This window comes from Streptopelia decaocto (genome assembly GCF_964273445.1).
Source record: "Streptopelia decaocto genome assembly, chromosome: 7".
NCBI lineage: Eukaryota > Metazoa > Chordata > Aves > Columbiformes > Columbidae > Streptopelia > Streptopelia decaocto.
Window position 1 is genome coordinate 44,718,603 of NC_138661.1, and position 144,179 is coordinate 44,862,781.

At 40.2% G+C, this 144,179-nt stretch overlaps 2 protein-coding genes across 5 annotated transcripts; both read right to left on the reverse strand.

Annotated features, from left to right (window-relative positions):
* Positions 1-8,316: 8,316 nt before the first annotated feature.
* Positions 8,317-69,036, reverse strand: TTC17 (tetratricopeptide repeat domain 17). Of its 3 annotated transcripts, none has more exons than XM_082057965.1 (25): positions 68,809-69,036; positions 54,857-54,946; positions 52,896-53,065; positions 51,217-51,328; positions 49,959-50,090; positions 49,182-49,291; positions 48,425-48,569; positions 47,937-48,076; positions 47,553-47,713; positions 47,125-47,237; positions 44,415-44,555; positions 43,864-43,979; positions 42,557-42,731; positions 41,895-41,972; positions 39,441-39,665; positions 37,149-37,335; positions 21,184-21,354; positions 19,883-20,133; positions 19,083-19,248; positions 16,524-16,644; positions 16,031-16,190; positions 15,459-15,542; positions 13,671-13,790; positions 11,674-11,817; positions 8,317-9,375 (listed from the first exon to the last, which is right to left on the reverse strand). In XM_082057965.1, the coding sequence occupies exons 1-25, from the start codon at positions 69,022-69,024 to the stop codon at positions 9,244-9,246; spliced, it is 3,660 nt and encodes a 1,219-aa protein (XP_081914091.1). In that variant the 5' UTR covers positions 69,025-69,036; the 3' UTR covers positions 8,317-9,243. The 3 variants fall into 3 exon arrangements, with proteins under 3 accessions (XP_081914091.1, XP_081914089.1, XP_081914090.1); XM_082057963.1 differs by having other exon boundaries at positions 47,937-48,025; positions 68,809-68,985; XM_082057964.1 differs by lacking the exon at positions 49,959-50,090 and having other exon boundaries at positions 68,809-68,985.
* A 1,249-nt stretch (positions 69,037-70,285) lies between these two features.
* On the reverse strand, positions 70,286-85,594 carry API5 (apoptosis inhibitor 5). Of its 2 annotated transcripts, none has more exons than XM_082059209.1 (14): positions 85,391-85,585; positions 81,673-81,834; positions 81,070-81,163; positions 79,970-80,035; positions 79,455-79,606; positions 78,110-78,316; positions 77,517-77,621; positions 76,857-76,946; positions 76,126-76,307; positions 75,820-75,913; positions 75,254-75,310; positions 74,015-74,091; positions 73,527-73,663; positions 70,286-72,437 (listed from the first exon to the last, which is right to left on the reverse strand). In XM_082059209.1, exons 1-14 carry the CDS (start codon positions 85,457-85,459, stop codon positions 72,358-72,360), a joined length of 1,572 nt encoding a protein of 523 aa, XP_081915335.1. In that variant the 5' UTR covers positions 85,460-85,585; the 3' UTR covers positions 70,286-72,357. The 2 variants fall into 2 exon arrangements, with proteins under 2 accessions (XP_081915335.1, XP_081915336.1); XM_082059210.1 differs by lacking the exon at positions 70,286-72,437 and adding an exon at positions 72,457-73,249 and having other exon boundaries at positions 73,523-73,663; positions 85,391-85,594.
* Positions 85,595-144,179: the final 58,585 nt, after the last annotated feature.

The window sequence follows — 144,179 nt, forward strand, 5'->3', positions numbered from 1 at the left end:
GCTGACCATTCATTAACTTAGGGATACAGGGAATAAGGCACTGACAGTGCTGGAGTGGTTCAGGGTCAGTAACGGCTCTTTTCCTGGCACAGGGGAAGGCAGAAACACAGAAAGGGTGAGGGAGGTGGGAAGGATTGCCCCACAACCGGCTGCTCGCACCACTACCTGCTCCTCAGTCCCTTTGGCTACTAGCTGGGTGACTAGAGCACGGCTGGAGGGGGCTGTGAAAGGCAGCAGACAGCGAGGCTGGCTCTCAGCCCCCAGGTGCTCTTCCCTCTTCTTCCTCCCACGCCTCCCACCTTCCTCCAGCTGCTGGTGCTGCTCTTTTCTCCCACACAGCAGCCCTAAGACGCTGGAGGAGACAGTAAGGAACAGGGGAAGCACTCAGAGGCTGACAGCTGCCACCGCCTGGTTTCTTTCCAGAGCCCTATCTTCCTTCGACCTTCCCTGTCTCCTCCATTGCTCAGAGCTAGCAGCAGCGCTCTCAGACGTGGCCTGGCTGCACACTGCAGACAAGTGGGACGCAGAGAAATGTGGGTGCCTGGGAGCTAAAGCTGGTGACCACAGCCCTGAGAAACCACTCTGCTGTAAGGAAGGATCCTAGGAGGATTAAAAAGAAGAGTAAATCACATTGCTAGTCCCCCCAAAACCAAGCTGTGCCAGCCAGGATCAATTTTGCTGGAGACCTTGGTAACAGTGTGCAAAGCAAGGGTATGACATGGTGATCAAGGGTTGCTGGTGGCACTTCGAAGTGAAAAAGTCACAGGGATGAATTCATTTCCATCTTATCTGCCGTGCTCTGGTTGTTCATTCTACTAAACATCAACTTTTTAACTGATATTATGAATTCATCCACACTTCTCATTCCCCTCACAAACTTCCTAGTGCCACGCTGACAATATTAGAAAGTCTTGTTCTTCTTTTTCACTAGCTTGAAGGGTCGTATGTTGAACAGACAAATCACAGTAATCTCATACAGTAGGAGATTCTATCCAGACTGAGAGAACTACAGCTGCCACCCAGCCACTTCCCCCACACCCCCAAAAAAAGGGGGGGCAGAAAAAAGTGCACTCAGGGCTAAGACAATAAACAAAATGATGGAAAGAAAGCCCTGTCCCTGGATTCATGCAATGGGCAGGCTCTACTCCTCCACCTGGCACCGAGGAACAGTAAAAGTACAGTCAGCACAGAAGTGGTTTGTCCTGGCTTCTTTTCTGAAGAGTTTCTAAGGAAAATCCCACCCAGGTGTTTTTTGATGTTTTTCCTTTCTTCATTTGCAAGTCCTCCAGTTGAAGAAAAAAGCTTTGCTTACACTAAAACATGCCCAATTGTTTGTTCCTCTGGTCAAAATGTCTTTGAAACATTTTAGGGGAAAGTGGTTCATAAGAAACACTCCATGTTTCAGAAACAGGATAAATATCCTGTTTATGAACAAGGACATGGGGCTCCTTGTCAGGATGCCAGCACCAGTGCTGCACCGATCTGATCTGCTCCTGAGGAAATGCTGTTCTTCCTGACTCAGCTGCAGAAGCTGGAGAGGACTTCAGTCAGGTTGTAACCACCCAATTGTTTAAGAGCTTTTAGTGATGCTCCTGCTAAGGATGACTATTGCATACAGGTACAAGGGGCGTGTTGCTATAGAAATTTAAAGGAAGGCCCATGTAAACCTACAGCGATAAGAACATTTGCAGAGTTTTTGCAACCTGACATGCTGACCAAGCTGCTCTAAAGAATTAAAATTGCCCTATGATGACAGTCAGGAATTAATTAATTAGGTCTGGGAAGATCATTCAATTTACCTCTCCCAGTTCACTGAAAAAGACCACAAGATACTACTGTAATCAACAGATAATACACAGATTACAAAGTTTTTAGTTCCAGTTTTTGTGATGGCAGTCTAATAGTTGATAGAATTGGCTCAGTGAATGAATTGGTGATTTATTTTATACACGGTGATCACAATTAAGCACAGGTTTGCTTCTCATAGAGGTGCATTCATATGCTGGTACGCAAAGACACTGGTGTGGTAGGGTGGGCAATGCCACCCAGTACAAAGTCTTTCAGAAAGCATTTGCTTGTGACCCCACTGAGGTTTTTTATGGCCAGATGCATGATCATCAAATGATCAGCAAGCGAGTGTCCTATTTCTGTAATCTGATAAGCTAGGGCATGTGTCATGTACTTTTTGTTATGTGAACGTGTGTGTCCCTCCACACTTAGAGAGAGACATGCCATCTGCTTGTGTAGAAAACTCTCAGATGGCTCCACATGACAAAACACAGATCCTGCTGCACCTGCAAGGCCCTGAGAAAGATCAAGAGTGCATGGGCCAGAAGATGAATCTGGTGTGTGGGTTGTAGACTGTCACCCTGGTGTCAACACCTCAGTTACCTTAATCACATCCTGATCTTTCTTTTCCAGCAGTATTTGCAATCCAGGTGGAGAAGTCAGAAAAAAAAGCAGATTGCAGATGCTGTACAGTCTCTTTATGAAAAAAAATCACTTTTGAGTAAGTGTTTTATCTTCCCAAACAAGTTAGTAGGCTAAAAGCCAAACTAAGTCTAGTCAGGCCTTGGTTTAGTCAAAAAAACGTGTCTTAGATAAGGGAGAACAACTGTTCAGAGTCTCTTCTAATACAAGAAGTAGGAAGCACCACATGAAACTAGCACATTCAAAACAAACTGATACTCCTTCACCAGAAACTAAATTGAACTCTGGAACTCCCTGCCATGGGTGACTATGGGTGCTAAAATGTCTAGAATTTAGTAAATGGACTGCCAAAGCCATGGGAGGAAACTCCGCAGTATTTCACAGCCGCGTTGCGAGGAGGGACGCTGGTGCAGCAGGGGTTGGTGGGGCTGGGCAGGGCGCTCTCAGGCACCGTGCCCCAGGCTGCGGGACCTCTAGTCCCATCAACTGGGGGATACTTCTGTGCTTCTGCTTGTACCCCAGCACCCACTCCTGCGCTGTCTGGGGAGGCTGAGCAGCTCTCATCCTCCAAAGACAATGAGGACACATGGCAGGCACACCCCAACATGCTACGTGTCAACGGCAGGTGCCCGCTGTTCTGCAGTGGTTTTGCAGCATCAGCTCGCAGCTTCTCAGATGCCCTTCTCCTCCTCCGATTTCTGCAGACCACCAGAAAAAACCATACACCCAAGCCACCTCTTTGTCTTTCTTACCTCGTTTGCTCCTGCAGCCAGAAACAACCTCATATGCTAGAAAAGCAGGACCCTCGGTTTCCTTTCTTTTGCTTCCTTCCTGGTGCTTTTGCTCCCTCCTCTGAGGTGTCACCACTAAAGTCTGTTTCTTTTCCCAGTTCCCAGAGAACATGGTTTACTACCTTAGCTCCTAGCATGGCAGTTGGATAAAACTGACTTCCTCTAACCATTTATTTTGTTTGCGTTGCATCTGCCCACACCTTAGTGTCTCTTAGTGATTTTTAAATGCTATTTGCTTCTTTACTCCTCAGCACGTGGATGACAAGATAGGGTGCAGCAAAAGGCACTCATAAGACAGTGGTAACTCATGCTATCATACTGTAATTTGTAACTCCTGCAGCTCTGGGAAATAATTTATTAAAAAAAAAAAAACAACAGGAGAATTAGACAATTACAGAGAGAAGACAAGATTGGATTTAGATCAAAAAGCAAAACAGTCAAAAATTCAGGTTGAAAGTTTTCCATTAAATTGTACTAGCACAATGACCACTGGATTTGGCAGAGTAGCGTCTTCTCCTCAGAGGAATGTGGATTGCTCAGATTTTTAAACAGTGGTGTTACTGTGGGAGGAGAGCAGCCGGAAGGTTTGACTGAACAGCCACCTGATCCTTCACCATGGAATGAGCTCCACAGACAAAGTCTGTAAGCACTGAAAGTCTGCTCTGGGCTGATGTTCGGGGCTGTACACCCTTCATAGCAGGCTGGCTCTTTTGTGCAACACCTGGCATGCCATGGGCACAAATAAATAGAAATAGCACAACTCCATTAGACTAGTAATAACCTGATTCTGAAGGACTGAATGTGGAAGGAGCAGCCTGAAATTAGATTAAAGAGAAAAAACACAACAAAACAAAACACCTGTCTTAAGCGAATTCATCTGAATTGAAAATAACCACAAAGCTAACTCATGCTCACTGGTATTTGAAACTGTTCCTTCTGCGGCACTGTCATTGCACCTCCTCTGGGACCGCTGAACTCAGTTACTGTTATTTTTGCTCTGGAACCCAGAAGCAGATCACTAGGTTTAAAAGGTTAAAAAAGATCAAATACTTGCAAAAGTTTGAAGGGCTGCTTTTTTCTAAGCAGTCAGCCATATCAAAACACTGTTCCTGACCAGTCCTGAGCTTTTCAGTACCTAAAAATAAGAAAAGCTTAAAGTACAAGACTTACACCTTCTTAACACTATACATACGGAATATAGATTGTGTCACTCGTGCAGATTCCCTAAAATGAATTATAAAAATAAATTGCCTTTAAGCTCACTGCCTGTCCTTTCCTGGTAGTCATTCTTAGGACAACCTTCTGTTGGCTTTCACAGGTGACCAGCCATCAGACTTCAGCAAGACCACAAACTGATATGAAAACTTCATAAGCTCAGTGTTCATAGACACATTTTCTTTGTTTGAATCAATACTGGCACACATTCAGCAAATTAAGAGAGAAAATAGTCAGCAAAAGCAACCCCACAGGTGACAAACCTTACTCTTTGAGGACATTTCTTTCAAGAGAGACTTGTTGACCCAAACATGGCCAGCTGGTCCTCTAAGAAATCAAGGCAACCTGCAGCACTCGAGAAGGACACCACTAAGTGATGCTTGAGACAGAAGGAGCACCCTGATCCTGCCACACAACATCCAGTAGCTCTGGAGTAGAGCTCACATTTTTCTGAATGTCAAGGGAAGTTCTTCTAAAGCACTTTCACTCTTTCAGTGTTGATACAGAGACTATTATGCTCTTTCTATTCCTCACTTCGTAGGTCTCCACACAGTTGTTTTTAATTGGTGTTGCTACTATTTGTATTCTTTGGCACTACAACCGTTTCTCATACAAAGACATAAACAGCAACCCCATATGTTCTAAAAAGACATCAGACAACGTGTGGGAGGAAGAGACGTACAGCGAGGAGGGAAAATGCCTTGCCTAAAGTCATACAGGAGGGCAACAATGAGAATAGGAAGGTTACTACTCATGAAGGAGATCTAAATGCAGGAGGTCCTAAATTGCCAGCCAGACAAGTTCATGGCAGCTACTGAAAATCACAGGAAGCAAAAATATTACATCGCAATACTGCAACAGAGTTACTACAGCATCTTTGGCTATATCATACAGTTGATAGGGAGAGGCTTTGGGGTTTTTGTTTGTTTCTAATCTTCTTCCTGTAAGAGGGAAGGAGGAAGGTTTAGAGTGCAGAAGGAAGGTTGTAAGCTCCATCAAAAGCTTTTCTGATTAATATTTTTAAGAAAACAACAATGCCCATCATAGGTGATGCAAGGTGTCCACAGGTGATGGAAATTAAGAAACCAGCCTACATTGTATTGTAAAATGTGTTGCTTGAATGTGATGCTATGATCACATTGGGTGCCAACACAGTATTTTTGGGTTTTCTCTTTTGTATGGCATCAGTGCAGCCCTGATCAGTACAACTATGCCATCAAAAATGAATCAAAACTCCCACTCCATAGATACAAGTATCTGATTCTCTTCCTGTAGCTTTTCGCCTCAAAAGCCCCTGGTTGTCAGGAGCATGGTGCTACATGCAAACAAATGGAGACTTCTGCCCGCTCCTTATACCTCTAGCCCCTATACTTCATTTCTGAGTATGCTCTGAAAACAGCTGACAAAACCCCCTTTTTTTGGAGAGGATTTTGCCATTTGCCTATGGTGGTGTCATCCTTAAATTAGACTACTTTGATGGTATGTTTAGCAGAGCCAGTCAATATGAAATGAATTACTAAGTCTCATTATTAGAAATCATATTGAAGTTCAGTTGGTCAAGAGTACCTCAAAAGTTAATGGAAAGGAACAGGCAGTTTAAACGGCAATTTGTCACGCTCTACAACAGGGAGGGTGGATCACCCTCTCAAGATAATAATCTTTTCCATCTACTGAAGACAGAGCCTAGTCAACTACCTTAGCTTATTTTAAAGTAGCTCAAATGGAAGGAAATGGATGTCATCCTTCAATACCTAGCTCATCCTGCAGAGTCACACCTTTCCTCTGTAAAAATCAAAAGCTTCCCTTCCAATGTACTGCCCAACTTATCTTCTGTTCCTAAGATCAGTATAATTACTTCTTCCACTAATATTTGAACACAACCAAACCACTCAAACCAACAATTCTTTGCATTTATACAGGAGGGCTGAAGGCACAGAGATAACAGAGTCTTCCATTCAGCTCTTCCAAGGGCAGGAGCCAGCATTCCCCACTAGATTAATCAATGGGTGAAATCTTTGAGACACACTATTGCAAGCGTTAGGTCATGTTCATGCTCTCAAGCCGAGCTTTTTGCTTCCCTCCTTCAGCTTCATGTATGGCTTATGGAGTATGCTTAGAGGAATCACCTACAATTTCTAAAAATACAGTTAAGAGGGAAGCACAGGCTATTTTAAAATTAGTTGTATGGCAGATACAGGATACAGCAGTCAAGTAGCAAACGAACAGCTGTACATACAAATTTTATGAGAGTAAGGCAGTACACATTCCCTTAAAGTACTTAACCAAGATTCAGAAAAAAAATACATTAAGTCAGACTACTGCAGTTTTCAAGAACCATTTACAAGTTGCAAGTTCTCTGGAAATGCAAATAGAGCAAGAAGAGCAATAGCCTGCTATCTCCTTGGTGGCAATACCGATTTATAGTATGGTCACGCAGACAAAAACTTAGTGTTCCTGCCTTTTGTATGATGTCTGCATACAGTGCACCTTGCTGCAATTCTTAAAAAAAAATAAAGAAGTACTGCAGTAAGCAAGATGTAAACTGACATGAGTATTAATGGCTTTTTTAAAGTGCCCATCAGTGCTGTCAATGAGCATAATCCTTGGTGATCCAGAAGAGGTCTATTTTAATTCCATATTTTGTCAAAGCCGAAGATGACCATCTGTGCTCCACATATTGCTGCTTCAGATGCTTAAGGACCAGCCTTACTCTCCACTTAAATCCCAGCATCTCCCACCATCAGAGACAGATGCAGTAGAAAAGACTTCAGCATGTGGCAATTACTTGATTTGACCATATGATACATTAGGAAAGCTAGTAAGGTGGATCCTCTGTACCAAGAGAAGTTTTTGCATATTACATTTTAAAACTAGCAAATGAAATGGAAGATTTACCAAATATATTTGACTCCCAAGTATTTATCAACAACTATAAAAGTAAGGCATATCAGTTAATGAAACTGAATAAAAGCAGCCTCTCTGTTCAATGCTTTTGTTCAAGGAAAAGCCTTTCCTCTTTTTAATAGCTCAAATGAAGCTTCTTTCCATTTACTTGCACGTGCCTTTCTGGGTTCCCCTCCTACACCTCTGTGTGAGAAATCTCTTTAATTCATTATCCCAGTCCATGATCCTAGTGGTAGTGTATCAGACCTTCTGGAAAGTGATCTTCCTCTTGGAGCTGATACAGATACAGCTACACCTGCCTCCAGTCAGCAATATCCAGCCTTCAAGTACCTTGGGAAGGGAATAAAATTTGACATGCCGTTGATTCCGTTGACAAAAATTTAACACATTCACCCCTTTTCAATAAAAATGTACCCAACAGTAGCACTTGCTCATGCCTCTGCCAGTCTTTCTAGATGAACAAAAATAACTTGCAATAAAACAGAGGTAAAATTTCCATTAGAACTGCTCATCATCAATTATACGTAAAAATATTCAGGGATCCTTTTATGAAGTAAAAAGTTACAGTACCAAAAAAATTACTTTGACGTCAGTTTCCACCACTGCCACACTTGCTCTTAATTTGCATCACTGAAAGAGGAAAAAGATGGAAGAAAAAAAAGAGTAAGTTCATAAACAGTGTTAGTTCTTTAAAAAGAATCACTAAGCAGTGTGTTTAACACTAAAAGCTGGAGGGTAGGTTACATGACAGACAGCTGATTTAGTTAACTTTCTCTTATTTCCTTCTGCCATGGAAAAGGAGTCAGGCACAGAGATGAAGCGAATTTTCCATGGATACACAGAAAATCGTTGTCTGATCAGGAGTGATAAAAGCTTTCCTGCCTCCCAGCTCTGTCTGCTCCTGAGGAAAGGCTGTAGCTCCCCAAACCAACGCTCTTGCAAATGGCGCATAACACACACACATTAGAAGTTGTGGTTTGTTCATAAACAATTTATTTCAAATATGTGCCCTTGTTGATTCAACAATGATGTCTGGAGAATCATGTCCTCCACCAACCAAAGAGAGAACTGATTTGGAAATTTTCCACCTGACTTATTTGCTGATGATACCTTGACACCGCCTCTCTCGTCCTCCTCAGCAGCTGAAAGTATGGCTCAGAGTGAGCACAAACTTGCACCTTATTCTGAAATGGCTAGAAATACAGTGAACAAAGAATTAGTAAATCAACCACCCAGGGAGGCAGAGGGCTGTGAATTTACAGACAGGTATAAAACATCTTATTGGGATATTTACCATTTCTTTTTCCACAAGTAAGATTAAAAACCACTTTGACTTTAGTGACCTGCGGTTCCCTTCTCCTTATCCCCCAACAGAAAGAAACAATTCCAAAAATGCTTGACGTTCCTAATATTTTTAATAAACATTTAAAATCCTGTCCTTCCGCTTCTAAAAAAGCAGGTAGGATGGTATGGAATGAACAAGACTGGACAAAGCATGAATTTTACATGGATGAATTTCTGATTATCTCTTAGTATTTGATATGAATGTGTGCTTGGCATTTCCATTGACTTAGATTATAAGGCAGGAAGCAAGTTATTTTGGATGCTGATGCCAATCTGAGGATTAGGGAAAAACTAACAGTGCCTGGGTCCTGGTACAGGTGGTCATGGACTCATGGAAGTTTCTTGGTTTAATATTTACACAGATTAAAATTATGGTCTGTGACATGTATTTTCCAAAGATGCTTCTATATCTGAGGAAAAAAAAAAAGAACCCTTGGTCCAAATCCCATCTCTTTTCAAAAGTCTGGTTAAAAATTTTGATTCATCAATTTATCTTAGCACACTTAAAAGCAGAACAGAGAATAATGAGATTTTTAAAAAAAGAGGAAGATGCTGATCTCTAAGGAGATCGCCGCTCTTTTTTCATAAGTAAATGACACTGAATGGTGCGGATTCGATTCTTTGCTGGGGCAAACTCCGGCTGAAGTTTTAGTGTTGACTCATACCATTTCATTGCTTTTTCAAACTCCTCCTGTAAAGAAAGAAAGAAGATTGCAAAGAGTCAGATTCTAAAATCACTAAACACACTTTCTATGTCATTCCTGTCCTAAGCAGTTGAGTAGTATGGTATGCACTAAAGCTGAGGGCTTTTTCCCCCCCTCTCTTCCCAAATAACTCTGATGCTTTCATGGGCTAATGACACAATTCTGCATAATCCATGGAAGGGAGTCAAATCACTGCTGAGCGCTACTGACCAATGTTCCTGTCTTTTCCTTTAAGTAGTAGATGTCAGCATTATTGCTGTAGAAGTAACTTTAAAAAGAGATTTCAGTCAGAATTTACCTAGATCAAAGCTTTAAAATGTTGGACAATGCAAAAACATCAACTTTGCTGAAAAGCTAATATTTTTAGAAACAACTTGAAACTATTTTTAAAAGATTACTCAAAGTAAAGAAAGCAAACCAAAAACAAACCAAACCCAAAACTTAAAGAGTATATAGTAGATAGACAATTTCAACTGACAAACTGGACTCCAGAATGGTAGTAAGAAGCACTCATGCTGAAATAACATCTACTTTTATACAGCTGAAATCCAATTACCTGTGCCACACCGCTTTTTTATTAACTAGGAATGTATGCCAACAACCAATAGTGTATTAGAAGAAAACAAGACGGGGAAAGACCCCAAACAGTCTAGGTTTTTCAGTCACTTCTACCACTCTTTTTGTTCTCTTAGGTTCCTTTTCTCAGTAACTATTTGCACAACAGAGAGAATATTAATTTCTAGCCACATTATAAACACCAACCAGATCAATGTGAGTTGTAAAGTCTCGGTTTAAAAAAAAGGTGTATTTTAAATACAGTTTCAACAGGAATTACATAGAAAATGCCATATTAGTTTGTTGGAGCATCGACAAAGAGCAATGAAAACAAGAATCAATTTTTTCCATCTTTAGATGTAATCTTTTACATTTTCTGTGATCTGATATTATTTTGATGCTCCTTTAGATTCCTACATTAACAGTTTCTATAGCATCCATCCAAAGTTCTCAGTCCTTAACATGGCCAACTGTTTCCCCTTTGTAAGGCAACTTACTGACAAGTTTTGCAAATAGCAGAATGTTGGCCTCTATAACGCTATACTATTAATTAGCACAATAGCTTCTACAACCTGCTGGTCAGAGTCAGCTCTCAAATACAGCAGGTTAAGGATGATGTAAATAAACTAACTTGTCTTTATGTTAATATAATTTGATCCAGAAGACACATTTTATCCTGTTACTACAGGCATTTCTTGTAATGAATATGGGGTTTCATTGAGAAATCTCTCAGATCCAGGGAGAATGAAGTTATCCTGAAGCACTGTGCTACTTTAAAAAGACACTGGCAACCCAAACATCGAACTTTTACTTAATTTATTTCAAACAACTGTCCAAAATAATACCTTAACAGAACAAAGTTATGGCCTTCTTAAGTTTGTTTCTATCGTGTGTTTGACAGTATTGTGCATTTCAACTCTTCTTAACCCTGACAGTCTTAATACATGATTATCTGCTCAACTTGCCTTGTTATCTCCATAATCCCCTCAACCACAGGAGCAAAACTTTGAGGGCGAATCTATGGCTAGTGAAGAAAACTGACAAGGATACATAGCAACATATAATTGAAGATACTTTTGACACAGACATGACATATCCACTATGTCTCATTTTATTGGTGCCTCTTTTACCCTTGAAATACAATGGCCCTGTTAAAGTTATGGAGGGAAGCCACAAGAACCAAACTGGCATTAATAAAAGCAATGAACATTTTGTGTTCAGAGTAAGCACCAAAAGCTAAATTGCAGATTGGAATATGTAGACAGTATGGAGAAATGTGAGTTCAATCTGGGTGTTGATAATCCAGATACTGAAGTTAAACTTCCCTTGTGTTTGTTCACCACAACTGTGAACTGGGTTTTAATTATTATGCTAAGCTTGAGTACTCTGCATAGAGACCCAATTTATAATTAAATTTCCCATATTATAAAAATATCCTGGGTTTAGACAGGCAGCCAACCCAAATTATCAACTGTTTGCTACTGTCTTAACAAAGCTTTGCAGACAGCATTCTAAAGCCAGCTTATAGAAATGTTTGCCTTCAAGTACTTAATGAGTAATAAGAGTAAAATGAGTAATAAGAGCTTTGGCATTCAAAAATATTATTTCTTGTTGATCCTACCCCAATTTCTTGAATTCTGCTCCTTCAAAATTCTTTGTGAGAATTCTATTTTTATATACATATAAATACTGTACCAAAGACAGACATAACTGGGTGGCAGCATACTCACCATTGCTACATAGACATTTGCCAGTGTGAAATGATTAACCACAAAGTGTGGTGCTATTTCCACTGCCATGGTAGCCACAATGATGGCATCATTCCAGAGTTTTGCGTTGTGGAAGATGTTTGCTAGGCTTATTAGTGGTACATCCTGGAAGAGAAGAGCAAGCAATAAACAGCAAGTTTTTTTCCATTAAAACTGTCTCAGGATCAGGAAACTAAACAGAAGACTCCACCACCTGGCCACTCTCACTTGGCTACTACTCACTTCACTGTCTGCTGACTTTGAAAGTGATGAGCCAGACTTGTTTTACTGTAACAGGGTATTTGGACCTGAGTTATAAACAACCCTCGCCCTCCGCCTCACACACATGCATCTGCTCACAGTAGTCACAAACACTACTGTTGCAAAGACAAACAACTCAAAAATTAACTCACTTAAGTGTCCTGGTATGTACATTTATTTTTTAAATGCTCTTACACTAGTCTTCTCCCCAGAGATGCATTCTCAGACAAGACAAGCTGTTTTGTTTGCCCACCCTTCTTGAGCTTTTGCATAAAAAGAGAAAGAATATGAACAAAAAGAGGCAGCAAGGAACTGAAAAAAGGATCTAACAATTAGTGCAACTGATGCACTGTTTTTTACCCTGACTCTGCCACAGAATTCCTATATGATGCTGCATAACAGCTATAAATAAGATTTTCTCAGCTAGTCACCAATGGTATGTTTCTAATTCCCTGGATTTCCTTGTCTGACTGAGAAAACTGTTGAGCCCTGACAATCATAAGAGACTCTCTGGGAGCTGGGCTTCACACCTTCAAAGGACAAAATACTGTTTAGTAGCAAGACTTAGGTGCCCCCAACAGGCCAATAAAAAATTCTGGATGTATTTGATCCCTGCCTCCTTGACCTCCACAAGGCAAGGAAGACCTTTGGTGGATAAGTCATTCATGTTTGCAAAGCAGATACTATGAAGTCAGAATCACAAAAGAAGCCCACAGGAAAATTAAGTTACCTTTTATTTACGTGAGAAAAGGCAAAAGAAAGCAGACAGAGTGCATAAAACCAAAGTGGAGGATAAAACAAAATACTAAGTAGCCGTTAAGTCAGTGCTAACTCTGAGTTCAAGTTGCAGCTGTATCTTTACAAACAAGACCCACAGTTTTCTCTGGAGGCAGCTTCAGTATGGAAGACAAAAATAAGGCCCAAATCTGGAGTTAGCCAGTCCCAAGCAACATTATACCACATTTCTAGAAAACAGCACTACTACAACATAATCTTGCCAAATTGTAGTTTCCAATTCATACTCTGACCCTTATAAGTCACACAGCTAAAGGCTCAATTTCTGAGGAACCACTCCCAGTTACATCGAAAGACAGGAAAATAAGCAAGAGCCTGTTGTGTCAGATCCTGGTTCCAAGTTTGTTTTAAAAGGTTAAGTACAAAGAGACGGAATTATAGGATACATAGGATGTGCAGTGGGGATGTGCCTTGTTTTGGAGTAAAGCAAAGAACTGTTGCACAGAGTCAGGCACTAGTGTCCAGCTGAGATTCACAGCCCAAACACTTAAGATTTAACCATTTAAGTTATTCCTTTAGATATCACCTTCTCCTCTCTTTAAAAGCACAACCGGAAGATATAATCCCCTCTTTAAAGCATAACCAGAAAACATACTCCCCACATCTTTGGTTAGAAGACTTGTCCAGCCAAAGGCTGATGAAGATTCAAAGTCCCACATAACAGGGGGAAGTTAAGCCCACATTGCCCAGAGAGGTGACAAACCCACTGAAACACAGGAAATTGCACTGATCCTCCTTTGCAGTTGTCTTTTTTTTTTTTAGTTATTATTTTTTTAAAAAGAGACAGTCCACACTAAAAGGTTTCACAACTAGCTATTACAGATACTTGATACACTGTGCTGGCCTTAATAATAGACTGTGAAAGCACTATTGTAACAAGCAAAACATTATTTCAGCTGAGTAGTGGGCACATGTGTGCACACCTTCATGTGATGGGGTGCATAGTGCAATGCTTGCCGTAAGCAGTCAATTGCCTTCTTTCCTTGGCCTTTCACCCTCCAGTACAGAGCTGCCATGCTAGAGAGGACCCATGAAGTCTGATTCTGGCGAAAGAAGAACACAAAAAACCAGTCATGTAAACACCTGTAGTGAACAGTCTTCTTGTCTTTCACTCTTGCAATTTACATGACATATTGAGGTAGAAGGTGTTACACTTAAAAATAGCATTAAACTATTTCAAAGCAGAAAAAAGTTTCTTATCTAACGAAATATATATATAATAGCCAGGTAAATGAGATTGCCAAATGAGACAAGTTCTAAATGCAACATAATTTTCTTAAGAAAGGAAAACCAGCTAAACAGCTTTTAACAGCAACAACAGTTTCAGCAGCCACAACAGCTTCTATAACCAGCTGTCTGATGCTGAGCATCTAGATGTGTATACACATTACACAACATATAGCAAACAATTTAGCTGTGTTAGCTGATTGGACTCAAAGGCTCTCTGAAGTCACTGGAAAGAAAAAGGATGGTCTGGGATGCAGCTCTGTGATACTGTGAAGCCTCACAAGCCTAGCTGATTAAGTTTGTTGCCTCTAGCTGGCTGACTCCCATGTCACGTGTTAGAACAGAAAATACTACGTGCTTGAATTCTGCGGACTCAGATACAGTAAATTAATGTTTACACTCACATAAGCAATTAGATAAGTAGCCTTCTTGATTTGTTTGATTAGCTCTTGTGAATACTGAATGAGACTGGTAGATGGAAGAATTGCATTTTATTTCCGGCACAGCTAGCTTTACTGAGAATTCTGTTTCTGGTTTCAGCGCTAAATTTTCAGCTTATTTGGATAAAGCCTTATGTCTGCAGGGGGAGCTGTAGTGTTTCAGAGAAAAAAAAATGTATACATCTAAAGTGAAAAGAAACTAAGTCTTGTAACCTAAGTAACGTCTTTCCGGGAATGACAAAAGTATATTCGTTTTAGTTTCAAAGCAAGTAAGTTCCACAGATGGCCTTGTGTAGAAGGGACTATGGGCACCAAATTGTTTTGACTGAGCCCTCTTTTCTGTACTAGTTGAGGATATTCTCCCCACTAATTGTAAACATATAACAACAATTCCTGCATCTTTACCTACTTTGTAGATCCTGGGAAAACTATGCCTCTAATAATTTCTTCCTAAGGCCCTCAGCTGAGGTCCTCTGCAGCCTTACTCTAGCTAGGAAGCCTGGTTTTCTTGGGGGAGAACAGAAGTGCCGCCTTGCACACGGTGCCGTACCTCTGCCTGAATGCATCCACCACTCCAGCCCAGCACTGCAGAAGACAAAAGGACTGCCTATCAGCTGTCTGACTGCCGCATGCCAAAAGCGTGACTGGGGGTTGAGCCATGGCTTAACTCAACCTTCCGTTAGCTCCAAGTCAATGTAGCACAAAAACAAAGAAGAGGGCTGAGAACTGCTGAAATAGTTCAATATATATATATATCAACAACCAGCGATACTCACCAGCTCGCTACAGGGCTAGAAATATTGGGAAATTTGACAAGCTTGTTTTAGCAGAGAGATATGCAAGACATTTGCTAGTGTAAACACAGGATATAGCTCAAAAAATACTTGTGAGGGCATTACAGATGGTGAATAGACACAAATCCCTAGTCCAAGTAGTGATCTGTTCCCTGACTGGGATTTCAGACAAATGTTTTGAGACCGGATTGACCACTACGTTAGTCATGAACAGCAAGCCCAGGCTTCTCATTTTCTCATTTACACATACCTTTTCCAAAGCCTTGGCTATTCGAGTACCAACTTGTTCTAATGACTGTGGTGAGTACTGGTCTTTGCCAAGATTCTGTAGCACCTATGGAAGAGGAAGAACAAGTGCTTAGATGCTGGACCCTGGTAAGAGGTGTCCCTCTCTTGTTGGCTGAATTTTTTCCCCAGCCTTTTACAAACGCTGTAACCTGTTCCAACCTAAACATCACTGTCTATCTTGAGTTAATACTATCTGTATCATCATACAGTTTTATAACTCCATGGCACTGAATAGTAAGAATGCTAGAATTTTATGTACACTTAGTTGGACTTTCCTTTCATTAATTAATCCATCAAGACCTTTGTATTTATTATGAAGACAAAGTGTTTTAAGATTTCCCTCAGGCCAGATCACAGATGGCTGGGAAAACACTCTGATACAAAGTATCACTTTCAGCTTGCATTGTTCTTACAGTTTCATCCAGGCATTTGGTCGCTGAAGGTCACTGCTGGAGGCAGGGCACTGAGCTAGATGTGCCTTGAATCTGCCATGGTATGGCCATTTTCATGTGACAGTCTTCAGCTCTGGCATACCTCTTTCAGTTGACTTTCTCCACTGTAATGCAAGCTGGCCCGACTAGAGACACCTTGCAGGTGGTCCAAAGTGTGCATGCTGGCTGGTAGATTTGGGTTACAAAGGGGCTCCATGGCTGGTTCTTGCAGCTGTGTGGCAAAGTCAATGTGTTCTGTAATGCTATAAAGGTCATAAAAACAAGTTGGATCAGTCAGGAGAAGAAAACAGAAGACATTACAAAGTTCTCTAGTGAGTGTAAACTGCTCAGAACATCGCAGAATCTCATTTCAGTAGCTCAAGAAGCAAGAGAAACCTGATCTTCCATCCACACTTGCACTTTTCTTTGTAAGTCTATTGATGAAATACCACATAATGTTTTCAAACTTCTTTGAAATCCTGGTCAGTTCCTTCACGCTTCAAAGAATCCTAAAATCTTCAGTTTATGCACACTGAAGGCCATGTAACTGTCTTGCTTTGTGTGAAAAACTTCAGGTTCATACACAAGATACTTACTCAATGTTTTTAGCAGAAACAGCAAGCCATGTGCTGGCTACAGTTGTAAGCTCTACCCTACGGAGTTTCAGACATTCATCAGGACTTGGCCAGCCAAGGCTACGATAGTCACGCCTCTTTCCTTGAGAAAGGAAAAAAAAAATCTGTCTGAAAGACTGTCTGAAAGCAGAAGGACATTCTACTTCAGTACAATGATTCGCAGCATACTTTATACCAGTGGATAATTCCCTACATTGGAAAAGTGACAGTCCTGCAGATTTCTTTAAGAACATTCCTGAGCCTACATGGACTGAAGGGAACTTATAGGACACAACTGGACCCTATGCAAGGGAGATTAGAGAGTGGAGTGTTAAAACCTGCTTCATTACACCTTTTCAATAGCTACAGATTCAGAACCGTCACCACTCTTGTTTACAGTTAACATCTCTACTTAAATGTCCTTAAAGAAAGTTCATAAGTGAGTCATCATTTACATTCTACAGCTACAGTAAAAACTAACAAAAGTTGATTGCTCCATCTTCTGACAATCCCAGGTGCAAAATACTGACATTTCTTTTCAATTAATATTGTTTAAGACAGACAGTAGCTTTTACTGCACTCTTACACTCAGGACAGCAACATTTCTGAAACTATTATGTCTTCCCATTTTGCAGAGGAGTTTACTGAGGCAGGGAACTTGCTTTATGTTAACAAATAGATCCCTGGGAGAAACAAGAACCTGATCTTCACATTTGAACCAAAACCTACTAAAATCTTTCTGTTACATTTGGTGGATACTGCACCAAGACCTGGGAATCCAGCTTGTGTTAACTGTTAGAAAACATTTTCCTCTTCTGCCAGAAACACCTGAACTCTTTGGAACATAAAAAAAATTCATTGCAAACGAAAACTTGCACAGTGGGTAGCCAAGCTGAACAACGTGCCAGTCTATCGCACCAGCTATGTAGGCAGTATCTCAGTATTTATTTCTAGTTACCTGAAATTTTGCCCATTTGGATGCAAATCCTATTTGCCATCCAAGTTCTAGTAAAACACTTTACCATCATTTGGCAAAATAACAATGAAGTCTGCAACATCAGGTGTTTTGTAAAGTACTCTGATTAAAGAAAAATTAACCTTGAGAAAAACTGGGAAATTTCATAGGGGAACGAACAGTTCTTATCACCACCGTGAGCGATCTAATTTTGAGTTATTTCCACGAATGGCAAAAATAGTGAGAGGTATGGAAACACGACACAGAGACTGTTCAGTAGGCAGAGAGCTAGTTAAACACAGGACAGCTCATGTCATTTCCCAGTTCTACCAGGAACTCGCTAGTGACCTCCAATATGTTACTTAAACTTTTGGTGATTTAGTTCTCGCAAAACGGATGTCAGCAGACCCTGCCTCACAGGAGCCTTAGGAAGAAAACTGCTTCACAATTCGAGAGATGCTATGTAATAAAGCCACAAAAGTAGCTTGGGGGGAGAGAGGATACATTGAGGAAAGGACGGGTGTGTGCTCACAAAAGACAGTCTGTTTTCATGTAATCCCTCCCCTCTACTTAAATATTTCATTCAATAACTTACATTTGTCAGTTGCTAAAAAGAAGCTTGTTTGAGATTTAATGTAAAAGCCTTCAAAATCTGAAATAACTTTCTAGGTCACCCTATTGTCAAGGACTAAAATGTGTTGGAGAACACATCTTTGCTTACACATCAGCCCTATGACATTAAGATTTTAGCTCAAATGAAATCAAGGTAAGATAAAAAGTATGGGGGCCAGCTACTTTGGTTCTCTTATTTGGTATCATTAGGTTCCAGCAGCTCTAAATTTACATCCTAAGCAATCATGTGCTGATGATTTCTGTCTACCTGGACGCAACAGTGGAACCAGCTTGCACCAAATTAATAGACCACTCTCCAGTTCCTGTTACTCAACTAGCAAGAACTCCACCTCTCTCTCCAAACCTCCTCATGTATGTTGGTGCAAAACTATTCTTCCATAGCTACAGCCTTCTGGAAGACAGTCTCTAAGTTTTCTCATACAATATCACCAAACCAATTACAGCAGAACACTTAAATCTTTTTATTGATTTTATTTTTACTAGATTAATCTGTCTGCTTTTTGAGTTGTCTCTCTTACGTTTAGTCAGTAAGCAGTTGAAGCTCTCATTGTGCATTTGTGTCAGAAGGGGTGTCTCTCATCTGATAAACAACTCTGCCGATCCAGTTTTTCAGAAAAAGACCACTAAAACCTCCTCTCTCTTTTACTACTTCTACTCACGATATCTACACCTCTTCCATTCTCCACTCTTACCACTTCATTCCCAGAAGTTCTGGGAATTGAACAGAAAGTTTTCACTCAGCAGATAAAGTTATGCTGCACTTCATGAAGAAGATGCAGATGGAAGAGATTTCTAATTTTTCCACGTACTCATCTAGAAAGCATATTTCACTATGCAGTCCATAACACACATTTATGGTAATAAACCAGTGTCATATAAAAGCTGTAAAAGAAATAAACTGTAGTAACACAAAAGCTGCAAACAACTTGCTTTCTCTAGAAGCAGCAGGTTACCTGTTGGTCCGGGAGAAGGTATCTTTGGTCCACTGATCTCTAGGGCTGTTTGGTACAAGTTTTCATGTTCTCCTGTAGTCCCTTCTTCTCCATTTCTCCCAACTGGCTCCTGCAGATCCAAGCTTTCAGCTTTCGGTTTCTTTAAACGTTTGACCTGAAAAGTGATCTACCAAAAGAACAGCATTAACAAGGTTAACGGTAAGAAACACTGTGAATGTTATCAGCTCCAATACACTAGTTGTTTTAGTCCAAAGATTCAAAGACGTTATAGACGAGATCTTTCTCTCTCTCCCTCCCTCCCCATCTCAACCCATTCTCTAAGCCTGCTCACTTTCAGTGTATCACACCACACAAAGTACACAACTTCAACCTCCAACCTAGGAGAAAACTAATTCAACTGCTGGGGAACTGAAAGACATTGTTCCTTATATATTTTGTTTGTAACATGATGACAACAGATATTTCATTGTTTTCATGCTAACCAGAACTTTTGGTTAGAAACTTTTATCTTTTGTAACTGTTAAGAAGTTTGAAGTCACTCAGCATCATTCAACACCTAAGCTCTTGCTGCTGATAGTCAAAACTTAGGATATCAGTTTTAGTGACATGGAGGCCTTTCCTTTAGAAGATGGATTGGAACTACTTGTTCATTTCACATAAGCCATGAACCAGCTCTTTTAAGGCCCATAGGTGGAAGTTCCTATCTACATTCCAGTGTTAAAACCCCTGAATTGTCCTCAACTTCCCTCCTCCACCATAGTAAGTTGGTACAAGACTTATGTAAACTCATCCAAACTTACCCATTCAGCTTCATCATCATCACCACAGTCCCCAAAACAGGAGCTGGTCAGTCCATCCTGAGATCCCTTCTTCAGGACCCGGATTCCCTGCAAGTCCATCCGACGACCTTTTACCTCCAGTGCCCCTTCAAAAGCTTCCTGAGGCCAAGAGTTTTCAAACTCATCCACCAAAGCCAGCATCTCTTCAGACATCTGATCATCTTCTAAACTCTCCATTCCCTCTGAACCGTTGCTTTCTGCAGTGACTGCATCTAAAAGGGAACACCATAAAAACTTCAAAAATGTTTTTCCTGGTGCTTCTGCAAATCGTATTAAAATTATCTTTTTTTCTGTGACCTGACTTTTCTGCTTGCATAAACTAAGTATCACTGACTAATCACTGTGTGCTACAAATGGAGAGGGGGCCTAGAGAATGCAGACTTTCCCACTGCAAATAAGCATCAACTGTTGCTTCAAAAATCAACAATTCTAGACCACTTTCATCAGTTTCCTTTCCAAAACAGAATTCTGCCTGCTTGAGAGAGTAAACAGGTGGTGTCTTTTTTTCTACATATGTGCAATAAAAATGGAATAAAGCTCTCTGTACCTTAACCATAGACACTGTTTTTCTTCCCTTCTGTCTGGCACAGCTGGTACAGAATTTACTGAATCATAGAATGTCCTGAGTTGGAAGGCACCCACAAGGATCATTGAGTCCAACTCCTGTCCCTGTAGGTGACAACCCCACAGATCACACCATGTGTCTGAGGGTGTTGTCCAGTCTCTTCTTGAACACTGTCAGGTTTGGGACCGTGACACCTTCCTGGGGAGCCTGTTCCAGTGCTCCACCACCCTCTGGGGAAGAACCTTTTGCTAATGTCCAACCTAAACTTCCCCTGGCACGTCTTCCTGACATTCCCTCGGGTTCTGACATTGGTCACCAGAGAGAAGAGTTCAACACCTGCCCCTCCTCCTCCCCTTGTGAGGAAGCTGTGGACCACAATGAGGTCTCCACTAAGGCTCCTCTTCTACAGGCTGAGGTACAACCAATGCATGCTTGTAGACTCTTGCAAGAAACTACATTCCTCAGCTTGGAAAATGTCTAAACTTCAATCTCTCTTTTTTGTTGTTTTCTTTTTGAAAGCATTTTGATGTTACACTTGGAGAAAAAGAACAGTGAACTGAATGAAACTGGTTTTAAGGGTTACTTGTCACTTTATAGACAGAGCAGGGGAAAACATGGCTTCTGGGAGGAAGCAAAACAGTTCTGAAAAATCTCAAAAGCAATTCATTTGCCAGAACATTTTGTAAGGTTGACTTACTGTCCAGTCTCAAGGAGGAGGGATCCCTTGTTGAACTCTGAGTAAGGGTTTCTGGATCTTCTGTACCTCCCTCAGAATGTCCTTCTGTCATGGCTGCAACTGACTCATGGTGGTCATCAAAGTATTTCTCCTTATCATGACTGCCATCTGGATTTTTCTCATGACAGTGGCCTGAAAGAGAGGAATTTTCTGATACACTATGTAAGACTGCTCCTCCTAGACACAAGTGCAGAAGCTGTAGTGTGGAAGCTACAGTCTTCTACTTTTCTACACACAGATTAACAGAATAATCCTATAAGATACTGAAGACTTCACTCAGTGATTAAAAAACTGGTCTGCCCCTTGACAAAGCAGATCACCTAAAATAGTTACAGTAAAATATGTTATTAGGTATAAATTGGGAACTACTAATGAAAGAAAATTCAGTTATCTTTTGAGGGAAGGTTGCACAGTACATAGGAAATGGCTGTGTGCTGGTAGCCACTCCAATCACCATTCCCAAGACATATTTTTCGTGACAATCCACCATATGTGCGGGTTGCCTGCCACATGAACTTCACTGAGACACCATAATGCTCACCACACTTATGTGCAAGAAAAAAAAGGGCCAAGGCAGACTGACATAGGACTGCCAGGCTCTGACCTTCCATGCCAGCAACAGACAGTACGTAGGTTAAACCAGGTTATCAAACAGACAGACAAAAGCTGTGAGTATTAATCTGTGCTAAAAATCAGAAATTTATTCAGTTAAAAACATCTATAATTCTGTGGTCAGGTTTACAGGTTCACATTCCACCAAATGCAGAGATCTAGAAATAACACTGGAAAAATCCAAATTTAGAGGGATAAAAAAAAAAAGGGAAAATCAGCAACGCTAGCCTTCGGGATCAGTCAGTGAGACACTGCTAAGCTTTCAGAAAGTTTAATGGGTAGCCACATGCAGCTTTGTAGCAATATTTTTGAGCTCAAATACATTTTAACTAAAGATGTGGGATTTTCTAACAATAATTACTTGCCAGTTTTTCAGGCAAGAGGTGTTCACAACAGTTGCTCCCTTGGCCGAACCCCCTGAGTTGCACAGGTAGAGACAGGGTTCTCCAGGCACGTGAGAGGCTGGGAGCTCACCCAAACCCCGCTGCCCTGCCCTGGGCTGAGACACGGAGCGGGGCAGTGGCCGCTCATCGCAGGGGAACCCTGTCACCAGGGAGAAAAACATGTTCTGTGTACCAAGCTGCTGCTCTCAAACTTCTCTCCTTCCTGTGCTTAAATTAAATGCAAGATTTGCAAGTATGTTCCCCATTCTACCCTCATGAATGCAAATTGTATTGCTCCATGCATACAGAAAGCATTATGTTCTTCAACTGGCAGCATAAAATATGAATAATGTGATTAAAGTAAATCAGTGACTCCTTTCTTCTCCACACAATGATCCTGTGTTACAAAGGAATTTTTTTAGGTCTCACTCTTATCAGGCCCGCAGGATGAGAGGATGGTTGTAACTCTCATATAAGGGTAACCACCACTTCTCAGCAAAGTGAAACTATAGCTTTTTGCTGCACGCTCTCAACTTCTGCATCTGTGAACATTCAGGTGGTATCTTTGGAGGAGAAACACAACAGTATTTTCCAGGGGGTGGGGGCTGTCACCAAAATAAAATAAAACTATATTCATAAACTCCCTGTGAAAACTATTTCTTACCCTACCTTTTCTGCTGTATATAAAAGAAGTCAAGCAATGCTATTTTATGAGTAAATATATAAACCAGAAGCAGTTAGCTTCATAAACTCTTCTAACATGTCATACAGTTATACTGTGCCTTTCCTACTTCTATCAGTCATTGACTCTTTCTCTAATCTCCTCCTCACCTCTCCCATGCTGTCAATAAAAAAAAAAAAAATTGGCTTAATTAAAACCGAAATAATACAATCACTTCAATATATAGGGATCCTCATGTTTAATCTGTGAGAAATGGTGTGCACAGAACCCTAAAGCTGAAACTAGTCCCTCTGCTTGACATCAAACCAGCTTGATTTTGATGCAAGCCAGGTGCTTCTCAGTAATGCGATGACCACAATTCCCTTTCCTGAAGTTCAACATCATTAGTATAAGAGAAAAGGCAAAGTGGCTGTAAAACAGATGACTGTTTTAAATTGAAATAAAAATGCCAAAAAGAGAAAAAAAAGTTGGAAATAGCAACCAGAAAGAAAAACAACATGAAATTATTAGAATTCTACTTAAGACCGACTATTAATATTAATTTACAAACACTGACAGCTAAAAATAGACTGGATAAGAGTACTGGTTTTCTTGGGATCTGAGAACCACTATATATAGATACCTGAGTGGAATAAATTTTTCAGATTGCTGCTTTCAGTTTTCTGACATCACAGAAGAAAAAAGTGCTGGTTGAAAACCAAGTGAAGTTCAAGATCTCTGAGTGTAATATGAAGCTGATGGTACTGAAACTCTGCAAGTCAGACCTTTACAGCTCGTATCAGCGGGATGCCTGAAGCCCAGCGGGGAAGTGCGTGAGCCCCGCAAGTCAACAACAGAACATGCAGAACGTGACTTGTACCACTGCAATATGTACAACAACGTCGCTATGTGATGGATGAGACCAACTGCCACCCTACAAATGCTCGTCTATGTATTATTTATTAACATTTCATATATATTCTTGTCTAAATATGCACGTGAATTTCAGGTGTAAAGTCCTGACACAGCTACAAAACTTGGAAGTCTAAGACTAGTTTGTAGTACTTTATCAATTCAGCTTATTCCATCCTGAGAACTTACTAGAAAAGTATCGCTTTATTGCTCATTTATTTTGAGAGCAGCTGTTGCCACTTTTCCTATTGATTCTTCAGAACTAAGAAAGCACAGAGGAAAGCGGATCAGAGTCTGTCATACCTTATGTATTATGAGACCTGGTTACTGTGTTCTAACAGTGAAACAAAAATGCTATAAAGATGACACAAAATAAGTGTCTGGGCCTTTATTTAAGCGATGGAAATAATACAAATAAAGAATCTGATTGTGCCAGGTTAATGCAGAAACTGGGAGGAAATAAAAAAGAGAATAGTTCCTAAATTACAAAGCAAATTAATTTGCTAGAAAAAGCAAAAACAAACTCTAAACTGAAGCATGGAGACCTTGGAGATTAAAAGCAGCACACGGTATTATATATTAAAAGTCTCTTTCTCATATAGTTCTAGTTTGTAAATTTTTGGGACTAACGTGAATGCACTTGTAGAGAGCTAGAATGGCACACATTTTAAATACAGAAAAGATTTGCTAGATCATCCATCCTATTGAATATTAACCACCTTTTTGATTTTCAGGACCCCTCTTGAATGCCCACCAAAGCTGTGGTACCTACTACAGTCAGTAGGACTAAAAAAAGCCCAGTGCAAAAGTCAGACTTAAGTTCTTGGTTAGGAATTGGATGATTCCAAGCTCTTAAGTTGAAAACCACTTAGTAGAAGGAAAAAAAAAACCCCAACACCCAGAGTACTGACATCTGTAGCAAGGAAAGAGAAATAGTAGGATGGAGAAGTGACACAGTGACTGACATTGAAAACTTGCCCTACCTATAAAGGGATAGCAAATACTTATTCAGAAACATACTTCATATTGCCACATCTCTCAGAAAAGTCACACTTGGAAACAATTATGAACTTCCCTTATTACATATAAGCCTTTCTGGTACTATGTGGGTTTTTTTGTTTAAAAGCAAACTTCTGTCAATTTAGGTGACTCCAGACCCTCAGAGTGGAAGCCACTGAGCCTAAAGAACAAGGAAAGAAATGTGGAAAGTAGGGAAAATAGGAAAGAAAAACAAACAATGCCCTCAGTGTATCACATGGAAGTGCTGTACCTTGAGAAACGTCTTGAAAGTAATCAAACTTCGCCATTAAAGAGCACACTGATTTTTGTTAAAATCTAAATTAATTGCCACTGTAGCTGTTCGTGTCTTGTGGTACATCTGGCAGAGAGAACAGGGCCTCACTAAATAGTTACACCATCTCAAGACATTATTTGGTGCTATCAACAGCATTGGAAATAAAAAGTAAAATTATCTCCAGGCATCTCTGGTCAACACAGAGTTTTTACTGACTGTTTATTTTTTGTTTGATTGTCAGTGTAGAGTTTGTTAAACATAGTGTTCCTAAACTCCACCATCTACGTTCCAGACTAGGTTTAAAAAATTATTGGGTCCTAACTTCACATGACAAATTCATTTCCTTAAATTTCTGGTCCATATTTAGAAGATATGATGGCAGAATAATGTTTCAAAACTAAAAGGCATTTAAAATTTTAGGTATTGATTTTTTTCCCTGCTTCCTTGCAACAAGCAGAGCTGGATTATCTCTTGAAATATTACAAGAGTCAAGTGACTATTGCTGTAGTCAGTGACTTACATTAGATTACACACAATGCAAGTTATCTGGAGATAAGTGTCACTTAAATGATGCGTCCCTTCATGGTTAAACAGTGCAAAGAGAGAACTGAACCTAATAATGATGTAAGTCAGCCTAATACTTGAGCTATCGAGTACAGAACAAACTGAAACCACGCTAACAGGACTCAACAACTCCATACTTGCCTTTTGATGCGTGCTCAAAACTAGTATTTCTCACATTGAAATTTAGTAAACATAGTTCTCTTCTTTATATAACAGGAATGACATCTCACTGAGCTTAGTGGCAACAGGTTTTAATCCTTGTACATAGATGAATAGTCTCACCTGCAGACATTTCAGGAGCAGTGCATCAATAAGCAGCCTTCTTTTTACTTTTGCTAGTCACAGCTTACACAGATGCAGAGAGACATGAGTCAGAGGGGGTGGTACGTTACCACTTTACACATGACAGTGTGTAACAATGCTGCTCTTAGGTCATGTGAAAACTTTAGGGGTGGTCACTGCTTGGAGGACACTGCATATTAGACTGATATATATCCATCACTGAAATTAAACTGAAAACCAGCCTGTTGTCATCCATCGCTTTTACAGAACAAGTCATGTTCAGTGCTGCATGTCACAGGCACTATAATTTACCCGAGTTTGCAAAAATAATCTGCAATGAATGAACTCACCTAACAGAACCCTTTAGCACATCTAAAACTACTGGGATCTCAGTCATCAAGATTTGGGATGAACTAGCACCTGAAGAGCTGTCTTTCTGTATCTATGACTTCACTGCAATATTACTTTAACAAGCCAGGGCAGTATTATGGGGAAGCTCTGTTTGAGAGACCGTCCTTCAGACAACACATAAAACAGGAGCTTTGACTTTCACCGATGATTAACACACTGCATACCCAAATTACCTTTATGTTTCAAGGTGAAGATGATTATTTCCTAAAGATCCTGTGAGCTATTAACAGCAACCATGTTATAGCAAATGTATATGAACAGATATTTGACTGCAGAACATTTGTTAAGGGAAAAAAAATCCATGCCAGTTTTTTTGAGATGAGTTTTAAAAGCAATAGGATGAGCAATAACTAAAGAAGATATCTATCTTTAGCAGCTATTGCTCACCTTCTAAATTAACATGGTTCTATTAAGTTGCTCTAAAATTCATGCATTCCTTTTCTTACTGTTTTCCTGAAAAAAATACATATTTACACTTCAAAATAAATCCCATGATTGAGCTTTGAAAGCAAAAACTGCAAGCCACTTATGACTAAACAGGATTGTCATTAAAAACATTATAAAAAGGTCATGAGACATAACTGCAAGACAGTACTGTGCTCCAGAAGCAATACCAAAGAAAATTTGGTGCTTTCTATACACGTAAGCATTAAAAAACAAAACCCAAAGAGTTCTCAGTTTATTTTTAGTGAAAAATGATCAAAGTGACAAATGGAGCAGGAAAGTAAAGGAAGAAGAAAAGTTCTTAATTACCTGGCTATGCCATACTGACCTGTGAATGTTTGATAGGTCTATACGTAACTGAAGAGAAATACACAAGTCTGCTATGTATTCACTGCACTCTGTGGGACCCCAGAAAGAGACACAGGCAACCTGCACCTGCAGGAGCATGAAACTGTGGGAATCCTGGAAAGTGGCAGACGGCATAACAGTAACACCAGCCTCCCTCCAGCACCTGTCACAGCTGTAACACACCGCAAAAATCACTAAAAGCAATGCATCTACTACCCACAAGTCCTCATAGCTATTATGTTGGAATAACCAAGAACAGATTGTATAAACTCCCTCTCTGGTCACTTATTTCAAGTTAAGTATCAGTATGGGTATTGGTAGAGAATGAGGACTGGAGCGTCCAAAATCTAGACAAAGCTTTCCCTGTGTTCTCTCCGGACACAGAAACAGTGTTTCCTTTTAGCTTTTTCCTTGAATAGAAACCCTCCTTTGCAAAACTGAAGTTACAGGACTAAAACATTTTCAAAGGACAGGACATACTGTTAACTGAAAAATAAAAGCTAAGTATAGAGAACAAATAATGAAAAGCAAAATGAAGTATGTTAAAAGTTAATTTTCATAAATTCCTATCTCATCTCTAAATTTATCTTTTAGACAAGCAGTCAGTGGCCCTTCAAAAGATGGTAAGATGCATGTTCAAAAATTGAGTAGCCAGGAGGAGTGTGCTATGTAACAAGCTTTGGTTTGATGCATAGCCAACAACAGGATGATGATTTACGTGGTCAAAATTTAGACTCAAGCTCAAAAAACGAAGCATACCAAAGTTCTTTTTTATTATTTATTCCAACAACAAGGTTTTGATTAAGAGGATTATATAGTTAAACAACTGTTCTCAGTCACAGGGAAATAGTTTCAAAATCTGATTTGTAGCCAAAAGATGCCTCTAAATTGGCTTAGCAATAGATTTAAAGATTACCTATTTGTCTCATTACAGCATTTCTGATTAAACCTTCCAAAACATACAAATGCCAACAACACATAATCAGATTTCTTGTTCATATCAAATGAGAGAAATACCTCACCATTGCATAACAGACCAGTTCCTGGTGAAAAGACACACAAATTCTCCTTGTGAAATCTAAAGAAGTGATAAAGCATGGAAAAAAAAATAAAAGAGGAAGACAAACCTATTTAAATTAGAACACAATGCAGTTTAATGAGGCACATACATGCAAAACATCTTGAAGAACTCAGTAGGCTACTTTATATCAGAGTAGAAAACACCAGACCTCTGCCCCAACCCCCAAACACTTCTTACATAGTAAAAAACAAGTAGGGGAAAATAAAAAAGGTTGACTACATAAAGCCTTCACCCTCCTCCTTCCTCACCACCTCCTACAACAGGAACTTGTCTTTTTTTATGACCCATATCTAGAAGCAATAACTTGCTCTATGACACCTGAGAACAGGGCCCAAAACATAGAAACACCTAAATATCTACATTTAAATTCTCCAGTCCTGTCAGTAGATAAACGAGCAGCTCTGCAGAGAAGGATCTGGGGGTTCTGGTTGATGACAATTTGAACAAGAGTCAACAGTGCCCTGACAGCCAAGAGGACCGACTGTGTCCTGGGGTGCATCAAGCACAACATTGCCAGCCAGGCGAGGGAGGTCCCACTCTGCTCTGCACTGGTGCAGCCTCACCTGGAGCACTGTGTGCAGTTCTGGGCGCCACAGGATAAAAAGGGTATAAAGCTACTGGAGAGTACCCATAAGAGGGCTATGGAGCTCGTGAAGGGTTTTGGAGGAGAAGCTGTATGAGGAGCATCTAAAGTCACTTGGTTTGTTCAACCTGGAGAAGAAGAGACTGAGAGGAGACCTCATGACAGTCCACAGCTTCCTCACAAGGGGAGGAGGAGGGGCAGGTGTCGAACTCTTCTCTTATTGACCAATGACAGAACCCGAGGGAATGGCAGGAAGACGTGCCAGGGGAGGTTCAGGTTGGATATTAGGAAAAGGTTCTTCCCCCAGAGGGTGGTGGAGCACTGGAACAGGCTCCTCAGGGAGGCAGTCAGGGCCTTAACCCTAGCAGTATTCAAGAAGAGACTGGACAACACCCTCAGACACACGGTGTGAACTGTGGGGTTGTCACATGCAGGGACAGGAGTTGGACTCAATGATCCTTGTGGATCCCTTCCAACTCAGGATAAGACTAGAAAATGTGTATTTCAGGGGACCCTGGTCCTACATACAGAGTAGAAAGGTAAGCAGCACTCCAGGCTGAATTTCAGTCTGTGCCTCAAGAAAAACAAGCACATATAAGTTCTGAAGACAAAGGCTTATCCTTAGTGACTTCTCCTATGTACCACAGTTTTTTTTTTTTAACTGTCAGATACAAAAATAGTTCCTTATTAATTCCTTAACAATATACACTCACCCACATTAGATCACAGTATAATGCATGCTATGAACATTGAGTGACTAATATTTAGTTCACTGCATACAACACACTTCTGAAATCTGTTTCTAATTAAACCACAGAAATTCTTAGTTTAAGGATCACTAGCATAAGCAAAGGTAACAGTGGCCTCCATTTGTTTTGCTCTCTTTCCAATCTTTCCTTCATCATAAGCCACACACCTCTTCTGATGCTAAACACTAAATATTTTGTTACATCCTGTGGTGCCTACGAACTTAAGTTTAAAAGAGACTGTAAATATAAGAGAAGTAGCATAATGTAGTCAAAGTCTGTAACAGCTAACTGACCCCATAATGAGTTATTGTTAGCTCTCCACTTCTCTCAACATATGGGGTGGACACTATAAAGCCAAGTAATGGCCTTATGTGTGTATCTTTTGACTACCACTCTGTCTGTAAGATTTACACCATATGTTGGAACCATGCAGTATTCCACAGGGACCTGATTTCATGTTTTTTATTTAAAGAAAATATCTTTGCTAGGCTGCATTTATGTTTACCTGTGTATCTCTTCACCAGGTTATACTACCCAACAAAAACAGATTAATAGTCAGACTTGATTCATGACAATTTATAGTTTTTTGTTTGGGACAGATATCCATGCAATCTTGCTCCTAACTGGAGATCAAAGCAGAGACACTGACCCACTCATATAGTAACTGGTTAGGTAGGAGTACGCCCCCTATTAATCTAAGATAGCTTTTAAGTGTTTAGCACTCTGACAGGCCACATTCTACACAATTCCATGAAGAAGCACAGTTGCTGCTCTAAATAAAATTTAAAAATAATAAGAATAATAAAAAATAGTATTCCTCCTAAAAAGGTTATTGGACATATGAAGTTGCTGGACCTTTTTAAAAAGGTCCAGCTCTAAGCAGTCCATATTATTCAGGTACAGTAAGAACTTTTAGCAGCCATGTTTAAGAAACCACCACTGGCAAAAGCAGCTTCCTAAAAGAAGATGAAGACAGCAGCAGTATGTCTCATTTTCTCCACATTCCTATCACAAAAAAGAACAAAAACCATTACAGATAAATGTTAATACGTCTGATAAATGAAGGTATCAGATTTTGAAAAAATTAGTTGGAAAGAAAACCTTTTCTCTGCCACTCTAACCCCTGAAAATCCTCCTACATGAGCATGTAGTTAAGACAAAGTAACTGAAGGATCTAGATAAAGTATCAGGAAGAATAATTTTCACTATAAACACAGACAAAAATGGAAAATGTCATATTATATTTAGTTTAATACTGTACTGCTTTTCCTTCATATTAAGTTTTGCATCAGTAAATTCTCACTGAACTTTCCTACAATTCTGGTCAAATATCTTCCAGATCATAGCACTAAAATTCTAGGAATGCCATGATTATTGCAGCAAAGGTGCATGATAGGAAACTGCCTCTTCCCTTGCTGGACTATTGGTGCAGAAACAACAGCACAAAACTGAAAGAATAATTGGGTCATATTACTCCCACAGATTACATTCTCACATAAGATTCTCCACTATCTCCCAGTCAGAGGACTGTCTGACATTTCCTGACACCCCCATCCCTTTGGGACGTCTGCCTCTAGTAGGACAAAAAGCAGTCCTCATTCTCCCTACCTCCCACCTGCCTGCATTCAGGAAGATGTTTTCATTCTACCTAAGTACAATTTAACCTCCTCTTACTCCTTTAGCACTGCAGAGCCCAGATACGATAACCTAGATTCCACTTTTGCAGCTCCATCAGATCTTTCAGCTGGACTGTCACTGTATGATCTCCGTTGCCAGAGATGCTCAAGGGAAAAAGAATCCATATTGATTTTCAGATCCCAGGTAGAACCTGCAGGGTGAACAGTAGGCACGTGGGTACATGCATGTGCATGTAGGGGCTAGAAATAAGCAACTGAGTATTTAACTTCAACTGATAACATTGATTCTAGAGCTGCTGTTTAAGACAGAACCCACTTTCTCTATGTTAGTATTAAGTGACAATGCAAACATTTGCAAAGATGTGTTTTGATTGCTCTGATAAGCTGCTCATGTGCTTCATAGAATTAGGCTTGTTTAAAAACCCCATCTGAAATTGCTACAGGGAACTCAAACTGATTGCAACTGTTAAGTTAGAGTCAGCTGCTTGAATGGTGATGTTCATTTAAGCAACTTATTTAATCTGTCCATAAGCTTACTATCAGAGTTTCAAGCAGAGTTCCTCCTTTCAGGCCAACTGCCCCTCTTCAGGTCAATCTGCATAAAGGTCTAAGTTTATTAACTTTGTAAGAACTAATCTGTTGGGGGACAAAGGAAAAATCTGTACACTTAAAAGATCAAATACCTTTTCCCCATGTTTTACTTTAAGGAGATAAAATAAAACAAACTTTCTATTTCACGTGCTATACGGTATTTGTACCACAAGAGGGCACTAAAGCCATACTTAAAAGCAGATCACTAAGTTATTGCTACATACCTTGCAGAACTAAGTCATAAAGTAGAGAAGTATGCTTTCACAAACATACTCACTACATAAAAGCATTCTGTCAATGGCATGCACACACATTTGTAATGTACTCACACTGCCTCTACTGCCAACAGAGCAGCACAAAGCTTTTTGTAAAAGTGCTATCCTGCCAAGTAATAAAAGATAGTGAGACTATAGAAACTTGAAGCTTGAAACAAGTTGAGCTTCATGTTTTGGATACCATCAGTTCATTACTAAATTTTGAATTTTGATGTTGTCTAAAAGAATGTGAAGGGCATGAGCTCATAATGAATTAGAACTGTCAGCCAGAGGCAGATGCTTACAGTCAGATAAAAATATTTTGGATGCAAATGACTTCTGCTTGTCCAAGCACCAATTCTGCTTTACACACATGATGAAAAGCCCTATGCAACAGCAATTAACAAATTAGCATGTTTCAATGGCCACCTGATCATCACACTGAAAATACACTTCTAGTATATTGTAACCTTTTTCATAAGGTTTGACAACATCTGAATGTTCACATCAGCCAATAAAGTGCCACATGAACAATCCCTTAGGTGTTAGTTGGATATTCCTCTACAGACCTTATCACATGATTAAAGCTACTTGCAATTTTATAAGTCATAAAGGTGTGCGAAACAAATCTTGGCAATGCACCACTTCAATGTCAAGACAAAAATAATGCTGGCTTTCTCTAATGGCTTAATGAGCAGCACAAAGCCTAAGTATCTTATTTCTGCAGCTCTGAGAGTTGACCAGGTTTTCCACATTAAATTTTTTTTACACTTGTTATGCAAGTCTCTTGGTCCTGTTATTTATGTGCTGGATATGGCTGCTTAGGTATCTGTCAAGCAACATAAAGTTTCTGCTACTTAATATGTTTCAGGACCCAAATTTGCCAGTAACAGAACAGTTGATCATTCAGTAGCAACACCCTTAACACTGCCAAGTCTCCTCTGGAAGAACCACAACAGAATTCTCCCACAACAATGAAATCTTCCAGCCATTTTCTCAGTTATTTGGGAACAGGGCAGTATGTGAGCTGTTGGTCTGTGGGAACAGCAGTTCCAGCTAAAGGGCCTTGGACAGATTATACAGAAGTATGCCTTTTATGAGTGTAAGAAGTGATAGCCCAGGCCAGTGAGAATGATATCTCAGGTCAGAAAACCACCCCCATATGTATGATGTGTGAATGTTGGGCCTGGGCCTGGGAATGAGTGGGTCGGAATGCTGCCCACAAGATATGCATGGGAACGTGACTGAAAACAGTCACAACATGAGCGTGGTGTGTTTAGAATAACGTTTTTTGAAAAAACTGTCTAACCTCTTGGTCCAGCCCTGTATCTGTAAACATATAAATTGAGAACTGTTAATAAAAGAGAGCTCAGCTCTGCCTGGCTCTGCTCTCGCTGCTAACAAGAACTCTGTGCCTGTGTGTCTCTGCCTGCGTCCTGGTGTGCGTTGTTTCTAGTCGCCGCATTGGTCCAAGTAATTAAGGCATATATAGCTCTGCAGGACTGTTGCTGTATAGTATCCATATTAGTTGCAATTGACTTGACACCTGCAGTTGTGTAAAATAACATGTCATACATGATACAGTTGTACCATATTTTGGACACTTCATATACCCCACTCTGTAACAAAAAACCCACCATAAACCTTTGCAGATTTAGAAATCCTTTTACAACGAAAACAAAAATTTATGTGAACGACAATATAGGAGGCAAAGGTTAAATAGCAAAGTGTTGGTCTGAGGTTTTTAATTCCTCTTCTCACATGCATGAAGTGACTTGGGCTTGAAATATAAAGTTCTATCTAGAACAGAGGTAAGTTAGGAAAAAAAAAAAAAAGTACGATGCAGCAGTACAGACAGGAGCATTCAAACAAGCATTCAAGACAGCATGAGTGTACCACACTTGTGAAGTCCTGTGCTAACAGCAAATGTCCCAACATGCTTGAGAAAACTCCCATTTTACCTACTTGAAATATACACCAGACACATACTGTCATCAAAAATCAGACTACAAATTCAGATTTTTGATCCCATATTCCATCACATGTTAGCATATAACTCTCACTGGCCATTTGTTGGATTCTGCCGGTGGCTCACAGCAAGCAGCTGAGCAAGGAACTCTGTGTCCCAGTAGTCAGTTCAGATCTCGTGAACAGAAGCTTTTGGCAGGCGAAGCAAAACCACAGCTATCACATGGGCATCCCACCCAAAGCACAGGCAGCCCTACTGCTGTTACTTTCAGTAATACTGAATGAATGCTTATAAAAACAAGATATTAAACCAGAGACAACATGTGACATCCCAATTTCTTGCTAAGTTATTCAGCATAACATATCCATCTCAAAGGAGATGGATATAAATAGTTATGACATGCCAACAAGTGCATAATAACAAGAGGACAAGCTAAATTTTAGTAGCAGATGTCCCCAAGCAGCAACACATGACTTGAAAGGCTGTGAAAATCTCCTGAAGTAACAATTCAGTGATACTGGGATTGTCAAGCACACGTTTGATTCACGTATTTACAAATGTGCTGCATTAGCTCTGTACCTAAAGTCTCATTCAGAAAGGTGTGTGAAAGCATTGTTCCCTTTGCATCTTGTCATCAAAATGTGCTTTCCAGGCTGTCATGGAGCCAAACATGAGCAGATTATGTTGCTCTATGAGTCTTGTAAGTCCACATGATAATAACGTTTTCAAAAATGCTCTAGGTGCAGCAAGTAATGTTAAATATTAGCAGCTAAATACAGTTTGCATTTTTTAGGTTCTATGTAGTGGCTGAATATTTGTATATCCTACTGCATTACATATGTAAGGTCAAAATTCAAACTTACAATCTCTTTTCAATCGTTTTCTTTGGACTGAAGGATGAACAGAAGACTCCCAAAAATTCAGGATACTTGTAAGTTCGAAGTGTGATTTCTGGGCATGCATTCTTGAAATAATTCTGGTTTTGGAGACTTAACGTCACTTTCATACAGCCTGTCAAGGTTCCTCTTGAGTCAGTTGAAGTTTACAGTGGGAAAAAAATATTTCCCCAAACCTTATGAAAATAAATTAGGCAAGTCTATCTTCCCATTTTTGAACTCTAAGTTTTGAGTCAAACCACAAATCACTATCAAGGTTGAATTAACCAGTATGTTTATTTTACACTCTGCACAAGAATGTACAAGGAACATTTACACTATCTGTCAGGTTTATATTTTCATGTTTCTTGCACTCAGGCAAAAGACGACCTAAAGGATATTATAAATAGAAACGAAAAAGAAAGAAATATTAAGACAGGAAGAGTCCCAGAAAAAGGCAAAAATGTAAATATAGAGTTAAATACTGAAATTTAATGAGCAAATTAACATGCTAAGGCATATTCATCTCTCTCTTAATTTAGCAGCTTCACAGATTCCTTAACAAACAAAACCAACCCAAATGTACCAGATGAACATATTGATGCTCACTTCATTAACCTGTGGCCAAGCTAGCAAAAAAGGAAAAATAACACTCTTCTCATAAGCACTTTTGGCATGGGTTTCTCCTCACATCGAAGAAACACAAACTTCCTGAACAGCATATGCAGTAACAGTTGACCTCAAAATGAACATCCTAGATAGGAATCAATGCAAACAGCAGCCAAGAATTAGACAATCTAGAGGAGTGTATTTTTATATATTATGACAAGTTTAAGAAAAAGCAAACAAAAAGAAAGATGTAAATGATCACTTTGGGGTTCAAATACAGCTGTTGCTTGTTACCATCTCAGTTCTGTGAATATACTTTTAAATTACCTTCTGCTTAACCTCAAAATTGAGTGGTTACCATTAAGGTATGACTGGAACAACTTTAACCTTGTTAGTTACAGCCATTTTTAAAGATCTTAAAAACCAAACATTGAATTTTTTTTCCAGAACAGTGAAAGTGTCTCTTGTGATGAAATGTACAAGTCCCACTACTGCTTACAGTATCTGTAGAGATTTTTAAGAGAAAGGCAATCTGATGTTAAGAGATTCAACGAAAGGTACCAGACTTGATGGTATGGAAGTCAGTAAGAGACCTACGAGTTGGGCCACAGTACCACTTACCACATCACATTTAGCCAAACAGCATTCATTTCTCTGCACAACTGATGTACTGTCACTCAGAGCAAAAACACATATGGCCATAAAAGACAGTATTATTCTAATGGCACAGTTCTGGAATTTCACCTACAACTGCATCATTCACATTGTGACAGGAGATATGGTGGCCTCTAGTCTATGTCTACACAGGGTAATTCTAGATGTTAATCAGAGGAGGTTTCTCCATGTTTTTCCACTGGAGAGGGAATTAAAAAAAACAATTCAGAGGAAGTCCTACCAATATTAAACATCAAAAGCATTTCTCTCATGTGAGGTTTTCATTTAAAACAAAGGAAATATTAGATGGAAAGATATCCTAGCAACAATTTGAAAGAGAAGGGATCACGAAGTATTCCATACGCAGTGTATTGGCCATGTGTGAGTACAGACCAAATACCTGAAATATTCCAGTGTAATCCGCTGAAATGAAATAATCCATTTTCAAAAGCTATTACTATTTTTTAGACAAGTAGCCAACCAGGGAAAAAAATCAATATAGTCTGTTCTGTAAAGACTGAACACGAGAAAAAGACATCCAAAGTCCTGAGCCCACTGAAAAGATATCTATTAACGATAAACCGCTTTTCGCCAAATTATTCAGCTTTAAGAAAACATATCCATCTGACTGTAAAATTTGAAGGGATGTAAAAAGGGGCTGTTGAGTAGTCTAGCAGTAGTAGCTTGCACGTCCATAAATACTGAATCCAGCATTCCTCATTTACCAGTAAGAGATATTGGTGAGGTTGTTAAGGTATTACTGACACACTCAAGAAGTATTTTGCACTCAGCAGCAGACCTCTTGGTATTTAAGAAGTCACCCTCAAGTGCTTCTTAGTGGACTGTAACTTTTCCATTAAAAGCAGTGCCTCAACCTTGGTCCTTACAGGGAGAAAGCACTACAAATCAAAAGGGAGCATCCTTGGAAAAAAAGTAATCATGAATTTCAGGTGCAACACCCAAGGCAAACAGACACTATTTCACTTGTGGTCCATTTTTCAGCAGCTGCTTACCACTGCACACAGAAGAGGTGATGTTGTACAGAAAAGGATAAAACTGCAAACAGCGGATCATCTTCAGGCTGCTTTCACACTCCAAGCACTTGGTCGTCAAATCCAGTGCATGTCTGAAGGCCTGCAGGGCTCCACTGATGTTGTTCAGAGCCAGATATGCATTTCCAAGGCTCAAAAATGTCAGGGGCTGTAAAAAGAAAAACCACATACCCCAGCATAAGCGTGTTCAGTGTTTAAAACTGAAGCCAACTACGAAAAACTTCTGTCAATCCACACCCTCACAAATTTGGCTGTAAAGAATTTAGAAACTTCTTAAATAGGGACTGCCTATTCTTAGATGGAGAACTAACAGCTTGATGCATTGGTGCTAAACAAAAGCTGTTTTGATGTAAGGTTGTGTTCAGGATTCCATCTTCCTATGCTGAAAACCAGCTGTTAAATACACACAAGCTGAAATGAAGCATTAAATACTTATAACACATCATAAATGTAATGCTTACTGCAGAGTAGCAAAGAACTACATTGAAATGCTTGAAGGCATTTTAGAATTATTAGAAGTCAGCAAAAATGTAAAAATATCCCTAGAGTTCTAGCAGGACAGATGCATTTCATTTGTCAGCACTCGAGTAGAACTAGTTTACTGAAAACACCGATGTCACACTAGCTTAAGGGTATCCATTTAGGTTTACTTTCAATTATTTATAAAACTTAATATTTTTGTCCACTGCTTTTGGCTAATATCCTTGAAATATGCATTTTTTTTTTAAAGTACAAATTATAAACACCTTTTTCACTGGGCAAAATTTAATTAGCATTTTAATACAGGCACATAGTAAAGCATTGCACTTTGTTTGTTGACTGAAAAGTCTTTCACTTATGCCAAGTAATTTGCTGCAATTAACAGTATAACCCTAGGATAATGACTATAATATTGTAACTTAGCAGTCACTTATCCACTGAAATAATTTTACATTCATTATCTGAAAATGTGGAGACTGATCAGTAGCTTAAGAGTTTTCAAGCTCATCTTAGCTTGTGTTATTAAACACCACTCAGAAAAAGGTGCAAGCTGAGCAACAGGAATTTTTTTAAAAGCTTTTGCTAATATAGCACATCTTTCACTCCCTGTAGCTATGGTTAATTTTAATTCCAGGAAATATTATTCAAGTACAAATTCTCCTGCCAGATTTTTTGATACAAAAGGTATTACAGGACTGACAATGCCTGAAAAAATAGGAATAGGCATTATTGTAACAAGACAGGTCTCACTGATGTTTATGAAGAAAAGCTGTACTCACACAGCATGGTCCTAAGGATCCCTATGCTTCTCCCCGCTCCAAGGCTGTGCCTTCACAAGTTCTTCTTAAGGCACATCATTCTGTCACAGTTCTGTCTATAGTTCCTTTTTGCACTTTTACCTGACAACCAAATGGGCTAAATTCCTTTCCAATGATTGCAAAATTGCTCCCAGATGCTACATTGAAAAAGTTTATTCAATTTTTAGCTTTTTTATGTGCTAAATGACTGATGGCCTATCAGGCTTAAGCTCTCTGTTTATCTAACTACAGAGGTAGAAGCACAGGAAAAAGTCACTTGAACTTCTCATTTAAGCATCTAGAATTTAAAATTACTTGTTGCACCAATCCCTCTGCCCCTGCTTCCTTTTCAAATTGTTCTGGCCAGTTCAGTAGTTTAAGCAGCTTATACAGTAATTTTTTACCTTACATAAGTGGCCACTTACAAAATATTTATACTGTTACTATTCAGAAAGACAATATACTGTTTTCAATCTATGACTGGCAGTCATCAAAACAACTTGAACACAGCTTTCCCTCCTGGTATATAGATGAAATCTAGGGACAAATAAAACACTATAAAAAGTCAAGTGGCACAGAAAGATGTCTTAACAGCCAAAGATCTTAGTGGCACATGTGCTACTTTAAGGGTTTTAAAAATCAAGATACAATGCTGACAGCATTATGGATCTCTATTTTAATTAAAATACTGCCAAAACACCAGTATTAGATTCCCTGGAGCCACTGCTGATAAAATAGGTTTCAGGAGGCAAAAATGCCTATCACCTATTTTAGAAGAATTTCTGCTTTAAATGTTTATATTCTCAGCAACCAGCATCAACTCCCAGTGCCATCAAGAATTTAAATGGAAATTAACATGTGTTGCAAATCACAAGCTGGAAGTTAAACTGCATGAACAGGTAAGTAATGACAAGTTAGTCATATGTAGTTAGAAAATAATGAAGGACATTCACCACTGAAGGAAAAAACATCTTACCTCAGAGGCATTGATGGCCAAAGCCTTCAGCAGGAGCCTGCTGGCATCCAAATGAAGACCATAATGAATCAGGAGGTTAGCAAGATTGACCAGAGGGATGTCCTGATATTCATGTGGAGCCAAATTAAATGCTTTTTGTAAACAGGTGATAGCAAAGGTGCTATTTCCAACTGCACGCCAGTACAATCCAGCTTCATTAAGCACAAGCCATAGAGGACCTTCCGGCTATGGGAGAGTCAGGGAAAAGGATGAAAACACCCACAAAGGGGTGTCTCAGGAAGACAGAATTACCTGCTCTTTCGTAAGAAAACAAACAAACAAACCCCACCCTTGCATACTACACTTTGTTAACCAGATACAAATTACACTTTGCTGTGACTACTAGTAGGTCATTCAGTCTGCTCTACCTCTACCTGCTCTACTCAAACTGATGTGACTTAACAGTCTGAACTGTAATTTAGTAGCAGCTGATGCTTGCACTCTACTCATATGACTCTGTTATATCATGACCACAAAATCCCTTAAAATATACAAGTGATAATGGATAACTTGCTTCAGGAAGCAACACTTTTGAGCCACTTCAGAGGCTTAAAATTACATTAATACAGATCTATGTAGAAATGCTACAATTTGAAGGTCAGGAAGCTTCTACATTGTAGTTAGATGTGCTTCCAGGTCCTGTATCCAACATCAAGATTTCTTGCCAATTGGAGGTTTCGGAATTTTTTTTCTTAGATTTAGTTATCCATGTGTCTTATGAAAGTTGACAAGTGACATGCATTAGATACAGTTTAAAGATTATAAACCAGCAAGTGACAACTGAGGGCAGGTGGAAGAATGGAGGAAGCATCAAATACACTTTGAACGTTCCTTCCTTCTCCTTCACCTATAATGGAAAAAACAAACCACTCATCCTAGAGGAGAAGTAACAAAACTTTGACAGGCAGACGGGGCTACATACAACATCCACTTTCAGATGGAGAAGTTTGAAATGGTTTAGAAACACTTAAATTCTGTTTTTTAATATTTTCAGCATTCTATGTTACCCAATTCTACAAAGAGTTTAAAGTATAAAAGCAACAATTGAAATTAATGCCAAATCCAACCTACATGTCTGAAGCCCGCACACATGCACGAGTAGAAAACATGCAGCTAGGATTCGAGAAACAAAACAGATAAGGATCTTTACAGTAGTGTTGTATTAACGCAATACAACTGGCATTACAGTAATACTGTGTTGAAGAAGTTAATCAGTCCATAGATTTTCTTCCAGATTTTAGAAACAGTCTCACACAGGTTCTATCTATGGTTCAAGATGAACTGGAAGATATCAACAGGATATATAGCCTCTTGTTTTGGAGTACCTTACATAATCTGGAATTGTTGAGAGTATTTATCACCCCTATTTTGCAATGCACATACATAACGTTACTTGCATGTTATTCATGCCAAACTCCTAACTGAGTTAAACTCCATACCCAGGTCTCAACCATCTTTGTCTAACTAAATCCTCAGCAACTTACTGGCACTTTTTCCCAGTACAAAGATACCAACTGTGGCACTTCTGCTCTAGAAAGTTTACCATTAGCTGAACAGGCATGACATCAAAGTGTTTTTACATCAGCATCTGAACGACCAAAAAGTTCAGACTTTTATCATGAACCCAACAGAATACTACAGTTAAAAACAAAATACCCCTGCACTGCAACAGTTAAGACGTTAGACATATATAGGACTGTTCTGAACACCACTGTAACAGGAATCAACTCCTACTGTTATTGTTTCTTTATTCCAGGTAAGACAGATGCACATATTAAATGCAGTGATTTTAGACTAAAAACAATACAGACATACATTGCCTTGACAAAACTTGTACATGAGAGTTAATTTGAGAAATATCAGCTTGACATGTCAAAAAGAGTCAACCCTATCTCAGTGCTTTCTGCTACTTGACTCGTGATGACTCTCAAAGGCCCCATGCAAGACGGAGGTAGCATTCCACAGGGTATTATACAATTGTACGTTCTTTGCCCCAGAGTGCTAATAGTCCAGACAGAAGATTGAGAAGGGGTTGATTTCTTTGGAGGGGAGCGTGGGGTAGTGGGGAGGAGAAGGAAGAGCAAAAGGCTGGCACGTAGATAGGTGGAGCAGTTCCAAGCTACTTCTCTTAGCTAAGAGAACAGCTGCCAGGATTAGTTATGTATTGCTACAGGTCCTGCAGTCACAACAGGGAACTACAGGGCTGTTTGGTCCACACTAAGCTAAACTCAGTGAATGTTTCTCTACATGTTTGTGCTTTACTTGTAGACATGGATTTTTAAGTTAGTTTCATCTCAGTTATGGGCAGCGAATAAGCTTATTTCTTGCACATCACTTACTTATGTTTTTAGAATTATAGAAACAAGCCTCAAATAAGAATTCTGAATTTATCTCATGCTACAGTTTTTGACATACCTTTTTTATGGCATGATCTAGAAATTCTCCTATCTTCGCCTGTGTAAGAGTTTGATTGTTGATACGAGAATGCAAGACCTGGACAACAAAGATTTTAATTTTTTTTTAAACAACTGAAAAAAAATTACAGTATATATCTATATGGATGATTCAAGCCTCACTCCCCTAAATCTGCCCTTTACTAAAATGAGAGGAAAAACAGAAGAAAAAAAAGAGAAAAATTGTTCTAAACAGATGATGTGAACATGTAACGATTAAAGCAGCCAATCCCCAGAACGCAACATGAAGGACTAATCTCAGCCCAAAGTTACCAACTTAGTAAAATACAGTAGTTATTGGAAACCCCAAGAAGATTAATCATGTCAAGTGACTGTTTTAAAATAAAGCAGTAATTTTAAATAGTAAATTAAAGTTCCGATTCTGTGTGCTTCTGGTCAGCATTTGAAAGAAGTCAGACAACAAGTCTTATGCTGAATGACAAGTTTTCCCTTTCTCCAGCCCTATTAGAAAGCAATTGCTCCCTGTTTTAGTAATACTGATTGGCTTGTGATATTAAGTAATCTTTTAAATATCAGAATCTTTCCTGTTCTGAGTAAGATTTTTAAGGTAATAAAGAGTAAATCTTTAAGGCAAAAGAGAACCAACGAGAAAATGTCTCTTACTTGTCTTGCTTGATCATCTGGCATCTTGAATTTCAAATCTAGTTTACTGTCTAGTTCCTTGACCAATATGTTTAGAGATTCGTTGTTACGAGCATCAGTAATGGAAGAACAGTCTGGTGCCTGGGTTTCTCCATGCCTGACCATATCTCTTGGGATACTTAGTATTGGCTGTATTCTAGCAATAAGAAGAATCAAGACATTAATAGCATATGCTGCATGCCACTGATATATAAACATCAGATCAGCTACATATCAACCAACAAGTCTCATACTGTAGACTGACATAGGCTGCAAACCAGAAGCATCCAAGGGCCACCCTTCCCTTGAAAAGTTATTAATAAATAAGGTCTTTACTTTCAATTTTTAAGCATAGACTATCTGTTAATAACAGACAATGCAATAGAGATAAGACACAGAAGGCTCTCATATTATACTAATAAGGATTGTTCAGGACTAAATAGGTAAATGAAAAAGAAAATGCTGAAGTTTTTTAAACAAAAATTTAATTTCAAAAACATCAGGAGGTAGCAAAATAATTTGAGAAGAACATTCTACACTGAACACTGTTTTTTTCAAAGGAAGTTTCAGAACATTTGTGGATGGGAACTTTGCTTTAACACATGCTCAGTACTAGCATTATACTGATTAGGAGAAGAAAACTTTCTTACCATCACTATTATAATGTTAAGTGAGTATGATATTATGAAATTGCATTAATCTATGTAAGGTAGCTATCGCAGCATAGACACATTTATTTTATGCTACGTAAGAACAAATATTACTGACTATTCCACAACTAAGCTCTTTTTTTACCTTTGTCCCAAAGGAATGAGCCAGGGCTTTCCATTCATAATCCTTTTTTAGTATTTTCTGGTCTTCACAATTTTCTGTTACTGTAACTAAAGCTAAGGGGATGCATGCAATGTACAACAGTTAATTGTAGTTATTAAATACCTACTCACCTCATTCTTGCTCACTCTCGGTCCTCTTTTTTTTTTAAACGATACTCTAAAGTCATTCAGACTTGTGCTTTAATTCTCATTCTCTTAGTATTACTGTAGATATTTCATGTGTTCACCTTGCACTAACAGTCAGGGAAGAATCACCATGAAATTGGATCTGTTACAGTTACAGCAAAGATGACACTAAAGGAAAACACCTTCCTTCTGTGGGGCTGCCAGAGAAAGTCGTCCGAACACATCTGTGCTGTTGATTACTAATTGCATCCATCCTCTCCAGAAAGAAAATGCTCATTAATACATTAGCGTGAAAATTTACAAATATAATTTTCATAAATCATTACTTGCCTGAACCCCCTATTTTCTGGAGGCAGGAAATAAGTTGGCAGTTCTTCTGGATCAGGAATTTTGGGGAAAGATTTCATGCACTCTGATCGCTGAGGCCAAAGAATATGCTGTTTGTCCTAAGAGGAAAAGTAAATATTTTTTATTATTTTCTCAACATTTTAAATATTCCAATTAAGAAGCTGATAAGAACATAAGGAGTAGTCTGGAGGAAAAGAGAGCAGAGATCTTTAGAACTATTATTTTCCCCTATTTTTTGAAATAACAGCAATTCCGCTTTCTATTTTTACTCAGCTGTACTGCTTTATTTGCAGCACGTTTGCAAAAGTAGCTAAGAACAACCCCACTCTGCGCTGTAGTAGAGTTTCAAATGATGGGAAACATCAGAGAAACAGAGACGCTTATATGTTGAAGAAATTCAGAATGCTACACTCTCCAGTGCTGCCACACATCAAAACTGTAGCCCAAATGCTAAAAGTTTCCCATAAACAAGAACAAGATTCACTCTTCCACAACTCCTCTTTGAAAGGACAAAGCTTATCCTCTTCACTCACTCCGTTGGATTCTACGCTCCACACTGAAACGATAGAACGAGCAACAGGGGAAGACTGCAAAGACTGGCTGTAGTCACTTTGGTTTGCATGAAGATTCAAATTCACAGATGTCATACTAGAGGTTGAAGAGTCTTCACCAAACTAGAACCAACAGAAAACAAATATTTAATAAGGAAAAGAGATGGTATGTTATTGGCTGAATTTCTGTACATTATTTTTTTCCCAACTATTTATGTGGTTAAGCCTCACCGATGAGCTGAAATTTGGGTAGCAGCAAAAAAAAAAGGAAACTTAAGCCTCCTGATCCACCCACACCACGGAAAAGTAATATTCATGCTGTAAATAATTCAACAGTGAAAATGCAAGTGCAAATCACCAAAAAATGCTAAAAGGTACCAAGCAAACATTTCTAATAGACCACAAAGCCCACACATCTAGACTGTGTAATCTAGTTCAAGTCAGAGTCACTAAGATTCATGGCTTGCAAAATTATCTCCATAACCTGAATTTATAATTATTATAACAGTAAGAACATCCAAGAAAAAAACACAGCATAACTAAAAATAATGATTCCTGTTTCTTGAACTAGTTAAGGGGATACTCCAGAACACATTCCACATTGCAAAATAAATGGAACTGTAATCTTTATCTGTAGTTCTAACACAGCAGTGGTGTTGGTAGGGTATTTCATTCTGGATTTTCAGTATTAGCATACACCCTGCTTCCACGACTCCTCAATACTGCTGCATCGATTTCCTTGGTGCCATAACTCACAATATACAATCCACAAATACCCACAAAACCAGGCTAACACCTTATTTTGGGCTGTAAAAGCACTCTCTAGATTCAACACCACTGAGCTCTGGGTTTCCATTTTCTAATTGCTTATAGCAGTTTTGTGCTGCTTCTGGTAAGAAAAAAAAAGATTAAATCAGAAGGAGCATGCAAAAATTGTATAACTTGAGTCATATGACAGTGTAACAAACAAGAGAAATTACGACTGACTTTAAGGCTGTAGAGATAAATGACTGATACAATATTATTTTAAATGCACTTTTAAGCTGTTATATTAGAATATTCTTTCCACTAAAGAATAATTCTTATTCCATATACCACATGTACATTAGAAAACTAACTCCTTAAAAAACCTTTGTCTCTTCATTAACATTAGCCATCTAATGCTTTTTCTTGTCTTCTCTGAAGGAAACTAAATTGGAAAATTAGACATGTTATGCTCCTGTTAGCACACCTGAAATGTAGTACATTTATGCAAGATAAAACTGTAATTCCTCAAGTGAGGACTTTTGTACTTCCTAGAAATACTTGGCTGCTCTATGCAGGTTGAAAAGCAAAGGAGTCAATATAGAAGTGGCTGGTATCTCATAAGAAACAAAGACTTTGGAATAATATAATTTTAAAAAATTTGAATAATTCTAATAGTTCTCTTTGCCAAGTTAATTGAAGTCTTATCCAATAAACCCTCCAAAGTTCTATAATCCACAGTGGATCACAGCTTGTATTACTAGAAAAAGAAACTAGCATTAAATATGCAGAGAGTAACAGTCAATGGCACAACATCTAGATGGACACCAGTAACAAGTGGTATCCCTCAGGGGTCTTTACTGGGACCAGCACTGTTTAATATCTTAATCAATTACACAGACAGTGGGATCAAGTGCGCTCTCATCAAGCTTGCGAATAACACCAAGCTGACACACCTGAGGGGTGGAAGGCCATCCAGAGAGACCTCGACAAGCTTGAGAAGTGGACCCATATGAACCTCATGAGGTTCAACAAGGTCAAGTGCAAGGTCCTGCACCTGGGTTGGGTCAACCCCTGAAGTCAATACAGGGGCTGGGGGATGAAGGGATTGAGAGCAGCCCTGTGGAGAAGGACTTGGGGATACTGGTGGATGAAAGATTGGACATGAGCCAGGAATGTACACCTGCAGCCCAGAGGCCAACTGTATCTTGGGCTGCATCAAAAGGAGTGTGGCCAGCAGGTTGGGGGAGGTGATTCTGCACCTCTACTCCGGTGAGACCCCCACCTGGAGTTCTGTGTCCAGCTCTGGAGCCCTCAGTATAGGAAAGACACAGACCTGTTGGAGTGGGGCCAGAGGAGGCCACCAAAACGATCAGAGAGATGCAACACCTCTCCTATGAGGACAGGCTGAGAGAGTTGGGGTTATTCAGCTTGGAGAAGAAAAAGCTCAGGGGAGACCTTATTGCGGCCTTTCAGCACTTAAAATGAGCCTTTAAGAAGGATAGGGACAGACTTTTTAGAAGGGTGTCGTACAACAGACTTGAAACTAAAGGAAGGGAGATTCAGGCTAAACATGAATAAAAAATCTTTTACAATGAGGGTGGCAGAACTCTGGCACAGGTTGCCCAGTGATGTGGTAGATGCCTCATCCCTGGAGAAGTTCAAGGCCAGGCTGGATGGGGCTGTGAGCAACCTGATCTAGTTGAAGATGTCCCTGCTCATTGCTGAGGGTTGGACTAGATGACTTTAAAATGTCCCTTCCAATCCAAACTATTCTATGATTTTATGATTCTACTTCACACTCTGGAAAACAGACCAAATGATTTCTCACTAAAACTGCCATACCTAAAATGTATCCCCTTTGTCAAGACTCAAAAAAATTGAACTGTTTTGCTAATAAGGCAAATGGGATGCAACTTAAAGCACTAATATGAATTCACAGACAAACCTGAACATATTCCACATTTTCAAAAATGTCTCCACGGTGATAACGAACAGGCTGGTCCCACTGGCAGTGCAAGCTATGCTGCTGGTTGGCCAGTCTACAAATCTGATGGTTCCCTGCAGAGCACAAACCATTTTTTTCTACTATATAAGTGAGGTTTCTGAGGAAACAATGACAGCATACACTCAACATCTCCATCCCCAATCTGGTCAATCCTTCCTATTTATTTATTTCATCAGATCAGAGGAAACTCTGTCTTTGAAAGACTCAAAAAACCCACCCCTCTTCAAGAATATATTGCAAACCCTTGTTTTAATAAGCAAAACACAATAGCCACTCAGGGCCATTTTTATATATAAAGAAGTTATGTACTGACTTTAATCTGAATATATGTAATGGCTATAATGAACACGAACTCTAAAAAGCTGTACCTAGTTGAGCTTCTTTTGCCATCTGTGTCTCGTGAATGATGTTCCTCAAGATTTGTTCCTCCTGGATGAGCTTGTACTTGTCTAAGACATCTTGTTGCCTAAGGTAATGGTCATGCTGCTTCTGATATTCCTTCAATTCATTTAATGTTCGCTGAAGTGATCTTGAAAATTCAACAGTAGAAAAGATTGACTTCAAATCAACTTTTCCTACAGTGATGCACATTTTCAACTTCGAGTTTCTCAAGGCATTCTTATGAATAATGTTAAGTATAATAAGTATAGAAAGTTGAAAATCATTATTCTATTTGAAACGTAAATAATTGCTGAAACAGAACAATATACGTCAGATTATACGAATTGCCACTAGAATGCTTCTTTAGTTACCTGTGCTGGGCTTCCAATTTTTGCTCAAGTTTTTGCTGACACAGGACAGCATGCTTCCTTTTTACAGCTTGCTCAAACCCTGGTTTGGCCTGTAGAGCATGATCATAACACAGAACTGAGTGGTTGTACTCTCCAAGCATCTGAAGAATGACCGAGATAAAGAATTAGCCATTGTTTGGTAATATTTAATATTAAAATTATACTATTTTTAAAGAAGTTATTAACTCAGATGCTGTTTCTGAAACTCAAGCCACTATATCTGCTAAAGAGAGGCTGCAGGAGAATTTCCCTAGGATTTATTTCCAAGCGCAGATAAAAATATTTTCTGAAAGGCAGACTTTTAATGTTTAAGATTGTCAAGATACTTTCATCCAAATGTGAAATGCACATGCGACACAAGATACATTGTAAAAAAGCATTACAAGTCAAGCCAGAAAGATTAAATACTTGGTTTTCTACAAGCCTTCAAAAATAAAGACAGTATTTACTGCGTATATATTTCCCAAAGTGTAATAGCTGGTAAAGAAGTCACTGTAATCAAGAGCTGCATGGACTACAATAGCTGCATCTGCGGAGAAGTGTGCCCGGTGCAGAATATTTGCCAAATTCACCAGTGCAATATCTTTATTTTGCCTGAAAGACAAAAATGAAAATAAAATTAAAAAAAAAGAAAATAAAAGAAAAAACAGACATTAGAATAATAGAATTATTTTGGAAAAGACCCTTAAGATCATCGAGTCCAACCATTAACGTAACTCTGGCACTAAATCATGTCCCTAAGAACCTCATCTATAAGTCTTTTAAACACCTCCAGGGATGGTGACTCAACCACTTCCCTGGGCAGCCTGTTCCACTGTTTCACAACCCCTTCTGTGAAGAAATTTTTCGTAATATCCAATTTGAACCTTCCCAGATGCAACTTGAGGCTGTTTCCTCTTGTCCTACCATGTGCTACTTGGGAGAAGAGACCAACATCCTCCATGCTACCACCTCCTTTCAGGTAGTTGTAGAGAGTAAAAAGGAGGTCAGACTGTGTAAGAATATGTAAGCCTACATCCATCCTTCAGTCACATATTAAATATGCAATTTAATAGGAAAATGTCTAAATGATATATATGCCTAGTAGAGCATGTAAAGAACAAGTGGATTATTCCTTATTATACAATCTTAAAAACTAAAACCTGTTTACTAATTAGGATAACTAGAAAAGCAATCTGAAAAGAAATCTTTATTAGCAATTCTTACCTTGAAGAGAAATGAAGGGCACGCATGGCACATTCTACTACTTGGTATGGCTCATTCTTTATTCGCCAGTAAAAAGAAGCCATATTATAGAGTACCCAGGAAGAAGAGTTCTGCAGTGGAAACAAATGAACTGTACTAAGACATGTTCTAAAAGGTTAATTAGGTTTTAATTGCTATAGGATGGAAAGCTGAGCACCAAAGCTGCTCTAAGTTATCCTCTTTCTCTGGAAGGCTGCCATTTGGCAATAGCTGTGAATGTTCAGGAAGAATGAACTAGCATATACATGTATTAAAGACACAGAACTTCTGCCTTTCAGACAGGTAAAAATTCAAAATTAGATGAAATGAAAAATGGTAGCAGTTTAAACATCAGCAGCATAGCTGGAGTTCAATGAGAGTTCCTATATTTTGCAGGAAGGCATTTAACAAAAGCATACACATTTCAGTCTTACTGTTTCTTCTTTGTTCTCGAAGTACCTGCATTTTTGTTTAAAAGTTCTTATTACCTTGACAGAGCAATGAATGTGGCTTGCCAGACCACACAAATATGAGTCATTAAAGATGACACTATCTATTTACTGGCTTTGCTGATGCTTTCTCCTACCTCTGCTTGCCTAGCAGAAAATGTCTTTAGTCTGTCTTTTGTAAATGAAATGTAAACCAAATTGTATGTGCAAAACTAGTACTGGATCTGATTGCATGTAGCAGGTGTATCCAGTCTTGTGAGGCCTTTCTAGCACTCTTTCTTCTGTGTGCAGTAAGATTACAGTTTCATACCTTCATTAGCCCTTCATAAATACGATGACCTATTTCCTCTATACTTCTTCCCAGCCTCCGTGATAAGTATGTGAAGATTGGATCTTCTTTAGGTAACAAGGGTGCGGAAAGATTAACTCTTTCTTGGACACCCTAAAATGAAAAGTGAATATCGTATTTGCTGACACGTTTAACTAAAAGCAGAGAAATATACACAAGAGCATGACTCCTGGGAAAATTTAGAGCTTGGTTACTTTACATTCCTACCATCCTTTTGTATCAAGATCTTAGGGACTTGACAGCATAATTTCACCTTTGGCACATGAATAATATATATATATATTACAGACAGGCAAACAGTAGAAGCAGCCAAAAGCTGCTTCTGCTTGTGAAAGCTACAGGAGAAATGTTCTTTTCTGGTAGCACTGTATATCTGGCAGATATTGATTTCACTAATGACCACTGAAGTGCTTACCTCATGTTTGTCAGGCTACATGCACACTATGAAAGTATCCTTACATCTCTTCTTCTCTGCCTTCCTTCCCCAACGACAAATGTACTAGTTTCAAAAGTACCTCCAGATCCAGGAACAAAGTTAGAAAACTTGAGTTTTTGTTTTGTTTGTAAGAAAATCCTTATTTGTAGATGAAAAGTTATTTTAAAGACTTGTAATAAAATAAATGTCAAGATACAAGCACTAAAGCTGCATCAGCTTTAGAAAATTTGGTCATATAATACTGTTGGCAAAACCAATTTTTGCACCACACTTCCACTGTAACCTTTCTAAAGCAGATGAATTTTGTACTAGTAAAGAATGGTTATCTCATCCTCTGGGTTGGGGCATGGCATTCAGATACCAATGAGACAGTCAAGTATGTTAGGAGCTACCAACAAGCCTGCAAACAATTTTCTGAACCTGAATTTTCACACAGTTTAATGATCCTGTTCAGCACTCTCTAATTTTCAACTGCAACAATTCACAAATTATAAGCATTTCCAATGAAAGCTACAATTTTACTAATGAAAAGCATGTTATGAAAACAAAACACACTATTTTCCTAAAACAAGGCAAACAATAAGAAAAGAGAAACAGGATTTGTGTAACTGATGAAACCATCCTCCAATAAGCATGTACTTTAATCAAGGCACAACTGTGGTTTAAAAAAATAAGTCTGAAACAGTCTTGAAAGATTAAAACACCTTGATTGAGAACTGCCAGTAAAAGTTTTCTATTCTTCCTCCTGATGGGAAAAAAACATACATGCATTTGCTCACTCACCCGTAAGTGCTGAAAAGCATGAATGCTGTACGGAAGATCTAGAACTTTTGTACAGTCTGGCTGCTGCAGATCTGGAGGCACTGGTGACTTTGTGTCTATATAGTCTTCAGGGCTGAGGATATAACAGCATAATACAGCAGACACCAGATTAAAATACTGTCTCTTATGAACTTTAACAGTATCACAGTATGTTTGGGATTGGAAGGGACCTCAGAAGATCATCTAGTCCACTCTGCCTGCTGGAGCAGGAACACCCAGATGAGGTTGCACAGGAACATGTCCAGGCGGGTTTTGAATGTCTCCAGGGAAGGAGACTCCACAACCCCCCTGGGCAGCCTGTTCCAGTGTTCTGTCACCCTCACTGAGAAGAAGTTTTTTCTCAAATTTAAGTGGAAGCTCTTGTGTTCCAGCTTGATCCCATTGCCCCTTGTTTTATCATTGTTTGCTACCGAGAAGAGCCTGGCTCCATCCTCGTGGCACTCACCCTTTATATATTTATAAACATTAATAAGGTCACCCCTCAGTCTCCTCCAAACTAAAGAGACCCAGCTCCCTCAGCCTTTCTTCATAAGGGAGGTGCTCCACTCCCTTAATCATCTTTGTTGCCCTAGACTGGACCCTCTCCAGCAGTTCCCTGTCCTTCTGGAACTGAGGGGCCCAGAACTGGACACAATATTCTAGATGGGGTCTCACCAGGGTGGAGTAGAGGGGAAGTAGTATTGTAGTTAATAGACACAGTATTCTGATTTGACTGTTAGAAAAATCCTCTGTTCGAGCACATTAGACCATTTCTGACATCTTACCAGATTTCAGCTGTATAAGGATGCACTGTAGGATAAAGTAAATAAATTTCTGTCTGCTTTAGAGAAAACATTAATACTTGGATAGCCTCCAAAATGTATCAGTGTCAGCCCAGTGTACCTCTACAATGATTAATGATCTATCTGCCAGGCAAATGGCAATGCATGCAGATTAGAAGTCTCTTCAACTGAAACAAACAAATCCCGAATATTAGGAAGAAGACCAAATGAAGGTACCTGAAGATAAAATTAATCTTTTCCCACTTCAAATACTCATCTGATTATGTCAAAAAAAAAAAAAAAACAAAAAAAACACAACAAACAACTGGAAAAACAAAACAGTCAGCCCTGAAGATGAATTACCAATGAAGCTGAATGTCAAGCAGACTGTCCACACATCCTTTATTTGCTAAACACAGCAATATGAGTATGTCCAGAGGTTCAACAGCTTGGTAATCAACAAAATTTCATTCAAATTTAAGACAGTTCCTACTACAAGAAGTGTATCCAGCTCAAAATACCCAAAGCACACTCAAGTAAATTTGACCCCCTTCTACACGATGCACTTCAGTTTAATTCACGTCTGTTCATATCAGAACTGACTTACAATGGTAGAACTGATCAGGAGGCTGGGAACAGAATGGAGAAGTTTCAGGGTGGGGCTAACACAGACAGTTTGGGGAAGGCGGTATTTCTGTGCTGTGCCCTTTCGTAATTAGTGGCAGAGGTTGTCTCAATTTTCTTTCACACTAACACAAAATAAAACAACTGTCACATAAAGAGCAGTTAGCGATAGTATTTTTCTTTTCAATTTCATTTAGAGGTTTTGTTGACTTTTTCCATTCTGTAAAAATCTTAAAATAGAAAACATCTTATTACCGGATATCTTTGCTCTCTAAGGTGATGTATGTGCCATCGTATAGATCTAGGTCCCCCAAGGGCACCTTTGCTTTAATGCAGTCCGGATCCTCTTTATTATGCCTTTGTTCCAGCCCTGTGTCTCTGTCCTCGTTTTCCTCTATATGAATCTTTTGAGCAACTAACTGTTTCTGTAGGAATAAAAAAAAGGAAACAGATGGTACACTGATGAAAGCAAATTCTATGGTTGCTAAGAGTTGAATAGTCCAACCTTCTCTTTAAAACAAAGTCAATTTCAAGAAAATCTAAACCACTTTCTTCAAATTTAGGAACACTTCCCTATATAACATTTGTAGGACATTTTTAACTTACATGGAATACAAATACTTTCATTAGAGATAGTATGACTTGAACAGGCCCTTATTTCTCCTGCTGTACCTAAAAAGAGTGCTAATAGCATTTCAAATTCATGGTAGGTCATTCAGAAAAAGACAAAATAGTTGTGAGCAGTATGTCAGCTTTTCTATATTTGGACCCTTTTCTTCCACTTCAAGACCTCATAGAAATAATATCAGAGATTGCAAATAAAATGATCTCCTGATCCATACAGAGTACTAAGTACAACTGAGCTGGCAGGCTAATGCAAGAATCGAGACTAATTTCTATAGATCAGCTTACAACGTGCTTTAGAGCCTACCTTTCATACTATAAAGCTCATAGGTATCGATTACTAACGATCTGTCCCAGCAAAGAAAACTGTAGTTAATTTTCATCTAGATCTGCAATTGAAAACCCATTAAATGTCATAAAGATTTGTATATGTGAATTGAGAAGAAAATGTGCATTTTTAATTAAAACCATACACATTTGATAACACACTACTATGTAATACTAGAGATACATACAGTGGTAGCAACTTGTACAAGATCTTACAATAGGTAACTTCTGCTTGAAGCCATTTGCATGCCACAAATTGTACATTAGTCATTTCCAAACCCAGAACCTGTGTTCTGAAAAGCTTACAACTGTTTTTCCATCCATAGCTAAAATGTCCATTACCATAAAAATAGGTATATCTTGATGAGAAAGGCTGGCTGAAAACAGTCACACAAGGGTCTGTCCCTACCACTTCTCCCATTCACCTAAAGCTACCTCCGGTGCTCACCTAACTTCTCATTTAACTAGTTATGCAAATCTGACAAAACCAAAGCTGGCACAAGAGAAAGAAGTGCCTGGCGAGAAGAAAGGCTGTGAACTATTAGCTTGACCAGCCCACATCATATTTAAACTTTAGCTTAAGTTATCCATTCAAAATACATTAAAGCCCTTTTCATAAGGGTGTTTTCAGACCCTTATTCAATAATAAACAGGACTGAAGAAAAACAGAGGTGACCTGCTCCCTGATGTGTCCTAGAAAGAGCAATGGAAAGAACCGTCTGACAAACCCAGAGAGGAGCACAGGCAAAGTCATTGCCTACAGGCTGTACTCTAAATAGCTATAACAAATCTAAGACAACACTTCCACAAAGTGTTCTTGAATATACAGGGTGTTTCAAAAAGATGGACCCAATTTGAAATCACTGTATCTCTGCAACCATGAACTGCTCATGAATAAAACTCCTGCAATCCATACAGCAGGTAGAAGGAACAAAGAGCTTACTAAAACTTGATAACTCATTAAACAGTTAGTAAATTTTTGCCTAATTGTAGCATGTTTGGTCCATCTTTTTGAAACACCCTGTAGTAGCCAGCTACAGAATGCAGTACCTAAATGACTTTCCTTAAAAATGTTAGGATTTATGGATAAAAATGGAATAAGGCAGCTGGAGACAAAATTCTTGAGGTCCTTCATCCTTTCAGTGAAGCATAAATTTCACAATAATGACTTTTGTTCCCAAGCTAAATCTATCACTAAAAAGCTTATTAAAAAAAAAAAAGTCTTTGTTTTCAGAAATTAGTTAGTACTTAATGCTATGCTTTACCTCCAGTTCTTTGAGGTAGTTAACTGTTGTTTCTTGTCTCATTAGTACTACCAAATCATGTGGGTTCCTCAAGTTCATTGGTGAATCCACCTGCAAGACATTTCAAGAGTCCATAAGGTAAGACATTCTCCTAATTAAAGCAATTTTAACAGGTAAGAAGTTACGTTTATTCAACTACAGTTTGTTTGTTCAGAGGTTTTCTGTCCACTTAGCATTCATAATATGTCCACATTTTAAATCTACTTCAAACAACATTGTGATTTGAGAATCCAATTCAAACCTTGCTTTAATTTTAAACCTATTTTAGTTTATTCAGGCACACAAATTCTAAGCACAAGAGGCAAGTAAATTTCTCACAAAAAAATTTACTAAGAGTACCTACTGCCGAAATACAAGATACCTTAAATTGCAATAGCAAAAACCTATTTTCTTTTATAGCTTTATAATTCCCCCATCATGTCCCTCAATAGGCATAAAGCACCTCAGCTTCAACTTGACTTCTCCATGTAATCAATTTAACACAACAGCCTAGCATTAAGATCTATTGCTTTCTAGATTAAGTAAATGAACAAATTCAAGAGGTAAGCAGACAAAGACTGAAAACTGTTACAGAAGACTGTGCTACAGCTTCCACAGCCTATGCACAGGAGCTGGCAGCTCAGTGAAGAATGTCATTATGGCTAAGTCACAGGCAAGAGCAGTTAGACACCAGGCCTTGACTGGTTGCTAACTGGGCCCAGTAAACTATAGCACTTCACTCCACAGCTGAAGTACCCCAGTCTTGTCCTCATGCCAAATCAATTCTGCTGCCTGACTGGGTGGCAGAAAGTCACTACAGTCGAGAAGGTGGTATACGAGCGGCTGAGCTGACCCCAAGGCTCACCTGCAGGATTCGAGCCCTATTGCCTCCACTCTGTCAGTGCAATACTAGTTGGTCCTGCAGGCCAGCTCTGGTGCACACCAGGCTCTCTTGTGAGCTGGCCCAAACTCAATACTTGAACTGGACATCAACCCCTATCAGCTGCTTTATCTGAAATAGTAAATTAAATTAGGTCATGGAGGATTCAATGAGTGTGAGAAAAGAAGCAAAGAAATAGACAGGAGTATGTGATGACAGGACAAGAGGAAGAGGAGTGACAAAGACAGCAAGATCTCCCATTTTTAATGTAACGACTGTTATGGTAGACAATCTACACCAAGATATTTCTGGATCTGCTCAGTTTGCATTGAAACTTTCAGGGTATGGAACTAGCTACTGCACACGGATGTAAGCAGTACCTGCGTGTTAGCACTGATACTTCTACATGGACCGTGTACCCCCATGAAATCTGTCCAAACTGTGTGACTATAATTTACTGCAAAAGTCTGCAATATATACAAGTGCAGGAGAATCTCCTGAACTCCAGCTTTTCATTTTTAGTCAACCTGCCAAACAACCTGGACATGTTTCTGGAACTCTCTCTTAGTGCATAGAACTGCATCTGCAGTAGGACAAAAGCAACTTTCCTGGTCATTTTAATGTGTCCTGTCAACAGTTTAAGCCATGGGCCATGTTCGCCTGGCTGTGAGTCAGATAAGAAGCTCAAATCTACTTTCTTTGGACTACTGACTGTGAAGTCTAGAATCCTGGCAAGCCTCCTTACTGAGTAAGAATCCTGTCCTCCAAGATGAAAACATTTGTTCCTTTTATTCCCCTCAAAAAAACCAAACCAAAACACAAATCAAAACAAATTAACAGTGTTTTGGGTTAAATTTGGCTAAGTATTCTTTTCAAAGTCAAAAGCTGGACTGCTTCTTTTAGAATGGAGCCACTATGGCAGAAGGGTACCTACACAGTCCAAATACTTAACACATAACTCATTTTCTGCCTTCCCAAATTAATTCTCTTACATCACCAGATGAATAGAAAATAGGTGCTCACACCTGTTAATTTTTACACTATGAATTTGGAGATGATGGATGTAACTGTTGCCAATAAATGATGACCAAGTATCCACAATGATCCAGAGAACCACAGGAAATACTGTATTAAAAAACCCCCACAATGTTAGTTGAAGTATTAAAAGTCTACAGCATTTTACTTACAGTCATATTTCTTATTTCCTCCTATGGGCCCCACCTCACTTTGAACTATCATAGTTGCACGCAAAATGAGTTATGTAGTGAAGGTAGCACTTGTTTCATGCCTCACTTGGTAAAGAAACTACTGTGGTATGTGCGAATGAGAGAATTATTTGCAAAGAAAATAAGGGAAAGTTTTACTGTGTTTAAAGCCCGTTCCAAAATAGCACTGTTCCTCTGACAACTAAAGGTTGCTTGCATGATACTACACTGTTACTGAGAGCAAAGTCAACTATCAGCTCCACTTTAAATGACTGTCCTGGTTTTGCTAAAAACAAGTTTCTCTTTCAGTGAATTTTGCCTGTCAGCTAAAGCCTTCATATTAACTGCATTTTCCTGGAGAACCAGACACATGTTTTGGTAAACCTAGCAATGGAATGCAAACATATTGATAAGCATGGATGGACATCTCGCGAGAGGGGCGACGTGAAACAAGTGACCAAGAAACTGACCAACTGTGTATAACATTCCATTCACGTGAATACTTCATATAAAAGTGGGAGACCATGAGGATCTCGTCCCTTTTCCTTATGGCTGACATTAGCAGAGGACCTCGCTACTCATCCCTGTGATCTGAGGCCTAGTGAGAGACTGAATCCAGCTCTGCTTGGTTGCAGAGTCCAATCCAGGACTTTGGGTGTCGGCTCTGCAGTTGCTGAGACTTTCAAGATTGGTTTTGTATATTTTGTATTATTTTCTCTATTCTTATTAGTAGCATTAGTAAAACATTTTTAATTTTTCCAACTCTCTTCTCTCTGTTCTTCTTTCCCTCCCGATCGCCTGTCCTGAGTGGGAAGGGGGGAGAGGGGGGGGCAAAAAGGTGGAAGTGGGGGGGGAGAGGAGGTTAACAATACATCTGCCAGGGTTTTATTGTCACCCCGCAATCTTAACCCTCGACAATGACAAACTGCATCTGGGGAGTGATTTTTTGCAGAAAGTTATGCAGGCACCACCATTTAGAAAGCCTTATTCTGAAAGATGAAGGATCCTGTCTTATAATTCATTCAGAAACAGAATGATGTTCAGGGACAGCTTCTGGTTTTAATTTTTGATAAAACAGACTCATGAGAGTTAGGCCTGAATTTAGTGTTCGGGAATGTGGAGTGGTATGTTACCAAAGCAGTGCATGGGCTGACAGAAAAGCAATGCAACAAGCACCAAATTCCTATCAGCTATTATCCAGCAGCAGAAATCAAAATGACAACAACAATCCAACAGTAGTGTTGCTGAATTAATTAATAAAGTTATGTCAGTCCATCAGGAAATAATCTCAAGTTAAGTAGCATGCATGATATTTTTCTTTAGTCTTCAGATTTTCACTTCTAGATCTGACCTCAGTTCGTCACCAGCAAACAAAAACCTTTCAATAATAGCAAAATCCTTCAACCTAGTAGAAAGTGAGTATTATTTAATAACCTTAGCAGTCATTATATCTTTAAGACCAATGCAGCGCATTAAAAGAAAAAGCTCTAAAACCCAAACTTTAGTAGTAAGTCCAACCTCATATTTATTTACATTTGATAATTTTTGACTCTGAAAGTTCAAGACTTCTGTTACAAGAAATTATGAGAGTAACAATTATTATTAGCTCTCAAAAATAAAAATCCAATTTAGGTGAATTAACTTCTGAAAAAGAATTTGAATGGAAAAATTAAGCAACTACACTGGGCAATCATGCAAGGTTTGCAGAGGAAACTTGAAACAGCACATCCAATGTGTTCAGAGCACTTTTGGCAGCTTGTAAAAGTGAGCTGAATATACCACATTAGTTCTTATACTCTTCAGTTTATACATTTACAGCATAAAGGCATTATGAGGAAATAAAAAGCATTCAGATCTACAAAAATCTGTCACAAAGGCAAACAGACTCTTAATTGAAAACCACAGGAGACTGTGTGATATCATGTTTGCAAATGAGGAAAATAATGCCAACCTGGCATTCAACAGGCATCAGTTTGGAGGATGATGGTGCTCAAACTTAAGAATTTCGTAGAATTTGAAGTGCAATTTCCTGATCTGCTTAGACTGATCCTAAAAATCACCCTGCTGCCGAGTAGAAGAATCCTTCATTTACTTGCTACCTGTATGTAATCTTATAGCTCCACTGAGAAACAGGCCAGCCAGTTCAGCTGAAAAATAACACAAGAGATTAAACAATTAGTTTTCAGCCATATCAGTGGGCTAGTCTGAATTGGCCTCAGGTGAGCACTTCATCTTTCCCCTTTCCATAGCAACAGCCACATGTCTCTTGAACTACAACCTGTTCCTTTCAGATTCAGCCACCAATACTGTCAAGAATTCTGGTTCATTATCCACCTTTTTACAACATCCCTCCCCATATCAAACACATTCTCTTTTACAGTGCCAGAGGTTTCTACAGCTGGAGAAAGACAAAGCTGACCTCTTCAGCTGTGAAGAGCACCAATACTGCATTTGCCATCAAGGGCAGTAATGCCACCTCATGAAGAATTTAGCACAGTGAGAAGGTAGCAAAGACAGATATAAATTCTGCATAATCTACACAGCAGAGGTAACGGTAGCAGGAGCACATGCTGAAATCGTGAATGCACACTTGGAGTCCTGCAGGGCTTGCCATCTGGGTGCTCAGGCTTTGCCCCATCCTTGCTGCGGATGCTGCCCATGCCTGACTGCCACTGAGCATCTTCCAGCTTTCCAGTGCAGGCACATCCCCAAACCCAGGAGATTATAACCTGAATAAAAACATCAGACATGCCAGAACCTTCCTGTGTGCTGCTGCCTAGAAAAATTCGAAGAGAACAACACACCTCCAAGATTTTGAAAAGCCCTCAGAGCTTCACTCACCTGTCAAATAATTCTTTAGTCAGAATACAATAGTTAAAATAAAATGTATTTTACGGATACCTGGAGACTGTTCTGGATTAAACCCCTTTCTTGCCACAAGAAAAATACTCTCAAGCATTAGAAGATACTGGTTTCATTCAGTCTCACATCATGCTTGTGCTCTTACAGACGCTTGCCACATCTATTTAATAGTCACCCAGAGACTGATTTGATTGTGGAAATACATGCAGTTTTAAGAAAGTATCTAAAACTAAACAAGAAGAGGCTGGTTCAAACAGAGAAGTTCTGCATAAAATATCAACTTATTTTTCTTTTATCTATGTCTGTTGCCTTTGCACAGTTGAACTAAATCTTCACAGCATTAGAGAAAATGTTTCTTTAGACAGAAAAGAGTAGGCAACATGAACGGTACTGGATCATTTTGAGGAAAGAGCACATTATATACACAACTGCATATGGTATGTATTTACTAGTCATAGCCCCCCGTTTTATAACAGCTCACATATTTGCAAATGATTGTATATTGAAAGCCTCCTGCTCTGAAACAAAGGGCATAAGTGGCCCCATCTTACTAAGCTTTACCAGACCTGCTGATGATACAGCCCTGGGACCACTGTGTATTTTTTTCTGGGCACTAATGAAAATGTGTGTGGTACAGTGTACTTAATGTCAGGTTTTTAAACAATTAACTAGTAGTGAAATCAGAATACAACTTTGTTCTGCAAACTGGCATAGGTCTGACTTCAAGAGTTAAAACCTTATCAGAGGGCAGGTGTTATTCCAAAAACTGTCATGTTTTATTTCAACTCTGTAAAAGCTGCAATCAAATAGTCAGGTGTTCTCAGATGCTTCTTTTCACCTTAGGATTGAATCTACTGCCAGGCAGGACATGGTCTCACTTTAGCGCATTACACTCTCTCCCCTATTACACAGAAAGTTGCTGATATCCCCACACCCAGCACTAAAAACCACTTCAGATGTGACGCCTCCTGTCACATTTAAGACAGAAGCTCAGAATATTACCATAAATTCAAATTGCAATACAAATGGTAGCTTAACTTTTATGCAATATAGGACAGTGGGATGCTATACTAGGTGATCCTTCACCCTTGCATGCAAAGCCTGTTGTGCCTCATCATCTGATTAGGTGACTCAGAAGAGCGAAAAACAGACAGATATTGTGATTTAGTTCATCTTTTGCAAAATGTAAGCAACTCTGCCAGGATGAAATAGAACAGATGCTAACCTGCAGAGCACCTACAGCCTCCTGGTGAGGAGAGTGGAGACTCCTGCACAGAACAGATGCTTGTTGCAACTTACTTATTTTAAACTCAAAGCATTTAGCCTGATAGCAGAGCACCACATTCATTTACTCTTTCCCCCAAAGTGCTGAAACTGTGACACTCAAGATGAAGAACTTGAAATGGAAGAATCTGACTTCAATTCAAACACAGTAAATAAGAAAAAAATAGTGCTGAAAAGCTTTCCTTGAAACTCTGATGGCTACTCTAGCTACACTACAGAAAGTCTGCCAGTAAACCACTTTTAGAGTAAGTGTTCTCTGTTCAACTTTGCCCAAAGGTGAAAGTTTCTTTATAAAGCACAGTTCAAATTTATTCACTGTCACAAAGTATGCCAAGAACCTGACTGAGCAAGAAACACACAGAATTTGTATAACAACAACAAAAGCACCATCAGAGTTAAATCAAACCCTGAAGTTTTAGTGAGTCTCCTGTGTTGTCTGCATATATCAAAGTCTCTGAATAATGAGATGTATAAGGTTTGCCAAATGTTCTGGTGTATTTTTTCCTACGATGCAGTTACAGTGCACCAGGAAGCAGATTTTTAAGATGAGGGTCAACAAATGCCTCGGTCAACTACTTTTAGGTAAGGCTTCTTTTAAAGTAATGTGGAAATCCCACTAACAGTGTTAACTGAGGCACAGGAACACCAAAATCAGAACAGCTGTTAGTGCCTCTACATGTCCTGAAAGCTTTCTACTACATGTGGAAGGCAGATTATGACAGAAAGAAGCTGGAAACGATACTCCATCAAATGATAGCATAGAGCAAAATGGGCTCCTTGTACTTGTCTTATAGAATTGTTCTACAGATAGTGGATCTTTTCTAACTGTACTTGCAAAATGAACGCAATTCCCACTCAAACAGGTCAGAACTCATTGCGGTCCCAAGTGGGAGTGAAGAATCTCAAAACTGGTGCTCATCTTTTGGTATATTCTTGCTGTCTTGAGATACTCCAACATGATGCTATCATGGCATTTCTGAAAAAGCCACAAAAATTCTGTATAGGTTTCAATGCAGGACAAGCTACAAAACTGGAAAATATATGCTTTGTCTTATCCAAATGATAAGCAGGGAGTGTCAGAAGATAGTTGTTCCAAGGAATGTCACTGAAGAATTCACACAGAAAAACAACACTAAATTGAGTTTTTATAATAAGTATTGAGGCACTTAAAAGCTTACAGCTGTAGAATCTGTTAAACAGCATTAGGTGTTTGGATATTATTAAGATTAGTTGTGCTATAGAGAAAACAGAAATTATAAACATCTGTAGCACTTCAGACATAAGACCTAACGAAGTTTCGGTATTACTAAATAGGTTTGCTCAACTGAGATTACTTCCAGAGAGCACACCAGCTATTAATATTTTAGATAACAGATCTAAACACAAAAACAAAACTATTTGTAATACCACTTGTCTATAATGTGTTGTTAGTCATACTTAATGGTAAAAAACCAAATTTCTAATGTGTGCATTCTAGCTAAGGTTTATTTTCTACAGTAGCAAACCAGATGCCAGCCATACACTCAGCTGAATCAAAACAAGAGGTGGAGAGATCACTGACACATCTGCAATGAACACGTATTTGTTTTCATTAAAGCAGACGGGTTCCTGCTGCCTGCTCACTGCCAACTCCTAAAAATATTACATGTTGTAATACTATAACTACAAAACAGGAAAAATACTAATTAGGCTCACAAGATACCTAAGAAATGCTAACCCTGAGCAGTAATGTCTTCAGCAAATGAACAGGAGATAAGCCATTAGTTTTTTCTGGATAAACTTGAAGGGAAATTACTTTATTTGGAGATGTATTTTTAGGACGGCACTTTATAACACGGTTCTTATTTCCTAACTGGTTAGTGACAGGTAGCAATTCAGTTTTAAATGCAAAAAAACCCCAATAAAACAACACAAAAAAAGAGTTCAGTTACATGAAATTACAGTAGACTTCAGAGTCTTGATGGCTTTGCTCACTTGGGCTTTGTTGGGGCCCTCATGCAAACGTGTTTGAGCCACTTCCAGGCTACCCTTTTGCTGGGAAGCTCACGATATAGGGAAGGCATGCCAGACAACAAGTACAGCTTTCACCACAGAATAATTGGTTTTGAATAGTTTTTTCATGTCATCCTGTCAGTTTGTCCTACCCTTGTTTTAAAAGTGACAGCGAACAGGATGACAGGCCAGGAAATCCAAGTGTGAGGATGCTGAGAGAACTGGGACCTGGGAGCTGCCCTGTGCCCAGATGACAAAGGCTGTACAGAAACACTATGGGTGGAGGAACAAGCAGGACATGCTACCTATGCACGGTTGGAGCCATCCCTGGACCCTTCTGGACTTACAAACTGAACCATCTTGGTCTATATTACCAGGCTGGGCTTAATATACACATTTTTATATTAAAACTTTACTGTCAGCAGTCAAAACCTGGCAAAAGGTTACCCGCTACACTTCAGGAGGCACGAGGGGCATGGGCACTGACAGCCCTTTGGACCAGCCTCTCAGCTCCTCCACCTCAGATGCAAATCTTTAACTGCTGAGCTGAGAATAGTTAAAGCCACTTCTCTACCACTACCCTAAAGAACACAACATTTGCATTTCTGACTGCACTCTACACTCAGGCTACCACAAGGCCTATTTTTATCAAATTTGGATCTAGCTGTGACCTTCACAGTGATGCAGAAAGACAACACTGCACTCCTCTGCAAGCAAGCAGTGCTGGGAAACTGTGATTCTAGGTCAGCAGTACCCCATTGTTGAAAAGGACATTAAGCATCTCAGCCATTCACTACACTGAAGTGTTCAGGTTCAAACTTCTCAAATATACTTATGAAAATGCAGAACATTTCAAATAAAGTTGTTCTTTTTTAAAATTATTATTTTTCACACTAGAGGAAGGCCTAAATCCCACAGTCTTTTGGTGATGAGGAAAGACGTTTTAAATTTCCCTTTTCCCGAGGATAAGCTGACATGCTTCAAAATCATCATGCTTCAGCTTGTCACCCTGGGGTTGGAGGACATCTAGGACGTCTAATGAACTGTGGTAGACTCACATCAACCTGCAACCTAGTTCTCTTTGTACACACTCATAAAAGGCACATTTACTGGCAACTGTTTTGGGGAAGGTATGCTACGTTAGACACATCAGTAAGAACAAACTTTTTTTTTTTAGCATACAACAGACTTGGAAGGATAACAAATTCACTCAAGAAAGAGGTCATACAGCCAAGCAAACTAACCTTTAGAGAAAGAGCAAAGCAAATATCTACCTGTCATTTTCCAGACAGGACTGAGTGACTGCTTAATGTATTGCAGAAGATGCTTTGGTAAGCAGCAAGTAGCTTTTTATTTGGCTGCACTAGACTGTCAGCTTTCCTTGATTCTGGATGGCTCCATTTCCTCTAGTCTTGAGTCTATGGACCACTGTTCTCATCTCAACCTGCCAGCAATGCGTGCAGTCAGATGGCAGACATTAGTAATGCGTTAACCAACCCTAATGCCACCCATGAATCATTTTGCCTTGCTGCAACTTGAGGCACACTCGCATTCAAATCCACAACCAAACGAGCACTGTTCGGTAAAGTCTCCCCTCTTCACTTGTACTAAGCCATAATTAAGTACAGTCCTGCACTGCATGAAATTCAGATGTCATGTTTATTGAGCAGCTAGTTGTCTTACCCCAAACAGGCTGATCAGTGTGGCCTGTGCAGTCTCTTCTCCAGGTTACCTCTAACAAACTTCAAAACACACAACAGCACATCAAAAACAAAACAACTTTTTGCCAACTTGGATCCCTTGCCAGAAGTTCTCTGCTCCCAGCAACACTCCCCCAGTCCTGCTCTGGACCATCTGCCTGGGAAGTTTTTTTTAGCTACTTTTAGTTTAGTTACTCAGAACTAGCTTTTTAAGTGTTGAGTCCCTATCAGCTTGCTCAGATTTAAGTGCCTCCATCTTTAGAAAGACCCTACCTCAGCTCAGATATGTCAGGTCTCTGAGATGACAGCAACTGGTTGCCCCACCAGTAAAGCCATGCATGAGTACTGAAACTGCTTCCTGCATTGCATTTACTCTGTCATTTGTTTGAACTCTCTTTAGACCAAGTTTCTATCTTCTCCTGAAGTACACTAGTATTTCTGTAGAGTGGCTAGCTTCCCTAGTGGCAGACAAGACTGTCTAAAATCAGTTATATATTAGCCTGAACTTTATACTGTGAGTTGTGAAATGAGACGGCTTATAAACATGAGCACTGAGCAGATACAATCTCATTAAAAGAGAGACAATTACTCAGTCCCTGGCTTTGCAGGAACAGACATCTGAAGGTGGACTCAGACCAAAAGAAGAACATGAACTGATCTAGAGAATGATGTATTTGACCTGAAAACAGGCTACCAGAGCAACAGATACAGCTTGATGGCTTTTCTCTTGATGGCTTACTGGACAACAAAATGTTACATGCACTGCTGGGAATTAATTTGTTTCATCATTCAAAAATGCTCACTAGAAACTGGAACAGCAGGGCCTACTTAGCAAGCACTCCCATTTACTGGATGAAATCTTGCTGATATACAGAAAATTGTTCAGTATGCCTTAATTTTGCCACCCCTGCCAAGTTGTTATATCACTAAGAACTCTAGCTCAAGTCTCAGTCAGGGTACTACTAGCTGTCTTACACCACAGGAAAATCAATCTCACTTGAATGTAGTCTCATATTAAAGGCCTACACCCTTGCTGCACTATAATGAGAAATAGCCAGTACAGATTTCAGGGCAATAATATAAAATATTCTCACTCTTCTTCCCTCAAACAGATTCCAGCTATTATATTTTGTATATGGACTGTGATCTATAACTTCTGCTTTCAGCTCCTCATCCACAGCACACTCATACACTGAGAAGCTGAAACACCACACTGCAGAGCCTAAGAAGCTGCACAGCCTAAGAGTTTGAGATGAATGTGAACAAAAGCCCCACTGAAAATGCCCAAAGTAAAAATAGCTGCAGAGAAGGACGGAATGGCTAAATGTACTGGTAAAATACAAGTTCTCAGGATAAATATCAACTTAACGAAGGATATTCAAGAAACAGCAAAGGGATGCTCTTCACGGAAATTTTAGGCTTATGTCCTGTTAATAAGTATTATAAGTAGGGTCTTGGTATTAGGAGTATAGCTCAAATATTTTGAAACATTGTGGTTCTACCAATGAATTGATAAATCAATTACGAAGCATCCCATTGTCAATGAATCACAGAATACCTCAAGTTAGAAGGGACCTATAAGGATCAATGAGTGCAACTCCCTGCTCCTTGCAGGACTACCTAAAACTAAATCCTATGGCTAAGGACATTGTCCAGACGCTCCTTGAACTCTGACAGGCTTGGTGCTACCCTGGGGAGCCTGTTCCAGTGACTGACCACGCTCTCAGTGAAGAACCTTTTCCTAATGTTTAATGTGAACTTCCCCTGACACAGCTTCATACCATTTCCTTATGCCCTGCCATTGGTGACCACAGGTCAGCACCTCCCTCTCCACTGGCCCCCTTGATAAAGCTGTAGACTGCAATGAAGTCACCCCTCAGCCTTTTCTTCTCCTAGCTGAACACACCAAGTGACCTCTGCTCCTCATAAGTCTTGCCCTCAAGACCTTTCACCATGTTGGTCACCCTCCTCTGGACACACTCCGACAGCTTGGTGTCCTTCTTATACTGGGGCACCCAAAACTGCACACAGTACCTGACACACCAGTGTAGTGCAGAGTGGGAAAATGACAATTCCTTCCTACTGCTGAACAAGGGAGATGATATGCTGGTTTTCCCACTAACTATTGAACCACAATTACATTTTGGCATTTAAAACATTCAAGTTCACTCTAGAAATGCCCACTCTTCTCATTTCCCAAATTATAAATAAGTGGAAAAAATGAAATTCAGAGGTGCTCTGCAGGGATGGCAATAGCAATAACCACAAATTTAAGTATCATTTTCACAAGAGCCAGGGAGATGACAGTAACAGATGCTGAATTACATATTATTACAAAAAAAACTCACTTGATAATTAGCAGCACTACCTCCCAGCTACTGAAGAATCAAGCTCCTCATATTGCAAGTAATACCGTATTTATAATTTCAGTTTCCTTGCTGGAAATTGATGAATTAATTTTGACTGTGCAGGTAAAATATTATTTTGTCATCCCATCTATAGACCATTAGAACTTAATACATGGAACATGGGAATGTCCCTCCTTAGAAAGCATTGGTAACTCTAACAGAATAGCTTACTGCATAGCAACGGTACAACGGAAGCTTCCACCTATACCATCAGTTAACTGGCACCATAAAAAGCCATTTCTTAAAATCAGTGTTGAATTCAGCTAATCAGATTTTCAAGTCATTTCACCTAATTACATTCTTTCAAGCCACAGCTGCTTTTCATGCAATAATCAAAATCAACACTTGAACCAAATTTGATAATATACAATTAATATACACACACAGACGCTTCCAGACCATTATCATACACTTGCATCACTTCCTCACAACATAAAGTGGGAAAAGGAGGTGAGCTAGCACTGAAGTGTTGTCGTTCATTAATTTACAATTAACTAGGGTGAGAGAGTGCCTGGATCCATGCAGACAGCTGAAGTGTCTGGGAACCATAAAGCAAGCAGGGGCTAACCCTCGAGAAAGCCAGTTCCACCTGTCAGAGGTGCTTTCTGACAGGAGACATGACTGAAAATTCTCACAAAAGGAAGGCGATAATAACAGACGCTCATCTCTCCACACTCCTGCTTCCTACAGTGATTAACTCTTCCACTCCAGAGGGAAACTTATCTGGCAGTTCTGCTTAAGACCAAAGCAGATCCGACATGAAAGTGGATTTATGGTGCTGCTCTCCTTCCAACAAAGAGGGAGCAAAGCAAGTAAGAAAAGACCCAAGCATGAAATAAGTTATCGACTCTTTCAGCCGCTCAGTGAACATGAAGTGTAGACTGCTATCAATACACAACGCTCTGACTAAACCCACAAAATTCCTGCGGAACAGGGCGCGCGTACGCTTCTGCACCAAGAAAACACGCCACCGTTTCCTTCGTACTTCCCGAAGGAACGAAAAGCAGCCGGGGCGGGTGCAGCGGGGCCGGGCAGTACCGCAAACTCCCGCACCCTCCGGCTGCGCCAGCCGCGGGCGCTCCGGGGCGGCCCGGCCGCACAGCAAAGGCACCGCCGGCGCTGGGCGGGCTCCGGGTTCCGCGGGGAGGTCCGAACCGCTGCGGGCCGGGGTCGCGGTCCCACTGCTCCGGCAGCCGCAGCAGGACCCCGGCCCGCGCTGACTCAGCAGCTTTCGGCGAGGCTGCAGGTGAGCTCGAGCCGCTGCTGCTCGGAACGCGGTTCCAGTTAAAGTTGATGTTCGGCTCGCTAAGCCCCACAGACCGCTCCTCCCCGCCTCACCCCCGGGCTCGGGCCACTTCAAGCCCCGTTTCGCGAGCGACGCCGGCTAGGCGCAGGAGACCCTCAGCAACGCCCGCCGCCCGGCTGTGGCGGCTTTCGGCCGGGCAGGGCTCCGCACCGCGCCAACCGGCTCCACGCCGCACAGCTCGGGGCGGGCAGGGGCTGCGGGCGAACGGCGAGGTGGGCTCTCCCTGCCGCCGCAGCGGGCCGCACCCGCCGGGGCAGGCGGCGGTGGGCAGTTCCCGGCGCCTGCCGGGCCCCTTACCTGCTGCTGGATCTTCCCATCCTCGGTGACCACCCAGTGGGTGGTGGCAGAAGCGGGCCGCGTCCCCGAGGCCAGCAGCGAGCACAGGCCCAGGGCCCAGCCAGACAAGACCCACGCCCGACACAGCCCGCCCCGCCCGGACGCTCCTGCCGCCGCCATCTTCCCCAATCCCGGCCTGCCCGCACAACCCGGAACCGGAATCGCCACCGCCGCCATTTTGGGAGGGGAGGACCGAGCGGGTGGTGGCTTCCGCTGCGGGGCGGTGCGGCCTGTTCGGGGGATGGGGCAGGGACGGGCCCTGGGGCAGCGCCGCCTTTCCTGCCGGCAAAGCGGGTGGCCCCGAGTCGCTACCTCAGGCGGCGCCGGGAGTCTGCCAGCCGGAGTTGCGCGCCCGCCCCGCCCTGCGGCAGCAGCCAGGGCAGCCCCAAGGCGAAGGATCGCGGCGGCAGTGCCCGCCCCGGGAGCCGCGGCGGGGCTGTGTTGCTGCACCGAGCCCGCTGAGGAGGCGGGGCCGGTTAACGGAGCTTTTTGGACTTCCAGCAGCCACCGGTAGCGGCAGAGCCACTCTTCGGAGCTGAGGGCTGGCTTCAGACGCAACAATCAACACGCGGCACGGAGCTGAACGCTTTCAGTAAGAAAAAGAAAAAAAAAGTCTGTGTAGTGCACCCTGAAGCGTTTGCTCGAAGGTAGCTCTGAGAAACAAGTAACTCGTTTTTCCTTCTAATGCTTTGCAGTGACAGAGCAAAATCTAAACTTGCCCTTTCCCAGTTAAGGGTAAATTCCAACTCCACAGCCTCTGTCCCCAGTCCTCAGTGAGATCCAAAAGCTGCCAAAGCCAAACTTTGGTCTTTTTGACCTACATTAGTGAGCAAGCTGCAGACAGGTCTTGTGGGACACCAGACTTCGCAGAGCCTGTTAAACACGAAAATTTTCTGGTAACTCAAACCCAGGAAGTAGTAAGTAACAAGACAAAATGTTTTAAAATGTTGTCACAGTGGTTAAACTAATGCCAGGGATTCAGTTTCTCGCAGGAGAGATAACATATTCCCCTAGGTATGATAGTTCCTTACTGCTGCCAGAGCTTTCACATCAGCCATATTACAGATTACACCAAAAAAACGAGGATGCTAGTCCAAGCCACTCTGATGTAGGATACTAAAATTTTATTGTGCTTTCAACATTTAGGAGGTGGAATAAGACAATGAATGATTCCTTTTCGTATGATAATTCCCAAAGATGTATGACATGCAGTTTTTGCTGAAAATTTAAATTCCTAGCCAAAATTTTGCATTTAAAAATTGAATTACAAGTCAAAACAGCTAGTGCAGTCTTACTAAAATCTACTCCTTATTGGCAAACAGCTCAATACATCTATAGCAATCTAAGGAGTAAGTCACTAAACCAAAAAATACCGCAGCACCTTTTTACTAAGTCAACACAAAATGTTGCAGAGTAACTGTGAAACAATGAGCCAAACAAAATTACAAAATGAATTTATTCCAAAAGTGTAAGGGAACATTTACAATTCAACAAGATGGTGAACAGCTGTCTCCACAAGAACTCACTGCATTAAAATTAAATATGAAACTGGGGTGGGAGGGGGGTGAAATCTAACTACTTCTGAGGCCACGAGAACTTTGCGCATCACCTCTGAAAATTAGGACTCCTGTAAAGAAAGCTCACTCAAAATTCAGTGAGAAAATGAGCTGCTAGTACCTAGTTATTAGTCTAAATAGAAACTCTATTTAGGCTTTGAGATCACATTTTTAAATCCTCTCAAAACACAAATTATAGCCAGAAGCGCAAAATGTCTATTTTCCCCCTCCCCAGTGGAAGCTTATTACCCATCTAGTGCCTACTTCCACAGTGACATTTTGATCTCACAAATTTGTCCTTGGAGGCTCTTTGCCAAGGTTGTTGGTTTTAGTGACAAATCTGAGTTTAGCAGCTGGCATGTAATCAGAAATGCAAAGTCAGCTCACATGTCCTGGAATGCCCAACGTTTGCTGCCTACTGCTCCAGAGTTAAGCAAAACCAGACTTCTAATTTAGCATCGACAAAGTCTCTAAATTTGACACAGTTTCAGTATTCCAGCCTTCTGATTGTAGTGATAAATATCAAAGAGTGTTAATGAAGACACCTGAGTCAGATCCACAAGCAAATACAAATGGAACTAGCTAGGGAAACAACACTTTCAGGCATATGTCTGTGGGTATCAAATGGCTGGACAAAAAAAAGGAAGATAAGAAATAGTCTTCATTCTGCTAAAGGCTAAACTATCTTACATCAACATGCCCTTGAACTTTTCCTCTTTCCCAACTTCCTTCTGCTCCTTCCTTTACAATGTTGAATGACCTGAGAAGTAAAAATTTTGAGTGGTGAGAATAAAAAAAAAAAAAAAAAGTATTGTGCTCTTACACTGTCTTTTCTGGGTGTATACCAGTAAATATGAATCCCAAGTTGCTACAGAAAAAAAATAGCATGGAATTATTAATTTTCCACCTGAATTGAACTATGTAGCTGGAATTTCTCAATGTTACCCAAAATACAATCTTATTTATATATTTTTAAATGCAACTGTATTGGTAAAAAAAACCCAAAACTGACCACCCACCCTCAAGCCCCCCAAAAACCACAAACCAGAAAATAACCAACCTTCAAGTGCTAACTAATCCAGAAATCTGCAAAACATAGAAAAGAGCCAGGTGCTACTATGGTCCAGCTCGAGCCTATGAAGCTTAATCACTGAATCAGTCTTTACCCACTCCTGGAATAATTCTAGTCATTTATTGGTTTGTTTGTCCTGTTCATTTACTGAAATTTCACGGCATAACTATATGCACATATTAATATTAAACATTAAAAATTCATTTGCAAAACAGCACTTTTGCATTACAATGCACAGAGAAGAGTAAGATGTGCAAACCAAAAAAAACATCACATTCTCCACATCTCTAAGTAAAAGGACTGCTTCATGCTACAAGCAAAATAAATTCTCATGTTGCAAACTTAAAAAAACCACCACGTGTCTCATTCAATTCCATTAAAAAAGTAAATCAAAGCTAATTTAACAACGGTACTCTTCTCCACATATTGCAAAATATGGTTACAGATGAGGAAAGGATTACTTCAGCTGCTAAGCTTATCTGACATGTATCTCTGTCATCATGCCTTTCCTGTCCAATACTTAATACATAAACTCAACTATATAGTTTCAGTTATGCAGTAGCTGATTTTTAGGTTAATATACAAACTGTCAAGATGTAGCTTTTGGTAAAACATTTATGCTCTTTTCCAATCTTGAATAAATCCTGAAGACACTTCAAAAATAAGAACCCAAACCTGCTGACTGTAAGCATCCAAAAATACAGCTGTAGTTTCACTATGGGCAAGTTGTAGTCCGTTAGAAAAGTAGATCATACATACAAAGGTATAAAGAACATTTAAGTCAGTCTTAGTGGAAGGCAGTCCTTGAAGGAAACAATACTCCAAACTTGCTGAGTAGCACTTTCACTTTAGCCCTTCAGGGCCATGGAAATGGTGGTCTACTCAGTAGATTCTTCCTCGGCTACGATTGCCACGTCCTCCCCAGCCTCTTCCTCGTCCACCCCGGAAACCACCTCTTTGTTCTGAAATAAAAGTCAAAACTTTTCATAAGGGCTTTACACTGTACACAGATTAAAATTAAACAGGAGTAACTAGAGAGATTGAAGCCTGACTCAAGTCTCTGAGGTTAATTCTGCTTACATACCATGAGAACTCCAAGTTATGCTTTGATGACAACAGATCCCACTAATTGTAAAAGAAGGTCAGGAGAACTAGCCTCTCTAGGCTTAATAATATGATACATAACTATCCCATTATTTTAGAACTATATTTGGGCCAACCTACTATCACAGAATTGAAAACTAGTTTGTAAAGAACTTTATTAGGCTACCTAGCTCATCCTTCTGTCCAGTAACACCGTGTCAATCTTGAGGTGTTTGTCTGACTGCTCCTAGTGATTTTACAAATTGATGGAAAACCACAACTTTGTCAGTCTGCCTGTCCTTTTCTATCCTTAACGTTATCACCTGCAACTTAAATTTATTTTTTGCTGGGCTAGTATCTTAACTATACCAAATTAAAAATCTTAGATGGATCCCAGTCAGATCTTAGGTTGCTGCCATTATTGGGCCTATTCATCCAGTCTGCAACTGCTCTCATGTTCTGCCCAAAAATGTGATTCGCAGAGAGACAGAATCACTGTGACTGGGAGCATGGAGACACAACTGTGTATGCACAGTGAACCTGGCAATTCCCAGTTGTTCTGGATCAGATCTGCAACATCAGCAGTGGCTGTAACAGCAGTTCAGCACAGGTCCAGTTGTGTGACAGATGGTGGCCCAGCTCTGCCACTTGCAAAAACTGGTCTGTCCAATGGCAAATTTGGGGTGCGAGTCTGTATTCCGTAACAGAGAACACAATAATACAATTACTAACTCTATGTATTAAAACACTAGTAAAACTACCTTGCAAATGACATATAGTTATAGGCTAGTAACACTAAAACACTGTGACAGATCAACAGCTAGAAAGAGACCATTAAAAAAAAAAATTGGTGACAGTACAATTTGATCTTCATAGAATGTGACAGTAAATTTGCTTAATTTGTTTGTTCTCCCCACCCTAAAGCACAACCGTAAATAGACAAAGTTTTTCCAAGCTGCCTAACTTACCATAAGAAAAACTACCCAGGTTACTGCTGTATTTTCCACTGGGAGGATTATATATTTGCCTGGCATCCCTTTTTGGTCCTGCCGAAGCTTTCTTTGGGGGTGAACTTGAGGTTGTATCTTCACTTGCTCTTTTTTGACTGACAGAAGAAAACAAAATGAGATTATTACACCCCTGTAGTGACAAGTACAGAACAGCAGTTCAGCCTCCAAGATCAACCACTGGAAGCCAGTAGCAACTAATGAAGATGCCGTGAAAAACACTTCAAAAGAGGAAATAAGCTAGTCTCGAGTTGATGTGGTCTACTGTATCCCTAAAGCAAGACTAAGATTATCACTCCACAGCCTTAATTTATTCCAGGATGGGCATTATTTTTTATTATGAAACTTTTAGCTCACGTGCCTTGTATATAATACATACACAGCTTGGGATCTTTATTTTGTAATCGGCAGAAACTAACATAGTTTTCTTTTAAATGAAAAACTCTTACCTTGCATCTGCCTTCTGTACAGGTTTCCAGGACAGTGTAACTGTACTTTTATAAGACGGAGGAATGTGGAAGAGATCCTATGGAGACAAAATTAGACAGTTTACTAGACAGTTAAATTCATGTCGATTGCACTTCAGAATTTTAGCTACCTACTCAGACTCCAGAATAACAGTTACTTTCCAACAATTTTAAACCGTTTTTGAAGTCACATGGCAGAGGGATAAGGTGTCAGTCGCTAACCACCTTATCTGGCTGCCTCAGCTCATACACTTTACAAGGAAATTTGAATAAGAAAGAAACTTTTTACAATGAGGGTGGTGAAACACTGGCACAGGTTGCCAAGAGAAGTGGTAGATGCCCCATCCCTGGAGACATTCAAGTCCAGGCTGGATGAGACTCTGAGCAACCTGATCTAGTTGAAGATGTCCGTGCTCATTGCAGAGGGGTTGGACTATGTGACCTTTGAAGGTCCCTTCCAACCCAAACTGTTCTACAGTTCTATGATTCTAAATGAGATTTGTATTAACAAAATAGTGTCTTATACTGACATGATATGCTTTCTTTCTCTCCCTATGTAAATCAAGCATCTTACTATGGACTACAATGGCTCCTGCAGGGAGACATCTGACATCCCTGCTATGATGGTAAAAGACAGGCTTCTCAATACTGTTGCCAAAGTTTCTCATTTGAAAAAAGTTTGTTAGCGATTGAAGGAGAGAGACTGGAAGTGAGGGAAGAGAGGAAAACGTGGTTAGAAGGAATCAGAATGGTTTCAAGCACTTTGGATGGCAGTGTCTTTCTGCAGCCCATCTCTTCTAGACTCTTTGGAGAAAAAGATTATGGATAGCAGCTTGCTTTGCCTCCTCCCTCCTTTCAATTTCTTGCACCTCTTCAAACTATTCCTTACCCTTCCCTGCTACCGTAAGAAAGGGAAATGATAAGGACAGAGGCTTGGACATAATCCAGAGACCTCTAAAGCAAGTTCTTCTGCTCCTGCAGGCAACTAGGGGCTGCAAAAAAGGGCCTTAACACCCTACCCCAACAGCAGCAGCAGCAAAGGCTACGCTGCATAAATGGCAGATCCATGTCTCTTCAGAAACAGTAATGTGGACAGCAACCCTGAGCTGGCTAACACTGACAAACATAATAACACAATATAACTTAGTTCAGATCAATTTCTTTTTTCTGTATAGGTTACTCTACTGTATGAATTTACTCCTTCATAATGTCAGGACTTACCTTGATTAAAACATTAATGTTATTGGTTATTTTCAAGGCAACCACTTTAATCTTGTTCTGTAAAAAAAGAAACACCACTGAACACCTATTCTACTAGCTTTAAATTATGCCAACTGCATTTTATGAAGTCGTGAACATTAAAATCACTGCTCTTCCTAGTGAATTGCTATAGCTGTAATAATAGTGAAAGGTGTGTACACTTCTGAGTTTTCGTTATAACTATTTTTAGGCTTTTTGCAGCTTTGCACTATCTAGCTGCTTTTAACGTTCCAGTGTACTTCCCACTAAAATTTTGCCCCCAATATATGAACATTTTCCCTTTCAAAAACGCAGAGCACACTTAAGCTAAATGCACATAGATGCAGAGAGTAGCTAACAGTAGAACTAAAAGATCATCTTAGCTTGCAAAATGCAGCATCAGGTAAGATGCAGTTGCAACAGATGTTAGCAGTATTATTCCCTTCATCTATCTGCACACTTACAACAGACTGCAGCCCACTAACATGGGCCAATGGCTATTTCGGTAGGCTCAATTAGAAAAATCAGAATTCCTGAACAATACTCACCTCCTCCGTTTTCAAGGCATCTCCTGTTTTTCCTTGAAGTGCTAGACGAAGCTGTCGAATATACACCTGCAACCCTCGAGCAAAATACTGTAACCTGAAAAATTTAAAAGCAATCTGTTAATAAATTTCACATAGTCCCATAAAATAAAAGCATAAGCAAAGGCAAGTAGTAATCTCAATTTTTCCCCTCTAGGTAAAATGCTCAAAGTAAGTCTTCTGCCAATCCGAACTGTGCTTCTTTAGCATCCAGACAATAATAATTCACATTTTCTAAGACAACTCTCACACCTGTCTCTAAATGATTACCTGATTTTAAAGTCTTTCAATTTCTCTGCATTCAGCTTGGCTGTGAGGAAGTCTGGAAGTTTACGGCCCAGCTGATGGAAGCTATACAATAAACACTCCACATAACTGAACTGCAACTTGGGCTCCTCATTGCCAGCATTTTCTCCATTCTCTGCTTCCTCTGGCGGAAGGGGCATATATTCCTAATGAACAGAAAGATAAAACCAATGTGTGAGACACATTTACAGAGAATGACCATTCTTTTGCAGTGTTTGAACTGGAGGGTTTATTTATGCCAACAATTTAAGAAATATCCCCCCATTCCCATACTAACATGATGAACTGCTTCATGAAGTCCTGGTACAGGTGGTTTGCCTAAACTTACGTGACGTATCACCTCTGAGGAAATAATACAGTAGCACTGCTACCACAGCAAGCACCAATGCTTCTGAAACAGTGCTGAATTTGGCTAAAATTATCAGTGCAGATATAGCCTTTCCTGACATCAACATTAAGTCTCTCATGACTATAACATTTAAAAAGAACAAAAGCACTTAAGTTTACTGGATTAAAAGCATTGTGCAGGTTAACAAATCTACAAAGCCTTTGAATTGCAAAATGATGTTTGACCTTATATCATGGACAAACCTATCTTTGAAATAGCCACTTATAAAAAGGAGAAATAATTTTTTTTTTTAAATCATCAAAACAAACTAAGAATTTTACATGAGTAAAAACTGAATTAGTCTTACCAATAATTTATCAAACAGCTTCTTCAAATTTGATTCAAGTTTTTCCATATCGCCACAAAATGAACTCATTTCAGCAAGAAGCTTCAAAACCTACAATGATAGCCAAGTTTTTGTGTGTTAACTGAAAAGTACAAAGGTTTAACTTTCAACCTAGAAGCATATCACTATGGCTGGGACACTAGAGATCAGCTATTACAATAAAACCCCTCCCAAACATCAGCAAAGAATATATGGAGGATGTCTCCAGCACAGCTCACCTTCAAAGTGAGATTCACAGAGATCTAACTGAAGCTGCAGCACTGATTAACATAAATAAACTTATAGACATTAAGCCACTCCCTTAGGAGGCTAAATCAGCACAAACCATGCAGCAATCATTTCAGTAAATGCTATGTGCTTAAAAAAAATTGACAGTAATATAAAAATGATTACACTGATCTACTTATTCTAACCTTGCCTTGAAAGCTCAGGACAAATGACACATACTTTAAAAAGCAATGCTCAGTCATGCGTCAACACAGCAAACTTGTTTTTTCCTAGTGTAGCTAGTTTTCCTACAAGCCAAGAACAAGAAAACCACTTAGGAAAGTTCATGATTTTAAAAATAGCTGTCTTCATCTAAGATGCTGATGTTTGAAAGACATTTTAGCTTGGGCTTACCTCTAACTGGATATCAAGACCCTCCACGGGGGTAGTCAAAGAACTGAGGTTTGGCAGCACATGTTCACAGAAGTACGTAACAAATTTTGTGGAATGAACATTTTTCTGCAAAAAACACCACGAATCATTCAGGCTACGAGTTTGAAGAAGGTAAGTGTTATCCCCCTATCACTCTGACACCCTCATAAATGCCTACCATAAAGCTAGACCTTAAAGCTTTATTGAACTTCCCTCTAATTCCTAAAACACAGAGAACCTTTCAGGTAACTTAAACTCAGAGGTTGTCTGCAACAGAGGCTGAAAAGCAAGCACTGCAGTTGCCTGGCATTAAACTTGAAATAATCAAACTCATACATGTATGAACCTACTGTGAGAATCTTGTCATAATTCACTGTGACATCTTCAATTTGAAAGAATATGATGAAAAGCAGAGAATAACAAAAAAGCTCTTTGTATTCAGAGGCTTTAAGGATGTTTTCCAACATTTTAATACATTAGAAGCTGAAGGTGGAGAAGTACTCATATGCTGTCATTCTAACTTACAGCCATTAACTTGTCACAATATTCCTCATGCAAAGCAAATAAATACATACTGAGAAGAGTGGCACTGCCTGTCGAGTACACTGTAGAAGTCTGTCCACACAGTCTGGATCAGATGGATTGAACGTTTGTTCCAGGTCAGCTTGTTCGGCTACCAGTTCCACCAGTTGTTGCCTCCCACTTACTGTCTGTAAGCTTTTTAATCCTGACAATATTTTCATGAACAGAACAAATTCCTCGCCTGTCACATCTTCCAGCACCTTAATAGAACACCAGAAAACATATTTCTATGGTGGTAGTTAGCAAACCTCCAAGTCAAACCTACCTGATTGGAAAAGGTAAAATACGCAAATATTTAGCATTTAAATTTAGCCACTAGTTGTTTAAAAACACCAGTTTAAATGAACACATGAAAACATGCATTGTGTGCACCTCCAATTTAAAGTAGCTGCCATCAAGTTGTGCATAGGAAACTTTATTTTTATTGAACTCTAACCTTATGAAGAAATTTCTTATCTAACAAAATGGTATGCTTCAGGTAGAATAAATTTTAAATCAATACCTACTCATTATTGAGAGGCAGAATAAATATTAAATGAAAAGCTATTCATTATTGATTAATACTTTTTATACCTTTCTCAGCTTGGGGAATGCACAGGAATCCCATAAAATTCAAAAAAGACAAATAGAAAGTCCTGCACCTGGGATGAACTAACTTAACTTCCCTGCATCAGCACATGTTGGGGACTGACTGGCTGGGGAACTGCTCTGCGGCAAAGACCCTGAGGGTTCTGGGGAACAGCAGGCTAAACCTAAGTAACTGCAGCATTCCCTGGGTGATGTAGTGTCCCGGGCTATGACGAGTATAGCCAGTAGACTGAGGGAAAAAAAGGGATCGAGGTTTCTCCTTTGCTATGCCCTCATTAGATCAAACCTGGAATACTGCACCTACTGTCAGGCCCTCCTGTATGAGGAAGTTGTGAGAAGCTTTAGAAAGCCCAGTCAACAAGGTGATCAGTGTCTACAGCACATGACCTGTGAGGAGAACCTAAGAAAACTGGGATTTTTTCAGCCTTAAGGAAAAAAATCATAAACCTGATCTGAATTCAGCTGACTATGATTCACTAAGGTGATCAATCTCCCAAAGTCTCTTTCCAATGTGAATAATTCTATGATTCTAGTAAAATTCACTCTAACAAGACGAGAAGAGCCTAGCATTATTTTAGCACAAAAAAAGTGCTGCAAAGTTTGGATTGTAACAGAACAGGATAACTAGAAGACCACATTTGTACAATGTTTAACTCCACATGTGGTTTAAACAAACAGACCTCCAAAGGAAAGCCAGTGATAAGGGATGGCTTAATTATACGTAAGTTTGTACTGAAATAAGACACTCACCTTCTTTGATTCAGTCAATATGAACTCTTCTACCTCCTTTGTCATCACCTCTTCAGGCAGGGTTTTCAGTTTTGTAGAGAGGAACTTGATGGCTCTTTCTCTCACAATATCCTCTCCCTGAAGAATTTGACTGAATAATCCTCCCAAAGTCCCTGAATGGACAATAAATCACATAAAGCAGATTATTTTAGAAGTTAAGAGCTGAACTGTCTATGCAGAAGAAAGAAGTTTCCTCATGTAAGAATCCATGACACATTTTAAAATAACTGCTATGCTAACTTTTAAGAAAAAACACATTTTTCACATAGCTTGACATAAGAATCCACTTTCTTTTATTGGTCTGTATAATTCAGATACAAAATTATTGAAAAGTTCAGTATTGTTTGTAAAACCAAACAAAGAGTGTGCCTCTAACTTTTGCATTGTAACAGGAAGATACAAAATTGAGTCCTGTTCTCATCTTATTAGAAACTGGGAAACAATAAAAGACATTTATAGAAAAATGTGTCCTTTACCTTTAGCATCCATCTTAAATATACTGAGCAAAGCATTGTTCACCAAATTGAATTCTGCAGAATCATCTGAAGAGAGAAAAAAAACCTGATATGCATATCATTGAAATGCAAACATAAAAGCAGAAAAACAAAGAAAGATCTCTCACACCACACAAAAAGTATACTATCCTCAGCATTTAATTATAAACAACATAACTTGTATTTTTGACGACTACTAGACTGAGGAAGTAGAAAGCCACAATTATGAAAGCTGGAAGTAAAAAAAAAAAAGCTATTTGCCACTTCAGCCTCCCTGCCAAAATATAACATTATAAACTCAATAGGACCGAAAAATTGAAGGGAATTTATTAATCAATACATTTAGTAATTTTAAGGAACAGTTGAATAAACAAGCTGATGTTTACTAAATTAAGTTAAAATAAACAGTTATTTCTTCTTAAACTCTTCAGTAATCTATGGTATTTCTAGCAAGGAGAAACAATTTTCCTCTTGAACGAAATGGAGAAATGTGTAAGTCTCAAAAAAAAAGTATCTTATGAGAAGCCTAGAGACTTAATCATGCATTTTTAATACAAATTTGAATATCTAATATTTAGCACTATATAACTTACTGAAATTAAAAAAATACATACTGTATATTAAATTATGAATCAAATATTTCGTATAAAAAATGCATTGTATGGAAGAAAATGCCTTCAGGATTTTTTGAGTTCCTAAGTACTTGTGTTAGAAACCCAATAACTCTTTCAGAAGGCAATTTGCTGCAGTCCATAACTGGAGGGTGGGTTTTTGTTGTTCCACCTCCCCGCCCTTTTTTCTACAGATGTTTTCAGAGAACTTGAAAGAAATGTTATATTCAAAAGACAGATTTTCAGTTTAGATTAGGGTAATTAGCAACCTTTCATGAGAAGTAGCAATATAACTGTACAGCAAATATAAAGGGGATGAGGGGAAGAGCAGAAACAGGACACGAATGGCACCAGGACAAACTGCTTTGTAACCAATTATGGATCAGCAGAAAACATTTTACAGAACAAAACTATAATACATTTTTAAGCGTGCCACAGGAAAGCAGCCAGGAAACTACCAACGTCTCCTACCTGACTGCAGAAGCTGAGTCAGGATGTCTGCTACCCGAGGAAGATTATCTCCAGTGGCAAACTGAGGCAATTCCTTGATTGCTTGTCGCCGGATCTGTCAAAATTGTCAGTATTTTGGAAACAAAAAATTTCAAAAATTAAAGAAATAAAAAAAAAAAAAAAATCAGGCAATTAAAACTATGAAAGTTTGGCAGAAATATCAGCCAAATTTGAGAAAGTGACCACATATCCTTTTAACATGAGTACTGTATTCAGAAAGCGATATTCAACTCTCAGACTTCAATGGCAGTCCAAACTTCATATTTACTATAAAACTATTATGAAATATCTATGAAGAAAATAATATATTTTTTCTTAGATCTAAGCAGCACTGAAGAAAAAACAAATTTGAACACCACCTCTGTTCACAAAATCACTATTATGATCAACAAAATAAAGGGCTGGAATCTGTATTATGGAGTCTTATTTGCTAACAGAAAGGATAATTTTATAGTTGGACATATTGCAGAGATAAACTCTAGGTTCTGGTCCCAGCACTCACAAAAATCCTTGAATGATCTGCCCAAATCACATATCAACTTGCTACAACATTCTTATTCTTACTGAAACATCTTCATCCTCACAGAGGTCCAACTGGGCATTGATAGCCGAGTCAGCTAGCTCAGGAAAATGCTTGAAGAACTTAGGAATAAACTGGGCTGCAAGTCTCTTCTCCTTGGCACCTCCTTTCACGCCATCCAAGATCGCCTGGTATGCATCTTTATGCTGAAAGAGGAAAACCAGCATACATAAACAGAAAAATCTTGGAGTATTCTCAAGACAAGGAAAGGATTTTTTTTCTGTCCCACTCACTTCAGCTACTTAACTATATATGAGCTTGATACAAATAAATAAATTTAGCTCGTAGACCAATATAACCATCCCACTTCAGTAAAATTTGCCTCTATTGACTGGTTTTTACTGTTATTCAGTTTCCTCTGTCTGTTCAAGTGCTTACTGTTCAAACTGCCAGCCTGAAGGCTAACAGCTCTTGCATTACCACTTGAGATTAGATTAGTGCAGACTCAAGGAATGATATGATCTCCTTTACTGAACTTGGACAGTTTTTCAAGGCGATTCTGCCTTCTGTCTGCTTGTTTATTGTCTCTCAAGTAGAGGTTACCTGTCCCAACTGTGCCACTGGAACGGATCATAAATGATTTTTAATGTATATTGTGCTAAAGCATCTTTGGCACCTATTCAAGCAGTTAACTTAATCTGAGATAAAGCATAGTTCTTCAAAGATCTGTTCACGGAAACTAGATCTAAAAAAAGAAATCTCCAGGTGAAATATAGAAATAAACACTTCAGCAACAGAGTTGCTGAATATTCTCTAGCTGCTCCAACTAGAATCACACAGGTGTTTCTGACTGTGTGCCTGCAGAAGCGAAACTTTAGAATAAAAGGAAGTCTTTGTTGTGGTTAGCTACGTGTTTGCAAAGTAAAAGTCAGCATTGTTAGTATGCTAGCAGAAATCAAAACCGTATATGATTAATTTTCCTCATGGTTGTGAAAAGACTGTTTTAGACAACTTATCCTACTTCGAACAGCAAAGGACACTTTGCTTTATTTATATTAAATTTCCCAGAGCCACATGTTATCATCACCCCAACTCCACACAGAAGTTCACCCATAACAAACAGACATACTAATTCACAAAGCAGTACACTGCACTAATTTCCTCTAACATAAGCTGTATTTTAACATTCACTACCAACGCTCCTTAAACGCTCCCTACACCTTGTTGATAACTCCGTGCTCCCGGATTCTGAACTGGATTGGGACACTGGTCTGGAAGAAGAATAACCAAGGGAAAAAAATGGTTGTTTTTCAGCCACTTCATATCCCTATCCGGTTTGGTCTGCAGCTGTGCCAACACAGTGCACTCAACAGCAAAGGCAAGAGTGAGCCAACAAAAACTAATAGTGAAATAAACATTATTATAGTCACAGGTTTTCAGACTGCACATTAAGAACAACTTTTTTTGTGGAACAAATTACTTAAACTTAATACATATTAAAAAAGCATTCATACAGCAATGAAAGAGAGTAGCTTGTATTCCATGGATTTGTATTACTGCATACTAACTACTTCCTCATTTACGCAAAATACAGTTCAGGCAGGAATTTATTTTATCCTGTACCTGGCATCACCAAAAGCTCAAGAAAAAAAGCAGGCAACTGCGGCAGCAGTGTGAGCCTTCAGTTTTGCACATTTCCTCCCAGTCTGTAACACAAGAATGTCCTAAGCCAGAGGCATTGTCCAGACAGTTATTTTTAATAACTGTTGAGTGACCAATTATTCATTGATTTATCTAGATTAATTCTTGAACAAGTACATACTCTGTTATGTCCTATGACAAGTTCTGCAATGTGTTATGAAGAAAAGCTTGTCTTCCTCTTTATTTTAAGCCTACTTCCTAATAGCTTTTTTCAAGTTCTCACCTTAAATTCACTCACAAGGTAGACTCATAATATCTGAGCCTCTTTATCAAGTGAAACACTCTTTTACAAGTTCAATACTTCCAGGCTTTTAAATTACCCCTCTTCATGTCATACTTCTGGTTGTTCCCTTACGCTTCTCCTCATGTTCAAAGTTTCTTTTTTGAGACAGGGCGACTTTTTCTAAGTGAGAGATCATATTCATAAGGTTGGTAAGAGATAATAAAGTAATAAGTAGGATAAAACTGATGAATAAGGAACAATTACTCATAGCTTCTCGGAATGCAAAAACTGCAGACATCAAATAAGATTATGAAATGTCAAGTTCAGAAGAGATCACTCCTTCACAAAGGTTAATGAAGTAATGGAACATTTTGTCACGAAACGTTTTTATGCCAGAAATATAATCAGTTAAAAAAAGTATCACGAAAGTACACTGAAGAACAATCTAGTGAGATATACTAATTACAAAGACACTATCTCTGGCTCTGGAAGCCCACAAGCTATAGAGAAGCAAAGCTGGAAAAGTGTATCAGGAATCATAATTCTGTAGTTACCCTTGGAGGTTCTTAGATATCTGCTATTGATTCCTGTCCCAGGCTTTATTTCTGAACTATGCTGGAATCTGTTCTACCAAAGATGGTCATTCCTGTTTTGCAAAAGCTACCAACAATAGTAAAAATTATGATGGACCACTAATTTGGAAAATGACACAGTAATAGAGTCTGGTTTATTCTGTATCTCTCCATTTAGTTCCCAAGACTTTAGTTGCATTTTTTGCTTGGCTCCGAGATTATGTTTTTGTTGAACTGTCTACAGAGATGCTTTGTTTTGCTAGAGCATAATTACACAAACAAAGGGAAGAGACTTGAATTAAAAAGAAAAAAAAATTTCAAAAACAACACAGACCATATTATTTGTTCTCTTAAAGAACTTTCCAAATGACCTTGTATAGTAGTACCTAGTTTAAAATCCACTGCTAGGTATATGCAAAGCTACTTTCCTACTCATGTGTGTAATGACCAAAAAAAAAAGTCTGTTGCTTTTCCAGGTAGCCGTTCAGTAAAATGAGAGCCTAATACAATTCAAAAACTAGGTTTAATTAACCATAATATTTTATACTGGCAATATACTACGTCATCCTCTCCTTTCGAATAATAAGTAATGGTATAAACAAATGGCACATCTTGCCAGGATTCTACAAGTAAAAATCTCCTTTAGCCATGAGGATCGAATTTCCATTTTCACCCTAAGTAAAAAAAAAAAAAAAAAAGGGGGGGGGGGGGGGGGGCGAGCTACGCGCAATTAACGAACCATAACAGACTTCACCTTCCCCCAACAAGCTTTTTAGCAAGACAGTCTGCCATAAGCTCTCCAGAACTGCAGCACAGTGGATCAGATCTGGATGACTAGTGGTGTAATCTTTAAGGCCTGAATTCGCCAGATGAAACTCCCGGCGCCCAATGCAAAAAACAGTCTGACTCTAGCTAATAACTAGTTAATATCTGCGACGCCACATTTTAAAGGAGAGCAGCCGACAGGATGGGAAGAGGATGCTGCAAAAGCGGCCAGAGCTACTTCCGTCCTTGCAGAACCGCAGCCGCGAATTCATCTCTACCCGCCTCTTCCCTCCCCCTGCCCGGGTCGTGAAGAAACCTACACCGAGAACAGCCCCGGGGGCTAGCTGCTCGTCCGGCAGGGCGAGCAGCCCCTCCGGCGGCACCCCCTCCCGCTCGCCTCGTCTCAGCCGGCCCAGGCCGTAACTCCCCGCGGCGGCGACGCCACTGCGCTACTCAAGCCCGAGGCCTCGCGAGGCCTTGCAGGCCGCAGCCACGCCGCACCTGGCCCGCCGTCTCAGTGGCGTCCGCCAGGATCCCGTAGTTCCGGTAGAGCTCCTCCACGGTGGGCATGGTGCGGCGGGGAAGGGCCACAAACCGCCGCTGGAACCGAGGCCGCCACTGACGCCGCCGCCGCTCAGGCCGCCGCTACCGCTCAGGCCGCCGCCGTCAGCACCAACGAGGCGGAAGTCCCAGAGCAGCTGTTTGCCGGCCCCTGCGCAGCACCCCCAGGCGGCTGGCGGTGGAGCTGAAGGCCAGGTTAAAGGGGCGGGGCGGGGGGGAGTTCCCCGCAATGTGCTGTACGTGTTGTACGCCAGCGGAGCTGAAGTGATATTAAACGGGTATTCAGTGTGAACGGGAGTGCCCCGGCTTCTGCGTGAGTCCTCGTGTCTGGGTTTTAGTCACCATAGCACAAAGCACAAGGCACTTTCACAAGTGCTGCTGTTACAAGGATTTCACCATGAGCCGGGATTTGTGCACCTGGCGCTTGGCAGCGGCGCCTGCTGCTGCTGTGGCAGCGGGACGCGGTTGCTCAGGGATGCGTCATGGTCTTCACCTTTTGAGGCCTTTTTTTTTTTTTTTTTCTTCTCCTGGGCTTTCTTTCGCACTCCTCCTTTTCCTGATTGCTCTCTTCCCCCAGTTACTCGTTTCTGTATCCCACTTTGTGTCTCATATACAAATAATGTGAAAGATGCACAGAAGTGCCTGTCGTGCATTGAGCTCCTGGTGCAAGAAAGTGACTGGTTTTATGTGATTTGGTGACTTCGTATTTTCCTGAAGAGGAAAATACCCTCTAATTCCAGCATATAGAAGCTGAAATATCTGCGACTAATGCAGTAGATTCAAATGACCTAAATTGTGGCAAAAGTTAAAAGGCTGCAGCAGTGTCTTCCCCTAATCTCAAGATGCTTTAGCATCCTGCTGATTTTACAGGCACTTAAAATGAGAGAGGATTCCCCTCACGTCAGCCTGAGGCCAAGCTAAGCAAAACACTTGACCTTTTCTCCATATCCTTTCCGGTAGGATGAAGGGTGATTTCGGAGGCATTCAAAGCCCCGGTCTCTCTCCAGAGCCGGCACAGGCAGAACGCACACAGCAGGGTCATACAGGGGCATCAATCGTTTACCTTCCTTTCATTTTTCCTCTGCTGTCAGTGTTTCAGCAAGTGGCTGCAGTGACCACATCAGTCACCTTTCGCCCCCTGTTTGAACTGAGGCCCAGTGCCTTTACCTGTCTGCAGATGGAATGATGTGGTTCCTGCACACTTGACAGGGTCTGATGGTGCGAGAGTTTGTGGCTGCTCTCAGATCCAGGAGAGCACTAACCATGGCCTGACCCTTGGTGTGCTTGTGACCATTGCATTTACCTAAAGTAATCTTCTTAAAAGAATATATTGGTTAATAAAACGTAACACAAGACAAAAAATATTTTTAATGCACCAAAAGGGCTATGTGCATGACTAGCTTACCTGAACCTTTCATTTTCCAGGAAGGGTAAGCTTCCTCTGGCAGCCTGGCGGATATTAAGAGATGTCAATCTCTTGCCCTCCGGCATCATCCAGGCAGCATTGCATCTGAATGCAGATTTTAAAACGCTCTGTAATCATCTTTATTAGCACTGCCATGGCAAGCTTCTACAACTTGTCAGAAAAGAGGAAAGATGAACCTCCCATTTAATTACTTTTTAGCCCACTTGAAATGTTTACATAGATGGAGGACCCCATTATCTCCTTTTCTTGCTTGTTTCCTCAACAGAACACTATTAAAGTGTGATTACATTCTATAGCAAACATTGATAATCAGATAAATATGTGGCATTTAGACATTACTCTATGTATTAGAGCTGTGGAGAAAAAAAATAGAAGAAATAGGCACGAAGGAAAAAGGGTGTGAGAGGGGTTGTGTGCCTTCTGGGAAGGGCTGGTGCTCCATGGTGAAGCAGGACAGGCGCTTGAGATACTGGAGCGTGCTGGGCCGGGGAGGGGAACTCCACTGTTGGACTTTGGCTGCACTACAGGGAGATTAATGGGTGGGGTGGGATGGTAAGCAATTCCCAAATACTATAATATTATATATGTTGTTATACCTAAGTATATATGTATTAATCACATTTATATACATTGTATCATAACATACGTTATGTGCCTTGGAGTCATACTTTTTTACTTTCTCTAGCAATGATACATTTGGCTGTGCTGATCACCTTTCTAACAGAGAACATGCAAAATGAAAAGGGGTATCCAGAGTCACATTAAGGAAATGTTTTCTCTGAGGTTCTTCTATTTCCATCCTTTGATCTTCGTAGACTGACTTTTTTTTTTTTCCCTTCACCTACTTCCTTGTTGCTTTACATCATTCTTCTCTTCATTTTTGCTCTCGTTACAACAATTTCCATTTTCCAGTCTCTAGTTTTCACTTATACATGAAATATATATGAAAGTGTATGAAATATTTTTTATAATGAACCTGTTTAAAATTAATCCACTTTAGTCTTTAGCATTAATACAGAAAGAACACGAATGAAGAGCTGATGGTGTTAGAAGTTTAGGAGAGATTGTTTGAAATGATTTTTCAATGTTAGGGATCTCTTTGTTTAAGTTGAGATATTTTTGGAAATGTACCTTCAGAAACTCAAAAGCTTGAAATGCACATTTGAGAATGACACATAGCTTTTCCAGACGCTGAAGTGCAAGCCTTCTGGTTTCATGAAATATGATTAATCTGGCCATCAGTCAGGATTTTCCTCTCTTTTTTCTTCTCAAGCTCCTCACGCCAATGCATGTGGAGATAACCCTATCGCAAGTTACTCATAACCCTGTGGTAAGTTACAGACTCATTAGACTTCCATTCCTGCACTCTGCGCACTAATCCTTGTACACTGGAACCAGTGCAGATCTCTGCAGTTTTCAGCAAGTTCTCCAGAGCAAAAATACTTTACTTGTGAAATTAATGAAATTTTCCTCTTTTTTTTTTTCCTCTCCTCAGAGGAAAAATGTCATTATGCTTGTCCCACAACTGCTCTGTTCTTTTGTGGAGGACAGACTTCAGACAAAGCCACAAACAAGAGCAGTAACGGACTTCTATTATGACCATGACAGGGGAAGACACGCTTAATGAAAATTTCACACTGCAACAGGAATCCTCAGGTACCAACCCTGGGAGGTTTCTGTAGGCCAGATACCCAGTGGATAACAAAGGATCTGAAATCAAGTCCATTTGTTGGTTTATACCACATAACCAACTGATCCTGAATTATTCTAATTTTCTTTTTCTCACTCTGTAGAACTGGGCTTGAGTCACTAGTAGAGCTCAGTTTAACAAATGAAGTGATATAGCAATTACCCCTCCCCCCCCAATCTTAAAAATTTCTTGGTGTTTTTCAAAGAAAGGTGTCCAGATATCATGGAGGAATCCAGTGAAAGCATAAAAATGTTCAAAGATGTAAAGCCTTTTATTGGCAGACATTAAAGGTATCTTGTACAAGTTATAAACATCTAACTGCTGCCTTCAGCCACGCACAGATTTCCCCCATACTCACAAAATGTTAGGGATTGGAAGGGACCTTGAAAGATCATCTAGTCCAATCCCCCTGCCGGAGTAGGAACACCCAGATGAGGTTATACAGGAAGGTGTCCAGGTGGGTTTTGAATGTCTCCAGACAAGGAGATTCCACAACCTCCCTGGGCAGCCTGTTCCAGTGTTCTGTCACTCTCACTGTGAAGAAGTTTGTTCTCATATTTAAGTGGAACCTCCTGTGTCCCAGTTTGTACCCATTATGCCTTGTCCTATCATTGGTTGTCATCAAGAAGAGCCTGGCTCCATCCTCGTGACATTCACCCTTTATGTATTTGTACACATTAATGAGGTCACCCCTCAGTCTCCTCTTCTTCAGGCTAAAGAGACCCAGCTCCCTCAGCCTTTCCACATAAGGGAGATGTTCCACTCCCTTAATCATCTTTGTGGCTCTGCGCTGGACTCTCTCAAGCAGTTCCCTGTCCTCCTTCGAGTGTAATCTGACTTTCTTGCAGAATGTCCCCCTGGCAAGTCTGTCTGCTGCTTTTTCCCTGAACCCCGTAGCCCGCGCCCCGCAGCCCTCGCTTCCCCCGCGCCAGCAGGTGGCGCTGTGCGCCCGCAGAAGCAGAGCGTCGCCCCCTCGGTCGGCTCGCGCCGACGCCGGCAGGTTCCCGCCCCGCGGAGACGGTGTCTGACGCAGCGATATCTGTTCCCGTAAACGGAACAATGCCCAGCCCTTATCAAATGATTTCCATGCAGTACTGGGAACCGCGCTGCACTGCTGTCGGAAAGAACGTTACACCTAGGCTGTTCCACATGACATCTCCAAATTCAGCCGGAAAATTAGAAATTATATTAGAGAAATAAAGCTTTTTTTTTTTTTTTATTTTTTTTTTTTTTAGGTTGCTGCCTTTGAACATATAACAGCAGTCTGATTGTACCCATCTTACTGTTAACCCTGTGACTATGCGTAGAAATTTTAGAGTACCCTTTTAAATGATTTTTGAACCTGTGAGTAATTCTCACTCTGTTCTATAGCTCAGGCGGCTTCTACAGCCCCTGACAAAGCATTTGTGCCTTGCATGTTAACTATAGTTAATTGGCACTGTTATTGGGAGCCCAGCATGCTGTGTGCCTTTCCACACAGGCAAAGTTGTGTAAAGACTGAAAACTCAGCCCTTGCCAGAGTCAATTTGATTCTCTTGTATGTCTGGAACATTCACACAGCAATAGAGAAGAAACATCTTGAAGGGTAGAAAAATGTGACTGTGAAATATAATATTTGGCAAGAAGACTTAAAATGGGAGTAGCGTCTACAAATTGTTCGGCTAAAAGAGCATCTAGGGAAGGGGAACAGATGACTGGTTTATACTGAGTTTATTCTGCCTTTGTGAAAAAGTTCCACAAGTTTAAAATGCTAATTAATGGTACAGCTAATGAGTACTCCATCTTCCTCTTGGAAAGATACAAAATGCTAGGGATGTTAATTTTCTTCAGGCTGAAGTTCAGATGCTACTAGCATGGTCGTCATCGACTTGCAATACCATGATCCCTTCTACCTCCTGGGACACTGAAACATGAACCAGCTGCTTCTCTGGGCTCACTCAGGGCAGGTTTTCTCTCTGAATTCTTTCCAAGCATCTGCATTACCATGCTGCCAGTTCAGGGTCAGTGTACGGGAGCAGGACAGCAGGAGCACAGCTGTGCCTGGTGTTTACTTTTGGCCATTTTCTAGACTTGTGGCAAGGAGGAGCTTCAGAAGCCCTTGAGAAGACAGACAGGGAGAAGGATGTTTAGAAAGTTGCAATGAAATGGGCAAGGTGAGGTTGCAGAGTAAGGATATGGAAACTGAAACAATTTATAGGAAACCACCTGGAAGGGCAATGAAACACCAGCAGCTCTAGGACCTACAGTCCTAGAAGAGGTCTTGGTCATCCAGGCACAAGAGCTATAGATATAAGTGGGAGTTTGCTTGCAATGCTGAAGTGCTCCCTTACAAGTGTCAGGGAGGAAACCCCTTTCTGTACATCTTTCTTTTAATCGTTGCCATTCATGTGATTATAAATCAGTGCCATTAACTACTGTGATTCACTGTGGGATTTTATGTCATGCCGTTCTAACTTGTAGGTCACTAAAGGTATGACTGCGTTGGCTTTTCATAGTTGTTGAAAAACCCTTTCACTTCTACACAATCATTAAAGTATAAAGTTACTGTTTTCAAACATGTTTCAAACATGAACATAATTGGAAAGTGGTAGTAGTATTTTTAGGAAACTTTCTAAAGCAAAGTTCCATGAAAAATATTTTCCAAGCATTGGAATGTGGCTAGACATGAAACTTCTAACATGATTTCGTATGAATATTTGTGGTGTTTGTGGCATATTTCAAGAAATATTCCCTGCCATTCTGATCAAGTATTTCCACAACTTGAATAAGAAATAACTCTGGAATCACACAAATCAGACCATATAAAATAATTGTCCAATATTTTGTGAAATATTTCAGATAACATAAAATATTTGTGCTACCATCCATGAAGTATGCACTCTGAACACCTTGTTAAAGTCTTGAAATTCTTAGCAATATTCATAGAATGTTTCACAAAGAAAGCATCACAGCCACAAGTTTAATCAAATATAAGTATAAAATCACCAAAAGCAGAAACATAAGGCACCCTTCAGTACACATCCCAAGCAACTGTCACTTTGGAGAAGGAATTGTGCACTGCTACCTCCCAGCATTCACAGAGAACCTCCACCTTACACGTTGTTCTCACAAGCATTAGACAAAACTTGATGATTCCAACAACAGCAGGTAGTGCCACGGCATTTCCACTGACTAAAAGGCAGCAACATTTCCCCTTTTGACACTCCTATGCTTTCTAATATTATTCTTTAGCTACAAATAATTAAACAACTTCTTTCTAGCATGCATGTTATCAAGTAAAAGATTTAATCACACATAAAGGATGAGCAGTCTTTCCAGAATTACAGGGAGAATACCAAGAACATTAATGTCTGTTATGTTGATAGGAACAAATCAGCAGTTTTGTTGAATATGAGTTTGAGAGTCCCTGGCATTATCAGAGTCAGGACTGTTCCTAGACCATCTGCATTCATATTGGCAAGTCTGCCATTGTGCTCATCCAGGTATTGCAGCCCTGGGCAATGGCACCTGTTTCCACTAACATCCTCTGCCACCTTGTGCAGGAGAAAGAGGGAATAGACATCCAACATTTATTTTTCAGACTCCCAACCATGTGTGTACAAAGCCCTCAACAAGCTCTGAATATTGGCCAACCTTGTAACGTCTGCTGACACTACCCTTTTAATGCCACTGCCCACCTCCAGCACAGAAGTCCCATCTGTCTGCACCACACTGAGCTGGAGCAAACAAGGATGACACACGTACCCGCAGGAGCTCTGGTGCTTGGGCAGGCGGCAGTGACTCTGAGCTGAACCCTGCACAGACATCCAAAGATTTTGTCTGTCTTACCCGGAAACTCAGTAGATGCTGATGGTTGTCCCAGGACTGTCCCCACCACTTGCCTCTTGGTTGATAAATTCAGAACCATCATTTCAGCCACAGATGCTGACCCAGCTCCCATGCTGAGCAGCCTGACATCCTGTGCCTTCCAGGGATCCTGAGGCTGCTGCTGGTGAGACAGCTGTTGCCACTGCTTCCAAAACCATGTGAGAGCTGCTCTGCAGCACAGTGGCAGATTGGCAGTGCCAAAGCCACATGGCAGCAAGCTGTGAAAACTCCACAGCTTTTGTGTATTTGCAGTGGCATTTGCAATGGCATGGAACACTGTTTTCATCTATGCTGGCTGATGAGTGTGAAAATGACACTGGCTAGGCAGAAGGAGATAGACAGTGACAAAAGGGAGAAGAATCATCAAGTTCCGAGGTTTGTTTCTGTTGGTTTTGGCATTGTTCTCCAGAGGTACTTCAGAAAAATCCTAGCAATGGAGGTGGAATGCCTGGAATACTTGGAATATAAGTTCAAAGTAGCACTTAACAATAAAAGGTCCCTGCCAGCTGGATAAAATACTGTGGGCTGTAGCAGCCTGTGTAAACATGGCTATGGAAACCACGGTCTGCAGCACTCACTGTGCCCCAAATCATAGTTTAAAATGGGATCTCTGAGTAGTTGATCCCTTTCTGCTTGGAACTTGAATAGATTTAAATTGAATAGTATTCCTCTGAGCCACTCTTAAGGAGAAAAATAATCCAAAGTAGATTCAGGTCTTTATTACATTGGAAAAAGTTTGATGGTAATTTCTATCTCCAATTATCCTAAAAAAGAAGCAAAATACTGTTTTTCTTTCTCAAATTTCTTGAACTAGAGAAATCAGACTGCCAAAGAGTTTTTTTTTCTAGCATAGCTCTAAGACTTTTGTTGCTATGGGGATGTCAATTAATGGGGCGGTTTGTTTCGTTCTTAAGCTAGCTGTGACAGCTAAACTTTTCCATGTGGACCAGGTCTTACTAATCTGAAAACTCATAAAAACAGGAACTTGGCTTTCTGTTTAATCATTTGTCTTCTGAAGACCCCATTGTACTCCTTAATGCTTTTCTCCTCCGTACCATACTGTATTAAGTAAATGAATGTACAGGCTTGTATCGCATGCATACAAATTAGAAGATGTAGTAAACCACGTGGGCTTTGTTAATGCACACAGGTATAAGCAATCTGAACTTTATTGGCATAGCTGACTGTTTGCAGATCCTGCAGGTGCGTGTTGTAAGGTGCAGGTTGTTCCTGTGCTTTGTATGATTTGTAAAGACACTCAGGTATAACATAATGCACCCATATGTGCATATACAAAATGTCTGACATCTTGTGTATGCCAAATATATAGGCATGTGTGTAGTGCATGTGTGAGTACATGATTACGTATTTTGTCAGGTAAATACAAAATGTTTCGTACTTTGTATACTCATTTCTCACAAATGTGCGGAAGGGTGTAGAAATCCATGAAAATATTTTAGAGTATTTGATGTGATGCTTACATGCAACTTAAAGCCAAGCAAGCATCTTTGTGAGCACATCTAACTACATTGCACTAGCAATTCTACCTTTCTCATTAAAAATATTTTAAAATTATTTAAATACAAAATAGGCTTCTTCTACGCCTACCAGGAAAGTTAGGATTGGTAAAAGACTGCAAAAAGCCCTGGAGAGGAACGGATATTACAGCATTTTCCTAGTTGTTTTGCACTGGAGCTCTGCAGCTGTTTCCTCTACCCCAAGAATCTGTGTGTCTTGGAGCACATGAATATTCTGTGCTGAGTAGAAACCCTTGCTGTCTGCCAGCAAAATGTTGACAGTGCCCTTTGTTGGCTTCCCCAGGGAGTTCATGCAAATCACTTTGAAATACAACAAACCATAGGATCCCTAAGTGCTTCTAAACAAGACCAAATTAGAAAAAGGCTTCATATTGAAAACATAATTTTCAATTAGTGTCTATTCAGTGGGAATGGGAATGGGGAGGGGGAGAGCTGGCATGTGAGATAAGCTGGATTTGTTAACATGCTTTAAAAATGCTTTCTGGCTAGCATGCCTTTTTTCCCTTGCAAATGTTCACCTTGCTGTAATTTGGTGACTTTTCCACAGTTGCAATCTGCTCTGCCCTTATACTTCGGATAGCAATGAACTGCTCAGCAGGAGGTAGACTTGAGACAACCATCAGCGACTACATTTATGTGTCATGTACACAGGTGAGCATTGCTGCACAGGCTGAAGGCTGGGAAAGAAATAAGTAATTTCACTCCTCAGCCCACCCCTGTTAATATCAACCAGCGCCTTTCTGAGAGCACTGAACAGGGAAACTGGTGACTGAATGGTCAGAGACCGAAGTGACATTTCCTCCAGAAGAGCAGAGTGTGTCTTTGGTATAACTGATGTGGGACGTGGTTTTCCCATGGGCAGACAGGGCTAGTCTGCAGGAAAGGCACTGGAGACCCTTCACTACCTGAGTGCATTTGGTCAGTATTCCTTTCTCCTAACAGAGGAAGAGGAGCAAGTTAGTTGCTGCTGCAGCTATAACTACTAGAAGGAGTGGCATGAAGTACATAATAATTAGCTACTGTTTCTTTTACCCCTTATTCTTTTATTCTTTCTGCTCTCCAAGATATGGCAGCATTGAGTGTTTTTCCTGGTTTTATGAATAAGGGTCTTTATCTCCTTCCTTTGGTTTTCTTACTTACGTTACTTTAGCTTGAACCTCTTTTAGAAGACCTCCTTGCCTTATTTCATTTTTTCTTTCCCTTCTCAGCTTTTTTGTTTTGTTACTTGTTGTTGCTCATGTTCAAAATTATCTCTTCCCTGCCTTTAATCTCAAGAAATAACAGCCTTGCCACCTCTTGGCAGGGCTGTGCCATGATATGGAGCAGCCCATCCCTGTATCCCTTTGTACATGTTGTGTAAATTGTCTGCCCTCTCTGTTGCATTTTAAGGCACTATGCTTGAGATGTTCTTTCACATCTGTCTGTGTATCCCGGGGACCACAGGAACTCACCGGGCCAGCTGCTCAGTCCTTGCTTACCTCACCATAGCCTGCCCCTGAGATGAGGCAGCTGCCTCAGGTCCATAGCACTTATTTCTTCACCTTAATCTTCCGTTCCGGCATCAGAGAGTGAGACATTGATGGCATTTGTAACGATTAGGACAATCATCACAGCACTTATTGGAATAAGTTGTCTAAAAATTCCTTTATTAAAGTGAAGGCCAGCTAGCATCTGATATTTCCAATGTTTTTCTGTCAAGACATGGAAGTTATAGGACACTTACTTACTAGTTACACCCGCTGTGCTGAAAGTGTGAAGATTTTGTGACACTGTTATGAACACTGTACGTGGTTGAGTTTCCCTGCTTTTTCAAAGGGAAAAAAAACCTAATAAAATATGGACATAAGCAAATGACAGGGAAATGCAGGGAATATACATATAAAGCCTATCAGGAAGGGAAAGGACTTTTTTGGGATATGTGCTTGGAATGCCTTAATTTTTAATAGTGGAAGTGAGAATAAAAGAACCTTACAATGAAAAGTTTTAAAGAAAGTACTTTCTAAAACTTTAAAAAACTTTTTAAGAAGGACAGAAAGATATGTTTTAAGGATTTCTTAAAGAAATGTGTGTATTTAATAGGCTTGCCTGCTGACAAAGCCTTTCCTAAGTTTGCTGTGTGCATTTGCATTTGGGTATTCTTTCTGCAGCCAGTTTGACAAAAACCAGGTTATTTTGCTTTAGAAATACTTCCCTGTGTGCTTTTTACCTCTAAATTTCTTGACCTCCCTTAAAAGCATACACTTTCTCTGCATAACTGATTTGGGTCAAGTTTGTGTGGGCCATGGAAACAAGCAAGGGAACTGTTACCTACCTGTCCAATTCCTTCATATGAGAAAATACACTAAAATTTAACTTTCAGAAGTAGACAGGAATGTTGCAGAAAGGTTAATCTACTTGAGTATAAACATTGAGAAATTGTTGCCATACACATATAGAAATATCAGCATTTGAGCAAAGTATAAGAGGAATTTCCTGGTAAGTCAGGCTGTTACTGTAACATTCCAGATAAATGTAGCATTAAACTTCACTTTTCTTACCTCTTTTATTCCCCTAGATTTTCAGTTCCATCATTTTCCTCGGCATATCTGCCCTGTTAAAGCTGCTGAAACCAGGCTAGAAGTTGTTCACTTACCATTTCCCCCCAATGCTTTATCTCTTAATTTGCTTCTCACATGCCTTCTTCATTTCTCTCATCTCTTTTCCAAAGCTCAGAGGCCAGAGGAGCTCATTAGGTACGCCTTCTTGTTATCTTTTACATCTCTGACAGAATGATACCTCAGCTCCATAAACTGGCCATTTTCCTCTCTCCCTCAGCATCTCCTCTGTAACATATTCCGAACAAGCACCAACTCCTTAACGTACTGCCTCTTTCGCCTCAGCATCCTTTAGAAAATCCCAAGTAACTGGTTTTCTAGTATAATCATATCCTTTCATAATGGAAATCTGCAATTACGATACAATCTTACACATACTATGGAAAACTGATTATAATGCACAGTAAAAGTGCAGTATTCACTTCAGAGCAATGGTACACACATCACGACAGTTTGGGAGAGGCACAGTGGTTTGGCCTCAATTCCCACTTCGTCTTTTTCAAAAGGTGTGAACCAATGACTAGTGAAGATATCTGAGGGTGAGCAAAGTTTGTGGCAACATTTGTGGAATGGCTAAACTTTTCCCCCCAACAGCTCACTCCTCTTTCCACTCTGAGTTTGTGACAACAGGGAGCTGCTGAAACATCTTATCAGCTTTTACCTCCTGCTGACCAAAATAGCCATTTCTTAGTCCAGGCTAAACAAGCTTGATGAGAAGATCCTCTGCAGCTGTGGATCTCTTCCTTGGTTGTTTGATGTGGCACTGAGAATCATATCTTGTAGGGAACAAGCATAGAGCATCCCTTGTTAGCTTAGGAAAGTCTTCTTCTTCCGGTATGGGTTCAAATGTCTTGATTATTTACTGCTTATAGTTTGGCTAATAATACAGTCCGGAGCATGAACTACTCTGAAGCAGATACCTGTGCATCCCTTATTAAGATACAGACAGAAATAGTAGCCTTTGGCAAAGAAACAGCAAAAGGTTAAATGGCTTAACATGCACTCTACAGACGTTTACAATACAGACTGTTTTCTCATTAGTGTTGCTGGTCCCAGTGAACCATTCCAGCTAATCCCTTTCTCTTGCCATTGAATTTGGTGCTTCCATCAGCCAACTCAGCTAGCAAGGGGTTATTTATATGTAGCTTGCAAAGGAGCAAGACAAAATTTAGTGTCGGAATCACAAACTGAACAGAGACTTCCACGTTTCTGGGAAACACCTGTGGTTTTCTCAGAACTCTCTGTCGTAGATTAATGCCTCTGATATCCCATGCAAAATGGGAATTAAGCTGGTGTCTTCTCTCTTCTGGATTTGTTCAGCCTTTCCTGGAGCCAACCAGCAACCTACTCAAATGTCATTTTGAATATACCTTAAGAGATATATAAAAGTGAATTTTCAAGCAGCCTTGGTTATTCAAGAACCAGGAGCCCTTTTTGACCATGCTGGTGCTCAAATCAGATCTCAGCTCTCATAGTCCCTCTATGCACGTGAGAGGAATGCAAATCCCTTGCATTACATACAGACATGCAACCCTTTCCCACCTGGATGCCAGAAAAGTTTGGAGTCAGAAATGAACTAAATCAAACTTTTTAGTTCATCCCTATTAAAAGCCTGTATAACTTCAATTGCATTTTTAATTGTAAACAGGCTGTGGGTTTTTCTGTGCTCTTCTGAACAGCTGCAGTGTTCTCCCCTGTGTTTGCTGCATTTCATTGGCAAGTCAAATGGTTTATGAAAGGGATTATATGACATTGTTGCCTGCGATAACAGAGGACTGGACTCAATGACCTAGGCAGTCCCTGCCAATCCTATGTCCCTATTTCCTTGTGATTCCTGTAGAGAATGTAAATTATATTAGGATTGCTAGCATGAAAACCACAATACTAATCTGTTTTATTGTTGCTTTATCCATTTTGAGCTGACATATCCATATCACAGCGCTTGATTTTCTGTTGTCTTGCTGCTTATCCTGTAATTTAAATTAACCCGTAAAGGGTGTCAGAACTCAACTGAATCAGGATGGAAAAGCTTCAAGTTCATTTTGTACAGATACAAAATAATTACCTGGCAGGGGGAGATCAGTCCCCCATGTATATTTTGATACACCAAAGCTCCAAAAACATTTCTGGGCCATTGGTCTGTGAAGTGTCCTCTTTCAGTGATTTAACACTTCAAAGTATTGACACCACTGTGTAAACAGAGGATTAGGATGTTACAGGAAGAGGATTATGAATGCAGGAGAACTTTCATGCAATGAAGAGCTTCTTTGCAAGAGAATTACCATTGTAAATAAACATATAGTTCTGAGAGCAAACAAACTAATGAAGTCTGGTTTCCTATGGCTTTGTGTATTGTGGTTGGATTTTCTAGTATCTGGTAACATACAGACTGCATATGAGGCATTTCTGACAGCTTTCTTCATGTGTATTATCTAATGTTGAGTCAGGATGGTTCTATCTCAGAAATTCTCATTTTCTCAGATAGGATAAATACCAGGTAAGAGCAAAACTTACTTTTCAGCATTGCCACTGGGGCATGCTAACCATGAGAAAGAAGCTGTAACCCTTCCTCCCATCTTTCCATTTATATGCCCTGGTACTGTGCATGAACATTTGATTCAGGAAGAAATGTGCTGCTATGTAGCCCATCTGTATCGCGGGCCACAACTATAATATAATAGTTCTGCAGCTGTTTAGCTGGGAGAAGCTAATAATTTAGAGACAGGACTGCATACACTTTTAATGAGATGCTGGCTGCTCTTAGAAGTGCTTTTATAAAGCACTGCCTGCTTTCTGTCACTCTGGAACCCATCACAGAATAATCTCTTTTTTTTTTTTTTTTTGGATGAAGGTGTAATAAAGCACCCGTGACCCACTCAAGCACATGAATCTTCACCCTGTCTCTTAATAACTCTTCAGGTCTTTCATTGTATTAAGGTCCCAAAGAAGTGGGCAATTTGTTGGCCTCTGTGGAGTAGGGAAAATTAGATTTCTTTACACTGTATGGCTATTTTATTGTGACAAATGCATTGAAGATTGAGGTCTTTAGTTAATATCTGAAAAAGAAATTGAAGGATCTACTATTTAAGCCCTTGTGCCATTTCAAGGAGAGGGTGAGAGTTAGAATGAGCTGGAGAAAAAGTAAATAAAGCAGTTTCCTGAAAGCCTTCCTCCTTCATACTCATGTCCAAACACTGCAGGAAGCAGGATGTTTTTTTTTGGTGGAGGACACATCCCAGGACCACCACACCAATGATGGTGTCATTTGAGTCAGCATCACCTTTTGTCTTTCCTCAATCACTTTCTCTGGAGGCTCCCAAAGCAACTGAACAATGACAGTTTGGTCTTTTGTGCTCTGGAAATCCATGCATAAATGTTATGTCTCCTTTTTATACCTGGCAAAGTGAAGCATTGCAAGGTGACAGAGCAAGGTGATAGCAAGGAAGTAAACAGCCTCTGAAAACAATGTTCCTGTACCCTCTCTGCTTCCATCTGTGGTGTGAATACAGCTTGCCAGTTATTTGTATTTGGAACTGTAGAAAAAATCTACCCTATTTTTCCTGGAGAACCTGAAAGGTGGACTGGCAACTTTCACAGTTTCAAATGGACAGGCTGGAAGGTGTTACACTTCTGACACATATAACCTTTCTCCCAGGCTGGGTGGCTGTTACTGGTGCAGGTGTCTTACAGATGTAACACATATGGCTCAAACACAGAGAAAATTGAGAAGATTAAATACCTTCCAACGGAAACTTCAACAGGCAATACTCCCCTCGTAATCATTGACTTTGCATATAAAATAAAAGCATAAAGGGAGAAAGAACACATATAGTCTTTGGTAAAATATAACAAAATGGGTCAAGAACACGTGAATAAGTACAATACAAACTCTTCAGTCTCTTTGGCAGCTGTTTTCCATTCAGCCTCCCAACTTGTCGACATAAACGCTCACCTCTCAAGAGGTCCTTTTATACCTTTTTTCACCTTCCTGCTGCTGTGTCCACTTATAGCTTAACATCAGATATTATAACGTAAGGTCCAGGGATGCACGTGGGCTAGTTCACCTTGAGCTCAGAGGAAGAATGCTTCCTGACTTTTATGAGGAGATATTTTGGTATAACCAATGTGTGATTTCTTGCTGGTCTCACCACTGGGGCCATAAAGGTGCTCACCATTTCATTACTACCTCTAGTTTTGGAGCTGTTACCATGTAGGCCATACCTACCTACTGTCTTGCTGTGCTGTGTGTCAGTAGCACTAACATCTAGCCAGCTTTTGCACATCACAGTCCTAAGGTGGTGACAAGTTATATCCCCCATTGCGGCTACTGTTACTGCCACCTCAGTGTTAATGAATTCAGCTATCATTGATTCACTGAACTGGAGGAATCCACCTCCTCATCACTGACTTTAGAAGTGTCTCCATACCAGTTTGAGAGATATTTCCTTTACCCTCATTCATAGGAGCTTCAGCTCCCGTGACTGTTGGATGGTACTGTGAAAAGTGGTGGTGGGGACAAGATTCTTACAGGCTTTTCTTTTTTGTATATATCTTTCATTTCTAAATTAGGCTAATTAGATATAACAGCTATAGTGCTTCTGGTTTTGGTGCCTGCTGTGTGGGCATTAGTGAGGGTCAATGCACAAAACAGCACTGGGCAGTTCAGACAGAATTCATTCAATCTCATTCCTAACACACATGACCCCTCAAGTAGCTGTTTCAGCTTGGCTACATTTAAGGCAGAATCAATCAAAAACGTTCATGCTACCAGATTGAGTGATGTTTAAAAGGGCTATGGTTCAGACCGATAAACCTAATTCAGTTAAGCTGTTCCAAGGACTCACTCACCCTTTGGAAAGTAGGCTTGTAGCTCCAACATGGACAGTGCAGTAAAATGGTACAGCACCTGCTACTTGTATTTTTTTCAAAATGTGTTCCAGAAAGGCTTGAAGAGGGGCAGGATACTCAGCTGTCTTGAAGTAGCAGCCTTTGGTAATTAGGATCAGACTGGCTGAACAACTCTGATGAATTTCTGAAGCACTGAACTGATGGACCAGGAGCAGATTCTCTTTTGGCATGCTATACAAGCCTGTGCTCAGAGCGGCTCCAAGAACCATGTAAATGCAAATGAAGCCAGAAGATGAGCTTATGGAAAAAATACCAAGTTTGTCTCACATTCTCCTTGCTTTGATTTCTGCTATCAATTAAAAGATAAAAAACTTTTACAGCACATATAAGACCAATTAGATCTTGTAATGAAATCCTCAAGTGCTACCGAGGTGGAACTTACAATAATTAGTTTTGATACATAAATAAATTTTCCAGATGCAATTTGTTCTTTTAAGCTCATGTTCCTTCTTAGTCCATAGTGTTTCATTACTTCACTGGTGTGTGAGAAGTATCTTCCAATGTTTCTGTTCCCTTGGTTCTTACATCCTCTATGCTAATGCATTAAAAAGAACTAGAATTAATGACAAATCTAGTAAGTAATTATTCTAGTGGCAATGCTATGAATGGGAATTTTAACTTTATGAACAGGTGAAAAACATTCATAGCCACTTAGTTCCACACCTTCGACCATTCAGGGAAGGGCAAAGAAACTACTGATCATCAAGGCACTGAAGGCATGACAAAGATTTTGCAAGTGAACAGTCAGAAGCCACAGCTGGCTATGGTGCTATGCCTGGAGTTATAAGTGTTGTGAGCAGCTAATAATTTCACAGGCTGCAGTAAGAACGCTCCACTTGGTGAGATTATTTGTATAAAAACAAAATAACTGTCCCACATCCCCCTTTATGGAAAAGATGTAATGAAATTATGAAGGTAGAGCTTAAACCATACATACTAAGTAGAACTTTTTCACTTGCTACTTCACTGCACTCCTTTAAGACTTATTTCTGTTAAAAAAAAGTAAGATACTGTCTCAGAGTTTACACTGGAACAACACACAGAAAATATGGTCTTTTGCCTAAGAAATGGCACAAGTTAAGATCATGCAAGCCCCCTTTTCCATGCTACACATCTGAGTTGATGTAGATGGTCACTCAAGGTGAGATTTTGGAGCATTAGCATGTCCTTTCAGAGGAGTAAAACTTTGTGCTGGCAGTTTAGGTAATTTAGGTGCTTAAATCCCTGATTTGAAGGAACAATAAGGAGGTTAGACATCTATGTGATCTAAACTGTAGGCATAAAATTGCATCTCCTGAACTGCTCCTCATTCACAACAAGGAAATAATACTTCTGTACCTTATAGCTGTGTTTTCAAACTGAATCCATGAATATTTATCACAAACATATGGAAATACAGATAAAAGCTGATTTAGTCACTCTCAAACAGTAATGTTTTAGGATGTATGTACCATAGTACTGGGAACTGAGCAACTGTATACAAGAGATAGGGAGACACTAATTACCATTGCTGATGTCCTTGCTTATCATCAACAGCCATGGACATTCAAAGGGCAGAGCTCTCAGAGTCTTGCAGGATTCAAGGCATAGTACTACAGATGCTACAAGGTCTGCCTTTTCTAAAAAGCTCTATGCCAAGGCTGCTGCATTTCCGCCTCAAAAGATGCTTCTCTGGACTCCAGTCTTGGCTGCCTTATCAGTGTACTTTCTCATGCTGTCTTCTTTCTTTCTCCTGATTGACACTTTGGGCAAGTAATCTTAGCTCTGTCAAAGTAATTTAATGCTACATCCTTGCTGCATGTCTCAGGTTTTGTCTTTGCTGTCATAAAGGGAAATTCAGGTAAGGCTTGGGCATGTACATTTCAGACCTAAGTCAGGGCAGACAACAGAAGAGGGCAAGGCCAGGCTTATCGCCCCACAACACAGCCTGTGTTGCAGAAGGAATCTATCAACCTGCAGGGGGCCAGGAGTGGTAGAGATGATACAACAATGTGGCTTTTATTTCATGATAGCCTCTGTTGATTAAAACAGCTTTCTGCCCCAACTACCACAAAAGTCCATACAAAGGACTGGTCACTTGATTTGTTCCCTAAATATGTTTAAAGTTAATTCAGGAGTGCCAAACCACTTCTGAACCAGAGATAACGTTTGTGTCAATGGGAACATTTTCAGCATCCCAAACTGTGGATCCAGCCTGATGTGTGCTTCCTACTTTAGCACTCTTGCTAAAAATGGCATAGTCTTAATCTCTCTGACCACATCAGGATTGTATTGATTCCCAGAGCTGTCGGTGGGGCTGAACGCAGCTGGCTTCATTCCACCTAGTCTGAAAAGTTTAAGTCAGGTACTTCCACTGGGGATCAAGATATACCAAGATATCTATAATCAAGAGAAAGAAAGAGAGGCACCTCCAGAGGATAATTCAGATTTAGCTAGTGAGATGCAGTTTTGTAGGAACATCCTTTAGATTAACAGAACATGACAGTTAACTGAAGTAACACCTGTAGTCCAGAAGCCATACAGATGCATTAACATGGCTTTGTATCCCAAATTTACAACTAAAGCACATCTCTGAAATGTGGCGGGTTTGAATGATAGATATTGTTTATGCACTCCTTCCAAAGTGCAGCTGGAGCCAAGCCAATTTACAATGTTGTTTTGGTACCTTGCAAATAACTGTCAGTGAATTCCCAGCCCAGAAAATAGCTAATAGCTACATGGTTACAAAAGTCTGCTTTTCTCACAGACAGCAGACAACAGGCGTTTTTCATGCCAGGACTGTTTAGGCAGTGGAGATATTAGCAATTCAATGGGATGCTCCTTTGTGTAATTTGGAATAAATTAGGGAAAACAAGAAAAAACTTGCTTATGATCACTCTCAGCAATCATGACCATAATTAAATGCCATTTATAAAATGAATAAATGAAAATCTCATTTCTGAGAGGGTAAGATACATATCCAAGTACCAAAGAAACTGAATCCTGTAAAAACCCATGTGCTAAAGACATGTTACAGGCTGCCATTTATAGGATAAACAAGTTTGGATATCTTAAGAATTGTGGGGAATCTGTGTATTCACTGCATGCTATCCTTAATGAGTCTTTTTCATTCAGCCAAAAAAAGGTGAAATGTCTTTTCCAAAACCACCGTCAGGAGCCAGGCTCTCTTTAGCAGCACAGCAATCAAGGCGTCTGTTCTCAGTACCTGCTAGAAAATCTGCAAAAGAGACTCAGCCTGTGCATGAAGCCCCAGAGCTCAGAAGCAGCCCAGCAACATCTGCGCAGCACACACATGCAGCCCTGGCTGCCAGCAGGGACATGGGGATGTGGACTGGGACCCCAGATCTGCCAAACCAAAGCAGGGCATTCCTCAGCATGGAAGAGGAGATACATCAGCAGTGGCCATTTCCAATGTTCTCAAGGAGAAAAGAGGAACTGGATGATAATGTCCCAGAGCAGATTTTTTTTTTTTTCTCCACTTTTTGAAAGTGCTCAGACCTGTAGTGACACACAGCTTCTCTGTTTATCCCTCTCTAGCCAGGTCGCTGGAGAATGATAAGATGGGTGACAGAAGGCATCAAGAACAACAGAGTGTTCAGTCCTTGTGTGATGACAGCAGCCAGTCTCAATCAGCAATGGCAAAACTCCCAGCTCACGCTTGATTGCCCCATGTGCTTGGCAGGGTGTTGCAGACACTGCACTGGAGAGGAGCTGGGTATCGCACTTTCAGCCAACAGCAGTGTGCTGGAGTGCCTCATCCCCGTGGTCAAATAATGACAGAATTAAAACAGGAGTGGAGATGCTAATAGGCACACAAAATTATACTTCATTCTTTGCACACTCAGAGCTCTTCCTTCTCCCTCATCACCAACCTACAAACATGCTTTTAATTGAAGAGTCTAAACCATCAATCATATAAAATAGCTTGCCACATTCTTCTCTGCCTACCACCTGCTTATGAGGAAAAAATAGAAAGTACTGAAGGAGCATATGAATTGAATTGTATTGAAAATTTACTCAGTCAATCTTTCGGGACCAATTCTTGTCTCTCAGAACTGATTTCACTGCACTATTTGTCTTGATAATATAACCAGAAGTGCTTTTTTCCTTCTGGGAATTGAAATGCCTCTTGCTGTAAACCCCTCCTGCACAGCAGCTGAAAACACAGGACCTGCATTACCTACTGGGCAAATTCTTAGCAAATTCTATTCTCCACCATGGCCTACTTTAAGGTACTCTCTGTTCTTAACAGAAAAGACAGATGTCAGGCCCATTAAATCATTCCTTCAGACATGCTCAATCCAGTGTATGCCAGAACTAACATGCTCCACTGTCCAGCAGCAGAAAGAGATAAGGTTGTGACAAGCCACAAAATAGTGGCCTTTGCACAGAGTTTGATCACCAGAGCCAGTTGAATGTTGCTGATATTTTACTTTGTTCCTGCAGAAAAACTGATTTACTCATAGCCAAAGTCCCAAGTAAGAATTGTAGTTCTGAAACTGTGAGTTTTGGTTGCTGTGAAAAAAGAACCAGGAGCAGGATGGGACCTTTGGCTTGCCATCAAATTTCAGTGTGATGTCTCCGCCAGACTGAACTCAGCTCTGCGGACTCAGAGAGCAATAATCTGAAGTTTACATTCCAATATCTGAGCAGTGTGGGCCTCTTGCATCTTGGGGCTGCTCTCATGGCCTGTTGTAAATCATACTTGTAGCAACTACTTTGCCAGTTCAAGAATGCATAAGGGAGGTGAGATCAGCTTATAGCACTCAGGAATTTTCCTGTATGAGAAGAATAACTTTTTACTGATGAATACAGCCCCGGTGTGGCAAAGAGAGATTTAGTGGAGAGAGGAGAAAGGGGCAAGGGTGAGGAAGTCAGATCAAAGAAACACTATAGAGGAATCTGACCTGTGTGGACCTGAGGATGCAAGTGTTTGAGACACCAGCAAGAATGAGGGATTAAGACAAAGAGGGCCTGGTGTCAAGGCAGATTACACGTTTCAGTTAGCTTTCAGCTACTAGTATTTTGCAAAGACATATCTTCTGACATATTTGTATTGATCTTTGAAGTACAAGAAAACCCTTATGACAACAACCAGACTATCTTCCTGTCTTAAATATTCACCCCAAAGGGTCTGTTCCCAAACATCCTCGGTATAATCTCTTTGCTTTTTCCTGATACTTCTTTCAAGTCTTATTCTAGAAGATTGATTTGTCTGTAGTGTGCATGGGAAATCCTCACATGTCCACTCTATACAAGCCTCTAGTCCAAGCAATTTCTCACCTGCCACTACTGTGATCTATGGGAACAATATATATTGATTAGTAGCTGGACATGAAACTGTGCAAGGCTGAAGGACACTTCTTTTATTGAGAACCAATTCCCTGCTTGCTCCATTTGCCTGTTATGAGCTCCAGAAGCAAAGATTAATGACAGCCGTTCCACTTGTTTAAACAGTTGATGTCTCAGGCCTAGATCCCACCTGGGGCTCCCTTCTGGACAATAACAACAGACCATTACTGAGCTAAGCAGAAAACCACAATAAAAAATAGCAAAGTTTTAGCTGCCAAGTTGGCAAAGAAAGTAATTTTTTCAGAAGCAGAAAACCCATTGAAGGACAAAAAATGAGAACCACTATGGGTAGCAACAGAATTTTTATTATAGTCCATTACTATTGTTTTTTTCATAGATGCAGATTGCAAAATGCAGATACTGCTGGGGTGAGATGCAGCTGTTGGATATGAAGAGACACAATTGTCGTAACTGTATGATGGATGTGTTCACAGTGAATGAAATGTAGAAAATGACTGGGTCAATGATAATATATGTGTAGATCCAGAGGAAGAAGCTGGAAGAATGTAACAACCAAGAAGAATAGGAAAAAGAGGCATATGGAGCTATTTTGGGCACCTACAGCAAGAGTTTTTGTCACAGAGAATAAAAAGGAGACAACAGGCCAGCAGAGCTGAGCCATGGATTAAAACTAGTGCATTGAAGAGAGGTAACTGAGAAGCAAGCCTGGCATTTCTTGCTCCACAGCTAAAGACCTGGATGAACATATATATGGCCCAAAGAAAGGGTACAGGTTGCTTTGCTGCTTCTCTAGCACCAAGAGAAGAAAGAAAGCAATAATAATGAAAGATGGAGAGACTGTATTGCTGCTGCATGTGCTACAGTTATTCTTTGCTTATCGGACTTTAGGTTCTAAGAGTCTTGCTCTGTTGTTTTTTACCAGTACAAAATTAATTTATTGGAAAAAAGTGGTCAAGAATAAAAGCTAATTAAAAGGATTACTTGAAACACTCCTACAAGTGAATACTAAGAGTTCATTGCTTTCTGCTTCTTTAAAAGCTTCAAAGTTTATTGGGTTGTTACTGTGACAGGATTTTTCAATGCAGAATTTCACACTTAACTCTCAGGTGCAATCAGAGAAATAAGAAATAAGCATCATGCAGCCACCAAGCCTTCCAATTATATTTTCTTGCCTTGTTCCACATGAAAAATCCCAGCTGAGCCTTGAGTTACTATGCAAGCCATTGAACCAATGAATGTTACATCTTGTAGCTGCCATTAATTTACAGAGATGGGGGTGTTTGGAGGGTGTTATCTGACTGCCATTTGTTTGCCTAAGAAACAAAAAAGGAAAGGAAATACTGCACCCTCCACTCCTGCTATCACCACTTTGTCTCCATCTGTCATCCACGTAGGCTCTGAGTGATGAAATTTTGAGTGAGTACTGCTGAATCAGGAGAATCACAGTGCCGTCTCAGCAATGACTTAATCTTCTAAGCCTCATGTTAGTTAAAAGATTTTTATAGGTCGTTGGTAAAAACCCAGCTGTCACTTTCAGAGAACTTGTGAGCACCAGAGCAGAGGACCTAGGTCTTAGATCTCAGTTCCTGCACTCTGGGGCTTTGAGGAGGAGGAATGAAGCAAATGTGACTTCTCAGCAGCCAACTTATTTGCCTCCTTTTTCTTGTTTTGAGCTAAGGAAAGCTGCTGGACCTCACCAATGAGATGAGAAGGCTAGGCTGGTTTGGCATAGCCCCTCTGACGTGTTTGAAATAACAAACAGAAGAGTCTGAAGGGGGCTTATTTGGCGAGGAACTTAGGCCTCGGCGAGCTGCAGGGCAGCCCAGGAGAGCTGCTGCTGGTGTGATTGAAGCAGGTGCTCTTGTCTGCTGACCTGATAGCACTACTCTCCAGTGACGGTCCAAAATGGCAGCGTTATCCCCAGTATTGGTGATTTGATCAAGGCTGCCATTGCCTAGACTGCTTGGGAGAAAAATAAAGGTGGGGACTTCTCCCTGGAAATTTTGTAGTTTTTACTTATATATATCAAATACAACTCTTGCTTTTGTGCTTACTTAGTACTGTTTCTCTCTGCGCCCCGATGCATCAAAGAGATTGTCTTGTAAAAATCAAATAATGAATCCTCAAAGGCTGAAATTTTAAGACATCAGCTAAAGGGTTTTAAGGAGAGAAGATGGTGGCAAGTTGCATAAAATCCACATGTATTCCACTCAGAAACAGCTTCAGAGCAATTTCAGGTAAAGCAATCCTGCTCCTCTAGTTGGGACTATATGAAACAAAGCTCCACTGATCCCTCATGGACCGCCTTGCCAAATCTAGTCTGACTCTTCAAATAGCTCCTGAAACAATGGAAACTCAGCCTCCCACTTTTACCCACCCCCCTCCTCTGCAAACATCCCATGAATGTCAGAGTGGTTTTACTGACCTGAATAAACACTTGCAGTCAGGCAAAGACCATTCCAGATACTTCCAATAGGATGCCATTAGGATTCACTTTATGTTTCCACAACCCCTGTCAGCTGGCAGGACCTCTAAGGTTTTACATTCTACAGGTAAATTTCAGTCTGGTGGTATTTAGGCAAGTGACTGGGGCTGGGGTAAGCGTTGCGGGGGGAAAAGGTCTTCCCTTTTTCCATGTCTGGGAAGGGCTCAGCACTCAGCAAGCAGCTCTCATACAGTCAGGTGGCATAAAGACTGGAAAAAAGCAAGGTGAGTGGGAGAAGATGCAGAGATATTGTTCTGCTTCCTACTCTACCAGCTAGCAGAGGTTGGTAATTGTGTGGGTGAGAATATGCTCTACCCTAGGAAGGATCTGAGAAGCAGGCTTAATTCCTTGCATGCCAGAATGCTTTTACTGCTTAATTTGAGTCCTGAGGGGCAAGTTTATCTCTAGCATGAGTCAATGGATTTTCACAAGAGCAGAATAAGCTCTACTCTCTTTTATAAGAGGAATAAGAACGTTTTTAGCAGCTAGGCAAAAAAAAAAAAAGGATCTTATGCTAGCTCTGAAATCAAGCAAGCACTCAGTAATTGCTTCTGAGTGGCAGATACAAGTGTCTTTCCCCTGTTTTCCAACTCCAACAGCTTCCTACTCAGAGGATGCTCCAGGTATGCAACTACCATATGTCACAGCAATCCTCTCATGGTAGACAAGGGAGTGTGTCGCGGGGAAGTGATTTTTGGGTTCTGCTTGCTGCAGAACAATGTTTAGATTTCTTAAAGAGAAGAATTCGGTGTCAGGTTCACTCTATTATTTACTGCATGGGGGAAATAAGCCAAGCTGAATGCTGCTTACCTTCTCTCCAGGTGCCTGTATCCGTTCACGAAGCAAACTTTCAGGTGTCTTCCCTCCCTCATAACCGTTTGCTCCAGAGGCTGTGTCTTGAAGCTCCAGAGGCAAACTCTCAGGCGAGGCCTATGTCCATTGTGGTACAAACATTCAAGCGTCTTCTCTCTCTGATAACTGTTCGCTATGGAGCTTATTTTTAAAGCTCCAGTGGCAAACTTCCATGTGAGGCCCTTAAGTGCATGCAAACCAGACTTTCAGGAAACAAAATTATCAGAAAATTAAAAATTTAATGGAGTAGAATAGCAGAAGGGCTGGCTCAAGCTGGGTACCTGCTCAGAGGTCCGCCCAACCATAGAAAACTACCAAGTTTTATATATTTACAGGCCATTCACACCAGGAGTCAGTCCAATAGCAATATTTCACCACCGGGTCCTTTGCTCCCCAGTGGACCCTTTTTCCCTGACTCCACATGGGCCTTTGTTTTGTTCAGTTGTAGACATTGTTTTTGGTCCATAACCTTGAAGGTGCCATTTTGTCTGGATAAATCCTCTCTTCCCAGCAGAGTGCAAAATAGGCCTCACTTTGCAGATGTCTGTGATGTCTCTGTGTTAGCCTTGGATCATAGTTTTCCCAGTCAGTTCCATTCTTCTCAGCAAAATGGAAGCTAGATTTCATCTTGCAAGCGTTTCATGTAGTCTGCAGTTGCCCTTGGTAAAATTTTAGCAAATCTAGTCTGCCAAGTAACATGAATCAGAGAGTACACTAAAAATCATACAACCTTATATTTCTAAATAATCTGTTACATTCAGTATGCATCTACTTAAGCTAAATGACTGATATTGAACTTGAATTGGGCTCATCCACTGACCTCTGAGTAGTAAAACCATTGCCATACAGCTCACTTATTTAGCAGGGAGAGCTCAAGTAGGCTCATCTAGGCTGCCATATTTATGGAATGAAGTGGTTGACTCGTAGTCTAATTGCATACAGTACGAAAAGTATGCATGAGGCTCCTTGTGCCAACAAGCCACCGGTGTTCAGTTGCCATTCTGCTTCCCTGTGGGTCTGGAAAGAGTTCTTGGCCTGGCTGCAGCTCAGGCCCTTCCCTCCTCTGGAGCCTGGACCAAACTGCTGCTGGTTTGGCTGGTGGGGGTCGAGTGCATCCGCCACAGCGTGGCAGAGCAGGACGCACACACTGACAGGGTGGGGACTGTGCTATGGGACATCTGGCTGGGGAGCATTGCAGATCCTGTGCAACTGCAAATTCTCTCAGATATTTTAGAGCGGAGTGAGGTATCCAGTGTATCTTGGCCATGTTCCTTCCCTTGCTGGAAACATAACCTTGTAGCATTTATTATTTGCTTAGTTCCTGGTGCTTACTTTCAAAGCCTCCACAGGAGAACTTTGCTTTGTCAGTCTGTTTCTAGCATTGCCTTCTCATTTTGCATTTCCTACCATACTTGCACAGATTAGCAGAAGGAAGGTTGAGCAAAAGCTAAGAAAAAAGGTTGCTAGCTCATATTTATTTGTGAAACAGGAAGTCTGACCTCATCTGGAGAGCAATATCCTGTTAGGGATAATGTATGAACATAGTCGCTTCAGAAACCTCAGATTATTTTTATTTTTCTGTCCAAAGAACAGGAATCCCACGGTGCAGTAGAAACTCTCTGAAGACCCTGGACCACCAAGAAGTATCCTACACATTTACAATGAAGAAATTTTTTCCAGTGCTAAATAAAACTGGATTCTGCTCTCAATTACAGGAGCAAAAACTGGAATAAGCAGTTCTGGCCCTCAGTTCTCCCTCCTTTATGTGCACAGGAACCTTATACTGAGCATATGCACTAGTTTGTATCTCTCTTATCATCTTTCTTTCAGCATGAAAATACCAGCTTCGAAGTAGAACTCGGATGTAGCAGTCAAGAAGCAGATGGATTCAAAGGACATATAGAACTCAAAGGCTGATTTAATCTATATAGAGCTCAGCATACAAATGCTACCAAACTTGGTGAATGTCCTTTCCAAGTTTATTTCAAAGGCTTCTGATACTCCGCAGAAAGCTGGCTTTGGACATGCCTCTGTTTTTACATGTCTTCCCTTTGACATCCTCCACTGTTTCACAGGAGATTTTCTCTGCCTAAGACATCATCCTTGCATTTTTGAACAGAGCACAGACAAGACAGAAACAATTCTTTCAGAATCAGAGTGAAACTTACTTTCCAAGCAACTGCACTTAGCCAGGCAGGATAAGGGTTTGATAGTCCCAAGGAGTGGAGTTTCCTGGGGAGCGAAGTTCTGTGTTAAAAAGCACTGACTCTTCAGAAACCTGGAAAGAAAGCTTTCCCAGAGTCTTTCCCTTGCTGCATCTCATCTTTCAGGGAACCCCAGCTATTTCCTTTCCTTTCCTTTCCTTTCCTTTCCTTTCCTTTCCTTTCCTTTCCTTTCCTTTCCTTTCCTTTCCTTTCCTTTCCTTTCCTTTCCTTTCCTTTCCTTTCCTTTCCTTTCCTTTCCTTTCCTTTCCTTTCCTTTCCTTTCCTTTCCTTTCCTTTCCTTTCCTTTCCTTTCCTTTCCTTTCCTTTCCTTTCCTTTCCTTTCCTTTCCTTTCCTTTCCTTTCCTTTCCTTTCCTTTCCTTTCCTTTCCTTTCCTTTCCTTTCCTTTCCTTTCCTTTCCTTTCCTTTCCTTTCCTTTCCTTATTTCCTTTCGAGGAAGCAACTACTTCTTCATATTTTGATCTAGTTTAAGTCAACTCCTTGATCACAACACACTGATGATACCATGTTTGGTGTATGCTTGTTTTGGATTGTTTTCAAAGACTTCTAATATTTTGAGAAACTTATGTTTTAGCCATATCTTCTTTCTTATTATTTTCATTTATACTTTAGTTCTGTTGTTTCTCTACCATTCCAAAATGCCATGTTTGAATCTCCTTTGCATTGTCCCTTTCTATAATAGTGCCCTGAAGACTGCTTTTGTCAAATCGCATATTCATCTTGGTTTTATTCTTAACTTCTCTGGAAATTTTGAACCTCAGCATCTCTGGCACTATTTAAATGACTTTATTAAAGCCATTCATATATGGAAATGTGCTAAATGATTTATCTCAGTAGCATTATGCAGCTGCAGCAGTTCTTACCTTCCCCCAGACAGCATCCCCAGCCAACAATCCCAAGAGGCTGACAGACAGCCAAAATAATAAACCCAGATCCTGGGGAATGTTAATGGATGGAATTTTATGAGCAAGTTCCCCATGAGGAATGCTGTTGAGACTTTGGGATCTACCTGTATTTTAATTAATATGATTGTCCTACATTCTCTTCTGGGAGAAGGGCAGAAGAAAGCAATATTAATGAGATCCCATAGGTTTTTGTCAGGTAAGTGATAATATCCAAACCCAAAATTCGATGAATTAAGTCAAGGGAATCATAAGAAAATGTCTGGTTAATGGACCTGATTTTGTGTAACAGGGAGCAGAGTTATAGCTGAATATATTTGGAGAAACTGTGTTAGAGCCTTAAAGTTAGAACACTTCTTGTTTGAATTAAAAGGCACTCTGGCAATAGAGGGAAAAGGGAAAGGACTATCAATATGACATTAGGAAATGCGTGTGAACGGAAAGGTAAGAGAGTTTTCAATCACAAAACCAAGAAGATAGGAAGTCATGGAAGAAGAATGGTGATGCATCTTGAACGAACTTGTACTAAGCTCTGAAGATGAGGAAAATAGGAGTGAAGTTGATGTAAAGAAGAAGAATTAAGGTGGAATAAAAGCACCATCTGTTTTTTCATATATCAGTTTATTTGAAACATATTTTCACACAGTTTTTGGTTTATGTTTTCCTCTAATTTTCTAAGGTGAAATATTTTTCAACAGAAATTGGAACAGAATGATATTATTTTAAAAATATAGTCTTTTAACTGAAAAAAATAACTTTTTTTTTGTAAATATTGTCACTGCAAACAATATGGACATATTTTTCCGGGGCAGAAAAAGGGTTTTAAATGCAGAGATAATTAAGCCTTCTCAAGAAGTGAAGAAGTGAAGCGTTAGCTGCACAAGAGAAGACAGAAATTGGAGCATTAGGAATGGGACTTTGGACTGGATATTGAGCATATGTATATGGTCTCCTTGCTGACCGGATTAGGAATTCTGAAGTCCTTGTTCTTCAGTGGCAAGAGGTCAAAGGTGGCTTTGTTGCAGTGCTAATAGACATAAACTTATTCTGTAGTTCACTTGGATAAACTTTTCATTTTGAACCAAATGTCTGTCTGCTCATGCATTTGTTACCGAAAGAGCTAACCCACCTGACCAAGAATATTGGTGCACCTAAAGACAGACCACAGCAGTTTCAGTTTGCAATGTCAAATTCAAAACTTACATGCATAAATTATTATTTCCAAACAGTTGCTTGCTGATGTGGATAATTGTTTGGCTTATTGAGTTCTTGTGGTCTAACAGCAAAGCACAGTAATCAGAAGCAGGAGATGGGAGGCAAAGAAATAAACTATTCAAATCTGTCATTTGGGTCTACATGAAGAATCAAGATTTTAATTAATGTGTTAGTTTGTTTGGTCTCTTTCAAAAACTGTTGTATTTTAATTTATAAGCATCTGTATAAAATATGTGATAGATTTTGAAGTCAGCTTTGCTTTACTTTTTATTGCTGTTTATTACATCTGAACAGAGCCAAAAATGTCCGTGAATGATCCTAGTTCAGAGAAAATCTCATGTGTGTTAGTCTAAAGAATGAAAATTAGCTTAAACACAGGAGTGAGACTCGACAAAGTTGTGGCTGGAAAACAAGCTGTTGCCATTGTCCACCTGCTGACAAACTCTTACAATAGGTGAAAATAGGTTTTGTCTTAGTCCTCTCAGTTTTGGGTAAACTTACTGCTTTTGAAGTGTCTCTATTCACCTTAGAAATGGAAAGGCAATGGCTGCAAAATGCAAGGTGTTCAGAGCCTTGGGAGTTAAGACGAGGGTCTGTTGCTCCCGAGACCAACCAAGGAACATGGAGGTCTCCATCAGCATCTTCTTCTCTTTCCATTTACCTCCCTTCCTAATATTTAATCACAGTTTTAGGATTTTACAAAAATTAAATGGTTGGGCATGATGTTTCTGGAGCAAATTGTGTTTGACTTGAAGATTCACAGTGACACCAATTCAAGCCCATAACATATGATTTGTATTCTTATGAAGCTTTTTTTCACAAATGGCATAAAGCATTTGAAAGGTCAAAATCTTCAGAACTTAAATCTTGCTGCTCATTCCTTGCTTTACTTCTGAATAGACTGACTTTTTAATTTCCTTTTTCTGACCTTTATTCCTCCATCTGCTTCTATGATTTGTACAGCTTCTGTGATTGGTTTAGTAAACTGCCTCTGTCTGGGCTGCTTCTGTTCTGAAAGCATTTTATTTGGGGCTGATGTGTTGCCTAAACTATTCCCCGTTCTTTGATGATATTTACAAACCGAGTTGCCTCACTGGATTGACTTTTCCCCTCATTTATTTCAGAGAGCCATTTGGATTGAAATCTTCAAACCCATCACAACTGCCATTGTAAATCAAACTGACAGCCAATTACAAAATGGACTATGTATTTGAACAAGCCCGGCTTTGAAAGCCCAGCCATCTCTAATATACTTAAAGACATGAAAATACTCTTCGTTTGCAGGACACAGGAGCACCCACTGCATGTGAACAGCTGGTGCTGGGGTGTGGTGTAAAACATAATTAGAACTCTAAGAGAACTCAGAGGAGTTTAGTCAAAATGATTAAAAAAAAACATTATCTGGACCCAACGAATAAGCCTTACTTGGTGGGGGTGCTATTTTTCATGAAGCTTTATTGTATTTGATGCATTAACACTTTCACTTCTGACAGATAGCAACCAGGTTCTGACGTACCAACCTGAATTTCAAAACCAGCAGGGCACATATTGCCAATACGAAGGCGTTGGCGTACATGGAAAGCTTGAATCCATGAAGAAATGCACAATAATGCATCTTGCACCATTTTTAGTTTTAGTGGAAAAATATTGCAGTGAGACAGTTTTTGATATGGGCGTATGTGTCTGGGAGTAAATTCCAGATAGCACTTGGCACCGTTTTATTTCTCTCCATTTGGCAAATCATCTGGTGCTCTCCCTTCTGTTGCATATCCCAGAATAAAATAGGAGAAGCTGTCTTCAAGTGTACAAAAAGAGTGAGCTTAGGCTGCACAATGACCCTGTTTCTAATGCATCAGAAATGAAGGTAGCTCTGTTTGATTTACCGTTCTGCTGAGTTAGGGAAACAGCACCAGCTGGGTAGTTGCTGCAGAGAGCATGCCATGGTATTCAGTATGGGCTTTCCTCAGGACAGTTGCTCCAATGGCGTGGTGTGTATTTCTTTGTATAACCTTGCACTGAAAAAGGTCTGACAAAAGCAATGAAAACAGCTCTTACTTCTGGGAGGATGCAGTCAGTCCAGCCCAGGCACAGTGGAACATATGAAATGTATGCTCTATGCGAGTGTCTCTGTCAGTCTTCCAGTTAATGGTGCCAGTAAATCTGCTGTCTTGATTTGAACAATAATAAGACTAATACAGAAATCTAAAGACAGAATGAAGTTGTGAGGTGATGGAAGAAGCAGAGGATTTATTTTTTAAAAATGTGACTGTTGAAGCAGTTGAGGAACATCTTATTGCTTTGAGAAATGACACATATTCTGTGACTCAGGGGCCTGGACTAGAAATAAAGACAAAATCACAGCTCACATGCTGTGCTTGTGTTACAAGCCATCCACTCTCCCTTGCCTGCAGGAATTTTAACAGCACAAGGCAAAGCATAGGCAATGATGTTGTGAAGAGCGTACTGGGACTAGTCAGGAACAGGCCTGTCCCCATCTGCTTCTTTGGCCCCTGCTGCCTTGTAGGAACATCATGTCTCTGCATTCATTTAGTCTGGGGCAGAAAAAAAAGGAAAGAAAATCACAACGTCAGAACTTGATTAACTGCAGTAGCTGCAGATAGTGAAATGGCCAAGTTGCCTCTCTTGTTTCTGCATTAGCATTTTGGCGTTGTCTTCAGGCGATCAGTTTGAGTATGTTATGTTGGAGTGGACTTAAGAGAGCACAGTTGTACTGTCTCATTTTATTTAATCTCTCTTGCTTCTCCTTTCCTGCTCCATCTTGCTCCTAACCCATTGCTTTCCTCCCATTCTTTCATTAAGTTGGTAAGTGGCCTCCTTCATGGGCCAGAATAAGGGGACATTTCATGGGGTAAGTAGTTCCTTTCCTACATGAATCTTGTTTCATGTGTCAGCCAAACCCACTCTGTCTTCCTATTACAACTTTAAGCAGAACTTACAGAATGTCTTTCTGTTACTTGATTGTTTTAAGGGGACCTAATTCTTGGACCTAATTATTTAACTGCGCCAGAGCTAGACAGAGGCAGCAAAGGGATGGGCTGAGGATTGCCCATGTGCAATGTGTATGCGTTTGTTCCTGCATACTTCAACTGTTTCTTCTCCTAGCAAGCATGACACTGGGAAACAGAGCGTTTCTGCTTCCACCTTCTTGGCAGCTGGCTGAAGTGAGAATGACCCATTTGCTGCTACTGGAGTCACAAGAGGCACGATAACAAACTGTCACTGCTAGCTACTCAGCATAACCCACCTATCGTGTAATTCTTCCTCTCTCACTCAGCTGTAACTTGGATTTAGGACATATGTACTGCTGTGTGAATGAAAGGAAGACTCAGTCATCTTGGACCAACAGTGGTTATTCCAAATTTGCCACAGGTAGAAGTTGTACATCACATCTTTTATTCTGACAAGATTGAGCTGGGTGTTATTGCAGGGAGGGCAGTCTGGCTATCAGAGTCTGTCCTTAGGACAGGTGTCTGCTCTGTGCTTTGACACTGTCACCAGCTCACCTAAAACCTACACTGAGTTGTGGCAGGGCTAGGAAGGGCACCCATAAATCCTCCCATAGGAGGAGCCAAAGTCTCCTGCTCCTGCTATTGGAGCAAATGCTGCAAAGAGCAGTAGTGGTTCTAGATCTGTCTCTGGTGTTGAAATATTTCTAGTGAAGACTGTCCATCATTCCATAAGCTATGCAATGTGCTTTAAGCAGCTGCAAGGACCTATTGACTCTTCTTTTAATACCTTTTTTTTTTTTTAAAAAAAAAAGAACCCCAAACCATCAGATCTGCAAACAAAGCCCTCAGCCCTGTGTGCTGTGAGCTGCTTACATGCTCGTTATGAGACACACACAAAAACCAGCAACTATCCAAGTAGATCAGAAGGCACAGTTTTGAAGGAACTGTGCACAGAAGGAACTTGAAATATTTCTTTCACTGTTTGACATCCCAGAAAGAGAGAATGCTGATAAACTCGAATGAGACCAGACAATATAGGGATAGAGAAAATGACTTATTTATGAAGAAGGAAGTAAATATATACAGATTCATTCTGCAGTTTTTCTGCACAGGTATGTTATTGTAGTTAAAGTGAGGTATGTGAGAAATACACATGCCTTTATGTGGAGTTCAGGATGTTTGGACCTATTGCCACATATTTTTTCTTGTCCCATGTAGGTTTTAGGTAAAGCTCCTGAATTTCTCTTTTTCCTTATCTGAGTATTTTTTGGCTACAGCACTGCTCTCCACCTTAACCTCATATTTAAGCAATTTTTTTCTTACTTTTTTTGGTCATTTATATAAAATCACAGATATGGTGTTCCATAGCAATTAATGCACACCAGCCCTTTGACCCTTTTTCTGATATTTTTGGCTGGTGCTTTCATGTACCCACATTTCCATTCATATCTCATTAATATCAATATTTTTATTTCTGATACTAATATTTCTGTTAAAGATTTCTCAGCTGAATGGTAAAATCAGCCACTGTAAACTGTATAATACCAAAGAATGAAATCTATTCTTTTGCAGAGAGCCACTGCAAGCTTTATGTACCACTCAGGTCCCAATTGACACAGTTGAAGAATTAGCTGAGACTTAAGTGGAGAGAAAAGTTAAAATTGTCCAATAGCCCTTTTTTGGCTGTGAGATCTCAGCCTGCAGGAGTGAGAGCTCCACAGTGGCTGTAAGCATGACTAAGAATCGAGAAAGAAAAGAGCCTTCGCATTCAGCTGACACCACTCCTGGTGCTGCAGTGTGGCTGTGACAAGGCTGCCGCAAGCTGCATTGTCAGGTGGGACACAGAGACCGTCCACTCATGCTTTATGCCAGCTTCTGAGCTGAGCCCTCCTTTTGAACCACTTCTGTATTATTCCCTTTACTCAAACTGCGTAACTGGTTTTAATGAATATCGCTTAATATCATGCTGGAGAGGGGTAGTCTGTGAAAACAGTGATATGTTTGCAAATTTGATCTAAGGTTTCATTCAGTTTATAACACGGACTACCTGACATGCATGCTAGGGGATTACCTTACGTGCTTTCGATTTATGGACCTCTCAGGTGTCTAAATATTGTGTTAGTTAAGCTCCCTTAAACATGAGGGGACATATACAGCTACCTAGAGCTTAAAATGAGACAATGTACAACAGCAGCTTACACTTCATTTATTGAAAGTCTGAATTATCTACACAACTAGAGTTTTTAAAAACCTTTTTTTAAAGGAATAATGAAGTTACATGCCCAGACTTCTCCTTTCCCTGTTCCACACCATTTTCTCTACATCCCACTATCTTTTCCACATTAGTAATAATAACCAAGACAAAACCAGTATCCTTTCATAAATCATGACATTTTGGAGCAATTCCTGTGTAACAGTGACCCCCAAATTCATACTAAATTCTATTTCCTCCCTTCTATTTATGTGCAGCACATTCTTTCAAGGGAGATGCGTGTCTGGTGGGTAAAGCTCTGGTACCGCCCATGATGCTCAGGTGGGGAAGCAGGTAGTAAGTTCCACAGTGAGGAGAAGTTGGACCCAGAAGTCTGTCCCCTTCATTCATTTCTACCTGTAAGGAAATATGCCTTTTGGAGAGAAGGTGGTCTTTCGATCTCTACCTGCTCTCGAAGAGCCAGTCCAATTGTGCTGCCATTATTTTGCAGTAGGCATCTTTGTTTCTATGTTCAGCAAGTAGAAACAGATTGTGACTCCTGATAGTGTATCAAATATTCTCCCACTGTCTTTCAAGAATATCAGACTCAGGACCTAGCAAGAATTACTTTCAAACTTGCATTTAGATATTATCTTGATTTTTAATCTCTTAATCTTCAGTCTCATCTGAATTTACCATAAGTATCATTTGGTTTTAGACAAGGCTCACTGCTTAGTATGAACAACCGTACACTTGGCTAGCTGAGGGCCTCTATGCCATTTTAATACTCCTTGTAGGACTTAAGAAATACAGGGACTTTGAGCTCAGTTTCTGAACAAGAATCCTACTTTAAATAATTTCACACAAGTTGTGAACTATGTATTCCTCAAACTATTCCACTAATTTTCACCTAGGGAAACCCATATCCATTTATTGCTCAGGATTTTCTGGCTGGTAGGTGTGTTTTCATCACTGCTAGCTTTATCTGAAACACCAAAAGGAATGTTTAGAGAAGAAAGGTGGAAAAAGGAGAAATAAAAATAATATTTCAACTGAAAACTGATAGACAATTTATCAATGAAGTTGTTCTCTTTCTGTGATTTCAGAAGTGTGGGAGGATTGAAAATTCCTATTGTAGTCTTCAGCTTTCATGCTTAATAGAAGGCCTGTGTTTCTTTTATTTTTTGCACTGAGTCATTTCAGCTGAAAGAAGTGAGATATGCTATGCTTTGATATTAAGTATCCCTTGAAGGACTTGGATGCTCTGAAGATCAGGAAGTTAATGATATTTTGTATTGCAGCAGGGTGACTTTTTAATGTATATTTTAGATAATGCAGAAGTTCAGTGATAATTATGTAGATTATTGCATTTCCTTCCTGAGGCTTTATATTAAATGGATATACATTTCTGGGCAAGCAAAGCCTTCTTCAGTTTAAAAGTTTTTTTTTCTCCCTGTCCTTTATGGCTATATATTTCTATTAGAAGGGCTTTTGTGACTGTGTTTTTCTCCTGGCTTCTGTTTGGAATGATTCTTCCCTGTGGAGACAGCTAGCGTAAAACCTCTGTGCTCCATACCGGAAAATGAAGTAAGACATAGACCTTGAGCTCTGCATATGGAGCCACGGGAGCATGAACTCTGCCATTCACCAGAACAGCAACATCTCAGCTTTACCAAGTCAAATAGCCTTTTAAGCCTCGACGTGGGAGTTGCTTGTGCAAAGTAGTTTTACACCACAGTGCATCCATTATTTAATATGCAGATTTTTCCCTGTGGATTGGGAAGGTCATGTCCCAAAGGATGGACACACAGTATTCCTGTTTTGACTCAGTTAATCTTTTCTATAGCACCACTTTTAAGGTTCAGACACTTACAGAGACAAGCAGCTAGGACAGTATCTGTACTGTGTATATAAACTAGTAAAGTTTGCGTGTGAAGTGATGGAGTGGCTTCATATGGAGAAGCAAAAGAGAGATGCAGTAAAAACAGTGTATGCTTCCACAGTTCACTTTGGATAAAAACTGTGACTCACTTGCCATGCTTACAAATGCTTTTCACTGAAATCATGAGCAACAGAAAGCTCAGCTACACTGCGGTGACGCATGGGAGTGAGGTCTGCATGACCACTATGTAGGCTGGTATTATACATATAGGTATGTACATATATATTTGCCTGGCAATATTTACTTTTGTCTTGAAAGCAGCACAATCAGCTTAGCAAGAAGCTCCGTATGAGTTTAGCTAATTCTCTCTGGACCTGTGTTGGAATGTACTGGCAGGGGAGCAAAGCATGTGTGTGCTCTAATGTGTGGTTAATACGGTCATGAGGACAAGTTGTTGTATAAATTAATAAAATCCTTCACTCTCTGCTCAGAGATAATTTGATCTTTAATAGAGACAATGTCCTCGAGAAATTCTTGATGACACTTTCCAAACTTCTGAAGTGTTCTACTGGATGTCTTATTCATGTACATGACAGAGAAGTTAGATATATAGAGGTCAAAGCTGCTGATGAGCAGGGGACTTTAGAGATGGGGATCCTGTGCTGTCATTTTGGGTCCTGAACCTGCACACACTCTGGCATGCCTCCAACCCCAGTGCACATAGGGAGGTGAGGAGAAACAAGGGTGCTCTCAGTGTATGAAACGCTTGGCATACTTCCTCATGAAAGACCACACAAATTATCCTCTGCTTTGAAAGAATACATGCTGACAGTCTGCACTAAAGAAAATGATTTACCTGTCTGAGCAGATAACAGTAAATGCCTGGCACAGAGCCGTACAGCTCCAGGTCTAAAGATACTGCAGCTGTAATAGAGGGATGAAAATGCATGAGGTATGTTAATTGAGCAATAACTGAAATGTATGATTAAATGAAGAGGTAACCTTTCTAAGGTAGTCCCTCTTAATACATGTGACTTTGCATTATGCCTTTGCGCTTTTCTACACTAGAAAAATGAGCAGAAGCAAGGTCATGTTGTGTTCAGTTAATGCTGACCTGAAGATGACTGCTTTGCTAGTGTAGTGCTGTAACGTTTTTTACCTCAAATGAGCAGGTCAAGAGGTAGCCTTGACCCCCTGAAAACTCAGTGATCACAGCAACAGTGTTTTATACCACCTGTGCTTCTGCCTTACTGCCTTCACGTACCACAGCCTGTCAGATCACAATGAATATCAGGTACTTGCGTGAAGTATGTGACTGTGAGCAGGAACTGCAAGTGATTAATTCACACTAGATTCCTCCCTCAAGAACTGTGGCATGGCTGGGAAATCTGAAGGGAAATCCCCAACCTGTTTCACCTCACTGAAGGTCTGAAAAGTTTGTGAAAATTAGCAACTGTAAAGCTATACACATGTCTAGAATATACATTACTGAAGAACAGGAGGTTGACTAAACACATTGTTTCTATTCTCAAGGATGGTCTGAAGTTACAGCTATCATGAGGGTGTGTTTTTTTTGGCAGACAGTTGTCTCATGGCTTTCCGAGTCCATCTTTTATTGCTTTCTGGGTCTGTAAGGGAATTTTTGCCATTTGCTGTGCAGGCTTAATTAGGATAGTGCAATGCCCTTACATGGACCACTGACAAGCATGTGCTGTTCTCCCTAGTTTGGGAGGGATTTGTCTTCTTTCTGCTGGTGAGCTCCTCTCTAGCTCTTTGAATCATGTGTGCTTCCCTGTGCCTGAAGGGGTCACTGCTGGGATCTCTTGAATGTTGCTGGAACAGAATAGAATAGAATAGAATATATAATAGAATAGAATAGAATAGAATAGAATAGAATAGAATAGAATAGAATAGAATAGAATAGAATAGAATAGAATAGAATAGAGTTCTAGTTGGAAGGGATGTACAGTGATCATCTGCCACAACTGCCTGACCAGTTCAGGACTGACTAAAAGTTCCAGTGTTTGACCACCCTTTTGGTATATAAATACTTCCTAAAGTCCAGTCTAAACCTCCCCTGGTGCAGCTTTGAATCATTCCCATGTGTCCTATCACTGGATGGATATCAGGGGGAAGAAATCAACACCTCCCTCCCCATTTCCCCTCCTCAGGAAGCTGTAGAGAGCAACAAAGCCACCCCTCAGCCTCCCTCTCTCCAAATTAGACAAGCACAAAGTCCATAACTACTCTTCATAGGGCATTCCATAAGTTCAGGCTACTTTGTTCTTCTCAGATCAGCTATTATAGCTATGGTACTGTTGCACCTATTCCTGCTAAGGGTCTGCCATTGGCCTGGGTAACTATGACTTCCAGCTGTTTCTTTACCCACTTTTGGCCACTGTAGCTCATCTTATGTCCGGCATTTCTGTTTCTTCCTAAGTGTCTATGCTGACGTGCTACCTAGGTGCTCCATGGTAAGACTGAGGAGGATAAAGGTAATTCAGACTGCAAATCCAGTTGTGATGCAGAGGAGGAGCCAAGCCAGTTAAGCACAGCAGTGTCTCCATTGCTCCTTGATATGAAGCATGCACCCTTTATAGTACATTTAAAGAGACATTGGTTGTACAGAGGTGGCAGTGACACTCTGACGTGGATAAATACTCATGTCTTGCAACTGTATGAGGACTGGTACATGATCTCTCTGCTTCAAGAATCACAGTTGCATTCACCCTGCCTTGCCTTTGCTATGTTCCATACCCAGGTAAGCCCTTTTGCCTTGCCAGGTATGGGCCCACTTGGTAGCAGCAGGTAGCCTAGGGGAGCTCAGAGCACCACGGATGTGAACACTGGTGTGGCTGGTCATGTGGACCTCATCAACTTCTGCTGACTGCTGTGCCTCTGATTTACGCTGCACCAAGGTCAGTCAGGGAAGCTCAGCTGGACAGTGATGGAAATCAGACTGAAGGCAGTAAAAATTATTTGAGAGCTGTCCTTTAAATATATATAAGGACTTTAATTTACAGCCAGTAAGTGGAGCTAAAGCTCCATGAGAGGTTATTTCTTCGGAGAGCATAGGGTTAAAAATTTCTGATGGAACTTTTTTCTCCCCATTTCCTTGTATTTATTTAGTTCTTTTGTTGCATATAAACAGTCACGCTGCTGGGAGCTCATGGTGTGAGCTCTTAACTTTTCTATTTCATTCCTTGAGCCATAGGCAGAACACAGGATCTTTGCCGCATTCACTGTGCAGTTAGCACTTTCCCATGCTATTTGTTTGTTCTGCAATAGTTCTCCTCCTTGCTAATTTCACACACGAATTTCTCCTGTCAGTTAAACACAAAATAATTGCATTTGTGTGCATGTGAGCAGTTGTGATTGTAAAGGGCATTTTCATATTCCTATTAATCTAATTAAATTAATTTTCTCAGCAGCAATATTGTGTCCAGGCATTTGGAGAAAGCTGTCCTTTTGCTGCATTGTTACTCAGTACTGCAATTCATGTACAACATCTAACGTCTACATCTAGAGCTTTGTCTTGCACCCCTTTAGTCTTTCGCTGCCTTTTCCCTTAATATGAAACACTTAACAATTGCATTTACTCATCTCCAGTTTTGCCTGGTCTGGATCACTCTCTGTTTTCACACAGCTTGTTTCCTGCTTATACATACTAGCCCTTCATTTGAAGGATTTAGACAGGAAAGAACTCAGACGTGTCTCCTGTTAAGTGTTAGAGCTGTGCAGTAGGTTCCAGTGGGACTAGTTATAATATCAAAGGTAGGGATGTGATTGAGTGCTTCTTTGGACAATAATTAATACTTCGCCGTGACTTATATGGCTAAGAACCCAGCTCAGCAGTGGATCACTGGAGAGTTTCAGGCAATTCTTTGACAATATGTTTATTTTTTCAAAATCCACTAACATTAATACAACTACAAGTCCTTTGTCAAATAAATCCAGACTTTATTTTATTTTATTTTATTTTATTTTATTTTATTTTATTTTATTTTATTTTATTTTATTTTATTTTATTTTATTTTATTTTATTTTATTTTTTTCTTTCTTTCTTTCTTTTTTTTTTTTTTTAAAACTGGGCTAGTGTTTGAGACAATAAAATATATGTTATTGAGTTCAGCTTGCAAGTCTAGCACCTTCTCTAGTGATTGTGACAAACTCTTATTTCACTACATCCATGGCTGGCCATTTAACTTGAGTTCTTGGCCTGTGGTCTCGCAAAATGAAGATCATGGAACAGCCCAGATCTAGCATGTGCTTTTGGAGCAATTCATGTCTGGCACTAGCACAGCCATAGCCCATTAAATCTGGCCTTTAATTTATTAAATCTGTAAAATGAGCATCTGCTATTGTGCAAAGTTTCAGTACGATCCATTAAGCACATTTTGCTGACATGGGATGAGAAGGAGAGATCCATGGAACGTTAAGGGAGAGAATTTCTGGCAGGTACTTTTCCTCTAAAGGTGACTAATTCACCAGTTCTTGCAGACATTCTGGATCCTTTCTGTCCTGGTGCCCTTCCACTGACAGTGGGGGAGATATTCCAAAAATCAGCACAGACACACACACTTGTTTGTATCCCTAAAATCTCTGTGATGTGAGCAAACATTTTGGCACTAGGGTAACATTGGAGAGAGCACCACAGCTGTTTGCGATGCAGGGGGATGGAAGGGAGAATTGACTTTACAGGGTGATGTTCTGCCAAAGACATTTTTACACTGGGATATTTCCCTGCCCAGCAAAATGCAGTATTAAATAAAGTCAGAACGTGCCCATCCCTGCTGTACGCACCATCCACAGCTGTGCCTGTAGCAGCATAGCTCTTCCCTCAGACAGATAAAGGATGTGCGTGGGCATCTATTCCTTTGCCATACATCGGAGAGAGCCTCACAGTGACAACTGGACAAGCACTGTGGAGATGGCAGCAGTTCCAGGAACCTTGCCAAAGTGAACAGAAGAACTAAAATAGTTTTAGAAGGCCCTGGTTTGATGAGCTTATCTCAAGAAACAGTCTTTCAGAATAATCGATTATCAATTATGAGTTCTAGAAAAATTAAAATGGCAGTATTCAGAACATTAGAGTCTGAAAGTTTTGTAAGCTGATTAGAAAGCATAATTTTATTTTGAGAATTAAAATTCTTTCTTTAACAACTGTTTCTGGAGACCTGGATAACCAAAATGATCTAGGGGTTGGATTTCATGAAAAGATGGAATTATATCAGGTATAAAACTCTTTAAATGTTTGTTTAATTCTCCCAGTAGAAGTTTAAACTCATGTCTATGCTTTTTATGCCTTCCACTTTCCTAATGTGTTTAAAAAAAAATTATAATACAAGCACTGGTTAGGAACAATTTCTTTAAAATATGTTTTGGCTTGTTCAGTACCCCCCTCAGGCCCACAAACAAAACTTTTCTTTCCTAGAATAGTTTTGTCTCCTAGAGAATGATTGTGCATTTAAGCTTTTTCCAAAGAAAAAAGATGATTGGGGTACCACCTGATTGTCACTTCCATCAAGCAGTTGTGTGCACTCAAAGCACTCAAAACACTCTGCCAGCTCCAGGGTGGCATTTCTTTTGCCTCTAATGGCTGTTTGGGCAGACATCAAAACCACTTCTTAGGCTGTTGCTCCCACACCATCAACCTTTGTGCCTTTTCAGACCATTTCACCTAAATCCAAGCAGAGGGCTGATTGCTGAAAAGCGTAAGACAAGTGCAACATGTACTTGTAACAAGTGAGCATCTGTACATAGTGTCAGGCAAAATGTCACTAGCCTCCAATGAGTGGTGCTTACTCTGCCAAGACATGCCACTTACAGCCAAAGTTACTTGCTACATTACAAGCCAAAGGTGTGCTTTTGCGAGTGCTGGGCACACACTGCATCATTTGCTCTCTTTTATGAGAATGTAACAAAGTGGATGGATGATGGCAGAGTGGTGGATGTGGTCTACCTTGACTTCAGCAAAGCATTTGACACAGTGTCCCATAGCATCCTTGTTGCTAAGTTGAGGAGGTGTGGTCTGGACAATAGAGTAGTGAAGTGGATTGCAAACCGGCTTAAGGAGAGAAGCCAGAGAGTGGTAGTCAACAGTGTGAAGTCTAGTTGGAGGCCAGTATCTAGTGGAGTGCCTCAGGGGTCAGTACTGGGGCCAATATTATTCAATATATTCATTAATGATTTAGACGAGGGAATTGAGTGTACTATCAGCAAGTTTGCTGATGACACCAAGCTGGGAGGAGTGGCTGACACACCAGAAGGCTGTGCTGCCATCCAGCGAGACCTGGACAAGCTGGAGAGTTGGGCGGGGAATAACCTAATGAAATTTAACAAGGGCAAGTGTAGAGTCCTGTATCTGGGCAGGAACAACCCCAGGTTCCAGTATAGGTTGGAAAATTACATATTAGAGAGCAGTGTAGGGCAAAGGGACCTGGGGGTCCTGGTGGACAACAGAATGACCATGAGCCAGCACTGTGCCCTTGTGGCCAGGAAGGCCAATGGCATCCTGAGGTGTATTAGAAGGGGGGTGGTTAGTAGATCGAGAGAGGTTCTCCTTCCCCTCTACTCCGCCCTGGTGAGACGCCATCTGGAGTATTGTGTCCAGTTCTGGGCTCCTCAGTTCAAGAAGGACAGGCAACTGCTGGAGAGAGTCCAGCGTAGGGCAACAAAGATGATTAAGGGAGTGGAGCATCTCCCTTATGAAGAAAGGCTGAGGGAGCTGGGTCTCTTTAGTTTGGAGAAGAGGAGACTAAGGGGTGACCTTATTAATGTCTATAAGTATATAAAAGGTGAGTGACATGAGGATGGAGCCGGGCTCTTCTCGGTGGCAAACAATGATAGGACAAGGGGTAATGGGATCAAGCTGGAACACAAGAGGTTCCACTTAAATTTGAGAAAAAACTTCTTCTCAGTGAGCGTGACAGAGCACTGGAACAGGCTGCCCAGGGGGGCTGTGGAGTCTCCTTCCCTGGAGGCATTCAAAACCCGCCTGGACATGTTCCTGTGTGACCTCATCTAGGCGTTCCTGCTCCAGCAGGGGGATTGGACTAGATGATCTTCTGAGGTCCCTTCTAATTCCAAACATACTGTGATACTGTGACTCTGGATGTTAGTAGCCCAGGACTGGGGAATTACAGCAACCTTGCACTTACACAGTGAGGAAATGATGTACAGTAACAGAGTTAAGAAGCTGCCAGGATCTGGCAGAGTCTGGTCAGAACAGCTGGCTATAAATGAAAGCTTCTGAGGATGAGGTCTAGGGCACGAGGATTGCTATGTCTTACCTGCAGGAAACTGAAAGGCAGGTCAACACCCAGGCTCACACCACTGGATGGAAAGAAAACGATCATGATACACTTTGAATTTGTACAAACAGCCTCTCCTAAATATTTATAGTTTGCTGTCACTATAATACAAAGCTCGCTACGTGGCGAAGCAAAGTTCTATCTTTTCCCTCTACAGATAAATCCCCTTGGACTCAGTTGCCCCAGTGGGTGCAGAGGCATAATTATTACCTGCTATTTCTGTGATAAGAATTTGTACACTCCTAAGGTCCTATGCTATTTTCTGGTCTCTGTTCTATGAATGCACTGACATACCCCAGAGAAGTTACAAAGGAAAACACAGGGGGTGAAGGACAGGAGGAATAGGAGCCTCAGATCTTGTCCACCAGCAGCATGCAGAGTTTGTGTGCTCTTGTGCATAGTAGTACTTGAAGAGGTACTTCTTCGAGCAGGAGAAGAGAGTAATGATTTTATGGATTGGGTCATGATCCTTAGGAGGAGATCGGCAGGCCTGATGGATTATCATTCTCACATAGGATCTGGCCTTGTCTCCACAGAAATCAGTGAGAACTTGCTTTTCAGCTGACACTCTTGGCTAATATTTTTTAAGAAAAGCTTGAGACTTTACACAAAACAGGAAGAACATCAAGCCTGTGGATTCCACTAGCTGAAGCACAATAAATGATGTATTAAGAAAGGTTAACTCAGGGCCCAGGTGGCACTTGAGCCCAAACTAGTTGATTTCTGTGTTCTGTTGCGTTTGCTCACCTTTTCACTCTAAGTCATTACACCACCTAGCAATGTAAGTAGGACAGATTGGATAATGGAGTCTTAGCTCCAGCAAGAAAGGTAGATGTGACCAAACTTGCCCTTGAAATGTTAGCTGTCGTTTTACACTTCACAGTGTACTCTTTGATGATGCAATGTCATACCTTTTCTCACGGAGTCTCATTCACAGCACAGCATGGGCCCTGCCGGTGGACTGCATCAGTCTTAGGGCATGCAATCACTACATGTGAGGTGACCTTTCTGTAAGTTGGAGATGTTGATGTGCAACCAATAAGACAAGGAGTGTCAGGAAGAAAAGGAAGTTCTTATGACTTAGGAGCTGCCTGACGTATTACAGAAGTAGTTGTTATGCTTGCTTCTCCATTTCTTCATCTATTGTGAAAAAATTCTTTGTAAGAGATTCTATTATGAAGTTGGCAAGTCATTTAAACCAGTTTTTTCAAACACAGCATGTGTGTGTTTCTCATTTTCTGGGTGCCTAGCTCCTAGCGTATTTTGGCCTCAAGCCATTGAACATGTTGAGGATAGACACCTAAACTAAGAACTTAATTCCATGTCCTCTGGGAAGCTTGTGTACAGAGCTGAAGACTGGCAGGTGCATTTACCATAACCCCTGTAGCTGAGCTAATGTACTGTAGCTTTCTTCACTAGCTGGATTTTCCTACAAAGCACTGTCAGAGTTTGCCATCGGAGACTGAGGAACTCTCTCTATGCATAGCATTGACCAAACGGGTTTTTCTATGAGTAGCCTGAGGTGCCTGCACCATAATTGCGAACTCCATGAGCAGTGCACTCTGGCAGTTGGCCCAACTTGCTTGAATTAAACTTCAAGCACCTGTTTTTCATCCATGAGCTTTGGTTGAATAAGGCAAAGAGAAACAGAGTTGCTCCTCTGATTATTGCTGACAGTGACTGATCTTTATGTGTAGTCTAAACTCTCCTTGAAGCACTTGAGCAAATGAAGAAGCATGCTAGATACTTCCAACAAGGTGCTGCGGCACTCATTAGAGCTATATCCAGCTTTTCCTTATCTTTGGAGAGAACAGGAAGAAACCTGACAGTTCATTTTAGTGTGAGTGGCTGGGAGGGAACTAATTATTCTGATTCAAGCAATGGAGCTGGCTTCTCTTTGAGACTGAAGGGGAGCTTTCAGCCTGCTTGTGCTATATAGCTGGAGGTGTTGTGTCTTTATTTGACTCAAAGACATAAAATAGATGGACCCTGCTCTGAGCTGGCTTTACCCAGGCTGAGTCCAGTTTAATTTCTAATTTTGCAGCCCCAGATTATACTTGCAAAACATCTACTCCACACAGTTGGTTGCTGTTAATGCTAAGTAAACACCTATCTATACTAATTTAGTATTTCACCACTGTACAAAGTGAAATTAAATGTGAACTAAACATAGATATCTATGAATGGAATGGAATATTTGCCATAGGCATGCTTAAACTGCTCTGGCCACCTTTTCAACCACCTAGTCAAATAAACTTCTTTACGAAGAGGGCAAGATTCAACAGCTTCCCCAGTCAGTTAATATTCCTGTGGTTAATTCCTCTCTGTCCCTAGGACTGAGCATCTTTGTGTAGCACAGTGAATGTGCCTTCTATAATCTTTGGCACTGTCAGTGGTAAGATGGGGTTTATCTGAATGGTCTTTCACTTGAAATTCTGTTCACAACCAGCAGCTGGCTGCCTTTCTGCTTATCATATTATCACTCCGGGCTGTACAGAGGCCAATATTTCAACACCATAAATGCTGATCCCACTCTAGTCTTTCCCTTATGAGCAAATGAAGCATCTCTTTTGCTGTTACTAAAACATAATCTGAGCTATTGCTTTTGATCATCATATCAGCAGAGGCAGTTGGTACACACAGAGTTCCCATGCTAAATAACCAGGAAGTTTAAGTCAACACCAAATTTGCTTAAATTTGGATACAGAATTGCCCTTTTCCTCCCCCCCCCCCCCCCTCCCCTTTGAGTAATTGTGACACATGAAGGAAAAAAGCAATGAGGAAAAAGATTTTTTTTGTAAGTGGGGGGACTCAATCTTGACTCTGCTATAGTAAGGGCTGCCAGTTGAGCTAAGAGCTGCTGCTGCTGTAGCACCGAGATTTTTCTTGGCTTCATCTTGGCTGTAGTATGGAAGTAGGACTGGAGCTGGTCTCTCATGTTTGGCGTTTTGCATTTGGTTACAGATTTCTCTGATGGCCCAAGGGACAGCAAATCCTCCCAGTGAGCTCTTGTAAGACCCCTGGGCTGGGGGTGACTGTGGATGTACCACTACAGACACACAAGTACAGTCATGGACTGCAGCCTTGTCCTGGGACTGAGAGTGGATCTGGGGTGGGCAGCACTGGGCACTGTGCCTGTCTATTGCTGGCTCACTATCAGGAAAGGGTTCATCTGATGACAAAGGCTTACCATCACAGATATGGGAGATATAAATCAATTTTATGTAGGCTGTGGAGGTAACTTAGTACAAGTTAGTGATGTCCTTGATCTTCTGAGGAAGGATGCAGTGCATACAAAGAATGTATGCCCTATCCTAATCCTAACTGGTTGGCACCTGCATCATGCAAGTGCTCATTGCTCTGGCTTAGTTGTCTATCCTTGGTCTTAAGTATCACCTTGTAGGTTCAAAGACAAGTGTTGAAGGTACTAAGAAGCCGCTTCTTGCAGTTCTGTCAAAAATATGGGAGCGGGAAGGTTTGTCATAGTGGGGAAGCAAAAGGGCACTAAATATTTAATACCAAAAAGCTAAATATTATCATAGAAGTAATTTAATATAAATGGCCTTCAGCAAATCCTTATCCATATTTCATGACTGAAATGGGTGGCTGGTTTCTAATGTTTGCATGCAATTAATTTTAATGGGTGCAGCACATTACTTCCAATCCTTTGTCCCTCAGAGACCCTGGCCCTATCAAGAAAAAGCAAATAGCAGGACATAAAATGTCAGTGACACAGAGGGTGATGCAGTGCCCTGTGTATAGATCCAGAAATGACAAGTTAATAGGCTATTGATAGTTCCTGAAGTGTATAGAGAGTAATTATTCTACGTATCTGGGGGTAAATGAGGAATGACAGGAACTCCATAAGGTAAAAATATCTGAAAATATGAATATACATTAGGGACACACAAAACTTCCATTTTTCATGTATTTTTAAGGTGAGATCTGAAGTTCATTTAAATAGGTGGCAAGCTTCCAGTTGATTTTACATGGTTTAGAAGAGGTCTTCTGTGAATGTTGTATATGTGTCAGGGATATTATAACCAGCTTTGCTTGGGTGAGGCCAAAGAAAAGTTTTCTGATCCTCCAAACTCATTCATGCCCACTAAGATCTCCTGTGAAGGATGAAGCTGCAAGAGGAAGCAGACTGCGTGTTATGAATGCTTTAAGATTTAGAGTTTTCTGGATGTTCACAAATGTCCCTCCTGATTGTATTAAGAAAATGGTGCGTAAGGTGTCTGATGACCTTTGAAATAGTAGCAGAAATATTTAAAGGTTTCAGACCATTAAACTGGACAGAGAGAAAGTCTGCTACATTTGATTCCAGAAGAAACTTGTGAAATGGTAAAAGGGAAAAAATAGGTGGTGTAAAACACATTCTAACGCTAAGACTGACTTCATTGTGGACTTCTATGGATTAAAGTCTCCAGCTTTAATTAGCATCAAGCTTAACTGTCTTCTGTTTCAACCCTGAATATTAATTAGTGATGCCCTTGGGGTAATCAACCCTTGTGGATCTCTGAGAAAAATGAACTGATTAGTAGATTGACCTTGAGAGTTCCCAGGGAAGAAGATGAAAATACACACTGTTCTACTATGCTGCACTGTAAGCTTAACTCAGTGAAATCTAGTGTACTGGAAAGCCCAAAGGAAGAAAGAGAAAAACTTAATGAGGAGGTTAGTTACAAAAAGTGCCATTCATTTTTCCACTTAAAAATGAGAAATTTTTTTTTGCATTCAAGCCATGAGTGAAGGTTTAAGGGCTGGATACCTGAAGTTGTTCAGAACTTACATATCCGTTTTATTTAACCAACACTCATCGTCTATTACATGAGCTATGACAACATGCACTTAGAATATCTGGAAGCATTTTCAGAAGAATACCACTCTAATTGTGTGAACCCTACAAAATGGTCCTGGGAAACACATCTCAATCAGTTCAAGTTTACTTTTTGCTGCTTCCCAACAAGCAGTTGATGTTTTCAGGAAATGGAATAAGTTTTGCAAGAAGTGGAGAAAGACCTTGGGAATATACCAGCAGATGTGGAGACAGGAAATTCTGCCCCTAGCTCCCTCACATGTGCTGACTTTGCTATGGATTCTTTGCTGGCTTCTTCTTCTGCCTTTGATTAGTTGTGCAATCCTACACAAATGAAATGTGTCTCCTTGTCTATTCTAAGTATGAATGAAGAATTAAAATTTCTCTTGTCTGAGATAGTTTGTGATCTGCTGATCTGAGATGCTCAAAATGCAAAGAAAAACTTTTTAAAAATTCTGTCCCTTCATAACCTTTTGTATTAAACGCTGCTGCTTCTCCTTCCTACAGCCTTTGTCTCGTAAAATCATTTACCCTTGACTAATTGTGTTATGCCATTTCCTACTTTCTTGTCCTCCAAATACATATTACAACATGGGACAGCTTCTCTGTCTTTCCTGTGCTGTTCATACTTCCTGAAGCCTTAGCTAAGAATTCCACTGCAAGGGCACATGAGCTGAAATTGCCATTCAAATATGCTTTTCAGTTTTGATTTCCCAAAAGTGATCAGAAGATGTGAAAGCGTCATTATTGTGAAACTGTAGGTTTGTATTTCAAAGGACATTTGAAGCTAGATAAGCTGCAAAAAGTACTTTAGGCAATGAAAGAACCTCAGTCTTACACTGAAAAATAGAAAAGATAAGTAATGATGTGCTCTTGGCACACAGTTAGGTGGTCTGGATTTTTGTTTTATTGTTATTGTGGGGTAAAAATCAGATAACATCATGATGTGCATTCCTTAATAGAAATTTTGAATATAGGACATATAGCTATACTGAAGGTTAGATAAGAGAATTCTAAACTCTGTGAAAGTCATTGATGTCATCTTACCCCTAAGAACAAGTCAAACAAAAGGCATCTATATATAGTGCTTTGATAAAATTTGATGCTAATTGAAGGTGCTAGCTTTTTTGATATCCCTGAAGACTCAGGTTCTCAGTTTATCAGTGCAGGTACAGAGGAGCTTGAAGCAATCAGAGGAAGCAGCCTGTCAAGGTGCCTAGGGGAGCCCTTGCTAAAGGAGGGGGGCTACGCGTGCCATATGGTCCCCTCAGAAGTAGAAATCTCCAGTGTAACTGACAGCAAGGGAACTGGCTAGTGTCAGCTTGTTTTGCAGACCCAGTGCAAACAACATATATGTTCAGAGTGAGGCTTGTTGGCAGTAACAACAGGAACGTCTGGTGCTGAATGAACCAGAAGCACACCAAGTCAAACTTCTGGTAAGACTACGTGATGGTCAGACTATGTTGTAGTAGAAAGAACCCGGAATAGTTTTAAATAGATGCAGGAGATGGGTCAGGAACCAGAGGGTAAGGTGAGCCAGAAGGGCAGTGGCATTGGCCGTGTCCCGTTATTGTCTGGCAAAGCGCCCTGGGAAGCTGGCAGCCTGCTGCTGCCGGAGCTGGGCTGGAGCAGTTGGCTCATGCTGTTGAGGGAAATAAGGGGTGACTCCCCATTGCTGTCCTTTAGAGACAAAATCCTACTTAGTCAGGACTCTCCAACGTGCATTTTACTCTAGCTCTTTCTGGCCCTGTGTTCCTCATTTCTGTGACTGCAAATTTCAGGTTCGTTGCGTTAGAGTGATTCTACTGCAGCAAGGATTGCCTGGATAAAGTGTAAATTAAGCTAAATGGAGACCTGTGTTGTCATAGCTAAGCTATTTTTGGTCCGTAAGGTAGTTTTTTTAAAGCCAGCTCAGGTTTCTGTATGCTCCACTGAATTCTACACACTACAATAACCCTGCCTTGTAATTAGAACTAGATTCAGCATATCAAAATATGTTGAACATTCTGGAATGGTGATTTTAGTCCTCTGTACCACTGAATGTCTGCCAAATTTAAACAATGTTAGTCAGTTGCATTGCATAGTGTTAGTAAGCTAGAAATAATCTAAATAAGCTGCTTGAGAGACTGTAATTAACATATAGACTGCATTTTAAATTTTCTTTGCTTTTCTTTTCTTCTCAATGTTATACATCTTCCTGCTTGCAAGTGTTTTTGGAGAGAAGTTGCATTTTTTTGTGTGACATGAATACAGGGATTCCAAAACCATTGGAATACCTCATGGAAGTGCTGAGGGACTACTGTCACTTAAACAAAACAACACTTTCAGACAGAGCCATCCGGACTGTTAAAGCTGACAGCACTCTGGGAGGGATGTGATGTCTGGAGTACCAGAGGCTGCTGTGACCAGATTAGTAGAGCAGTGGGTGTGGCTGTGGAATAAAAGCCAAATAGTTGAGGAGCACAGTTCCACTCATTGATTGACTTGTGTGTGCCTGAGTAAAATTTAAGGAAGAAATGTTTAGAAACTACATAAAAATGAGAAAGTATTTGATTCTAGCTAGTATCACTGTGTTTCCTTATTTCAACTAGCATTACGATTTATTCATTCAGAAATAAATCTGCGTATTGCTAAAAATCTGAAGGCAGTAAGGTGGAAGTCCCAATGATTTTCTCATAAAGTGCTGTTTCTTTTAATTTCTTTATGGCTAAGGTCCAGATTACTACATATTATGGCAGTTGCTACTGCAAAATTTGCTTGTGCTTAGCTACAGTTAAAGTAAACCCATCTGTTCCAAGAATACTGACAAACATTTGCAATGCATTTATAATATTTGGACTTTTGTCTAAGAAGCAACAAAGATCAGAAGGTGTAGGAGATTCCCCAGGACGTGAGGGGCTGCAGCAGGTCCCCAGGAGCAGGCTGGGCTCCGTGTTGGGGCAGCTGTGGGTGCTTGGTCTCATCCTGCAGTTCGTCTGTGACCAGTGGAGTCAGAGACTGCAGCCTCTTCTACAGGTTTCATGGGTGACCTGTGGATCAGTGCTTCCTCCTGTTCATCTAGGGTAGGATTAAAATTTCATACCAGCTGGTTTCATGATTTGGAACTGTCTTTCATTCTGTTCTTCTAAAAGCCATCATCACTTTTATGGTAAAGGGTTTCTCTGAACATCCACCTGGACTACTCCTTCTAAAATTCACTCCTCACCTAAAGCTTTGAGCCTGAGAACCTCAATTTCCTTCAAGTTTTGTGTGTGTGTGTGTGTGTGTGTGTGTGTCCCAGTGAGGCACTGAGAGGAAGAAAAAAAAAAAGCTCTACCTGGATCAGAAGTGTTGTCAGGATTAGCAAACTGGTAGTTTCCAGTTGCTATATTGGGAGTCTTTCAAGGCAATGGTGGTACTCCATTTAAGAGACATGTATTAGGAAAAATACCAAGCCATCAGTTTCAAACCATGAATTAAAAGAGGTCTAATATGCGGCAAGAGTCTGCAGCTTTCAAGCACCATTCAGGACAACACAGGCAGGCAGGCTGACTGCTTCTGCACTATCTCCTGACACGTTACAGTTAGTTAATTGGTGCTGCTAATTACAGTGTTCATTAAACAATCCCAGGTGGCAGGTTTACACTTCCCCTCCATATCACTGAAACATTCTGAATAGGATTTCATGCACAAATGGAGGTAATGGCACTTTCTGTCTCTCTTGCACACTGGCGTAGCATGGTAGCGTAAGCGATATTCAGCCTCCCATGTTGTGTACTTCAGCTCCATCTGGGATTACTTCCTGGCCTCATTTCAAAAAGAAGAAGAGCTGTGTTCTGTTAATAGAAATGCTACTCTATTTTGGTTATTAATTTCTACACACATTGCCCAGTATAAAAAAGAAGTTTAGTTTCATGAGGAAGATGCCATTAATAATGCATGGGACTTCTAAAGAAACAGTGATTCACATTGCTGAAGTACTGTACAAACAGTAATTCATAATAATTTGTATCATCATAATCTCAGAAATACAACCCAGGAAGGATGTATTAGGGTCCATGTAATCAGTTCTTCCCATACTGCTTTCTGCGTGTCTGCAACTATTGATTCAAAGGAAATAATCCAAGTAGTTACAGGTTGTTGCAGGGATGTCCCACTGCCTCCTGCTCCTCAAGACATCAATAAACATTTCTGGAGTTCTGGGATTCTGGTACAGTTTTCTCATCTTCTCCCAAGAAAGCCAAATGAATCAAGCTTTTTCTCCAAGATTCTGCTTTGTACCCCTCTACCTAATAGATCCAATATCTTTGTTCATGTTTCAGATTGAAATCTTCTGCTTTTTCTATACTTTTATCTGTTCAGCTCCTTTTCCTCCCCTCTTCTGGTTTAACTTCAAGGCGATGCGATGCGATGCGATGCATTGGTTAGAAGCACTGGCTTTATCAGGTAATGTAGATTGTATTTCCTAGTTATTTTGGACTGAAAGGAATAAGGCGTCCCTGCCTCTGTTTTCCAGTGCATACAAAGTTGCAATTGTCAGGCAAAAGATACTGTGTACATACAGAGTATCATTATACACTCATACAGCTCTTCTGCAGGGCTCCATAAATGTTCATTTGACTTGATTCTGTTACTGTTAGAATTATTTGTTTAATTCTCTAGATCTCTTCTGTAAAGCTTTTTGTGATACATTAATGTGAGTGATGCTACATGAAGTTTATGACAACGATTTCAACAAAAACGTGGCAATGCACTGCCTGGTCCAGTCTGTGGGACACAAACACTTCACTTCCTTTCTTTTGCAGAACAAAAGACCATGTGTGTTTTCCAAGCACTCTATGCACTCTTCAGTCTCTCTGAAGCCCGGGTTACTTATCTCAATAAAATATTTATGCCATAAAGGTGAACACTGGACAGCCAAGTTTCCTTTTGAACCCATTGCAGAAAGATCTTTTAACAAAGTCTCTCAGATGATGCCTACAAGAAACTGCACACAAAGCTATTCCATTCAGAAGGTGTTGTACAAATTCTGTGGCAAGCGTATCATATGAATGCTTATATAGATAATTTTGGAAGGGTAACCGAAATGCAATCCTACCTAAAATTAGGAGGCTAATCAAAACCGTGAAGCCTCCTTTCTCTTTGGTTCCATACAGCACACCCCCACAAATGTTTTTGCTCTTTCTCAGGCTTTTCTGAAAACCGGTGGAAAGACCTTGAGAAAATCTCATCAGGATAGGATGATGTCTCCTGCCAACTAATTTTAATACATTCTTCATAAGGCATTGACCAGAAGAGTTATTTTGGTGTTTCAGTGTACTTCTTGGACAGAGAGCTGTATGCGGAGGCAGCTGGAATCAATTGTTATACGGTACAAGTGTATGGCATCGGTGCATGGTTCAGCTATAAAACACTGAACACTTTGGAGTTCAGCTGGTGAATGGACCTGACCCTGCTCTGTCCTGGGCTCTGAATCACGTGAGACACCAAACAAACATTCGCAGCTTGTTGACCTCCAGAGGAGACTCTCAGGGTCTGGCCAGGACATCTTGTCTTGATGAAAGGAATCTTTTTTCCCAGATCTTCAAAGTCCTTTCCCTCACAGCATTTTTTTTTTTTTTTTAAACTTATTGTTTCAGATGAACTTTCTTTCCTTTTTTAGCAGATTTTAAATTATCTTGGTGCCATACTGAGATGTGGCTGAGATGGACACTCCAGTTGTTTTTGAGTCACATCTGCAGATCACATAGGTATAATCTCCATGGTAACTGACCCATGTTGGGTAGAAGAAAAAAAAAATGCTCAGAACTAAAGGTTAATTGCTGTTTCATTTATTCATGTTTTGTGCAACTCCAGTGTTGCAAGTCAAGTACCCAGTTAGAACAAGATTATTAAAAGACTGAACATCTTTTTTTTGTTACTTGAATGTCTGAAGAACTATTTGAACTATTTTAGAAAGAGTGACCCCTTTTTTATACACTCTTATGCATGGGAAAACCCAACCAACTCTTTTTTTTTTTTTTTTTTTTTTTTTTTTTTAAGGGGAATGTAATGTACTTGCCACCACAGAGGGAAACCATTTTCTTCTTACATAACAGAAAAGACCTACCTGTCATTCTACCCCTGTCCAGGACAGAAATAGCTTTGTGTGATCATTGTCCTACCAGGCCACCTATAATAAAAAAAAAAAAAATCACAAGGAAAAAGCAACTAACTAAACTGATCAAAAGACAAAATTTCTCTCACTTAACTCACGACAAGTTAACATTCTGTACAAAGCTTTGGAAATTCCTTTGCTGCTCAACCTGCACCCTATACACTGGAGATATGACTATTTGCAACACACTGGTCTTCTGACGAAATAACTCAGGTCTGTAAAAATGTGCTGTCAAAGTGTCTGATTTCACTTTCAGAGGATTTCCTGGATCTATTTAAGAATGAAAACCATTCATTTAATTTAAGAAATTAAATATTTGTTGAGTAGTTTTATTTCCTTACAGTATTTGCTGGCTCTGTGAAAATCCTTAAAATGTACACTGGAGGTTAACTGTGTAACTGGAAATTATTATTTTTTTTTACTTTATTCTGATTTTTCATGGTCAAATGTTAAGGACTTCATGGCTGGAGACAGATGTATCTATGATTAAATATTTATTATACTTTACTGAAATACTGAGAGAACTGGTAATTATGGGTCATAGTCAATTTAAAGGTGGGACTGCCTCACCTGGATTATTATTTTAACTTCTCAAGCATGCACGTTTGTCTTGTACTGCTCATGAAAACAAGTTTCAATCCCCTGTCCACACCCTCCCCTCCCCCTGTAGTTTCTCCTTCTTGTTTATTAGGATATTTGAGAATGGTATTTTTGGACTTCCATGCAACCAGTACAACCTGCTTAGAAAAACTTGTATCTTTTTGCATTTATACAAACCGAAGTGATTCTTTTGGGGCAAACAGTTGATATCCTACTAAGTAAGCATGGAAATTTCTAGTAACTTTTCATTATTTTGTTTATTCTCTAGGAATAAACATCTCCACATGATATTTTGCAATTAAAATTCTTCCAACAGTTCTTTAAGGAACTCCAGGGATCTCTCCTCATGGATCTCAGCAGAGTGAATTAATCTAAGTTCAAACAAAATTAGAGATGTAATTACTTTATAATCTTTAAAAGAATAATTATGTTCCTAACAAAATCATCCATGTTTTGGGGACTCTATTGCAAAGACTTCTGGCCTCTGTGGCAGACTCACTTCTTTGCTTCACACTCTGTAACAGAACAGAACAGAAAAGTTAGACTTTTGAGTGCTTTGGGTGAAAACCAATGACCTGTGGGTTCACAGGGTAACATTTGGTATTTCTGGCTCTGGTTTGTATACTGTTTTGGGAATTGCAACTCAGAACCTATGAGTGACATTGAGTGTAGGAACTCTGCTTAAATGAAATTAAGAAAAAGTTGCTGGAGATGCTCAGGACTAGTACTTTTCTAAACAGTAAAACATTTGCCATTTGTCTGTAAGTCAGTAAAATGAGAAATATTGTGATACATCAGGTGCTTGAAAAATATTCCCTTTCACCATACATTCATGAATAAACATCATAAAATGTCTTGGAGTTCTATATTTATTGCTTTTCTGTATTTCCAAATTAAATCTGCTCTTCTGACAAATACAGAAAAATGCTTTGCTTTAAAACTAAGTCTTGGATCTGATAGGCTGATGATTGCCTGCAGGCTGCTAACTACAGCAGCATTATTGATCATCTATGCACTAGCTTCCTCACAAACTTTTTAGTCCTGCATGATTACCAAGAATAAAATGTAACAAGCAGTTTCAGTTTGCAAAATCAGCAAAATGATACACATCCATGTCAGAAATGCAGAAATGTAGAACTCTAATGCAAATGATGTCTACCATAATTTGCATGTCAATGTATATGCATTATACTGTTTACATAACGACAGCAAATGTTCTGATTATCAGTTTGAAAAAAATGCAATGTTGAGTAAGTTTTAGGAACACTTAAATAATTTCTACCTTTTTTTTTTTTTTTTTTTTTTTTTTTATCTCAGTGTGCTGGTTTAAATATCTTTAGTTAATCAAAGATGTACGGGAGGGCTAGCTGGGATTTTTAGAAAGAGCACAATTTTATGAAATGATTTTAACAGACACATAAAAAACACATGTGTGCATGCAATCAGGAAATGTTTGATTACTGAGTTACTAGAAGAAAAATGCTACATCCCAACAGTAGTATAGAGCTTGATCACAAAGGTATCAACTCTTTAGATAACAGGATATGAGATGCCCAGGTGACTTATCTCACAGATACTGAAGAAGTCTATTAACTGCCATTTCTGTACTCTGAGCAGTCTAATCCACCTGAATGGAAGGTCATTGAGGTCCCTGAAGAGAGATTCAGACAGAAACTGGGTTCTTCCACAAAATAAGCCTGTATGGTTTCATAAATACAGAACATGATGCCTTTTTGTCTGACAGGCTGTTTGACTCAGTTAAAGAAATCTACATTAGTAAGAAGTATCCATGTTCACTGTCCATCTGGGACCTGTTTCAAACCTGTTAAAGTCAAAATCAGAAGGAGTTTGATAGGTTACTCTGCTAATAAGGCAACAGTCAAAAGCTTCCTTTGAAGACACTGGAAAGAGAATATCTAAACTTTTGAAGAAAAATTAAGCTGCCTGATCAAATTCTGGTACTGATTATTACAGGATACCATTTCCTGCCTTGAGCAGTCACATCATTTGTACAGATCATTTAATAGTTGCAGAACCTCATACCAAGCAAAGATGAAGATATTCATGTAACTGGATGTGCCTTTTAAGATCTTTTTGATGAACGACATAATAAAAACTAAAGCACTGATACTTGAAAATGTGCAGGAGGACCACTGAAAAGAAAAGAATTAGATGTATTCTCAAGGTAGACTTTCTTGTGTAAAGCAGGTGCACTTTATCACTAGTTGACTGTTGCAAACACTCACTGCTGCCCAGTTGTTTTTACTGACACATATCAGGCTACATGCCTAATGGTCTCAACACAGAAAGAAGAGAAAGAAAGGCTTTTTATCTGTATACCCTGCCTGTTTCTTTCTTGTGCTGGAAAAGTGTGGCATGTTACAAATATGCCAGCTGCCTCCCAGTTATCTGTTTGTAATCTTCATAAATATCCACTGAGAAATGTTAAAGAAATTAGGGGAAAGCATATGGTCCTTTTCTACTTTGTTAAGAGCTGCAGGAGGGAGCCTTAAAGTTATTATAAAGATGAAAGAGGATAGGTATCCTGCTCACATATTCCCTGAGTCGATGGTTTATGTTATTGAAGCATTTTGTAGAAACATAAATTCTCATAATTTAATAAAGAAAACTATTTTATTGCCAGTGCATATCCTGTAAGTGGACTCACACACCTAAGTTATGTGGCTTGTGCATGAAGACAGGCCAGGCCACCAAGGTAGAAAAATGTATTTGTTTCCGTCTCTGTTCTCTGTCAGGTTTTTCTTGGTAATATGGCTGTATTTTTATTTCATAATGAAATTAGTCTTTGCCTTAGAGTGTATCAGTGCCATTGGCCATGAAGTACAATGGTATCATGGGGTGTATTAGGAAGAGTGTGACCTGCAGGTCAAGGGAGGTTATCCACTCTACTCTGCCCTGGTGAGGCCACATCTGGAGTACTGTGTCCAGTTCTGGGCTCCCCAATTTAAGAATGACAAGGAATTACTGGAGAGTCCAGCAGTGGGCTACAAAGATGACTAGGGGTCTGGAGCATCTTTCTTTTGAGAAAAGACTGAGAGAGCTGGGTCTGTTCAGCCTGGAGAAGTCTGAGAGGGGATCTTACTTATGCTTATAAATACCTCAAGCATGGGTGTCAAGAGGATGGGACCAGGCTCTTTTCAGTGGTGCCCAGCCCCATGACCAATCCTCCTTTGAGCAGGTGGCTGGTCTAGAGAGCTCCAGAAGTCCCTTCTAACCTAAACTACCCTATCAGTCTATAGTTTATAGACACAGATTCACAATTTATGGAAGCTTGTAAGCTTTTCTCCAGAAACTATCCACGTTTGCATAGGTCTGAAGTAGATATGCAGTACTTTGAAGTTACTTACCCTTTAATGTATTACTAACCATAGGTCTATGCCACAGTCTGTTGTGTGCTAACTGCTTCATTTGCTTATGTCCTTTGGTTTAAAATTGAGCAGACTGGCTGAGGCAAATTCAGGAAACATGGGCCAGGAAGCTCACATTTTAATTCGTTGATCCCAAGGATCTGGTATTTGCAATAGGAAACATCGCTGTAATCACAAAGAAATTGAATGTAGGTGGTTTCACTGCTGGGTTCCTGGGTTCAACAGTCTCTGTTTGCTGGGTAATCATCAGCAGTGAAAATATAGTCCACCAAGAGATATGTGAAGGGCAGTGCTAAGGAGACTAATAGTAACTTCCTCCCTTGTGTAACAGCGAAACCTCAGACCTCAGCAAAGGACTTGTGCTTGGGTCTAGACTGCAACTGACAGCATGAGATAAAGGACCTCTTGGAAGAGGCT

Bases quoted from the DNA above. Each gene is read 5' to 3' on its own strand.
- TTC17 (XM_082057965.1), bottom strand. From the start codon at position 69,024: ATGGCGGCGGTGGCGATTCCGGTTCCGGGTTGTGCGGGCAGGCCGGGA. The intron at 48,570-49,181 runs GTAAGAATTGCT...TTTGTCTTTCAG, and splicing joins GCCCTTCATTTCTCTTCAAG to GCAAAATAAAGATATTGCAC. The intron at 20,134-21,183 runs GTAAGTCAACCT...GTTCCCTTTTAG, and splicing joins CTCCTCCTTGAGACTGGACA to ATGCAGTCACTGCAGAAAGC.
- API5 (XM_082059210.1), bottom strand. From the start codon at position 85,459: ATGCCCACCGTGGAGGAGCTCTACCGGAACTACGGGATCCTGGCGGAC. The intron at 77,622-78,109 runs GTATGTATTTAT...TGTTTTTTGCAG, and splicing joins AGGCAGTGCCACTCTTCTCA to AAAAATGTTCATTCCACAAA. The intron at 76,308-76,856 runs GTAAGACTAATT...TCTGTTCATTAG, and splicing joins AGCTGTTTGATAAATTATTG to GAATATATGCCCCTTCCGCC.